Source organism: Lynx canadensis, chromosome C2 (assembly GCF_007474595.2).
Source record: "Lynx canadensis isolate LIC74 chromosome C2, mLynCan4.pri.v2, whole genome shotgun sequence".
In the NCBI taxonomy this organism is placed as follows: domain Eukaryota; kingdom Metazoa; phylum Chordata; class Mammalia; order Carnivora; family Felidae; genus Lynx; species Lynx canadensis.
The window spans coordinates 75557475-75679370 of NC_044311.2; the positions used below are offsets into that span (position 1 = coordinate 75557475).

The 121896-nt window shown below is 39.4% G+C and overlaps 1 protein-coding gene across 4 annotated transcripts; it reads left to right on the plus strand.

Annotated features, from left to right (window-relative positions):
- The first annotated feature begins 3759 nt into the window (after nt 1-3759).
- Nucleotides 3760-121256, plus strand: YEATS2 (YEATS domain containing 2). Of its 4 annotated transcripts, none has more exons than XM_030329021.1 (31): nt 3762-3896; nt 28620-28737; nt 32316-32413; nt 32959-33051; nt 36575-36820; nt 39474-39589; nt 50040-50201; nt 55077-55188; nt 60913-60957; nt 63662-63842; nt 68334-68573; nt 70032-70190; nt 71823-71926; nt 73526-73633; nt 74161-74343; nt 82407-82665; nt 85699-85860; nt 88032-88204; nt 88985-89143; nt 92715-92891; nt 96317-96500; nt 103881-104009; nt 104500-104598; nt 110272-110374; nt 111276-111349; nt 113121-113200; nt 114303-114504; nt 116047-116273; nt 117185-117259; nt 117995-118068; nt 119489-121256. In XM_030329021.1, the coding sequence occupies exons 2-31, from the start codon at nt 28635-28637 to the stop codon at nt 119595-119597; spliced, it is 4236 nt and encodes a 1411-aa protein (XP_030184881.1). In that variant the 5' UTR covers nt 3762-3896; nt 28620-28634; the 3' UTR covers nt 119598-121256. The 4 variants fall into 4 exon arrangements, with proteins under 4 accessions (XP_030184884.1, XP_030184883.1, XP_030184881.1 ...); XM_030329022.1 differs by lacking the exon at nt 3762-3896 and adding an exon at nt 4050-4090; XM_030329023.1 differs by lacking the exons at nt 117995-118068; nt 119489-121256 and adding an exon at nt 117319-117988 and having other exon boundaries at nt 3761-3896; nt 117185-117263.
- Nucleotides 121257-121896: the final 640 nt, after the last annotated feature.

A 121896-nucleotide genomic window follows, 5' to 3' on the forward strand; every position in this document is an offset into this window, starting at 1 on the left:
ATACATTCTAGCTCCATCCATGTCATTGAAAATGGCAAGATTTCATTATTTTAATGGCTGAGTAATATTCCATTATATATTATATATACATATTACATATAATACAAACACACAATGGCTTCTTTATCCATTCATCAGTCGATGGACATTTGGGCTGTTTCCATAGTTTGGCTATTGTTGATAATGCTGCTATAAACATTGAGGTACAGGTAACCCTCCAAATCTGTATTTTTGTATCCTTTGGGTAAATACCTAATAGTGCAATTGCTGGATCCTAGGGTAGCTCTATTTTCAGTTTTTTGAGGGACCTCCATATTGGTCTCTAGAATGATTGCAGCAGTTTGCATTCCCACCAACAATGTAAGAGGGTGCCCCTTTCTCCGAATATTTGCCAACACCTGTTGTTTCTTGTGTTGTTAATGTTAGCCATTCTGACAGGTGTGAGGTGGTATCTCATCGTGCTTTTGATTTGTATTTTCCTGATGATGTTGAGCATCTTTTCATGTGTCTGTTAGCTATCTGGATGTCTTCTTTTATTTTTGAGAGAGCAAGTGGGGAGAGGCAGAGAGAGAGGGGGACAGAGGATCTGAAGTGGGGTCTATACTGACAGCAGAGAGCCCGATGTGGGGCTCAAACTCACAAACTGTAAGCTCATGACCTGAGCCAAAGTTGGATGCTTAACCAACTGAGCCACCTGAGTGCCCCTTTCTAGATGTCTTCTTTGGAAAAATGTCTATTCATGTCTTCCACCCATTTCTTAACTGGGTTAATTGTTTTTTGGGTGCTGAGTTTGAGAAGTTCTTTATAGATTTTGGATACTGACCCTCTATCCATATGTTATTTGCGAATATCTCCCATTTCATAGGCTGCATTTAGTTTTGTCGATTGTTTCCTTTGCTGTACTTTCATTGCAATCTCACCAACTCTCACCAACTACCTGTTAAATGGTATTTTGACAGCACCACCCACCAGTTCTCCTCTGAGCCCCAAGGTCCTATGTAGGGATGTCTGTTTCATCTTGTCAGGGGAATACTTAAAATGTCCCAAAGGGAATAATTGATTCACCCAATCCCCAACACACAAAATCTGTTCTTCCTCCACTGCCCCTCTTCTCAGTAAATGGCACTCAGCCATCTCAGCAAATCCACTGTTTGCCAATGCCAGAAACCTGGGAGCCACCCTCCATTTTTCTCCCTTCTGATCTTCTCCTCCCAGGCCTACCTCCACTTGTGCAGGTGAATGCGAGCTGAAGAGGCCTGGCTAAGGACGGGCCTGAAATCCAACCTCCAGCGTACAGGATTGTGTCTGCCTAAAGGATTGGGTCGGTTTTTCTTCGTGCATTTGACTTAGCAGAGTTCAGTCTCTCCCCAATTCATTACCAAGTCTCTTGGTATTTTGTCCACAATTCTTGAATCTATCTACTTCCCTCCATCTCTGCTGTTCAGTGTAAGCCATCTTCATTTTTCGTCTGGGGGACTCAAATTGCTTTCTAACTGTCTAGCTGCTTCTTTGTTCACACACCCTTCCAGTCATCCCCACCCATTCGCCAAGGTAAGCAATCTTTTTAAAAGGGCAAATAAAATACATTACACCCTGCTTAAAACTCTTTAATGACTTCCTGTTTTTCTTATGGCAAAGATCAAAATCTTAACACCATCTCCTGTGTGATCTTGCTCCCAGCCTCGTCTCCAGCCATTTTACTCTTGCTTAAGTTACCCTGGGCTTTCTTCTTACCTTGTCTTAGGCATTATTATCATGCCCAAACAGCTTCTACTGCCTTCAGGGTTTCACTTAATGTCTTTTCAGGGAGGCCTTTTCTACCTCCATATTAAATGTGCTCCCTCTGTGCTGTGCTGTCTTCACTATGCCCATTTCCTTTATAGAGCTTATCTCTGTTATGAAAATGTGCACACTGAGTGCATATGTGTAGAAATTTGTAGCTATGTTATTTCTTATTAAATGAGGCAAACTTTTTTTTCAGAGGCTGTCATTGCTCTTGGGGACTGGGCTGAACTTAAACTTGCCAGTTAAAGTTATCTGGTCTTAAAAGATCTCATTTGAGGTAAATATTCTGTCAGCTTAAAATTGCAGTCCTGCCAGAACTTTCCCTTCCACACCTTGACTTCCCAAGATGGCCTGCAAGATCAAAGGGAAGGTCAGAAGCAGTGGCCAGAGGGGTCTCAGATCTGTGTGCAGAGTTAAGAGCTGTAGCCAGGGTCCTCACTGGCTTCTGCTCCCTAGTCACTCCTGATCACCACAGCCCTGAGGTTGTTGACTGGCAAGCTCGTGATCTATTGCTTCAGCACCTTGAAATTCAGATGTCTCACTTTCTCACCCCAGCCCCTCCAATCCCTGCTCCTTTCATCAGCTGACTTGGGAACCCTTTTGCTCTTGCTGGAGGCTTCAGCTCTGCTCATCCTTGGGGTCTTAGTCACATTCTCCAGCCATTCCCTGCCATTCAATCCACCACTGCCCCTGGCTTAGGATCACCTAGTCCCTGGCACATTGCCTCTTACCCTACTTCTTTCTCTATGAAATTTATTTTTTACCTCCCCAATTCCTATTCTCTCTTTGGGCCTTAGCTTCAGGATAAGAGAAGCCTTTCCTGGCCTTTCAGATCAGATTGTCTGTAAATTTCACAAGGGCAGGAACGGTTTTGTTCCTTTCTGATCCTCGGTGCCTAACATAGTGCTTGGCAGACAGTGCCAGAACAGAAACGCAATAAAAAATTTGCTGAACAAATATTGTCAATCTGTCTTTACCCCTGATAGACTTTAAGGTCAGGGGGCCAGGGGTGACATGTTATAAATCCCTCAATTTCCTTATCATACAGAGTTTTGGAGTCAGTTCCTGGTCCTATTAACTCATTCATTCAACAAATACTTTTTTAGTGCATGCCACATGCAATGCACTGGGCTTGCTATTGGAGATAAAGGAGTGAACTCTTTAAAACATTTTTATTAAACATTAAAAATTGATAACATATGTAAAGTATAAAAAATTATATAGGAAACTCTCTCTAAACTTATCACTCAGCTCCAGTGGTAAATCTTTACATAGTGACTTGAACAGATTGAAGGGGAACAGAAACAGATCCCTGGACACCGGTTGGGCGGCTACAGCAGTCTTGGGCAGGAGATGATGGGGTCTGGGGTAGGGCGGTACAGGGAGAAAGAAAAAGGTGGGCTCAAAAGATATTTAGCAGGTAAACTGTACTTGATGGATTGTCACTCACTAGTTGTGTAAACTAGTTAAATCCCAACCTTTTGGAGCCCCAATTTCTGCATCTGTATCATAGGTTAGTAATAACTATTGTTATTTGTATCCCTAGCACCTAGCACAAAGCTTGATACAAGATGATACACATACACAAATCATAGCTACTGTTACTACTGTAGAAGCTTCACATATGCCGGCAGAAGGAATATTCTGTCAAACTTGAGGCTGGAACTTGCCATCTTCTAGGGAGGAAAATGATAAATGATGATGGTGCCTTTGCCAGAACCAACATCCATACTCCCCAGGCAGTGCGGCAGCACCGGCCGGGATCAGAGTCTGGGCCACCGCCAACCACAGCTCCAGCCCGGCCAGCCTCGGCCCCAGCACCAGCTGGAGTCCTGGCCCCGCCCACATCTCTGCAAGTTCCGCCCCGGGGGCCGCGCGCGCGCGCGCGCGCGCCGCCGCCGCGCGCGTCCCGCCCCGCCCCTGCTGCTGACGTGCGGGGCCGAAAGGGAGGGACGGGCGGGCTCCGCCGAGCCTTGTGCTTCCGCGGGCTCTGGGGTCGCTGGGGCCTCGTGGCGGGGCGGCTCCGCGGAGCTTCGCCCGCTTTCGCACCTTCCTCGTGTCCTCTTGCGGCGCCCAGCGGGCCCAGCGTTTCGGCGGGAGACCCGGCAAGGGTGAGTGTTGGCGGGAGCGGGTTCCGGCCGGCCGGGCGCGCGCTCCGCTCTCCCGGGCATTGTCTGGGCGGGGGCGGCGCGGGCACGTGCGCTCCCCTCCCCCACCCGGCTGGCCGCGCGGTCCCGGGCGGAGCGGAGAGGGGGAACGAGTGACTGCGGATAGAAGAGGACCGGAGGGGCAGGCTGGTTCCGCGGTGAGTGTGTCTGTCGGAGGAGTCTTCGAAGCGGCAACCTGGAATTTGGCTGTGTGGGGGGTCCTTTTCTAAGGGGCACAGTGCTCTCTGCGGGGATGGGGGTCCCTTGAGCCCCAGTGGCCAGAGCTTTCAGGATGTTAAGCTTGGTGGCCTGTGATGGGATCGGAAATGAGATTTGGCTCCGGTACCAGCAAGTTGTGGATCTACCCACAAGAACGGTGAAATCTACCTCCAACCTGTCGCCATCCTTACCGCCCCCCTCCCTTGTGAAGCAGGAGTGGGATTTAAAAAGGTTGGAGGATCTTCCAGGGATATGCCCGAGTTAAAGCACCAGATGTGTGAGACAGTGCGAGGTTAGAGTGGAAAGCTTGGGAAAGTGAGTACTTGGAAGAAAGACTGGTTCGGTGGGTTGTGGCCAGATTGCAGAAGACAATGAATGAGGTTTATCTCATAATCTTTTTTTCTGTTGTGAGTGTAATTATGTTATAAAATAGAAAGTAGAGGAGGAAAATATCACCGATAATCCCATAGCCCTGACACATCATTCTTACAGTGTGTGTTTGCTAGTATTTTCATCTAAGCTTATAACAGTTACAGTTAGAGTTTACCTACAATTTTCCATTTTCTTTTTTCCTTAAGGTGTAAAAATGCGATGTAATACACAGTATTCAACAATATCATTTCCTCTTAATAAGCAAGTATTCATCATAGAAAAGTTTAAAAATACAAGCTAAATGAGGAAGAGTATTCATAGTTTTACTGCCTAGAGATGCTATTGTATATTTTTGGTTGTGTATATTCTTTCAAAGATAGGAGCAGATAATGCCCTGATTAGGAATTTAGTTTTCATAGGAATCCTTTGAAGGTTTTAAGAAGGCAGGTAGCATAATATGACTGCTATGTGGAGGAAGAGGGCAAGAGTGGGGAGCTGGGAGATCAGTTAGGATGCTGTTTGCAGTACCTTGGACTAGGTCCATGGCAGGGATGAAGAGTAGAAAGATTTGAAAATATTTTGGAGGTAGAATGAACAAGACTTGGAAGTGGATTGATGAGGGAATGGGAGAATTCTTTGCTTTTTAAAATATATATATATATATCTATTTTTTTAATTAAGTAAACTCTGTGCCCTACGTGGGGCTTGAACTCATGACCCTGAGAGATCGAGTCGCATGCTCTACCAACTACTCACTGAGCCAGCTGCATTCCCTGAGAATTCTTTGCTTTTTGGTATTTGTTTTGAGCAATTATGATAAATGGTGGCATTTACTGAGAGGGAGAAGAATGGAACAGAAGTTTGAGGTGGGAAAAATCATGAGATCTATTTTGGGTGTATTAAATGTGAGATGCATATCAGTTGTGAAGTTGGTAGTTGAGGAAGCAATTGGGTGAACAGGTTTTGATCTCATGGAAGAGAGAGCCAAGAGCTGTTAGATAAAAATTTGGAGTACTCAGTACATAGATGATATCGAAAGGTATAGACTGTATGAGATCACCAAGGTAAAAAGTATAGATAGAGAAGTGAAAATTGGCACTTGGTCCCCCCAATACTTCAAGATGTAGTAGAGGAAGAAGATTGAACACAGGACAGAAGAAATAGCCAGTGAGGTAGGTGGTGGTGGGGGGGGGAGGTAGGTAGGGGAGCAAAAGACTGGTGTGATGGAAACCAAGAAAAATAAGTTCACAGAAGACAGAGAATTGGTCCATCCTTGCTTCTGAGATGTTTAATTGGTTTTGGAGGTTGCTGGTTTGGTCACTGGTATTACTTTTTTTTTTTTTTTTTTTTAATTTTTAAGTAATCTCCACACTCAGCATGGGGCTTGACTCACAACCCAGAGATCAAGAGTCTCATGCTTCACTGACTGAACCAGCCAGGCACCCCTGGTCATTGGTATTATTATTATTTTTTAAACGTTTATTTGTTTTTGAGAGAGAGAGCATACATACTGCAAGCGGGGGACGGTCAAAGAGAGGGGGACAGGATCCCAAGCTGGCTCTGCACTGACAGCAGCGAGCCCGGTGTGGGGCTGGAACTGACAAACCGCAAGATCATGACCTGAGCTGAAGTCAGATATGTTCAGCCGACTGAGCCACCCACACCCCCCCTTTGTCATTGGTATTATTATCCAGTGTTCTAGAAGTAGGAGGTGGAAACTAGATTGGAATAATTGATTGCGGCTTGAGAAAGTGAAGATAATGAGTGTGAATTACAAAAACCTGGGCCTTCTTCAAGATGCCTTATTTCCATCTGCTCCACAACTAAATTTGATAGGTGAAAAATGGTGTCTTGTTTAGTATTTCATTCCTTGCTTACTAGTGTGTTTGAAAATTTTTTCACATATATTGGTCATTGGTGAATTTCTGTTTCTGTCCTGTGTGTATCTTTTTGTGTTTATCACTTTTGGGAATTGATTGTCAAGAGTTCTTTTAGATATTGAAAACATGTAGTTTTACGTAAAGCTTGCAGAATTTCCCCCTTAAGTATTTTTCCTTTCTGGGAATAAATGAGTTTATTATATATGCTCCATCAGGAGAGACATGTCTGATCCCAAGTTAATACATGGTTAACTTCTATATATGCTTTTTTTTTTCAATTGTAAAATACACATAGCCTAAAATTTACTACCTTAACCATTTTTAAGTGTGCAGTTCAGTGGTATTAAATCCATTTGTAACAGTGTGCAACTATCACCACCATCCATCTCCATCACTCTTTTCATCTTGTAAAACTGAAAAATCTATACCCATTAAACAATAACTCCCCATTCCTCCTTTCTTCTAGTCCCTATAGCAGCCGCCATTCTTTCTGTCTCTGTGATTGATTTTGACTACATTAAGTACCTCATGTAAGTAGAATCATACAGTATTTGTCTTTTTCTGATGGGTTTATTTCACTTAGCGTAATGCCCTCAAGATTCATCCATGTTGTAGCATATGTCAGAATTTCCTTCCTTTAAAAAAAAATTACATATTTTAATTAATTAAATCATTTTTATTTTTTTAAGTAGCCTCCATGCCCAGCATTGGAGCCCAATATGGGGCTGAACTCAGGACCCCTGAGATCAAGAGCTGGCCACTTAACTGACTGAGGCCACTCAGGTTCCCCTATTTTAACTAATTTTTATTCCAGTTGACATACAGTGTTATATTAGTTTCAGGTGTAGGATATAGTGATTCAACAATTCCATACGTCACTGTGCTCATCAGGACTAGTGTGACTCCTTAATCCCTATCACCTACTTCACTCATCCCCTCACCTCCTCCCCTCTGGTAACCATCAGTTTGTTCTGTATAGTTAAGGGTCTGTTTCTTGGTTTGTCTCTCTCTTCCTCTCTTCCCCTTTGCTCATTTGTTTCTTAACAGTTTCACATGAGTGAAATCATAGGGTATTTGCCTTTCTTTGGCTTATTTCACTTAGCATAATAACCTCCAGGTCCATCCATGTCCTTGCAAATGGAAAGATTTTATTCTTTTTTTATGGCTGAATAATATTCCATTGCGTTTATATGTATCACATTTTCTTCATTCATCAGTGGACATGGGCTGCTTCCATATCTTGGCTATTATAAATAATTCTTCTATAAACATAGGGGCACATGTTTCCCTTTGAATCAGTGTTTTTCTTTTAGTAAATAACTTTCCTTTTTTAAGGCTGAATAATATTCCAGTGTATGTATATATCCCATTTTATTTCCCCATTCATCTGTCGATGAACACTTGGGTTGCTTCCATCTTTTGGTTCTTATAAATAATGCTGCTAAGAACATGGGTATACAGATACCTCTTCAAGGTCCTGCTTTTAGTTCTTTTGGTTTGTATATACCCAGGGGTGGAATTGTTGGATCATACAGTAATGCTATTGTTAGTTTTTTGTCGAACTGCCACACTTTTCCATAGTGGCTTGCACATATATTCATATATTCCCACCAACATTGTACAAGGGTTCCAGTTTCTTCACATTCTTGCTGACACTTGTTTTCTGGGGTTTTTTTTGTTTGTTTGTTTGTTTGTTTGTTTGTTTTTGATAGCCATCCTAATGGGTGTGAGGTAATAATCTCACTGAGGATTTGTACTTTTTTCCCTAATATTAGTGATGTTGAGCATCTTTTCATGTGCTTATTGGGCATTTGTATACCTTTGGAGAAATGTTTATTCAAATCTTGTCTATTTTAAGTCAAGTTTTTGTTGCTTTGAGTTTTACTAGTTCTCTCTATATATTCTGGATATTGATCCCTTATTGAATGTATGATTTGCAAATATTTTAGCTTTCTGTGAATTGTCTTTTTACTCTGTTGATAGTGTCTTTTGATGCACAAAATTTTTAAATTTTCATGAAGCCCAGTTTGTCTATTTTTTTTTTTTTTAAACCTGTGCTTTTGGTGTCATATCTAAGAAATCTTTGGCAATCCAATGTTGTGAAGCTTTTAACAGTTCTGTTGTTTTAAGTCTTATATTTAAACCTTTGATCCATTCTGAGTTAATTTTTGTATGTGTTGTTAAGGGTCTGACTTCATTCTTTCACGTGTAGATATTCAGTTTTCCCAGCACCATTTGTGGAAAAGACTATTCTTTCTCCATAGAATGGTTTTGGTACGCTTGTCAAAAATCATTTGACCATATATGCAAGGCTTTGTTTCTGGGCTCTCTTCTCCATTCGTCTGTTTATTTCTGTTTATGGCAGTACCAAACTGTTTTGATTACTGTAGCTTCTAGTAAGTTTTGAAATCAGGAGTGACTTCTTCAGTTTTGTTCAAGATTGTTTTGGTCAGGGTCCCTTGAAATTCCATATGAATTTCAGGATGGGTTTTTCTATTTCTGCGGAAAATGTCATTGGGATTGTGATAGGGATTGCATTGAATCTGTAGATGGCTTTGGGTAGTACTGAGTTTTAAACAGTATTTTTCAGTCGGTAAACATGAGATATGTTTCCATTCAGTTGTGTTGTATTTAATTTCTTTCAGCAGTGTTTTGTAGTTTTCATTGTATTACTCTTCGACTTCCTTGGTTAATTCCTAAGTACAGTTGGCCCTTGAACAACATGGGTTTGAATTGTGCAGATCCACTTATATGTGGACTTCTTTGGATACAGTATAGTACTGTAAATGTGTTTTCCCTTCATGATTTTCTTAGTTTTTTCTCTAGTTTATTTTATTGTGAGAATACAGCATATAATACTTATACAAAATATTAGTTAATTGTTAATTTATCGGTAAGGCTTCTGGTCAACAGTTGGCTGTTAGTAGTTAAGTTTTGGAGGAGTCAAAAGTTATACATGGATTTGACTGTGTGGGGGTTGGTGCCCCCAATGCCTGCATTGTTCAAGGGTCAACTGTATTTTATTCATTTTGATGCTGTTATAAATGGAATTGTTTTTGTAATTTACTTTGCAGATTTTTTAGTGAGTATAGAAATGCAGCTGATTTTTTTTTTTTAATTTTTTTTTCAACATTTATTTATTTTTGGGACAGAGAGAGACAGAGCATGAACGGGGGAGGGGCAGAGAGAGAGGGAGACACAGAATCGGAAACAGGCTCCAGGCTCTGAGCCATCACCCCAGAGCCCGACGCGGGGCTCGAACTCACGGACCACGAGATCGTGACCTGGCTGAAGTCGGACACTCAACCGACTGCGCCACCCAGGCGCCCCGAAATGCAGCTGATTTTTGTGTGTTGACTTAGTATCCTGATGTTTTGCTGAATTAATTTATTACAGTTTTTTTTGGTGGAATATTTAGGGTTTTTACATATAAGATCATATCCCTCCATATTAAAAACCCTTCGTATTCATTCATTGGATGCACTATAATTTGCCATCGACTACTACCAATTTTTTATTATAAAATATACAGGAAGAGGAGAACTAACACTTAAACTATAGATCTGTAAGTGCAGCTCACATATGAGAGTAAATTGAGAGCAGTTTCTTAGGATAGATTTCTCAGAAAGAGGATTCTCTTCTTATTTAACCAGAGATTTTTATTTGAATTTTCACTGCCAATCCTTAAATTCACCCCCATCTCCCTACCTTTAATCCTCGCCCCCTTTTATCCTGTTTTCCACACTGCTACCAAGTGGTGGGTACATTTTTCCCTCAGAAAACAAGGCTTATGAAGCAAATTGTGCCTGTAACATCTGTTTTGTGGGAGTTAGGAAAAAAAAGTTTCTGAAGGCTGGAGTGCATTTCATGGATGAGTTGGAATTTAATTGGATTTCTTGAAAGTCGAATAGCTTTCAGTAAGCAAGAGAGAAGGTAGAGGTGAATATGAATCCATTGAAAGGTAATTGTGAGATGTTCAGGCATGCGAACTTTGATGACTGCAGACAAAGAGAGGTAGAACTAGTTCTCCAGCCAAGGATTGTTTATTCTGTTTATCTGAAGAACGAACTGTGGGGGTGCATGGGGATGGGGGAGATGTGTTATGTGTTGGTAATAAAGGCTGAGGGTGAGGAGAATGCCAAGGGGAGTTACTCTTGATTTGTATGTTTTTAGTCATTGAGTTAATGAATATGTTGGTGATTGTTCTCTATTTTGTTTATAAAAACTTAGTTTGAGGGGCGCCTGGGTGGCTCAGTCGGTTAAGCGTCCGACTTCAGCTCAGGTCATGATCTCGCGGTCCGCGGGTTCGTGCCCCGCATCGGGCTCTGGGCTGATGGCTCAGAGCCTGGAGCCTGCTTCCGATTCTGTGTCTCCCTCTCTCTCTACCCCTCCACCGTTCATGCTCTGTCTCTCTCTGTCTCAAAAATAAATAAACGTTAAAAAAAATTAAAAGAAAAATTAGTTTGAGGGTACATATATTTTTTAAAATTGACATATTCACTTAATGTAAAATTCACCATTTTAAAGTGTATAATTTAATGGTTTTTAGTATATTTACAAGGTTGTGCAACCATTACTACCATCTAATTCCAAAGTATTTCCATCACCCCAGAAAGAAACCCCGTACCTATTAGCAGTCAGTCCTTGTTCCCTCTCCCCTCATCCCCTGGCAACCACACTGAGTCTATGGATTTGCCTGTTTCTGTACATTTCATATAAATAGAATCATATAACACATTGCCTTTAGTATCTGGCTTCTTTCACTTAACATGATACATTCAGTCTGTCTGTGATATAGCATGTGTCAGTACCTCATTATTTTGCTTAGTAATACTCTCCTGTCTGAATATACCCCATTATGTTTGTCCAGGCATCAATCCATGGATATTGGGTTGTTTATACTTTTTCGCTATTGTGAATAATGCTATTACGAACATTTAGGTGTAACTTTTTGTGTGAACATGTGTTTCCAGTTCTCTTGGATATATACCTAAGAATGGAGTTGCTAGGTCATATAGTAAATCTGTTTAACTTAAAAAAACATTTTTTTTTTAAGTTTATTTATTTTTAGAGAGAGAGTGCAGAAGGAGCAGGGAGAATCCCAAGCAGGGCATGGAGCCCCATGTGGGGCTGGAACTCATGAACCATGAGATGACCTGAGCTGAAATCAAGAGTGGACATCTGACTGACTGAGCCACCAAGGCACCCCACTTTTTTTTTTTTTTTTAAAGTTTAGGTTTTATTGTTTTTGTTTTGAGTTATCTTTACACCCGATGTGGGGCTCAAACTCATGACCTGAAATCAAGAGTTGCATGGCCTTCCAGGTGAGCCTGCCAGACACCCCAGTTCTGTTTAACTTCTTCAGGAACTGCCATACTTTTCCACAGCAGATGCACCATTTTACATTTCCACCCACAGTGAATGAGGGATCTCATTGTTTATACTTTATGTGTGTTTCTGGCAGACTGTATTCGAAAGTTGTATGTTTTTAAAATGTCATTGAGGTACAATTGGCATCTACAGACTGCACAAAATGTGTAATTTGGGAAGGTTCAACTTATTTATACACCTGTGAAACCATCACCACAATCAAGATCGTACACATGTATCATCCCACAAATTTTCTTTTTTAAATGTTTATTTGTTTATTTTGAGAGACAGGGAGAGTGTGTGTGTGAGCAGGGGAGCTTCCTAATGCATGATGTAAGCATTAGTCTTCCTAATGTTGATTACCCAACTGATGGCTCTGCCCCTTTGTAAATGCACATATAGCATGCACTCATGTACTTGGGGAAGGATAATCTGTAAATAGATTTTTGTTTAAGGTTAATATATATTGGGTTTGTCTTTTTTTTTTTTTTTTAACGTTTTATTTATTTTTGAGACAGGGAGAGACAGAGCATGAACAGGGGAGGGTCAGAGAGAGGGAGACACAGAATCTGAAACAGGCTCCAGGCTCTGAGCTGTCAGCACAGAGCCTGATGCGGGGCTTGAACTCACGGACCGCGAGATCATGACCTGAGCCGAAGTCGGCCGCTTAACCAACTGAGCCACCCAGGCGCCCCTGGGTTTGTCTTTTTTAAGATTTAATTTTTAATTTTTTTTTTTTTTACATTTATTTATTTTTTGAGAGACAGAGACTAGAGCACAAGTGGGGGCGGGGCAGAGAGAGAATGAGACACAGAATCCGAAGCAGGCTCCAGGCTCCAAGCTGTCATACACACAGGGCTCAAACTCACAAACCGTGAGATCATGACCTGAGCCGAAGCCGGATGCTTAACTGACTGAGCCACCCAGGTGCCCCAAGATTTTATTTTTTTAAAGTAATTTCTACACCCATTGTGGGGCTTGAACCTACAATTCCAATATCAAGAATTGTATGCTCCACTGACTGAGCCAGTGAGGTACGCCATCATTGTTATTTTTTTTTTTAATGTTTTTATTTATTTTTGAGACAGAGAGAGACAGAGTATGAGCAGGGGAGGGACAGAGAGAGAGGAAGACACAGAATCTGAAGCAGGCTCCAGGCTCTGAGCTGTCAGCACAGAGCCCGATGCGGGGCTCGAACTCATGGACTGTGAGATCATGACCTGAGCTGAAGTCGGACACCCAACCGACTGAGCCACCCAGGCGCCCCATCATTGTTATTTTTTTTTTTTTTTATGAAATTTATTGACAAATTGGTTTCCATGCAACACCCAGTGCTCATCCCAAAAGGTGCCCTCCTCAATACCCATCACCCACCCTCCCCTCCCTCCCACCCCCCATCAACCCTCAGTTTGTTCTCAGTTTTTAACAGTCTCTTATGCTTTGGCTCTCTCCCACTCTAACCTCTTTTTTTTTTTTTTTTCCTTCCCCTCCCCCATGGGTTCCTGTTAAGTTTCTCAGGATCCACATAAGAGTGAAACCATATGGTATCTGTCTTTCTCTGTATGGCTTATTTCACTTAGCATTACACTCTCCAGTTCCATCCACGTTGCTACAAAGGGCCATATTTCATTTTTTCTCATTGCCACATAGTACTCCATTGTGTATATATACCACAATTTCTTTATCCATTCATCAGTTGATGGACATTTAGGCTCTTTCCATAATTTGGCTATTGTTGAGAGTGCTGCTATGAACATTGGGGTACAAGTGCCCCTATGCATCAGTACTCCTGTATCCCTTGGATAAATTCCTAGCAGTGCTATTGCTGGGTCATAGGGTAGGTCTATTTTTAATTTTCTGAGGAACCTCCACACTGCTTTCCAGAGCGGCTGCACCAATTTGCATTCCCACCAACAGTGCAAGAGGGTTCCCGTTTCTCCACATCCTCTCCAGCATCTATAGTCTCCTGATTTGTTCATTTTGGCCACTCTGACTGGCGTGAGGTGATACCTGAGTGTGGTTTTGATTTGTATTTCCCTGATAAGGAGCGACGCTGAACATCTTTTCATGTGCCTGTTGGCCATCTGGATGTCTTCTTTAGAGAAGTGTCTATTCATGTTTTCTGCCCATTTCTTCACTGGGTTATTTGTTTTTCGGGTGTGGAGTTTGGTGAGCTCTTTATAGATTTTAGATACTAGCCCTTTGTCCGATATGTCATTTGCAAATATCTTTTCCCATTCCGTTGGTTGCCTTTTAGTTTTGTTGGTTGTTTCCTTTGCTGTGCAGAAGCTTTTTATCTTCATAAGGTCCCAGTAATTCACTTTTGCTTTTAATTCCCTTGCCTTTGGGGATGTGTCGAGTAAGAGATTGCTACGGCTGAGGTCAGAGAGGTCTTTTCCTGCTTTCTCCTCTAAGGTTTTGATGGTTTCCTGTCTCACATTTAGGTCCTTTATCCATTTTGAGTTTATTTTTGTAAATGGTGTGAGAAAGTGGTCTAGTTTCAACCTTCTGCATGTTGCTGTCCAGTTCTCCCAGCACCATTTGTTAAAGAGGCTGTCTTTTTTCCATTGGATGTTCTTTCCTGCTTTGTCAAAGATGAGTTGGCCATACGTTTGTGGGTCTAGTTCTGGGGTTTCTATTCTATTCCATTGGTCTGTGTGTCTGTTTTTGTGCCATCATTGTTATTTTTTATAATGACTTTTGAGATCTAATTCACATACTGTAAAATTCACTGTTTACAGTGTAAAACTCTGTGTTTTTTCTTTTAGTAGATTCACAAAGTTGTGCAGCCATCATTATATCTGGTTCCAGAAAATTTTTATCAGTAGGTAGATTTTTATAAGTAGATAGTTTTTTAGACTAGAGAGTGTTGATTTAAAGAAAAAACCAGTTTCTAAAAAATGTCCCCTTTTTAAGTTGCTTGTTTCCTTTTAAGAATCTCAGCTTCACATGGAAAAGCATGAGACTTATCCCCATAGAATGTGTTGTCGTTGTCCATTTGAAAACTCCAGTGAAAAATCCCTACTTAGTGAAGTGTGCAAGATTTGGCTCAGTTTATGTATACTCAGTGACTGTGTCCAAGAGTTTGACACAATCTTGATCTGGTCCAGTCCCTTCCTTTTTCAACCTGGAATTGTAGACCAGCTTTGTTTCCTTTTGCTTCTTTTGGAAAAAAAAACTTTTAGGGCTTCAAAATTGAAACAGGATTCTCATATGAAATCAGCTATCATTTCAGACTGTTCCAGTGATCTTTGTCTGAAAGTGACACCAGGGAAGTCATTGGAAGGTTATGTACCCTCCCTTGTTTCTTTCTCTCTCTTTTTTTTTTTTTTTTTAAGTTTATGTATTCAAGCAGTCTCCAACCAACTGTGTACTCGAACCCATGACTCTGAGATCACGAGTTACATGCTTCTCCAACTGGGCCAACCAGGTACCCCTATATGGTGTCTCCCTTCTGTCAACTTAAGAATTTGCTTTAAGTATCTCAAAACCTTTAAACAGCTCATGTAGGTCACTCTGTCCAGAGAAAGTGTATGTTGAAGTCCTGGAGTAAAGGAAGGGTAAAGCTTCCTAAGGCCAGCTCTCCAGTTGTTGCACTAATGGATAGAAGCAGTGGCATGGATACTTTAGAATAGTTGTTTTATTCTAGATTTTCTTTCACGTTGCTTTGCACGTTGGAGACCAAGTATTGGCCTGCATGAATCCTGGGGCTGACCTTTATAGCAACTTATATGGTCTTTAGCAATTTCATTTATTAATGGAAAGTATGTGTTTTTGACCTGGAAATATATAATACTTAAATAATATAATTTTTTTTGAGCTCAGCTATCTAGCTTTTCCATTTTGCTCAGCTCTTTACATGTCATACTGGGAGATATCCCTGGGCACAAGATCATGTTCCAGGGACTTTTTTCTTTTTCTTTTTCTTTTTTTTTTAAATAGGCTTTGTGCCGAGTGTGAGAGCCCAACACAGCGCTTGAACTCATGATCCTGAAATCAAGACCTGAACTGAGATCAAGAGTCAGATGCTTAACTCACTGAGCCAGCCAGGTGACCCTTATACTGGGAATAGCCCATGTCAGTATGATGCGATGAACTGACCTCCCATCAGCTCCCCACCATTCTGGTCCAGTGTAAAATTGTGATCGTTTTTACTTAAAAGACCTTCCCCCTGCCCCCATACCAGATGAGTTGAAGAAACAGTAATTATGTTGACCAAGAAATGAGAGTGTATTCAAATGGTCTTGTGTAAAAGATCTTAGAACAATTAGGATACAGAATTTTTGTCAGTACCAACTTAAAATCAGAACCGAATCTTCTCCCTTTTAGATTTCCCTTGATCTGAGTCTTTCGTATAAGCTACTTCAGATTGCTTGTATTGTGAAAAAAAAAAAAAAAAAGCATGATTTTGGGGAGAAAATTATTTGTGTATATTTTCAGTTACCTTTGTCAGTGAGAGATGGCAGTTCTATGACTAATCTTCAGAAGAAAAAATTTAAGTTGACATTGAAATATATTTTGATTTTTAAGTTTATTTTTTTAGCACCCAACATGGGGATCGAACTCATGACCCCAAGATACGAGTTGCATGCTCTTCTAACTGAGCCAGCCAGATGCCCCTTTGATTTTTTTGATAAGACTTCTTTATGCAAATGATTTTTCTCAATATAGCCTTTTTTTTTAAATTTTAGAATCTTAAGCAGGCTCCATGCTCAGTGCGGAGCCTGATGAGGTGCCCTATCCCACAACCCTGGGATCATGACCTGAGCCAAAGTCAGGAGTTGGGTGTTCAACTGACTGAGCCACCCAGGTGCTCCTAAAAGCTGCTATATTTAATTCCCAATATATAATTTATGAAATGGATCATATATATTTGGATTACTGAAAGTTAGTGGCATTAATATATTCCTAAAGGTTCAACATTAGACATGTGCATTGCAAATCACCTTGCTTCTGAATCTCCTAAATAATTTGTTTATTGCTGGTAATGAAAGCTTCTAGGGGTGCCTGGGTAGCTCAGCTAAGTGTCTCACTTTTGATTTTGGCTCAGGTCATGATCTCACAGGTTCATGAGATCCTGCCTTGGGCTCTACACTGATAGCGTGGAACCTCTTTGGGATTGTCTCTCTCCCTCTCTCTGCCCCAACCCTTGGCTCATGTGGGTGTGCACGAGCACTCTCTCAAACGTTAAAAAAAAAAAAAAAAATAAGTCGGGGCGCCTGGGTGGCTCAGTCGGTTGAGCATCCGGCTTTGGCTCAGGTCATGATCTCACGGTTGGTGAGTTCGAGCCCCATGTCGAGCCCCACGTCGGGCCCTGTGTTGACAGCTCAGAGCCTGGAGCCTGCTGTGGATTCTCTGTCTCTCTCTCTGCCCCTCCCCTGCTCATGCTCTTCCCTATCTCGAAAGTAAATAAACACTAAAAAAAAATTAAAAAAAAAATAAGTCTAGTTATTTTTCTATTTTTTATTTTTATTTATTTATTTTTTTTGAACGTTTATTTATTTTTGGGAGAGAGACAGAGCATGAACGGGGGAGGGGCAGAGAGAGAGGGAGACACAGAATCGGAAACAGGCTCCAGGCTCTGAGCCATCAGCCCAGAGCCTGACGCAGGGCTCGAACTCACGGACCGCGAGATCGTGACCTGGCTGAAGTCGGACGCTTAACCGACTGCGCCACCCAGGCGCCCCATATTTTTCTATTTTTTAAATACCCTGCTGGATTGGATTTGTGTCTGTGTTCACAAATGAAAACTGGTCTGTCATTTTTCGCTGCTGATGCCTTTGACCACATCTTCTTAGGTTTAGAAGTATTATGTTCTCTTTGTTGCTAATTTTAAAATATTCTTATTTTAATTTTCTCTTTGAGCCATGAGTTATTTAGAAGAGTATCTTGTTGGGGCACCTGGGTGGCTCAGTTGGTTAAGCATCCGACTCTTGGGTTCGGATCAAGTCATGATCTCATGATTCGTGAGTGCATGCCCCACACTGGGCTCTGTGCTGGCAGCGCGGAGCCCACTTAGGATTCTCTCTTTCCCTCTCTCTGTCCCTCTCCTGATTGTGTGCTCACTCATTCTCGCTCTCTCTCTCTTTCTCTCAAAAAATAAACAAACTTAGAAGAGTATCTTGTTCTCCATATCATAGTGAGTTCTTGTTAATGATTTCCTATTTAATTTTGTTAGGATCAGAGAATATGGCTGTAACATTTCCACGTTTTTAACATTTATTCATTTTTGAGAGACAGAGCATGAGCGGGGAAGGGGCAGAGGGAGAGGGAGACACAGAATCTGAAGCAGGCTCCAGGCTCTGAGCTGTCAGCACAGAGCCCGATGTGGGGCTTGAACTCATGAACTGCGAGATCATGACCTGAGCTGAAGTCGGACACTCAACCGACTGAGCCACCCAGGTGCCCCATAACATTTCCATGTTTTGTAATAATTGTGACTTTCTTTATGTTCTATCTTATGATTCAATTTCAATGAATTTTTATAGATATTTTAAACAGTATTCTCTGTTGTGTTCAGAACTGTATGTAGCTGTTAAATCTGGCTTGTAAATTGCATTATCTGTATACTCTGTATTTTTATCTGTTGTTTTCTTGATCTTTTAAATTTCTGAGAGACATATGTTCTGATTATTTTGTAATGATTGTGATTTTTCTTAAATTGTCCTTGTACTTCAGGTTTATTTTGTATGTTTTGATGTTTGATGTCTAGTTTATGACATTTTTGTGGTTGTGTCCTTTAGTAGTAACATAATCTTTACTATATTAAATGTTTTTTTGCCTTAAATGATCCTATTTGTTATTAACCATGCCATGCCAGCTATCTCTTCATCTGGATGTGGTTGTGTATAATAAATTTGCACATCCCTTTATTTTTAAAATTTAGCTATAATACCTTTGGAAATGTAGCATTATCAAATAGATTTGTAAGTATTAGGCAAGAGTGATAAAAGTTACTGAAGGCTGGTAGGTATGTTCCCTTGGGTATTCATATTTTGGCATATATTTAAGTTATACCTTTATTTATTTAGCAAATAATTTATTGTGAGCTTCCAGGAACTTTGGAAGGAGAACATGGGGAAAGCTGTGTTGAATAGTATGATTAAGGAAGGCCTTTGATAAGGTGGGCATTTGAGCCTGAGATCTAGTGAAGCTAACCTGGGGAAAGAGCATTCCAGGTAGAGGGAGCCTGAAGTCCAAAAACCCTAAGGAGGGGCACCTGGCTGGCTCAGTCAGTAGAGCATATGATTATTTCAGGGTTGTGAGTTCAAGCCCCATGTTGGGTGTAGAGCTTACTTAAAAAGAAGCCTGGGTGGCTCAGTTGGTTAAGCGTCCCACTTAGGCTCAGGTCATGATTTCATGATTGGTGAGTTCGAGCCCCGTGTTGGGCTCTGTGCTGACACTGTGGAGCCTGGAGCCTGCTTCAGATTCTGTGTCTCCCCCTCTCTCTGCCCCTCCCCCCTCATGCTCTGTCTCTCTCTGTCTTTCTGTCTCTCTCTCTTAAAAATAAATGTAAAAAAATTAAAAAAAACAAACAAAACCAAAACCAAAAACCCTAAGAAAAGATTGAGGTGTATTTGAGGAACAGAAAGAAAACCAGTGTGTCTTGATGCTACTGGTGAAGGATGGTGAGGGAGGTAGGGCCCAATTCATGTAAGATCTTGTAGGTCATGGTAAGGAGTGTGATTTTATTCTAAGTATTGTGGGAAGCCACTGGAAGGTTTTGAGCAGGGGATGACATGATTAGATAAATATTTTTATAGCCCTTTTGTAAATTGAGCTGTAATTTATATACAGTGAAATGCACAGATTTTAAGTGTACAGTTGGGTGAATTTTCACATTGCTTATGCCCATGCAACCCATACTCTTATTAAGATAAAAAATTTTCGGGGCGCCTGGGTGGCGCAGTCGGTTAAGCGTCCGACTTCAGCCAGGTCACGATCTCGCGGTCCTGGAGTTCGAGCCCCGCGTCGGGCTCTGGGCTGATGGCTCAGAGCCTGGAGCCTGTTTGCGATTCTGTGTCTCCCTCTCTCTCTGCCCCTCGCCCGTTCATGCTCTGTCTCTCTCTGTCCCAAAAATAAATAAACGTTGAAAAAAAAAAATTAAAAAAAAAAAAAAGATAAAAAATTTTCTCTTACACCAGGAAGTTCCTTTATTACTCCACCCAGTCAGTCCCCACCACCAGCACCTGAACAGCTACTCTTTTTTCTTTCACCATAGATTAGTTTGTTCTAGAACTTCGTATAAGTGGAATCATTCACATATGTACTCTTGTGTCTGGCTTCTTTTACTTGCCAAGATGATTTTGAGATTCATTTCTGTTCTTGCTTAGATCAGGAGTTCATTGGGTATACACAATTTGTTTATCCATTCTCCTTTTTTTTTTTTTTTTTTTTTTTTTTTTTTAAGTAATCTATATGCCCAACATGGGGCTTGAAATCACAGCCCCAAGATTAAGAGTTGCATGCTGTATTGGGCCACCTGGGTGGCTCAGTCATTTTTTTTTTTTTTTTTAATTTTTTTTTTTTCAACGTTTATTTATTTTTGGGACAGAGAGAGACAGAGCATGAATGGGGGAGGGGCAGAGAGAGAGGGAGACACAGAATCGGAAACAGGCTCCAGGCTCTGAGCCATCAGCCCAGAGCCCGACGCGGGGCTCGAACTCGCTGAGCGCGAGATCGTGACCTGGCTGAAGTCGGACGCTTAACCGACTGCGCCACCCAGGCGCCCCTCAGTCATTTGAGCGTCCGACTTCGGCTCAGGTCATGATCTCGCGGTCTGTGAGTTTGAGCCCCGTGTCGGGCTCTGTGCTGGCAGCTTAGAGCCTCGGGCCTGCTTCAGATTCTGTGTCTCCCTCTCTCTCTGCCCTTCCCCCGCTTATTCTCTGTCTCTGTCTCTCTCTGTCAAAAATAAATAAACATTAAAAAAAAAAAAGTTGCATGCTGTATTGATTGAGCCAGCCAGGTGCCCCTCCAATTTTTTTTCCCCGTTTTGTTTTTTACAGACATTTTCAAATGTTTCTTTGGCTAATAGAGAAGAATGGATTGTAGATTCTCTCTTTCAGATATTTAATAAAGAAACATTGGTTGTCTTGTTTACAAAGGGGAAAACATTTTGTTTGAAATGAAGAATTTAGAAAGGATAGGGCCAAAAAATGATAAAGTCATTATTAACATCTTAGAAACATCTGTCTGTATGGAATCAGGTAGAAAATGATTGTACTGCTCCTCCCTGGCTCCCCTTTTAAATCAGATGCGAAAAGTTGGCCTTGAGTGAGCACAAAATTCAGGGTTCTGATGAGATTCAAATGCATGAGGATCATAGAATTTTATATTGAGAAGATACCTCACAAAGTACATTGCAAATTTTTCAAGGACCTTATTTATAAGATTTTACTCCTTTCCCCAGAATTGGCCACATCTTGTAAAATTATTTGCAAGACAGGATTGTAGGACTGGGTATACTCTGACATAAGAACTAAGATCTTTTTTTTTTCAACGTTTATTTATTTTTGGGACAGAGAGAGACAGAGCATGAACGGGGGAGGGGCAGAGAGAGAGGGAGACACAGAATCAGAAACAGGCTCCTGGGGCGCCTGGGTGGCGCAGTCGGTTAAGCGTCCGACTTCAGCCAGGTCACGATCTCGCACTCCGTGAGTTCGAGCCCCACGTCAGGCTCTGGGCTGATGGCTCGGAGCCTGTTTCTGATTCTGTGTCTCCCTCTCTCTCTCTGTCCCTCCCCCGTTCATGCTCTGTCTCTCTCTGTCCCAAAAATAAATAAACGTTGAAAAAAAAAAATTAAAAAAAAAAAAAAAAAAAAGAAACAGTCTCCAGGCTCTGAGCCATCAGCCCAGAGCCTGACGCGGGGCTCGAACTCACGGACCGCGAGATCGTGACCTGGCTGAAGTCGGACGCTTAACCGACTGCGCCACCCAGGCGCCCCATGAACTAAGATCTTTTACTAAGAATTTCTGGTGACTGTATTACATAATTGTATTTTTAATTATACAGTTTCATTTTAAAATTATTTTTTCTTTCATATTTAAAGATAGAACATTACCAGGTTTAGTTTTGCTTTTGGTCTTTAACTTTTTTCAAGAACTCAGACTTGTTATTTGAACAGGTATGATAGGGTAGTTTTGCTTTCTTACATTGTATGTAGGGGAAAATATGTATTTTTTTTTTTAAGTTTAAATTGGCAACATTTACTTGTGTGTGTGTGTGTGTGTGTGTGTATATATGTATATATATTTTTAAGTTTATTTTGAAAGAGTGTGTGTGTAGAAGTGGGGGAGGGGTAAAGAGAGAGGGAGAGAGAGAATCTCAAGTAGTCTCTGTGCTGTCAGTGTAGACCCTGACGTGGGGCTTGATCTCATGAACCCTGAGATCATGACTTGAGCTGAAATCAAGAGTTGGGTGCTTAACCGATTGAGCCACCTAGATCCCCACTTTTTTTTTTAATGTAAGCTTTACCCTCAATGTGGGGCTTGAACTCAACCCCAGGATCATGAGTCACATGTTCTACCAACTGAGCCAGCCAGGTGCCCCAACAATGTTTACCTTTTTCTTTTTAATCCAAAATGTGTTTATTGCTGAGGTACCTGGGTGGCTCAGTCGGTTAAGTGTCTCTTTTTTTTTTTTTTTTTGTGAACCTTTTTTTAAGGTTTATTTATTTTGAGAGAGGGAGGGAAAGAGAGAGAGAGAGAGAGAACACACATGGGAAGGGCAGAGAGAGAATCCCAAGCAGCAGCTGCACTGTCAGTGCAGAGCCCGACGTGGGACTCAAACTCACAAACCTCGAGATGATGACCTGAGCTGAAATCAACAGGTGGATGCTTAAGTGACTGAGCCACCCAGGCACCCCTAGATTTCTGACTCTTGATCTCAGCTCAGGTCATGATCTCACGGTTGGGAGTTCAAGCTCTGCATTGGGCTTTGCACTGGGTGTAGAGCCTACTTAACAAAACAAAACAAAATGTGATTATTGGGATTGTGTTCCACTCATCTTGGTTCAGGCTGCTTTTAGTGCTGCTTCCATCTGAAGGAGCAACTTCCTGTAACCTTGCTCTTCCTCCTGTAGGCTTGCAAAGGACAGTGGAGCAGCCAACACACAAAACCTACCGTTTGTGCATGGCTAAGAGGATGGTGATTTTGTAGCATGCTTGGCACTTCACATCCATGACACAGGAGTTGGGGCTCTGAACCAGGCGTTTCTTGTGCTTCCTCCTCTCTTCCAGGAGTGATGAGTAGAGGAGGTCCTTTGTGAGGAGTATGTTCTTATGGAGAGGTCCTCCCCGCTGGAAAGACGTTCACTTTTTATAATGAGTCTGTTTCAGTGAGATAAAAATTCTAAATTAGAGGAATCAGCATTATGTATGTTTCTCTATGTTTCTGTGTTTGGCATTGGTCCCATGGTATGGAGAAAATCTTTTCTCAAAGTCAAATTATAAACAGTAACAGATTTTTTTTTTTTTTTTACCAGTTCACATTTACCATCTCCTTATTCTTTTAGTTTCATCTGATTCAAAACCAGAGAAAATTAGTAGGACATTTTGTTTCTAAGTTGAATCTGATAATATCTAGCAACTGTTCATAATTTTCTTTTCATAAATCTCAAAGTCAGACAAGAATCCAAAACTTAATATGACCATGGGTCATTTGTTACACATTCCATTCATGTATTATTACATCATGGTGAGAGCATGCCTCAGCACTTGTGCCTAGCTTAGCTAGTGTATACTTGAATGTGGCATGTGTATACTTTAGTATTGTTCTTGCTAGACAGAAGCAGACCTGAATTATTAAAAAGTGCCCAGTGTGGACCTAAATCTTCCTAAACATGTTTATTGGAGGCCCAAATTTATGCCCAAATATGACAGGGAAAGCTTTCTTACATGGGGTGCATGAAATATGAATAACCTTGGCAGCACAGGTTAACTCATTGGGGGTTTCTTCCTTACCCACCCCAACCTCTCTACAAATTCTTCTCTTTTTTCCCTTCTGTTTCCCCAGTTTTAGAGCAAAAGTGAAAGAGTTTTGCTTTATCGCTTAAGTGAAGGTGAAATAAAATATTGTTTTCTTCAAGGATCCCAGCCTTTCTGGGGAGGAGCCGCTATTACTCTTGGGAAGTAGGAGGAGAATATTCAGATTATGAAGTCCATAGAATGTATGAGTGAAGATGATGCTGGACTCACTCATCTTTACAGAATAATCCCATAAGGCTCTGGCAAGCTGTAGGAGACAGGTGGTCACCAAGGAAATGGTGTGGTGCAGAAACAGATTTGGAGATCTGCTGGGATGTGTCTGTGCTTCTAGGTTTATTGGAGAATAGGAGGTGTGTTTTTTCCTGTCTGCATTAAAGAAGAAAGAATGAGGTTTATTGATTTTTAGGAATGTATTCTTTTTTTTTTTAGAATGTATTCTTTTTTTATTAAAATTTTTTTTAATGTTTATTTTTAAGAGAGAGAGAGAGTGTGTGTGTGTGTGTGTGTGTGTGTGTGTGTGTGTGTGTGTGCACAGGCAGAGGAAGGGCAGAGAGGGTGGGGAAGACACAGAATCTGAAGCAGGCTCCAGGCTCCGAGCTGTCAGCATAGAGCTGGACGTGGGGCTTGAACTCACGAACTGCGAGATCATGACCTCAGCTGAAGTCGGACGCTTAACCGACTGAGCCCCACCCAGGCACCCCTAAAACAATTTTTTTAATGTTTTTATTCGTTTTAGAGAGAGAGAGAGAGAGAGAGAGAGAGAGAGCATGAGCAAGGGAGGGAGACACAGAATCTGAAGCAGGCTCCAGGCTCTGAGCTATCAGCATAGAGCCTGACTGAGGCCCGAACTCAAGAACCTCGAGATCGTGACCTGAGCTGAAGTCGGCTACTCAACTGACTGAGCCACCCAGGTGCCCCTAGAATGCATTCTTCATGTAGTGACCCAAGATTTTTTTCAAGTTGTCTAAAACTAGTTGCAGACCAAATGCGACCTTCTTCTTACTTTTCAAAGGAATGTTTTATTATTATTATTTTGTTTTATTTTTTCTTAGTAAGTTCTACACCCAAAGTGGGGCTTGAACTCACAACCCCGAAATCAGGAGTCGCATGCTTTGCCATCTGAGCCAGCCAGGTGCCCCATTATGTGTCACTTTTTATAAACTTTTTTTTTTTAATTTTGTTAATATTTATTTGTGTTTTGAGATAGCGACAGAGTGCAAGCAGGGGAGGGGAAGAGATAGAGGGAGACCCAGAATCCAAAGCAGGCTCCAGGCCCTGAGCTGTCAGCAGAGAGCCTGATGTGGGGCTCACGAACTGTGAGATCATGACCTGAACTGAAGTCAGAGGCTTAAACCAACTGAACCACCATGTGCCCCTATAAGCTTTAACAACAGAAAATAATAGTTGGATTCAGGGCCTCTATAAAAGTAAAGATTCATTTATAGCCTAAATTAAAGCAGTTATGTAATGATAGTGAACAAACATTAAATGGCTTGATTCAGGATGTTTATAAATGCTAAAGATTTTTGAACATTTTTAAGCTTAGTGATATTACACAAGGTAGCAATTACAGGGAAAATGATCTCTTAGATCTAGGTTTTAAATATATATCATTACATAATGGGTCTCTCTCCCATCTGATTCAAGTAAGCCTGTCTCTGGGATGGATGAAAGAACTGGACTAAGCTAAGAAACTTTTTTTTTTTTTTTTTTTTTTTTTTTAGGAAAATATTTTTAAGTAATCTTTACACCCAATGTGGAACTCAAACCCACAACCCTGAGATTAAGAGTTAAATGCTCCACTGACTGAGCCAGCCAGACACCCCTAAGCCAAGAAACTTTTAAATTGTTATTTCTATTTTAACTGAGTCAAAATTTTTGGGTTAATATTTTATTTTTATTAATTTTACTTTGAAACTTTTTATTACCTCAAGGCACCTGGATGGCTCAGTCAGTTGAGCATCCAACTCTTGATTTTGGCTCAGATTGTGATCCCAGCGCTGTGGGATCGAGTCCCACGTCAGGCTCTGTGCTGAGTGTGGAGCCTGCTTGGAATTCTCTCTCCCTTTGCCCCTTTCCCCTGCTCACACTCTCTGTGTAAAATAAACAAAAAACAAAAAACACACTCTTTTTATTGCCTCAATAAATACATATTGTGTATTTTTCTTTTGGTTAGGTAAATAACCATTAGCAGTAGAACACAGGTCTGGAAATCAGGGAGCTCTTTCTTTTCTGTGTCATGGATTGTGCTCTATGACATGGCAACTCATGTAACCACCCTAGACCTGTTTTTTTTTATCTGTATACTGTATCAGTAGGCCCTTGCTGCCCAGTAAGGGAGTCACTAGGCACAGGTGGTACTAAGCCTTTGTTCTTTTTTTTTTTTTTTTTTAATTTTTTTTTTTCAACGTTTATTTATTTTTGGGACAGAGAGAGACAGAGCATGAACGGGGGAGGGACAGAGAGAGAGGGAGACACAGAATCGGAAACAGGCTCCAGGCTCTGAGCCATCAGCCCAGAGCCCGACGCGGGGCTCGAACTCCCGGACTGCGAGATCGTGACCTGGCTGAAGTCGGACGCTTAACCGACTGCGCCACCCAGGCGCCCCGGTACTAAGCCTTTGAAGTGTGGCTAGTCCAAACTGAGATGTGCTAGAAGTGTAAAATACACACTGGATTTTAAAGACTTAGCACAAAGATAAGAATGTAAAACTTGGGTACATTGGTTAAGCAAAAATATTATTAGAATTAATTTCACCCATTTCTTCCCCCCCCCCTTTTTTTTTTTAAGTAATCTCTTTGAGCCCAATGTGGGGCTCAAACTCACGACCCCGGAATCAAGAGTTGCATGCTTTACTGACTGAGCCAGCTAGGCTCCCCTCTTTTTCATTAAAAAAAAAAAAAAAATTTTTTTTAAGTTTATTTATTTTGAGAGAGTGAGTGAGCAGGGGAGGGGCAGAGAGAGGAGAGAGAATCCCAAGCAGACTCCTCGCCTGCAGCACAGAGCCCGATGTGGGGCTTGAACTCACAAACCATGAGATCATGACCTGAGCCGAAACCAAGAGACTTGGTTGACGCTTAACCAACTGAGCCACCCAGGTGCCCCTCTTTTTCCTTTTTTTTTTTTCTTTTTTTTTTTTTTTTAACATTTATTTTTGAGACAGAGAGAGACAGAGCATGAACAGGGGAGGGTCAGAGAGAGGGAGACACAGAATCTGAAACAGGCTCCAGGCTCTGAGCTGTCAGCACAGAGCCCGACACGGGGCTCAAACTCACAGCCCTCACGGACCGAGAGATCATGACCTGAGCTGAAGTCGGCCGCCCAACCGACTGAGCCACCCAGGTGCCCCTCTTTTTCCTTTTTTTAAAGTGACTGCTAGAGAATTTTAAATTCCATACATGGCTCACATTATATATCTTTTGGACAGTGCTGATGTGGACAGCATTTCCTAAATCAACTCATGAAATATTAATAAATGCTCAATGAAACACAGTTTAGAAGGGGAACAGGGTCTAGTAGAACTTTTTGCAGTGATATAAATGTTCTGTATTTGCACTGTCCAATATTGTAGCTCTAAACTACTGACGGCTATTGAGCACTTGAAATGTGGCTAGTTCTGAAATTGAAAAATTGAAATGTGAAGAAAGGAACTGAATTTTGAATTAACTTTATTTTTTTATGTTTATTATCTTGAGAGGGAGGGAGGGACTGAGTGGGGGTGGGGAGGTGGGGGGAGGATGGGCAAAGAGAGAGTGAGAGAGAACAAGAGGGGAAGGGGCAGAGAGAATGAGAAACAGAATCCCAGGCAGGCTCTGCACCCTCAACACAGAGCCCTATGTGGGGCTTGAACCCACAAACTATGAGATCATGACCTGAGCCGAGATCAAGAGTTGGACACTTAACTGACTGAGCCACTGAGGCACCCCTAACTTTTATTTTTTTAATTTTTAAAAGTTTACTTAACACCAAATAGCAACATATGGGTAGTTGCTAATGTATTGGGACAGTGCAGACCTGGAAGATTTATGGGATTGTTTTACTCAAAGACCTGTGTACATAGGACTTGTTTACCAGATTGCAAACTTGATGTCTTAATATAAGTCTGTGTTTATTATGAATAATGATAAATGATCAATATTATTGAGTACCTGTTATGTAGCAGGCACGTTTAAGTAGCAGAAAGAGGATTTGTATGATAAATTATTTATTGAGAGCTTAACTATATATATTGCTCATTTTTTTAAGTTTAAGAAATTTTTTATTTTATTATTTTTTGAGAGAGACACACACACACACAGAGTGTGAGCGGGGGAGGGGCAGAGAGAGCCGGAGACAGAGACTGTGAAGCAGACTCCAGGCTTTGAGCTGTCAGCACAGAGCCCGGCGAGGGGCTCAAACCCACAAACTGTGAGATCATGACCTGAGCCGAGGTCAGATGCTTAACTGACTGAGCCACCCAGGTGCCTCTCATTTTGTAATATGGTGGATGCATTGTGAATTCCAAGATGCTATTTGGGCTTTAACCATGTTGTCATCAGAGTCTGGTTTCTTTCCTTTCATTATGAGTGCCCTTCATTGAAAGACTGGCCCCTTTTGAAAAGCCTGAGTAGCGTGCTGCCTTGTTAAAGGATTTTCTCTTGAAAGGCAAACCTACACTTTCTAACAGATGATGATGACTTTTTTCCTTAAAGTGAACCTTTGAAGGTAGTTAATGCTTTTGGCTTTAACAGGGATATGTACGTGTTTACAGAGACTTATGAGTTATCAGAATTATGTAATATTCCCTTTATATATGTGTATACATATATTTATAAGTACTAGCATCAAACAGTGTTACTTGTTTATTTATTATTACTTCACAGTGAAGAACGAATGTCATGATGTCTGGAATCAAGCGGACAATCAAAGAAACCGACCCTGATTATGAGGATGTATCTGTGGCCCTTCCAAATAAGCGGCATAAAGCAATTGAGAATTCAGGTAGAAATTCACCTCCCTTAGGAAATTATTTATTTCTTTGTTGAGATCTGCCTCCCTATAAGATTTACAGAAACTAAAACAAAATGCATTTCCACTGCTGTATATAATTTGAAGAGGGATTAGTTAAGTGCTCTGTTAATAGCAATACACCATTTGTGACATAAGAGGCCAGGAAGACAATCAGGTAGACAGTGAAGTGTCAGTAATGAGACTGGCTGTAAGTTTTAGTTATTGTTGTGTGTTAGGTATAATCATAAAGTCCTATAATATGTATACTGCAGTGTGGTAGATGATTATAGGTGGTACATTGGGTTAAGTTTTTTATTGTAATTGTTGCATATTATTTTAATGTCTATTGGAAAGATGATGGTCTCATCAAACTTGTAATTTTGTGACTACTTTTGCTTAGGATGAGGCTAAAATAATGTAAAAATATTATTTAATTATGTTAATTAGGTGTTTCATAGGGTTCTCAGATGTGGTGTAGGTAACTTAAAGGTGGTATACGAATGATACACATTTGAGAAATAGTGATCTAGTTTAACTCCTGCACTTAGTTGCTAGTAGTTAAGGGGCATTAAACTACTTGCCCAAGATCATATAATTGGTTGAAGAGCAAATCATCAACTGTGTGTAGCTACCCAGAATGTTTTAAGCTCTCTCAGAAAAAGTTGCTAAATTTGAGTTATTTTATTTTAATTTTTTTAAATGTTTATTTTTGAGAGTGAGAGCGTGAGTGGGGGAGGGGCAGAGAAAGAGGGGGACAGAGGATCCAGCTCTATGCTGACAGCAGAGAGCCCTATGCGGGCCCGAACTCACAAACCACAAGATCATCACCTGAGCCAAAGTCGGATGCTTAACCAGTTGAGCCACCCAGGTGCCCCTGAATTTGAGTTCTTAAATTATTGCTGAAATTCATTACCGTTTATTTAAATAGTAAGTCCATGTAAGTTAACATTTACAGCTGGGTAAAGAAGCAGCCAAGTCATAAAGTGTTGTAGCTCCACAAAGATTAGTGCTGCTAGAATTGAAGTAGTGAAAGAAAATTCCTGTCTCTCTCAGTGCAGTCAAGTCATATGTACCACAGAAAGTCTTTGTGGACCAAAAATTATCAAATTGAATTCCAAACAATGAAACCATTTCATTGACTGCAACCTTTCCCCTCATTCAGTTGTAATTTTATTTATAAGGAACAGTCATTTCCTTTCCGTAATAAGCCAAATAAATGTGAAACTTATATCCATTACTCAAATGCATCACATGGCATAACTTTTTTTTTTAAAGAAAACTAAGAGTAGGAAAAACTGATTGTTTTAGTAAACATCATAATTTCAGTTTAAATCTAGTGTAAGTTCCCAGATACTCAGTCTAAGCAGGGATGGTTTTTTCTTACTGAAAGACAGTTTGCTACTCTTCTTTTTGATGTCCATACTCTCTGCCTAATCCCAAGCCATGTTTTTATTTTTCAGAATTTTTCTCAAAGTAGATTTGGTAGGATGCTTCCCTTTGCTTATATTGTTTTGTTTGTTGTTTGTGTTTTTATTTATTCCATGAAAGGGATAATTTAGAAGCGTTTCTTTCTGAGGAGCTTATGATAAAATAGCCTTCAGTGATCACAGTTTCTGACTTTTCAGCCTTCCCTAAGAGTATCTGCTGGTTTCTACAGACGAGGACATATATATAGTAATACTAGAAAATACTTTTCTTTTTCATGATGAGAAATATCAGTCATTTGCTTCCATGCAGACATATCACAAGAATGCTCTCTTATTCCATTACTAGTATACATTGAAGTTTAATGGCAACATTGAAGTTGCCATATAATGGCATGTTTTACAATGAGAAAGTGATATGGCCATCAGAGTATCCAAATTTTCTCTGCAATTTTTCATATACTTCAAAGCATGGGTGAACATCATTTTTTCATGTTATAAACACAGAACCCTTTTGCAAAATTCCTGGTTTTTTTTTCTTTTTAAAGATTTTATTTTGAAGTAATCTCTCCACCCAAAGTGGGGCTTGAACATAATTATAACCCCAAGGTCAAGAGTTGTATATTCTGTTGACTGAGCCAGCCAGCTGCCCCCAAATTCCAGGTTTTTCAAGCAGTCATTTGGCTCTTTTTTTTTCTCTTGTATCTGATATTTTAGACTCTGAGTTGCATATTATTTTGAGTAGTCATCATCTGAATTCTATCACATTTAGAGGCATTTTCTTTCCTTTTTTTCTTTCCTTTTCTCTTTCTTTAAGTTTTTATTTAAATACCTGTTTAAATTTTTTTTTTAACGTTTATTTATTTTTGAGACAGAGGCAGAGAGTGAACGGCGGAGGGTCAGAGAGAGGGGGACACAGAATCTGAAACCGGCTCCAGGCTCCTAGCTGTCAGCACAGAGCCCGACGCGGGGCTCGAACTCACGGACTGCGAGATCATGACCTGAGCTGAAGTCGGCCGCTTAACCGACTGAGCCACCCAGGCGCCCCTAAATACCTGTTAACACATAGTGTAATACTAGCTTCAGGAGTAGAAGCATTTTCTTTACTTTTGAATTTTTTATTTGCTTATTCCTTTATATAGTTGTGATCAGAAACTGCTGAATTGCTTGCCATAGCCTTCTCTACAGAAGGAAGCTACATGCCTTTTTATGAACTGCTCTTATATCACAGACTGCCTCCCCTCTAGCTAACTGTATTTTCTTTGTCCTTGGACTGTGGTTTTTCACAGGTCAACAAATGTTTCTCCTGGAATTTTAATAGATTTCATGTTTTCTCCCCAGTAATTTTACTTTGATACAATTCCAAACAGAATAATTGCAAGGAATACTTGCATGTCTTTTATCCAGATTAATTTGCCAGTTGTTTATATTTTTGCCTTATTTGATTTATCAGTCTTTCCCACACCCCAAACACACACACACACACACACACACACACACACACACAGTCGCACACATTCAGGTATATATGCACATCATTCTTTTTAAATCGTTGGAAAATAAGTTGGACACCTGTAAACACAGTGTTATTTCCTAAGGAGATTCCCTTATGTGATCATAGTACTATTATCAGAAGCAGGAAATTTTAACATTCATCCATTACATTGTGTAACCTATAGTCCATATTCAACACTTGAATAACAGGGACTAGTTGTCCCAGTATTGTATTTTATAACTGTTTTCCCCTCTCCAGGATCCAGTCCAGGATCACACAGTGCATTTTGTTGTCATATCTCTAATCTCCTCAACCTTTCTGTCTTTCTTGACTCTAATATTTGAATCATATAAGCCAGTTACTATGTGGAATATCCTTCAGTTAGGTTTGTTTGATGTTCCCTGTGATTAGATTTAGCATTTTTCACTAGAACGGCATAGAGTGATGACATTGCATTATGTCAGAAAACACATGAGGTCAGTTTGCCCCTGTATTAGTGATGTTAACTTTTCATCATTGATTAAGGTGACAGCCACTAGGTTTCTCCACTTAGGAGTCATTGTTTCTGGGTTTGTTCTATTGCATGCTGACTTAAATCAAGACAGTCACTGATTAATTAGACCTTGGATTATTTTATGTTCTTTTTGCAGCTCGAGATGCTGCTGTGCAGAAGATTGAGACTATTATTAAGGAACAATTTGCACTTGAAATGAAGAATAAGGAACACGAAATTGAAGTCATCGACCAGGTATAATGGTGATAATTGTGATATATTTAAAAAATGGTGATAAATTTAAAAAAAACAACAAAGCTATTGCAAAAAAAATCTATACATGATGAATTAAAAAAGATCTGTTGAGATAAAATTATGTTTTTTTTCCCTTTGCCATTCTTTTAAAGAGTTTTCTCATTCTGGAAAAAAGGCAATTTTTTTTTCTATAAATGAAACTGCAGGAAAACATAATGAAAAAAAATTACCTGAAATTCCGTCCCAAAACATAATTCCTCTTTGCTCTTGTGCCCAGTTTCTTTATGGACGTTTCTCAGTGAATATGCATATATACACACAGATGTTCATATTAACATGTCTATATTCTCTTGCAAGTATTGGCTTTTGTCATTCTTTTCAATCCTTTGCCAGTTTGATAGGTAGAAATAGTCATGTTTTTGCTTTCCTTTGCTTATTAGAGAAATTGAGCTTTTGGTCATTTGTATTTCTTATTTTATGAAAATTTTTATAGTGTATCTCTTCTGTCATTTCCATTTTTTTAATGAGTTAACATTTGTTTGTAGCGATTGATTGAGGCAAGAAGGATGATGGATAAACTTCGTGCCTGCATTGTTGCCAACTACTATGCTTCTGCAGGCCTTCTAAAAGTTTCTGAGGTAAGTTTTCCTCATATACAATCATTTCTGGCCATCCATATTTGTTGTATGAAGGGGAAATCAGTGTTAATGTGAAATTCCTGCCTTTGAAACGTATCTTGTATTGGCCTTCAGAATTCAAGAAGCCTCGCCTCCCTTCCTGGGAAAATACATAAACTGTCAATAATCCCAAGTAACATTTTTTCCTTTTTATTTAATCCTTTTCCAACTAATATTCAGCACCTGTTGCTAGGATTTGCAGATACAGAGTTGAATGAGACCCTGTTCTTGCCTTATTCTTCATTTGATTATGGTCGGCTTTGGAGCAAATTATAGGTAGATTGATTTTCCTAATGAACAGCAATTTGTAGTTTCAGTATATATACCTTATTCAGGAAACCCTGATTTTTTTTCCCCAGTCTTTATGAAAAATTTCAAGTACACTGAAGAGGTGAAATAAACACCTGTTTATGCATGCTGAGATTCCATATTTTAACATTTTGCTTTATTTATTTTTCTCTAGAACATTTGAAAATAAGTTCCAGGCATCATGACACTTCACCCCTAAGTACTTAAATCATTTATTTCCTAAAGGACATTCTTTTGTGACTTCCTGATATTATTTGATAACCAGTCCATATTCATATTTTCCCAGTTGTCCCCAAAATATCTTTTAAAGATTAAAAAAATTTTTTTTTAATGCTTGTTTATTTTTGAGAGAGAGAAGCGTGCACGCACACACACGAATGGGGGAGGGGCAGAGAGAGAGGGAGACAGAATCTGAAGCAGGCTCCAGGCTCTGAGCTGTCAGCACAGAGCCCGACGCGGGTTTCGAACTCATGAACTGTGAGATCATGACCTGAGCCAAAGTTGAACACTTAACTGACTGAGCCACCCAGAGCCCTGTCCCCAAAATATCTTTTAAAGCTTGTTTTTGACACGGGATCTAAGGTTCATGGGCTACATTTGGACGTTTTGTTTCTCTAGACTCATTTCATCTAAAATACTTCTTTCACCTTTTCCCCCATGATATTGACTTATTTGAAGAGAATAGTTCATTTATGTTTATAGGATATCCCACATTTTGGGTTTATTATTTTTTCCCCTTGGGTTATTCCTTCATTCCCTCTATTTTTTTGCAAACTGGTAGTTGGGTCTAAAGATTTGATTAAAGTTAGAGGTTTTTGGCAATAATACTTCCTAAGTGATTCTGTATACCTCATGATTATATCACATCAGGTGACATAGTAATCAGGTTGTCCTGTTGTTAAAGATATTAAGTTTAACCACTTAGTTAATGGGATTACCACTAGATTGGTCCAGTTATAAAGGAATGGGGATAGGGTTCAACTGAAACAGAAGTTCTTGTTTGACAGTTTGATAATTTCAGCATAACTTTTCGTTTTTCATTTTAAAATTTCTTTTTCATAAGTTTTCTCAGATCATTCTCTTGGACAGTACTGGCTCAGTGAGAATGGTGGCAGGGCTGGGGAAGGTGTGACGGCATACTGCTTTCTTTCCATTGTTCCCCATGGTTTTTACAGATAAGAGGTGCTGTGTTTTGGCTTTCATGTCATCCTGTGGAGCGTAGTGTACCTGGCATTGGTGGTACTCCTGACATTGTCTTGGAGAAATCTGCAGCATTACTTGAGTTTAATCTTAGGTAGTTGTTTCTTCTACTTTAGGAATTTCCATAATGCATATTAGAGCCTAAACGATTTTTTAATTTTTTTTTCTAAATGTTTATTTTTGAGAGAGCACATGCTCGAGCTGGGATAAGACAGAGAGAGAGGGAGACATAGAATCCACAGCAGACTCCAGGCTCCAAGCTGTCTGTACAGAGCCTGACGTGGGGCTCGAACCCACGAACCATAAGATTTATGACCTGAGTCGAATAATCCCAGTCAGTCAGACCCTTAACTGACTGAGCTACCCAGGGGCCCTGAGCTATTTTTTTAGAGCTATCATAACAAATTACCACAAGCTTGGTGGCTTAAAACAAGAGGAATTTATTATCTGATGATTGTGGAGACTAGCAGCCCTAAGTCAGGGTGTTGGCTGGACCATGTTGTCTCTGAAGGCTGTAGGGAAGAATCCTTCTTTGCCTTCGCCTACCTTCTGACAGTTGCTGGCAAACCTTGGCATTCCTTGACTAGTGGCTACATCACTATAGTTTCTGTATATCTTCACATGGATATTTTCCCTCTTGTGTGTCTTCTTAGTTTCTCTCTGTCCACATTTCCCTCTTAACTAGGTAGGCCCTAAAGCAGTATGATTTCATCTTAACTTGATCATATCTGCAAAGAGTCTATTTCCAAATAGAGTCACCTTCAAAGTTCAGGGTGCATATGAATTTTTGGTAGATGCTCTTCAATGCAGATTTTAAAGTTATTTCTTTTTTTTTCAACGTTTATTTATTTTTTTTGGGACAGAGAGAGACAGAGCATGAACGGGGGAGGGGCAGAGAGAGAGGGAGACACAGAATCGGAAACAGGCTCCAGGCTCTGAGCCATCAGCCCAGAGCCCGACGCGGGGCTCGAACTCATGGACCGTGAGATTGTGACCTGGCTGAAGTCGGACGCTTAACCGACTGCGCCACCCAGGCGCCCCTTAAAGTCATTTCTTATAAGCTAGCAGCTGCATGGTACGGGGCTTGTAGTTATTCTGTCTGAAGAGGTGGTTGTCCATTTAATGTTTTGTTGCCTTTTTTTTTTTTTTTAAACCATTAGCAGTTCTGAACTGTTATTTGGTGGTCTAGAAGTACACTGATTTTTTTTTTTGCTGTTCTGATTAGGATTTATTCAAGGATATTTAGGTGTATTTTTGTCTATTACGATCTGCCATTTAATTATTTTTAGTTTGCTGTAATAAAATACATCACAGCTCTAAAAAATACCCTTTATTATTGAGATTCAGCAGTTTTGTTGCTTTGAAATCCTAGTCTCTGACTCCTTTTCTCTCACTAAATGATTTTAATAGCACGATTTTTAAAAGCTGTGCTGCCTAGGAACTGTAGAGTGAATCACATTATAACAGAGTACACTGTATTTTGTATCCAAGTAACAAGATACACAAAAATATTCCAGGCTTCAGTACTGGTCTGATAGCAAATATATGTAAGTATTAATCATTTTACAGCATTCTATGCTACATTTTACTCCTGTGTGGGAGCCATTTTACATACACATTTAAAAAAATCTTTATGTCTCTTACAGGAATGTTTTATTTAGACAGTTGAGGAGTTTGTGTTAAAGCATTGTGAGACTAATTTTTTAAAAGTCAGATCTTACTTTCTATATGTTACTACCTATTCACCTTGATTTCTCATTTTCAGAGAACTTGAATTTTTAACTTTCAGTGTTAGGACCTTCACACAATTATTTATCACTTTCTAGTTTTTGTTTTGTTGACCCAGACCACGTTAAGGAGCTTGGACTTCGTTTTATGGGTGGGGGGAGACTTTGAAGAATTTCAAGCATGATCCCTAAATAGATAAGGTTTTAGAAAGATTAAAAGTTTAATTTGCTTGCTTTCATTTTTGCAGGGATCAAAAACATGTGATACAATGGTTTTTAATCATCCTGCTATCAAGAAATTTTTGGAATCACCATCTAGGTCATCCTCTCCTGCCAATCAGAGATCAGAAACACCATCAGCCAATCATTCAGAAAGTGATTCTTTATCTCAACACAATGACTTCTTATCTGACAAAGACAATAACAGCAATATGGATATAGAGGAAAGACTCTCAAACAACATGGAACAGAGACCAAGTCGAAATACTGGAAGGGTATAGTTGGATGGGTGGGAGGGAGTCAGAGGAGAAGGGAACTAGTATTTTCTAAGTATGTATTATTTCATTTTCTCTTCATAAGAACCCTAGGAAATAAGTCAATTATATCCCTTTTGGAGATGGGGAAGCCGTCTTGAAGAGGTTAAAGTTCTGTTTGCCCACAAGTATCAGAATTGAGAATTAAACTTAATTAAGCTGAGAATTAAACTGAATCAGAACTGTGTACCGCACAACTCCTAGATGCCATCCACATAGATATGAGAGAAACCTTGAGGAATTGGCAATTCTGTGACCTTGTCCAAAGTCTTTCCATTCTGTCATGTTTTATTTTCTTTTCAGCATTTTCCTTTGTGGAACTTTAATGCTTTAAAAACTGGGGGAAACTTGACAAATAATAAATAGAATTGAAAACCATTTATTCTTCTTTGATCCTGCCAGTTTCTTATTTGAGTTCCTGTATCAAACTGCTCTGAATTTCTCAGTATATATAATATTTGGCTACAGAGCCCTTACTGGATGATTTTCCTAGCCAGGGGTTCTGTGGTAGAGGAAATCTCCAGGTTGCTTTTCACATACTCAGACATCAAGGATTTTGTTTATTTATTTTTTCAATTTTTTTTAATGTTTGTTTATTTTTGAGAGCCAGAGCACGAATGGGGGAGGGGCAGAGAGAGAGGGAGACACAGAATCCGAAGCAGGCTCCAGGCTCTGAGCTGTCAGCATAGAGCCCGATCAATGCAGGGCTGGAACCCACAAACTGTGCGATCATGACCTGAGCTGAAGTTGGACACTTAACTGACTGAGCCACCCGGGTGCCCCGGATTTGATTTATTTTTGATAAAAATCAAATTAAAATTTTCTGATTGTGAATCTGTATGTGTTCATTGTTGAAAAATTTACAGGAAAGTAAAAAACAATAGAAAAGTCATTCATGATGCCACCACCCAAAAATGAAAACTCTTAATGTTTGGATTTACTTGTTTCTAACCACTATTATTTCTGAGCAAATACTGCATTTTTTTTTTTTTTGTATGTGTGTGTGTGTGTGTGTGTTTTTTTTTCTAAGATTTTTTTTAATCTCTACACCCAATATGGGGCTTGAACTTACAACCCCAAGATCAAAAGTCATATACTCTCCTGACTGAACCAGCTAAGCACCCCTTTTTGTTTGTTTTTGTTTGTTTTTATATGTGTGTGTGTGTATTTTTTAATGTTTTATTTATTTTTGTGAGAGAGGGAGAGTGGGGGAGGGGCAGAGAAAGAGGGAGACAGAGGATCTGAAGCAGGCTCTGTGCTGACAGTAGTGAGCCCCATGTGGGGCTCGAACTCACAAACTATGAGATCAAGACCTCAGCCGAAGTCAGATGCCATTTTTTGTTTCAATTAAAAATAATTTAGGTAAGGGGCGCCTGGGTGGCGCAGTCGGTTAAGCGTCCGACTTCAGCCAGGTCACGATCTCGTGGTCCGTGAGTTCGAGCCCCGCGTCAGGCTCTGGGCTGATGGCTCGGAGCCTGGGGCCTGTTTCCGATTCTGTGTCTCCCTCTCTCTCTGCCCCTCCCCCGTTCATGCTCTGTCTCTCTCTGTCCCAAAAATAAATAAACGTTGAAAAAAAAAAAAATTTAAAAAATAAAAAAAATAATAATTTAGGTAATACTGTTCATAGGATTTAGAAACTTACCATCTTGTATGTAATATACATGCTCATGTTTATGTAACAAATATTTAGTGTTTACTACATATGTACCAGGCACTTCTCTGAGAACTGTACAAAACAATCATGTGGCACAGGTACTGCTATCTTTATTTTTTATTATTTTTTTTAGATTTTCTTTTTTTAATGTTTATTCGTTTTTGAGAGACAGAGATAGAGCGCGAGTAGGGGAGGGGTAGAGTGAGAGGGAGACACAGAATCTGAAGCAGGCTCCAGGCTCTGTGACAGCAGTGAGCCCGATGTGGGGCTCGAACCTTGAGATCACAACCTGAGCCGAAGTCGGGCGCTTAGCTGACTGAGCCACCCAGGTGCCCCTGATTTTTATTTTTAAGTAATCTCTATACCCAATGTGGAGATCAAACTTACAACCCCAAGATTAAGAATCTCATTCTCTACTGACTGAGCCAGCCAGGCATCCCTGTTATCTTTATTTTATTAATGAGGACATTTTGATAGCGAAGTAATTACACAAAATTTCACATCTGGTAAATGGAAGAGTCAGGATTTAAACCCTGGCAGTCTATCTCTACAAAGTTTAAATTAATCATGTCTATGTTATTTCGCATTGAAAAAATTTTGATTATACAAAAGGTTGAAAAGAAAGTAAATTCCATTGACCTTTCCCCGTTCCCATTTCCCAGGAGTAACCATTGTAATAGTTTCTTGTGTATCCTTCCATATCCTATTTGCATATACGAAGCAGAGGTGTATGACTGTTAAAAACACACATACATATGGAGTTATAGTGAACAAGCATAAACTATGCAAAAGATCAAGTAAAACTACTCTTTAATGCTCTGAGAGGTACCACAAAGCCAGAGAATGTGGTAATTAAAAAAAAATCTGAGTTACTCTATTCATACCTTCTGTGATTTTGTGGTTTCTGCCTGTTGGAAATTGTCCACATTGAAAGTAAACATTGATTGTGATTTCTTTCAGGACATTGCTAGTATTACCGGCTCTCATAAAACAGAGCAGCGGAATGCTGATCTTACAGGAGATGAGACTTCACGTCTTTTTGTAAAGAAAACAATAGTAGTGGGCAATGTGTCCAAGTAAGTATCCAATTGAATTCTCCCATATTCAGCTGTCCATTTATGTTAATACTCTTGCATACTTTTATTATTATAGTATTACTGTAGGAAGAGGCCTTAAGGATTTTTTTTCCCCCAAACTCTTTGTTGTTTTAAAAGTACACTGAGTCTAAAGACTTGAAACTCTTGCTTCAGGGTGTCTGTTAATCTTTGACATAGAGTAAAATTGTGCTTGGTAAAAATTTCTAAGACATGAGCTTTTATACAAATGGAGTGTTATTTTTTTTTAAGATTTTATTTTTAAGTAATCTCTACACCCAACGTGGGGCTCAAACTCACAACCCCAAGATTAAGAGTCATATGCTTCACCACCTGAACCAACCAGGCACCCCATATACGAATGGTGTATTTTATCAAGTTTGTTAGTGTGGATAAATTGGAAGAAGTTTTGACTTTTTCTGATCTATGAACTAGTTCTATTTTCAGGGGCCTTAGCTAATTGCTAAAAATATTTGTTGCCCAAATTGAAGTCTTTTAAATTTTTAACAAAAAATTGCAGAGCATGTCTTGAAGACAGAATTTCTCCAAGCTGAGGGGCTAGCTCTTTAACTATGATTTTGGTTATATATATGATCATATGTTATATATACTTATATATATGATTATATAAGTATCTCAAGGTGTCTTGTGGGAACACCATCATTTTGCCAAATATCTAGGAATGGATAGACATAAATCTGCAAATAGTGTAAGAATGTTATTTCCTCACAAAGTATTTATTTGCCCTTCTCCTCCCTCATGAAGTATATTTTCCCTATGCTCTCTTGTCATCTTTATCATATAATCATTTTCTGTTTTTATATAATTTTCCCAAATCAGACTGGAATCTCTTTAGGGTAGAAAGTATGTCTTGTTTGTTTTGTACCTTATAACAGTTGATTTTCAGTAAATATTTGATTGTTGAATAAGTTGATATATTTATGAAAATTGTAATTAGATTCAGTTATTGAAAATAAAGGATTCAGGCAGACAGTAATTATTTTGGGGGGGGAAATCAGATTGGGGGAGAAGTCTTCCAAGCCCCAGTTAATGGATCACAAATAACAAACAAGTACATTAAAGAGTCTCAGGATAATAAAAACAAAGATTTCTAATGGTCTGTGTGATAGTATTTAAAGGGAAGCATAAAGGGGCACCTTGGTTGAATGTCCAACTCTTGATTTTGACTCAGGTCATCGTCCCAGGGTGGTGGGTCGAGCCCCGCATTGGGCTCCGCACTGAGCGTGGAGCCTGCTTAGGGTTCTCTTTTTCTATCTTCCCTCCCCCTACCTCCTGCCCCTCTCCCGAACTCAGTCTCAATAAATAAATTAAATAAATAAATGGAAGCATAAAATATGATTAAGACAATTAGATTTCTGTTTTATAGATGATATTAGAGTGGGTATGCATTTAGGTAAGGGAACTGATACACCATGTGAAGTGTTAAGAGTTGGGGCTTAACAATAGTACAAGACCAGTCAGCTCAGAAAAGTCCAAAACTGGAAATCTAGATAGACCCACCATTCCACAAGAAGACTGGGAGAAACAGTCATTGACATTTCAAACAAGTACATTTAATTTGTACGTTTTTGGGTCTTTTGAAGACCAGCTAGAACTAAAATACTGGTTAACTATGGTTAATTATGGTAGAGAGGGAATGGTTGACATGAGAGTTGTAAAGTCCTTGTTTGTTATGGAAGAGGGAAAAATTATTGAGTTATTTTAGACTTGTTAAGAATGCTTGTTAATCTGAGATAATAACTAAAAGAATAGACATATGTTTTTATTTTATTTATTTTTTAAGGTTTATTTTTGTGAGAGAGAGAGCAGGGGAGGGGCAGAGAGAGAGGGAGACAGAGGATTCAAAGCAGGCTCTGTATCAGCAGCAGAGAGTCCAGTGTGGGGCTTGAACTCATGAACTGCAAGATCATGATCTGAGCTGAAGTCTGATGCTTAACAGACTGAGCCATATATACATATATATATACATATATATATATGTATATATATATATATATACATATATATATATAATTTTTTTTTTTTTTAAAGTAGACTTCATGCCCAGCATGTGAGCCCAACATGTAGCTTGAACTCACGACCCTGAGATCAAGGCCTCAGCTGACATCAAGAGTTGGATGCTTAAGGGCGCCTGGGTGACTCAGCTGACTGAGTGACTGACTTTGGCTTAAGTCATGATCTCATGGTTTGTGAGTTCGAGCCCTGCATTGGGGTCTGTGCTGACAGCTTGCTCAGAGCCTGGAGCCTGTTCTGGATTCTGTCTCCCTTTCTCTCTGCCCCTCCCTCACTCACACTCTGTCTCTGTCTCTCTGAAAAATTAAAAAAAAAAAAAAAAAATTTAAAGGTTGGACGCTTAACTGACTGAGCCACCCAGGCTCCCCTAGAGATTTAAACTTTAAAAGTAGTAAGAGGAAGGTGGGGAAATTGAATGAAAAAAGGGAAAAAAAACCCTGATTCCATAAGAAGGCAAGCGGGGACAGGAGGAGGGATTTGATGAAGAGAAAAAAACAAGGCAAATAGTGTAAAATACTCTAGTAACAACAAATCTAAATATATCAATTATAAAAAATGCCTAGGGATTGTTATCTAGTTAAAAGATACTGTATTGAGATAAAATCATCTAAAATTCAGTTCTCTGTTGTTTATCAGTTACACATCTAAATACAGAAAAATTGAAAGTAAGCAAATAAGTGAGATTTAGCTGGCAGATACTAACCAAAAGAAAACCAGTGTAGTATATTAATATCAGGGAGAATAGAATTTAAGACTAAAAGTATTCATAAAGGTAAAGAGTTATTCTATAATGTTAAAAAGTTCTATTCAACAGGGAGATATTAGATAACAGTGTACTAGACAATAGTCTTAAAGTATCTAAACCAAAACTGAATCACAGGAGAAGTTTCTAAATGCACTAGTATACTGAGAGATTTTATGCACCTCTCTCAGTAATTGGTAGATCAAGCAAAATATCTATATGAATATAAAAGATTTGAACATCAGTTAACAAAGCTTGATCTGATATACACGCATAGACTATTACGTGTAATAGTTGAAACATCTTTAAGCATAAGGAACATTTATGAAAATGACCACATAATAAGCCATAAAGCAAGCTCTAACAAATATTGAAGGACTTGTATCATACAGACTTTTTTTTTTTTTTTTTTTTTTAAGATTTATTTTTAACCAATCTCTACACCCGGCATGGGGCTTGAGCCCAACCCTGAGATCAAGAGTCAGGCTCCACTGACTGAGCCAACCAGGTGCCCCCAGACTACTGTTTTTGATCACTGTTACAGTAAAGTTAGAAATCAGTGACAGTAGGGCGCCTGGGTGGCTCAATTGAGCCTTTGGCTCAGGTCATGATCTTGCAGTTCATGGGTTTGAGCCCCACCTCAGGCTCTATGCTGACAGCTCAGAGTCTGGATACTTGTCTCTGTCTCTTTCTACCCCCCTCATTGTGTTCTGTCTCTCTTTCTCTCAAAAATAAATGTTGAAAAAGAAAAAAATCAATGATAGTAGGATAACTAGAAAATTTTATGTCTAGAAATTTAAACCACTTCCAAACAATTCATAAGTCAATGAAAAATCACATTAAAATATTCACAACTAAATACTCAAATAAGAACTTGTAGGATAACACCGAAGGAATATTTAAAGGGAAATGTATAGTCTTAGATGTCTGCAGTAGAGGAAAAGCTTAAAATTAATGAACTAACCATCTCAATTAGAATGATGCAAAGAAATTAGAAAAAAATAAAAACAAAACCCTGTATACACAAACTTAGTGAAATTAAGGAAAAAAGACGTAGCTACAAATAATGTACTGTGAGGTAAGAAATAATGCCAACATCTTTATGCCAGTACATTTAAAAATTTAGGTGAAATGGAGAGTTCCTAGAAAAATACTGTTATGACTCAAGAAAGGAAAAACTTTGAATAGTCTTACAACTACTAAGTAACTTTAATTACTGATTTTTAAAACATTCCCATCACAAAACCAAACCAAACTACTAGGCTTAGATTGCTTTACAGGCTGAGTGAACACATAATTTCAGTTGTATACAAAATCTTCTGGAGAGGGCACCTGGCTGGCTTAGTTGGTAGAGCATGCAATTTTTGAACTTGGGGTTGTGAGTTCCAGCCCTATGTTGGGTACAGAGATTGCTTAAAATTAAAAAAAAAAAAGTAACCAGAAAGCCCCCCAAAATCTTCTGAGGATAAAGAGACAACACTTAATCAGGCTATCTTATGAGGATAGCCTAACTTTTTAAATAAAGCCAGACAGTTCATGAGAAAAGGAAAATTATAGGACATTCACAGTTGTGAATAGAAGTGCATAAATACTGAACAAAATCATAAACTGAATTCAGTAAATACAGAAATGATAATACTTCATGATCAAGAAATGCAAGTTTGGATTAACATTAGAAATCAATATAACTTAGCCCACTGCATTATTAAGGATAACCACAGGCACAGATAAATGTATAGAAGGCTGTGACTGGGGTGCCTGGGTAGCTCAGTTGGTTGAGCGTCCAACTCTTGATTTCAGCTCAGGTCATAGTCCCAGGGTTGTTGGATTTAGCCCTACATCGAGCTCCACACTGAGCATGGGGGATCCTTGGGATTCTTTCTCTCCCTCTGTCCCTCTTCCCTGCTCATGCTTGTGTGCGTGTGCTTGCTCTCTCTCTCTCTCTCTCTCTCTCTCAAAAAAAAAAAAAAAAAAAGGCCATGACAATATTTTCTAACAATGTAATAAGGCCTCATGAAATAAAGGGAGGGCTAAAGATACTAGTTTTACCATGGTCAGGACTTAAGGGGATGGTTTATTTTGGCTTTTCTTAATTTATTTCTTAAAACTTTATTTTGAGAGAAAGAAAAGTGTGAAAGAAGGAGAGAGGCAGAGAGAAGAGAGAATCCCAAGCAGGTTCTGCACTCTCAGCACAGAGTCCAACATGGGGCTCAAACCCACGAATGGGAGATCATGACCTGAGCCGAAACCAAGAGTTGGATGCTTAACCGACTGAGCCACATAAGCACCCCTGTTTTGGCTTTTAAAAGGCAAGAGACCAGTTGCAAACTTTGTGGCAGCAATGAAGGGTTCAGAGTTCTAGCACTCTGAAACCTAAATGAAATCAACCCGAAAGCTAGAGAGACCCTAGCCCAGGAATAAAATATGCCAGTTTATTTCTACCTCATTTCTACCTCCACTTGGAAAGGCAAAATTGATTTTTTTTTAATTGGATGATGATAATCAGAAAATAAAACGAACTTTAAGGGAATGCTCCTTAGAAACCAGAATAAATAAATAAATACTTTTAAAAGATTAACAGCAAAAGATTCACTTTGGTTAGGGGGTAGAGCTATTAAATCTTTCTAGAATTAAAAATATTTTAAGTTAAAATATTTTTTAGGGGAGTGGGAGGTATATGCTTCCAGTTATGGAATGAATAGTCATGGGGATGAAAAGTACAGTGTAGGGAATGTAGTCAGTGGTATTGTAATAGTGTTGTATGATGACAGATGTAGTGAGCATAGCCTAATGTATAGAGGTGTTGAATCACTCACTGTGTAGTATACTGAAACTAATGTAACATGTCAGCTATACTTCAATAAAAAAAATGGTCTCAGCCTTATTGACCTATAATTGACAAAATTATATTTAAAGTGTACATTATAATTTGATATAAGTATACATTTTGAAGGGATTCCTGCCATCAAGTTAATTAACATATCCATTATCACCTCATGTTTACTTTTTAAATTTTTTTAGCATTTATTTTTGAGAGAGGGAGAGCAAGTGTGAGTGGGGGCTGAGCAGAGAGAGGGAGAGAGAGGATCCGAACACAGAGCCCAACGTGGGTCTCAAACTCACAACTATGAGATCATGAACTGAAATCAAGAGTTGGCTGCTTAACCGACTGAGCCACCCAGGTTTAAGATTTTATTTTTAATCTCTACACCCAATGTGGGGCTTGAACTCACAACCTCAAAGAGTCACATGCTCCAGTGACTGAGCCAGCCAGGCGCCCCATCACCTCACATATCTTTTTTTTTTTGGGAGTGTGAGAACATTTAAGTTCTTTTCGCTCAGCAAATTCTATAATGTTATCTACTGTAGTTATCATGTTATACATTAGATCTTCAGATCTTATTCATCTCAAAGCTGAAAGTTTGTACCCTTTTACCAAACTTTCTGTATTTCCTCTACCACTAGCCTCTGGTAACCATATTTCTGTTCTGTTTTCACGAGCTTGACTTTTTTAGATTTCATGTATAAGTGATACTGTGTAGTATTTGTCTTTCTCCATGTTAGTATTTGTTTGGCTTATTTCACTTAGCATAATGCCCTCCAGATCCATCCATGTTCTCACAAATGTCAGAATTCCCTTCTTTCTCACGGCCGAATAATATTCCCTTACACACACACACACACACACACACACACACACAGTTGACCCTTTAGCATTCTTGAGCAATGTGAGGGTTAGGGGCATCAACCTCCCATACAGACGAAAATGCACATAAAACTTTTCACTCCTCAAAAGTAACTACTAGTAGACTGCCGTTGCCTGGAAGCCTTATCGGTGACATAAACGATTGATTAGCACATATCTTGCATGTGACGAGTAATAGAGAAATAAAATAGAGAAAAGAAAATATTAAGAAAATCGTAAAGGGGTGCCTGGCTGGCTCAGTCAGTAGAACATGAGATTCTTGATCTCAGGGTCATGAGTTTAATCCTCATGTTGGATGTAGAGCTTACTTTAAGAGAAAAAATAAAAAGTCATAAGAGAAAATACACTTACGGTATTGTAAAAAAATGACATGTAAGTGGACCTGCACAGTTCAAAGCCATGTTGTGCAAGGATTAACTGTATGTATATGTGTATACATCTTTGTCCATTCACATCTTTATTCAATCATATGTTAACGGACATGTATGTTTCCATATCTTGGCTATTGTAAATAATGCTGCTGTGAACATGGGAATGCAAAGAGCACTTTGATAACCCATTTTCATTGTCTTTGCATATATACACAGCAATGTGGCAGTTTTTTTAATTTTTTTGAGGAACCTTCATATTGTTTTCCATAGTAGCTATACCAATTTATGTTCCCACCAATAATGCACAAGGATTCCCTTTTCTCCATGTTCTTGCTAACACTTGCTATCTCATATTTTTGATGATAGCCATTCTAACAGGTATAAGGTGATAACTCATTTTAATGTGCATTTTTCTCATGATTAGTGATGTTGACCACCTGTTTATGTACCTGTTGACCATTTGTATGTTTTGTTTGGAAAAACGTGTATTTAGTTCCTCTGCCCATTTTTAAATAGATTTTTATGACTTCTTTTTTCTATTCAATTGTGTGTGAGTTCTTTATATATTTTCAGTATTAACCTTTTGTCAGATAAATGATTTGCAAATATTGTTTCTCATTCCTCATTTGCCTTTTCATTTTGCTGGTGGTGTCCTTTCCTGTGCAGAAACTTTATAGTTTGCTGTAGCCCCACTTGTTTATTCGCTTTTGTTGCCTTTGCTTTCAGCGTCAAATCCAAAAAATCATTTCCCAGACCTGTCATGGAGCTTGCCCCTGTAACCTTTCTTCTTACCCTTAAAAGTTTTCTTCTAGGAGTTTTATGGTTTCAGGTCTTTTTTTTTTTTTTTAAATGGTTTCAGGTCCTAAATTTAAGTCATACATCTGTTTTGAGTTGATTTTTATATGTGGTATAAGATAGGGGTCTAGTTTCATTCTTTTGTATGTAGTTGTCCCGTTTTCCCGACACCATTTATTAAAGAGACTGTCCTTTCCCTATTGTATACCTTAGCACCTTTGTCATAAATTAATTGACCATATATGCATGGGCTTATTTCTGTGCTCTCTTCTAGTCCATTTATCTATGTGTCTGTTTTTATGCCAAACCATAGCGTTTTATTACTATAACTTTTTAATATAGTTTGAAACCGGGAAGTATGATGCCTTCTTTTTTTTTTTTTTTTTTAATCAGAAAAGAGACTATTTGGGGGTCTTTTATGATTCCATACAGATTTTAGGATTGTTTTTTCTATTTCTGTGAAGAATACTGTTGGGATTTTGATAGAGATTTCATTGAATCTGTAAGATTGCTTTGGGTAGTATGAACATTTTAACAATATTCTTCCAGTCCATGTTCATAGAGTATCTTTTTATTTATTTGTCTTCAGTTTTTTTTCATCAGTGTCTTACAGTTTTCAGTGTACAGGCCTTTCATCTTAGTTAAATTTATTGCTAAGTATTTTATTGTTTTTGATGCAATTATAAATGGGATTATTTTCTTCATTCTCTTATAGTTTGTTGTTAGTGTATAGAAACACAATTGACTTTCTATGTCGACTTTATATCCTACAAACTTACTGAATTTATTAGTTTTAACAGTTTTTAGGTGGAGTCTTTAGGGTTTTCTGTATTTAATATCCCATTCAGATGGAGACAGTTTTACTTCTTCTTTTGCAGTCTGAATACTTTTTATTTCTTTTTCTTGCCTAATTGCTCTGGCTAGAACTTCCAGTACTATGTTGAATAAAAGTTGTGAGAGTAGGTATCTTTGTCTTGTCCTTGATTTTAGTTAGAGTAAGAGCTTTTAATTTTTCACCATTGTGATGTTAGCTATGGGCTTGTCATATATGGCCTTTATTGGAGGTATGTCCCCTCTATACCCAGTTTGTTGAGAGTTTTTTCAAGAATAGCTGTTGAATTTTGTCAAGTGCTTCCTCTGCATCAGTTGAGATGATCATAGGATTTTTATCTTTCATTTTGTTAATGTAGTATATCACACTGATTGATCTGCAGATGTTGCATCCCTGGAATAAATACCACTTGATCATGGTGTATGATCTTTTAATGTACTGTTGAATTCTGTTTGCTAATATTTTGTTCAGGATGTTTTCATCTATGTTTATCAGGGATATTGGCCTGTAATTTCTTGCAGTGTTGTCTGTGTTTGGTATCAGGGTAATGCTAACTTTGTAAAATGAATTTGTAAGCGTCCCCTCTTCTTGTATTTTTTTGGAAAAGTTTGAGAAGGATTGGTGTCAATTCTTCAAATATTTGGTAGAAGTCACCCTTTAAGTCATCTGATCCTGGAAATTTCTTTGTTGGGAGGTTTCTGATTACTGATTTCAGTCTCCTTACTAGTAATTGTTTTATTCAGATTTTCTATTTCTTTATGATTCAGTCTTGGTAGCATGTATGTTTCTAGGAATTTATCCATTTCTTCTAGGTTGTCCAGTTTGTTGGTATTTAATTGTTCATAGTTTTTTTTAAAAAAACATTTTGTTTTTAAGATTTTATTAAAAAAATTTTTTTAATGTTTATTTTTGAGAGAGAGAGAGAGACACAAAGTACAAGTGGGGGAGGGGCAGAGAGAGAATGAGACACAGAATTCGAAGCAGGCTCCAGGCTCTGAGCTGTCAGCACAGAGCCCAATGTGGGGCTTGAACTGACAAGCCGTGATCTCATGACCTGAGCCAAAGTTGGACCAACCTACCGAGCCACCCAGGCGTGCCCCTTAAGATTTTATTTTTAAATAATTTCTACATGCAATGTGGGGCTCAAACTCACAACCCCAAGATCAAGAGTTGTATGCTCTACCAACTGAGCCAGCCAGGTGCCCATATAGTTGTTCATAGTTTTATGATCCTTTGTATTTGTGTGGTATTAGTTGTTTGTTTGTTTTTTTTTAAGTTTATTTTTTTGAGAGAGCTCACAAGCAGGGGAGAGCCAGAGAGAGAATCCCAAGCAGGTTCCACACTGCCAGCACAGAGCCCGACATGGGACTCAAACTCACGAACTGTGAGATCGTGACCTTAGCAAAACCAAGAGTCAGACACTTAACTGACTGAGCCATCCACGAGCTGTGTGCTATTAGTTGTAACATCTCCTCTTTATTTATAATTTTATTTGAGTCCTTTCTCTTTTTTCTTGGTAAGTCTAGCCAAAGGTTTGTCTATTTTGTTTACCTTTAAAAAAAAAATAGCTCTTTTTGTCTCCATTTCTTCTGTTTCCCCTCTCATCTTTATTATTTCCTTCTTTCTATTAACTTTGGGCTTTGTTCATTCTTTTGAGATCTTTCTTAAGTAGGCATTTATTGCTATAAATATCCTTCTTAAAACCTGCTGTATCCCTTAGGTTTTGATATGTTGTATTTCCATTTTCAGTTAAGATATTTTTTGATTTCTCTTGGATTTCTTCTTTGACTCATTGATTGTTCAGTAGCATGTTCTTTAATCTCCATATATTTGTGAATTCCCAGTTGTTTTCTTATAATTGATTTTTAATCTTGTTTTAAGTAGGAGTTAAATGTTTTGCTAGGTTTTTGAAGGAAAAAAGAGTTCAGGCTTCTTTCTTTTTTCTCCTCCAGGTACATACCTCCTGATAAGAGAGAAGAAAATGACCAGTCAACCCACAAGTGGATGGTATATGTCCGAGGGTCTCGTAGAGAACCCAGCATTAATCATTTTGTCAAGAAAGTTTGGTTCTTTCTTCATCCCAGCTATAAACCAAATGACCTTGTGGAAGTTAGGTAAGCACAATTAAGTTATTTAATTTAGGAAGTACAGATTTACTGATGTGGAAGAAGAGTGTTTTTACTTGAGAAAATTCCCTTTAATTATTATTAATAATTTACTTAGTTTTGGCTTTTAGTCACAATGTAGTTTTAATTGTGGTTCCTTCATGCAGATTATTGTCTCTCTGTAAAAGCACTATTTCCTCCTGTCAGAATTACATTAGTGGATTCTCCTCCCTTCTGGAAATAGCTGAACTTATTTATGTAGATACAGATGAAATGTAAAAGTTTCCTGTTTTTTATATCAGAATATAATAGAATTAAACATAGGATTCTAACATTACAGAAATATTTAATTTTCAAAGTTCCCATGATTTCAGCCTCTCAGAAGTAACCCCAGTGATATTTTTCCTACATATATTAACCTAGTACAGTTTGTTATTGTTGGTATTATTATTTCACGAAGATGGATTGATTTTATATATATGCTATTCTGAAATTTGTTTCATTTAAGTATTCTTTACATCTTTATGTGATGTTGCATATCACATATACATTCATTGTGTGAATGTATTGTAGAAGTGGTTTTGGTTTATTATCAGTGTAATTTATATCCTTATCTCTCTTCAGAACTTCTCTCCACTCCTGACTCTTAAACAGAACATGGCTGGGGCGCCTGGGTGGCTCAATCCATTGGGCATCCAACTACGGCTCAGGTCATGACCTCACAGTTCAGGAGTTCAAGCCCCGCATCAGGCTCTGTGCTGACAGCTCGGAGCCTGGAGCCTGCTTCGGATTCTGTGTCTCCCTCTCTACCTGCCCCTCTCCCCGCTTGCTCTCTGTCTCTCAAAAAAAAATTAAAATAAATAAATAAAATAGAACATGGCTCTCTCCTAAGAACACTGCTTCTGAGAACAACTTTCAAACAACAGTTGTTTTTTCTCTCTTATACCATGTACCGTTAGGTCCAGGGGTGGGGTGTGTGTCTTTCTTGCACATATTCGTGGCTTCTAGATCATCTTTTCCCCTTTTCTGCCTAAAAGCCCTCAGCTCCTTTGGAGCATTGTATCGTCCTCCTTGTTGCAGACATCTACTAATTTCCCAGTTACTCCCCTCTTTCAAAGACAGTTTTAGCCAGTGTCCTGATGTTTCCTGTTGATGTCATTCTCAAGGACTTTGACGTGGAAGTAGACAGTTCACCCAGAACCCTAATTTCTAAATTCATTGATTTCCTCACTTTTTAAATGAGGTTATTATGATACTGGTATACTGTTGAATATAGGCTGAGTAAGGAGAGAAGGAAATTATATAAAGAGCAGTGAGAGGTAGTGAAAATTGGTATGGGTAAGAAGTGGAATTCCCAGTGGGTTCAAAGAATAGTTGGATTAGGAATGGAGCTGGAAAGATAGGAATTGATAGATGGTCAGAAGGGAAAATACTTGGAAATGGGATTTTTATTTTCTTCATATGAATGATAGTTGTCCCAGTATCAATAATCCATCTTTTCCTTACATTTTTTAAAGATTTTATTATTTTTAAAAAGTTTATTTTGAGAGAGAGCAAGAACACGAGTGGGGGAGGGGCAGGGAGAGGAAGAATCCCAAACAGACTCCACGTTGTCAGCGCAGAGCCCGATGCAGGGCTCAATCCCATGGATTGTGAGATCACAACCTGACCCAAAATCAGGAGTCGGACATTTAACCGACTGAGCCACCCAGGCACCCCAGCATGTATCCTAGATTTAATTGTAACTCTTCATGTTCTTTACATGGATCTTAAGATGTTTTTCACATCAGGTGTCTAAAGTAATTTGATGAGTATAGGGGAGACTCTTGGGGTTAATCTTCCCTGTAGCTCATAAGCAAATGTGTGTTTCTCATGTACTCTGAATTTCCTCATCACAGTACATTACTTGTAGATTCTGCTAAGAAGCATCTTTTTGACATTTGGTTCAGTTACCACGACCATCCTTAGCCAGCTTCCTAAAGGCTCTGATAGTAAACTTTGCTTTTAGGTACAAGATAGTCACTAAATGCATTCTAGGTCCAGGACTTGATGCAGGGATTGCAAAGATGAAGAACACATGATTCCTTCCTTTGAGAAGTTTAGTAGAGTATTCTGGTCCTAGTACATGAGTGACTAAACTTTGTTGTATCTGTTTCATTTAGCTTTAATATAGGAGCCCTCTAGAACTACACTGTCTAGTATTATGACGCACATAAGTAATTTAAAATTTTCTAATTGCCACATTGAAAAGTAAAAACCAAAAAAGTGAAACCAGGTCATTTCACATGGTAATTCAGTCTTAGGCTGTTTTATTAGAGGTAAAGCAGACTTGATCTACCCTGCATTCTGACAATATCTAGCCATGGTATTATGCCTCTGGGAGGAGAGTCGTCTGAACAGTAAGGAGATCTCACACCACAGGGATGTGGACAACTAGTGGTTAAAGTGTGGGCCCTGGAGTTTGTTGCCTGAGTTTGAATCTCAGCTCTACTGCATATTTGCTGTGTGACCTTGGGAAACTTAGTTATTCAACCTTACTGTGTCTCAGAAGGGACATTTCGTAGTGTGGTTGTGAAGATTAGATAAGTAAATAGATACGAAGGGCTTAAAACAGTGATTGGGTCATAGTAAATATTTAAGTGTCTGCTGCTGTTGCAGGGAATAGAATGTGTTCATCTTAAAAAGAGAAACTTAGGGGATGTTTTAGGTTTTTTGAAGGTCATGTGGAGGAAGAATTTGTGATTGCAAAAGGCATATAGTAGATCTAACATGTAGGAGAAAGGTGAAATATTTTTGTAATGGAACTGTTCAGAAATGTGGTAGAGAATCTCATTAAGTAATGAGTTTTAGGTCACTAGAAGTGACCTTGGAAGACTGGTTGACCATTTGAATTAATTACTTGGATAAGGAGTTGTACTCCATGCTGTATATATCTAGTAAAGCCATTTTTTTTTTTTTAACCCAGTATTCTGTGAGTTTTCATTCTTGGTCATTGGTACATTTCACCTTCTGTGAGGAATCCAGAAATAAAAAAGTCTGTTTGAGGGAAGCAGTCTTTCTGTGTGTGAGATACGTGTATCTTTTGAAGTTTAACATTTCTATAGGTGATGTCTGTTGGTAAGTCTTATGTTCCTTTTTTTGCTTCCAAAAATATGGTTAGGGAGAAATTTCCTGTTAAAAGCGTTGTTCCTTTTTCCTGGCCTCTATGCTGTTTGTCTGTCTTCTCTGGCAGCAGTCCTTCCTGTTCATTCATGAGAGTTTAGACAATGTACATAAATTGAGGAACACCGCTAATTTGCAATATCCGTTGTAAGAGAAATTCAGCATACAAACAATATAATTGATGTATTGAAAAATGAATTTAGGCTATCTACTTAGCTTTAATGGAATTTAAATGACCAAACATGTCATCAATAAAACTTTAATTATTATTCTTACATTCACCATGCCTTGGCCCCACTTCATCCCTTTTCAAATTACCGTATCAAGTCAATCTTCTAATTTGACCCTAAACTTAAAAAAAAAATTTTTTTTAATGTTTTATTTTTTATATTTGAGAGAGAGACAGACAGTGAGTAGGGGAGGGGCAGAGAGACAGAGACAGAATCTGAAGCAGGCTCCAAGCTGTCAGCACAGAGCCCGACGTAGGGCTCAAACACACGAACCACGAGATAATGACCTGAGCTGAAGTTGGATGCTTAACCGACTGAACCACCCAGACGCCCTGACCGTAAACTTTTTAATTTCTGTCTGGACCTATACCAACATCATAGCTACTTTACTTACTATAACTCACCTGGTGTTCAACTGGTTTCTCCCACCCAGGACACTCTAGTTTTCTTTCTCTCTGTTTTATAACATAGCTATTGCTTTTTCTCCCTTCCATCCTACTCTCGTACTCGTGGATTTTTCCTGACTTGAGCTTTCCTGGTAGCCTTGTGCTTGGTAATTCACATCCGTTGTTAGACTCCTTTCAGGTTGTGTTCTTGGACTCAGTCCTTACTGAATTCATGTCTCTTCTTAGTTTTTGAAAAGCACATCCAGCTGAATGTTTCTTCCTCCCTGTCATCTTGGCATCTTCTCTCATTATAGTAATTCCAAGGTAGTGATTCATAATGAACATTTTCACTTTAAAGCATTCTCTCTCCCCTGTTAAACCATATTATTTTTGAGTACATGAAGTTCTCTCAGTTAAATTTAAAGTATTTTTATGTGGAAAATTCCAAACATATTTAAAAGTAGAGTATCTTGAGCCCTTATATACCCAGCATCAATTAATAATTTGCTAGTTGTTTTTTCACCAACTTTTTGTTTCTTTCACAAATTCTGTTTTGACTAAAAATTCTCTAATCCAGTTAACATTCACACACATTTCTCTCTATCCACTAAAATCATAATCACTGGGGAAGATCATATTGTGAACATAAGATCTTTTAAATCAGGTTAGTGGATAGTTTCAAATAAATTGTCACTTTCAGATGAGCATTTGTGATCTATTGTTTTTGCCAGAGTGGAGGAATAAATATGAGTGTCTGGGGTAAGGAACATATACCTCACAGCCTGTGTCTGTCAAGTAGCAGGCAAAGATTCTGGCTTCTAATGTATGATATCCAACAAATCACCTTGAATCACTGTCTGTGAAAATAATGATATTGGATTATATACTATAAATATCTCTATTCAGTAATTGAAAGTTTAATGTAGGTTTGAGTTCAGTTTTTCTTTTAGCATCTTAGCTAAATTCATATTGATTTAGCTTCAAATGAGGAAATGTAAATGATAGTAAGAGGCTCTGAATTTCTGACTTACCAATATGAGAAAATTTTCCTGTCTAGAATGAGAGACTGACTGTGGCTTAATGTGTTAATACCTGCTTTTCCCTAGAGAGCCTCCTTTTCACCTCACCAGAAGAGGCTGGGGCGAGTTTCCTGTCAGAGTTCAAGTTCACTTTAAAGACAGCCAGAACAAACGGATAGATATCATACATAATCTGAAGGTATTGTAACAAAACATTGTTCCCCAGAAGTGAATTACCTCCCTTTTTTTTTTTTTTTTTTTTAAATTAGAGAGTGTGAGCTGGGGGGAGGGGACAGAGGGGTGGGGGGTGGGGGAGAGAGAATATCTTAAGCAGTCCCATAACCCTGGGATCATGACCTGAGCTGAAATCAAGAGTCGGATGCTCAATCAACTGAGCCACCCAGGTACCCCTGAAGTTCCTCTTTGTGTCTGGTTACTTAAAGCAATGGGTTAGGCCTCCTGAGAGAAGTAGCTAAGGACAGTGGAAGCAGGATTAATATTTTTGATTGTGTGATGCATACTGCTACAAGACTCCTTTGTTCCCTGAAGGTTGGGGGAGCAGTTGCACTACAGCAGAATGTATGTTCTTTAAAAAGATGAACTGGTCAGAGAATCAGAAGACTTGAGTCTCTGATCAAAGCTCACTGTTACTGTGTTACCTGAGATTAAGTGACTGAAATCTTTAAAAAATCTATGGGGTGCCTAGATGGCTTGACTGATTAAGCATCCAACTTTTGATTTTGGCTCAGGTCATGATCTCCTGGTTTGTTAGATCAAGCCCCATGTCGGGCTCTGCACTGAGCATGGAGCCTGCTTGGGATTCTCTCTTTCTCTCTCTTACGCAATAAATAAACATTAAAAAAAACCTATATACTTTTTTGTAAAATGAGGCAAATAATAAGCCTGTTTATCTCATAAGGATATAGAATAGAATATGTTTATCTTGGAAGCATTAAGACAGGAGTGACCATATTTTAGAAAGTTGAAAGTACTGTACAAAGTTGTAATTCTTTTGTATTTTAAGAAATCCCTTATTAATATATCCACATGGTTTATTATGCAGCCATTTTAAGTTATATATTATGATGTGTTTTCTATACCTGGGGAAAAACTACCAACTATGGCAAGTGAAAAGTACAGGGTATAATATGTATGTATAGTATGAAGTCAACTGTGATTTTAAATAGGTGGAAAAAACACAAAAGAAATATACCAAAATGTTGGAGTAATTGTAGTATGACATTGTGGGCAATTTCTCCTGCCCTTATTTTCTATTTTTTGTTTTTGTCTTTTTCTAATTTTATATAATAAGCATGTTTAACTTTTATGATTGGAAGACCATTTTTTAAAATGTTTTCCTAGTTCCTCTATGTAGTCTCATGTAGATTTTCTCTACATAAGATAAAATTCTAATATTAAACTTCTCCCAAAGCACCCTTACTTTGTGGTTTACCACATTATTCCCATTACTGGCTCCCAAAATTGAACTAAATGAATGTCGGTACATCTGCAGAATTCCCTTTGTTCTACAAATACAACTTTTTCTTTCTTTCTTTCTTTTTTTAATGCTTGTTTATTTTTGAGAGCAAGAGAGAGTGTGAGCTGGGGAGGGGCAGAGAGAGAGGGAGACACAGAATCTGAAGCAGCTCCAGGCTTCAAGCTGTCAGCACAGAGCCTAATGTGGGGCTTAAACTCACAAACTGTGAGATGAGATCATGACCAGAGCCAAAGTTGGACACTTAACTGGCTGAGCCACCCAAGTGCCTTACAAATACAACTTTTTCAACCTTAAGGCTAAAATTTGCTCTCCACTGGTGACAGCACTGTTAAACTTTGTGTTTAAGTTATATCTGAGAGATTACTATAAGATTAGATTGCATTATAACCTAGCAGAAGAACTGGAATGGAATCAAGCACATACAGCCACTTTGTTCAGAGGGGCAAGATATGGTCCCACTTAATTAGAGGAAGGTCTAAAATAGTTGCTTTCCTTTTATCTTATTTTAAGCACTGCACATACTAATCTTACATTGCACTGGGCCCAGCCCAAATTTCTAAAATATAAGGAATTATTTACATAGTTCTTATACTATTATATTGTCCATATCACTTAGAGGTCCTGATGGAAGTTTGAGACACAGTTTTTGTTTTGTATTATTTTATCTTATTTTATTTTATTTTATTTTTATTTTATTTTATTTTATTTTATTTTGATGTTTTCATTTATTTAAAAAAATTTTTTTTCTTAATGTTTATTTTTGACAGAGAGAAAGAGAGATAGCGCATGAGCAGAAGAGGGGCAGAGAGAGAGGGGGGGAGACACAGAATCTGAAGCAGGCTCCAGGCTCTGAGCTGTCAGCACGGAGCTCAATGCAGGGCTCGAACTTGTGAACCATGAGATTATGACCTGGGCCAAAGTCGGATGCTCAACCGACTGAGCCACCCAGGCGCCCCAAGACACAGTGTTTTTAAAAGGACAGTATTTAAGTTTTTTTATCGGCTTTTCTGGAAAGCTTAATTTTATTATTATGTATTGATAGGCCTTCAGGCCTTAAACACTGTGTTGTGACCATGTGATCTTTGTATTGGAGTATTTTCCCTTTTATTGCTGTGTTAAATCTCAGAGCCATCTTGGATTCTCCCCTCTTTATTCTAAATATTTGTTCAGTTGCAGACTATTATTCTTTCTTCATCATCTTTCTTAGATTCTACCCTTCTCCTTTCCTGCTCTTGCCTAGGCTATTATTCTAATGTCTCCTGATTAAGTTCTTTAATTCTAGTCTGTCTCCTTTACCCTAAATCCATTCTGAGCACCATCAGATTAGTCTTCCTGAAATAGGAAAACCATTATGCTATTCCTCTCTGAGAAACCTTCATTGAATTCCCTTTACTCAAGTTCAGACTTCCCTGACTCTTCAGGGCTCCTCACATTTTGACTCAACACACTTTTTTTCCTACATTATCTCACACTAATCCCCTGCATGGACATCCTACTCCAGCCAGGTCAGTTATTCACATCCCAGAAATGCCCTGGGCCTTCTTCTCTTGTGTGTGTGTGTTTGTTTGTTTGTTTGTTTGTTTGTTTGTTTGTTTTTAATAATGCCTGTTTGAATTCTTTCCATTCTTCAAGTTCAGATTCCTATGTAACTTTTCCTGACTAAACCCATAGTGATCTCTCTGTATTTTGAAATGCTGCTGGAATGCTTAACAATCTATATTTGATACTGTAATAATTACATTATGTACTAAGTACTCAAGTATTAGAGGTATGTAAAATTTGAAGTTCCCAGAATCTATGAAATTGCCACATCCTGAATCCCTGATGAACCATCACCATGGAACACAGTAATTCCCAAAACAACCCTTTTATCCATTTTGTAAATAAACTTTTGGAAGATTCTTCCATAAATTTAACTAAAACTGTCCTAGTTTGTCCTAGTTTGATCTTATTTGTCCTAGTTTGATTTCTAGAATAGCACAGGACAGGACTTTGTGTTGTTTTATAAGAATCCTAAAAATGTTTAATGACGGCCTTCATGGCTCTTCTTAAATCCTTTCCAGGCAGAACCTATTCTTTTTTTTTCCTTAACATTTATTTATTTATTTATTTGTTTATTTATAAATTTTGTTTTTAAAGCTTATTTATTTTTGAGACAGAGACAGAGCATGAACGGGGGAGGGTCAGAGAGAGGGAGACACAGAATCGGAAACAGGCTCCAGGCTCTGAGCTGTCAGCACAGAGTCTGATGTGGGGCTCGAACTCATAGACCGTGAGATCATGACCTGAGCCGAAGTTGGCCGCTTAACTGACTGAGCCACCCAGGCGCCCCAACATTTATTTATTTTTGAGAGAGAGAGACAGAGCATGAGCAGGGGAGGGGCAGAGAGAGAGGGAGACACAGAATCCAAAGTAGGCTCCAGGCTCTAAGTTGTCAGCACAGAGTCCAACGCAGGGCTCAAACCCATGAACCACGAGATCATGACCTGAGTTGAAGTTGGACGCTTAACCAACTGAGCCACCCAGGCGCCCCCAGGCAGAACCTATTCTTATAACATTCCTTGTACACAGTGCTTTCTAGTTTCTCTTGCCATTTGGATAACAGTTCTAGGTTATCAATGTCTCTGATAAAGTATGGTCCCAAGAGTGAAACATAGGCCACTACAGATTACAGCGAGACTATTATTTCCATGCTGTGGAGAATATGAACATAAACTAAACAAAATAGGAACAAAAAAGGAACAAAAACTAAAAAAAAAAAAAAAAGAAAATGGACATAGCCTAAAATTGCCCACATCATTAAAAAGAAATTTTTTTTAATGGTTATTTTTTGAGAGTGAAAGAGAGAGAGAGCGCACAAATAGGTGAGGTCCAGAGAGAGGAAGACACAGAATCCAAAGCAGGCTCCAGGCTCTGAGCTATCAGCACAGAGCCAGATGCAGGGCTCGAACCCATGAACTATGAGATCATGAACTGAGCCGAACAAAGTTGGACGCCCCACCAACTGAGTCACCCGGGCGCCCCGCCCATCTCCTTTTAACAGTCATACTGTTGGCTAAGGTTTAAGTATTAAAATTCTAGATCTCCTCCATGGAACGAGTATGAATTCACCCTGCATTGCCTTTTTTGTTATGAAACTAGTTCTCATGACTGAGTTGTCATGTCTGTGTTGGCTGCTAAGGACCTCAGCCAGAACTTGAAATGTACTTTTTGCAAGTCTTAGAGTTTTCTGTTTACTGATTAGTAAATCATCTTTCCTTTTTACCAAACTTAATAGTTTTCCCCCATTGATCTTACTGTGTAATGTTTATATTGATAAGCTCCACAAATCCTCTTTTTTTTTTTTTTTTTTTTTTTTTGGTGAGGATGGAGGTTTGAGTGCTTTATTGCAAAAAGCAAAAATGCTGTTGAGGAACAAATTGTTTATGCTAAGCAAAAACTTTTTCTGATTTTTATCTTTTTTGAAATACAGTTGACATACAGTGTTATATTAGTTATAGGTATACAGCATAGTGATTTGACAATTCTATACGAAACTCAGTAAGTGTAGTCACTGTACAGAGTTACTACAGTATTATCAACTGTATTCCCCATGCTGTACTTTTCATCCCTGTGACTTGCATAACTGGAAGATTGTACCTCTTAATCTCCTTCACTTATTTTGCCCAACACCTTACCCCTGTCCTTTCTGGCAAACACCAGTTTGTTCTCTGTATTTGTAGGTCTGTTTCTGGTTTTTGTTTGTTCATTTGTTTTGGTTTTTAGATTCTACACATCAGTGAAATCCTATAGTATTTGTCTTTCTCTGCCTGACTTATTTCACTTAGCATAATAGCCTCTAGGTCCATCCATACTGATGCAAATGGCAAGATTTCATTCTTTTTTATTGCTAAGTAATATTTGTGTGTGTGTGTGTACAGATTATTTTTTTAAAGTGATAGTATAAATAAAATACAGGAATAAGAACTGAGCCTTTTTGTATGTAGGTGTAAATTTTGTTTATGTTACATTTTTTACATCATCTTTGTAAACACCATCTAAATGGCTATAATACTTCACAGTTGATGGTTCAGGATTTACTTAAGCATTCCTCTATAGCTGGACTTTTATGTCTCCAGTTCATGGCTATAGTAAACACCATTTTGTGTAAAACTTCCTCCATTTTTAGATAGTGCTTAGAATGTTTTTAGAAGTATATAGTTTATATTAAAGGTATAATAACTATATGGTTGAGGTTGTTTTTATTAATTTTACTCATCCCTCCAATTCAGAGGGTTTTTATCGAAGTGATGAATAGATATATTATGAAAAAATAGATCCTATGTTACGAAGACTTGTGGTGAAAGGGGTTTTAGATGAGATTGTATGCTAAGATTTATAAGTAAGCTTAGTGAAACTTTACACTCTTCTTTTCTCTTTCAATAGCTGGATAGAACTTACACTGGCCTGCAGACTCTTGGAGCAGAGACGGTAGGTTTTTCCTGCAGTATTATTTGGGAATAAGTAGAATGAAAATTGATCTTCATTTTTAACTGGAAAAAAATGAGTGCTGAATTTTTTAAAGAGTTTTTCTTCTCCCTTTTTAAATTAAAAAAAAATGATTAAAATGCACATAAAGTATCATTTTAACAATGTTTAATTGTACAATTAAGAGGTATTAAATATACTCACATTTTTGCGCATGTATTGCTATCATGCATCTCCAGAACGCTTTTCCTCTTGGAAAACTGAAACTATACCCATTTACAGTAACCATTCCCCTTTCCTTTCAACCCCTGGCAAACACCCTTCTACTTTGGGTCTCTGTGAAGTTTTGACTACTCTAGATATCATATAAGTGGAATTATGCAGTCTTCTTTTTTTTTTTTTTTTTTTTTGATTGGCACATTTTACTTAGCGAAATGTTCTCAAGGTTCATCTGTGTTGTAGCGTGCATCACAATTTTCTTCCTAAAAAAGGCTGAATAATATTCCATTGTATGTATATACGTTTTGTTTATCCAGTGATCTGTTAATGAACACTTGAGTTGCTTACATCTTTTGGTTATTTGAATAATCCTGCTAAGAACATGGGTGTATAGATATCTGTTTGAGTCTTTGCTTTCAGTTCTTTTGGGTACATACCCAAGACAGTGGAATTGCTAGATCATATGGTAGCTCTATTTTTTTTTTTTGGAAGATTTTATTTTTTAAAGAAATCTCTATACCTAGCATGGGGCTTGAACCTACAGTCCCAAGATAAGTAGCTGTACACTCCACTGACTAAGCCAGCCAGGTGCCCCATGGTAGCTCTGTTTTTAATTGTTGAGGGACAGCCACAGTCTTTCTATAGCAGCTGTACCATTTTACATTCCCACAAACAGTGCACAATGGTTCCAGTTTCTCCACCTGTTTTCCAGCACTTATTTTCTATTATTTTGATAGTGGCCAAACTAATGAGTGTGAGGTGGTATTTCGTTGTGGTTTTGATTTGCATTTTCCTAATGATTATTGATGTTGAGTATCTTTTCATGTGTTTATTGGCTGCTTGTATATGTTCTCTGGAGAAATGTCTAGTCAGATCCTTTGCCTATTTTTGAATCAGGTGTTTGGTTTTTCGTTTTTGAGTTTTAGGAGTTCTCTGTATTCTTTTTTTTTTTTTTTTTTTTTTCAACGTTTATTTATTTTTGGGACAGAGAGAGACAGAGCATGAACGGGCGAGGGGCAGAGAGAGAGGGAGACACAGAATCGGAAACAGGCTCCAGGCTCTGAGCCATCAACCCAGAGCCCGACGCGGGGCTCGAACTCACGGACCGCGAGATCGTGACCTGGCCGAAGTCGGACGCTCAACCGACTGCGCCACCCAGGCGCCCCAGGAGTTCTCTGTATTCTTGATACTAATTTCTCATCAGATCATTCTGTGTATTATTACCTATTCACTCTGTTGATCGTGTCCTTTGATGCACAGAAGTTTTTAATTTTGATGCAGTCCAGTGATTCTCTTTTTTCTTTTGTTGCCTGTGCTTTTTATATCCAAGAAGTCATTGCCAAATCCAGTGTCATGAAGCTTTGCCCTTATATTTTCTTCTAAGTGTTTTACGTTTTGGGTCTTCTGTTTGGGTCTTTGATCCATTTTGAGTTAATTTTTGTATATGGTGTGAGGTAAAGGTCTTCTTTCATTCTAATGCATGTGGATATCCAGTTTTCCCAGAACCATTTGTTGAAAAGACTGTCCTTTTCCCAGTGGTCTTGGCATTCTTGTCAAAAATAATTTGGCCATATATATGAGGTGGCATTTTATTCCAGTGGTCTATATGTCTTCTCGATGCTAGTACCACATGGTTTTGATTACTATAGTTTTGTAATAATAAGTTTTAAAGTCTGGAAATGAGACCTCCAACTTGGTTCTTCTTCCCCATGCCCTTCCTTCCACTTGTTTTGTTGTTGGTAGTGTTCATGCTATATCAGCAGTAGCCATTATAGTTAGAATTAGCCAATTAAACCTTATTCTGTTTAGGGAAATGTGCTCTGTTGTATCAAAAGATACTTATTGAGCATGTACTATATAGGAGACATTGGTCCTGGTAATGGGGATACAGAGAGATAGCTGCTGTTCTTAAAGAGTTATATTCTTGATAGTGTTGAGAATGGGAAGAAGATATAAAGATACTTATTGAGCATGTACTATATAGGAGACACTGGTCTTGGTAACGGGGATATAGAGAGATAGCTGCTGTTCTTAAAGAGTTATATTCTTGATAGTGTTGAGAATGGGAAGAAGATGTATAGTAAACAAAAGGAAATAAGTGATATAAAGAAGAGAGTAGCTGGGGGACATGGGAGTTGCTTTAGCTAGGTTGGTTAGGGAAAGCCTCTCTGAGAAGGTGACATTTGATTGAGACTTGATGAGAAAAGAGGCAGTCATACAGGGATTTGTGGGGGAAGAGTGTTCTAAGGCATAGAAACAGCAAATAGTCCCAAATTATATGATTGGTTTCACTGGGTTATTTATCTATTAAACCAAACTAGATTACATTCTGGGGTAAGTCCTTTAGTTCTTAGATTGAAATTGCCTTTGAAGTATGATTAAAAATCATTTGTTACATCTCTTAGAGTACCACGTTCTTAGACAAGCTTGGGGCTTTCTGTGACACTGATGATGGATTCATGAGTCCAATTGTTGCCTGATTGTGTAGGTAGTGGATGTTGAGCTCCACCGACATTCTCTTGGAGAAGACTCCATTTATCCTCAGTCTTCCGAGTCAGACATCTCTGATGCCCCACCATCTTTGCCTTTGACCATTCCAGCCCCAGTGAAAGCTTCCTCACCGATAAAGCAGTCACATGAGCCAGTACCTGATACTTGTGTGGAGAAAGGTAATACATTTTTCCTTATATGGAAATGAATTTTTCCTTGTACAGAGGAATCACTCTCTGGGGCATTCCTTTCTCTCATTTGCATAATATGATATTGAACTGCTTCCTTTAGAGACTGAGGAGTGTATGGAAAATAAGTTTTCCATAAATAGGCATGCTGCCTCTACCTATACAGTCCAGTTGTGAAAATAGCCAAATCCTTATTCTCAGAAAAAATTTTTTCATGAAGTTCTACATGTTTTATAGAATATAAAACTTACTAAAAGACATTAAATGTTCATTTTTTTGATGATTATAATGGTTTCTTCTGATATGTTACAGGAAGAGTTTTTGGTTGTGTGTCTAGTTGTGTGAACAAGAAACTGAATGTTAAGTATCTATTATTTAAAGTACAATGTAACAACTGACACCACAGAAATACAAAGGATTATAAGACAATATTATGAAAACTATTTATGACAACAAATTGGACACCCTAGAAGAAATGGATAAATTCCTAGAAACATAAAACCTCCCAAAACTGAATCAGGAAGAAATTGAAAATTTGAACAGACCAATTACCAGCAGTGAAATTGAATCAGTAATCAAAAAATGCCCAACGAACAAAAGTCCAGGGCTAGACAACTTCACAGGTGAATTCTACCAAACATTTAAAGAAGAGTTAATACCTATACTTCTCAAACTATTCTAAAAAATAGAGGAGGAAAGAAAGCTTCCAAATTCATTCTCTGAGGCTAACATTACCCTCACACTGAAACCAGATAGACACTACAAAAAAAGGAGAACTGCAAGTCAGTATCTCTGATGAATGTAGACACAAAAATCCTCAACAAGATATTAGCAAATCACATCCAGCAATTCATTAAAAAAATCATTCACCGTGATCAAATGGGATTCATTCCTGGGGTGCAAGTGTGGTTCAGTATTTGAAAATCAATCAGTATGATACATCACATCAACAACAGAAAGGATAAAAACCGTTATCATTTCAATAGTTGCAGAAAAAGCTTTTGACAAAATACATCATTCTTGATAGAAACCTTCAACAGAGTAGGTCTAGAGGAAACATACCTCAACATAATAAAGGCCATATATGAAAAAACCCACAGCTAACATCCTACTCAATTCCCCTAAGGTCAGAAACGAGAAAAGGATGTTCACTCTCACCACTTTTATTCAACATGGTACTAAAAGTCCTTGCCACAGCAATCAGACAAGACAAACAAATCAAAGGCATCCAAATTGGTAAGGAAGAAGTAAAACTATCACTGTTTGCAGATGACATGATACTGTATATAAAAAACCCAAAGACTCCACCAAAAAACTACTAGAACTGATAAATGAATTCAGTAAGGTCGCAAGGTACAAAATCAATATACAGAAATCTGTTAACATTTCTATACACTAACAATAATAATAATAAGCAGAAAGAGAAATCAAGGAAACAGTCCCATTTACAATCATATTAAAAGAATAAAATACCTAGGAATAAACTTAAGGAAGTGAAAGATCTATATTCTGAAAACTGTAAAACATTGATGAAAGAAATTGAAGATGACACAAGCAAATGGAAAGATACTTGATACTCATGGATGGAAGAATAAATATGTTAATGTGTCCAGACTGCCCGAAGCAATTTAATGCAATCCTGATGAAAATACCAACAGCATTTTTCATAGAACTAGAACAAACCCCAAATTTGTATGGAACTATAAAAGACCCCCAAAGAGCCAAAGCAGTCTTGAATAAAACAGGTGGTGTCACAGTCTCAGATTTCAAGATCTGTTACAAAGGTGTAATAATCAAAACACTATGGTACTGGGACAACAGCAGACACATAGATGAATGGAACACAATAGAAAACCCAGAAATAAACCCATGCTTATATTGTCAATTAGTTTTTGACAAAGGAGGCAAGACTATGCATTGGGAAAAAGACAGTCTCTTCAACAAATGGTGTTGGGAAAACTGGACAGCAGCATATAAAAGAATGAAACAGGACCACTTTCTTTCACTATACACAAAAACTCAAAATGGACTAAGGGCCTAAAATGTGAGACCTGAAACCATAAAAATCGTAGAAGAGAGCCCAGGCAGTAATTTCTCTGACACCTGCAGTAGCAACATTTTTCTAGATATGTCTCCTGAGGCAAGAGAAACAAAAACAAAATAAACTGTTGGGACTACATCCATATAAGAGCTTCTGCACAACAAAGGAAACCATCAACAAAACCAAAAGACAACCTAGTGAATGGAAGAAGATATCTGAAAATGACCTATCAGATAAAGGGTTAGTATCCAAAATGTATGAAGAACTGATACAACTCAAAAAAAGAAATAATTGAGGTAAAAAAATGGGCAGAAGACATGAATAGACATTTCTCCAAAGAAGACATACAGTTGGCCAACAGACACATGAAAAGATGCTCAACATCACCCATCATCAGGGAAGTGCAAATCACAATCACAAGGAGATATCACCTCACACTGGTCAGAATGGCTAAAATCAACAATGCAAGAAACAGCAAGTGTTGGCAAGGATGTAGAGAAAAGAGAACCCTTGTGCACTGTTGGGGGGAATGCAGACTTGTGCAGCCACTGTGGAAAGAACAGTATGAACGTTCCTTAAAAAATTAAAAAATAGAGGGGCGCCTGGGTGGCGCAGTCGGTTAAGCGTCCGACTTCAGCCAGGTCACGATCTCGCGGTCCGTGAGTTCGAGCCCCGCGTCGGGCTCTGGGCTGATGGCTCGGACCCTGGAGCCTGTTTCCGATTCTGTGTCTCCCTCTCTCTCTGCCCCTCCCCCGTTCATGCTCTGTCTCTCTCTGTCCCAAAAATAAATAAAAAACGTTGAAAAAAATTTAAAAAAAAAAAAAATTAAAAAATAGAATTACCATATGTATGATGCAGTAATTCCACTACAGGGTATTTGCCCAAAGAATACAAAAGCATGAATTTGAAAAGATACACACAGTATTATTGCAGCATTATTTACAACAGCCAAATTAGGAAGCAGCCCAGGTGTTCATTGATGAATGGATAAAGATGTGCTATATATGTACAATGGAATATTACTCAGCCATAAAAAGACTCAAACTTGCCATTTGCAACATGGATGGCTCTAAAGAGTATTTAAGTTCTTTTAAGTAGGGTTTTTTTTATTTAACAAGTGAGCTATTAGCAAAGTTGTCACAAAGCAAAAACAGAAGTCATCTCATATGGAAATAGTTATAAGGAAAGCAATGAAATTCAAAGCAGTCAAGTTTCATCTCCAGGAATTGGTGCAGGTAAAATGTTTACTAGGATGTATGGTTTCAGCTAAGGTAGAGATTAAGGTTATGGATTATATATAGAAACCAGAGTGACTAGTAATAAAAAAAAAAAAAATAAGTGGAAGTCCGAGAAAGACAAATGCCATGTGATTTCACTTATATGTGGAGTTTTAGGAACAAATGAACAAAAAAAGGAGACCAACAAAAACAATAGACTCTTAATTATAGAGAACAAACTGATGGTTACCAGAGGGGAGATGGATAGGAGAATGGGTGAAATAGGTGATGAGGATTAAGGGTACACTTGTGATGAGCACTGAGTAATGTTTAGAGTTGTTGAATCACCATATTGTACACCTGAAGTTAATAGAACACTGTAATATAAGATTCATCATCAGCAAATGTATTTTGACTACGGTATTTTTTCATTTAATAAGTATGTAAGTGTATCATTAAATCACTTCTGTTATATAAAACTGGTTCTAAATGGCATCAATTTACTCTCTCAGCCTATATTTTAATGTGATGTTAATAATTTAGTCCTTTTATAAATTTTAACTATTCTTTAAATTTCAGTTGCATCTTCTTCATGGGCATTTAGCAAAATAGGGCATTATTATAAGCAAATGCTTTCTTTTTTTTAAATTTTTTTTAACGCTTTTTTATTTATTTTTGAGACAGGGAGAGACAGAGCATGAACAGGGGAGGGTCAGAGAGAGGGAGACACAGAATCGGAAACAGGCTCCAGGCTCTGAGCTGTCAGCACAGAGCCCGATGCGGGGCTCGAACTCACGGACCGCGAGATCATGACCTGAGCCGAAGTCGGACGCTTAACCGACTGAGCCACCCAGGCACCCCAACAAATACTTTCTTTTGAGTTTTTCTTTTTTTGTAATTTATAGTTTTTCAGTTCATATAAAAAATGGCAGAACATAATACACTTGTGTACTTTTTATATTATACATGCTTTATAGTTAATATTTTCTAATTTTTTGAAAGAAGCATTTTAATAAAATGATTCTAAACATAATAATTTACATTTCATCCAAAAATGTATAAAGGGTTCGTACATATGCCAATTGTGTTTTTTACTAGTGAGTGGTTTAAAGATGATTGTTGAAATAAGGGATCTTTATTGTTTCATTCTTTTCCCATGATAGTAAGGTTTTATGATTTCTAAGCAATTTCTGACTTGTCATTGACCTGTTTCCTTTCAAATAGGATTCCCAGCCAACACTGAAGCTGAGAGACACACTACATTTTATTCTTTGCCGTCTTCATTGGAACGGACGCCCACCAAAATGACAACATCCCAGAAAGTTACCTTTTGTTCTCATGGCAATTCAGCTTTTCAGCCAATAGCATCAAGCTGCAAAATTGTGCCACAAAGTCAGATTCCTAATCCTGAGTCACCTGGAAAGTCCTTCCAACCCATCACCATGAGCTGCAAGATTGTTTCAGGTATATAGGTGATGTGTGTCAAGTTGATGTGTATAAAAATTGTTGGAATGACAGAATGTATTATGGCTTTCTTTTTTTAAGTTCTTTTAAGTAGGGTTTTTTTAATTTAACAAGTGAGCTGTTAATTAGCAAGTGGTCACAAAGCAAAAACAGAAGTCATCTCATATGGAAATAGTTACAAGGAAAGAAATGAAATTCAAAGCAGTCAAGTTTCATCTCCAGGAATTGGTGCAGGTAAAATGTTTACTAGGATGTATGGTTTCAGCTAAGGTAGAGATTAAGGTTATGGATTATATATAGAAACCAGAGTGACTAGTAATAAAAAAGAAAAATTAGAGGCCTTTTGGTGTGGAGTTAAAGCTTTAAAGGTGGGAATTGGTTTGGGATTGAAATGTCTTTTATACTCTCTAACCACACAGAACATTACTCATTTCTGTTATCAGTGGGTAGTTCTGAGCCTTCACTTTCACTAAAGTTGAATTGTCCATTGTCTCATGACAGTCTCATGTTAGGTAGGCTTCTGGTAGGAATATACTTTATGGTTTTGACTGTACCACTTCAGAAAAGACATGAAAGAGAGTCTGCAGAAATATCTAGGCAGTGGGAGCCTTCTGTATATGAAGGGAGAGAAAAGGAGTCTTTGGTGCTAAAAGCAGACAACTAAGCAGAAATATCTAAGTTTTTGAAATTCATGAAAGGTGAAGGACGTATAATTTTACCTACAAGTTAGAAGCATTTTGGAACTTGCTGCTTCAGAGGTGAAATAGGCTGACATAGAAATTGGTTTGAAGTTTAGAGAAATTCATGGATGACACATTTGATCGATACAAAAACCATTGAGGATATTTAATGATACGTGGGTAACCTTTGAGAGTGTTCTGTGGGAACAGGTATCTCCGGATTGTAGCTCTGACATAGTATTGGCAGACTTGTTTTGGGTGGGTGAATTTCCTATTTACCTATTGGAAATTAAGTGTAAATCAGGACTCCTGCCTGGTTTGTAAGTCTGGCTGTTCACTTACTTATTTCCTCTAATTTTAGTGTCTTTGAGTGTAACCGTAATTATAACAATCTGCCCAAGTTGTTAAGAGTTTTATTTAGGGATTCAGCGGTTTCACGCTGTTATATAAAGCTCTGCTTTTTGAACTTTAATGTGCCTTGGGATGGGTGTTTGGGGGAGAATCTTGTTAAAGTACAGATTTATATTTAGTGGGTCTCGGCTAGCATCTCAGAATCTGTTTTTCAAAAGCTCCCTGCTGATGCAAAGATGTGGAGAGGGAAATACACTAATCCTTGCCTCAGCTACACTGCTGCTGTTGCTCATTGTCTGAAATACACAGTCCCATTCTCTTTTCCCTGGTAGCCCTGCCCCTCTTGCATTATCTTCATCACCTTAGATGGGTTGAGTAGATCTCTTTTGTTTATTTGGTTTCTCTTTTCTCTTTTTTATTAATAAAGGTTCCCCCATATCAACTCCAAGTCCATCACCGCTGCCTCGAACCCCAACTTCCACTCCAGTCCATGTGAAGCAAGGCACTGCCAGTTCTGTCATTAATAATCCCTATGTTATCCTGGACAAGCCAGGGCAGGTTATTGGAGCCACCACTCCCAGTACAGGTGTGCGTTTGATCAGTCTTTGTGTTATCCCAAAGGTTTGATCTTTCGTAAAGATGAAATCTTAGTGTGGACTTAGTAGTCATGTAATGGAGTAATGAAATCTTTATAAAAAGAGGAGGGGATCTGGAATAGTAACTCCAGTGCGGTTTCTTTGAGGGAAGATGTACTTTTTGTAAAAGTTGTATTTTTTAGGAATTTTTCTTTTTAATTTCTAAAGAGTAAAAGTGGGCCATAATTAATTTTCTTTAAAAAAAAAAAAAAAGATGTTTTATTTTTATTTGGAAGATAATTCTTTTTTGGGCCTGCAAGCAATGTAGTTATTTTCCAAATTAAACTTTAGAAAAAGAATACCTTTGTGGACCATGTATGTGTTTCACCAGTCAAGTAAAAAAGTGATCTCTACTTTTCTGTGAATAAGGTAAATTTTGTGTGTGGGAAGGAAATTGAACTCTGCAGTTCTAAAAAGGGACCTCTGATAGGAAGAATAAGAATTGGATTCATTGTGTTTGTCACCATAATCTATAACTACAGAGTGCTTTTCAGGTTTTTTCGCAGTATTTTCATTAACATTATTTTATGTAGTCCCTTCAATTAAACTATGTAAACACATGCTTCTAAGTTTCTGTAGCTTTAAGAGAAATAGTGAAAAGAGAAGTGACTACAATGAGACTGATTTTTTTTTTTTTTTAAACATAATTGATTTAACACATGAATGTATGTTGGGTCTTTCCAGGTACTTTTTTTGGAAAAGTTAGGTCCTTTAACCATGATTGTAACTGTGGAGCTCCTTTAAAAATGCTGCTTTCAGGGGTGCCTGGGTGGCTTAGTTGGTTAAGTGTCGGACTCTTGATTTCAGCTCAGGTCATGCATGATCTCACAGTTCGTGAGTTTGAGCCCCATGCGGGGCTCCACACTGAGCATGGAGCCTGCTTAAGATTCTCTCCCTCCTGCCCCCTGTGTCTGCGTGTTCTCTGTCTCAAAATAAATAAACTTAAAAAAAAAAAAAAGGCTTTCAGAAATTACTTAATAGCCTTTTGAATGTATTTAGAGATGCCAAATAGGAATCTTTGAGGGTGTTTAGTTTTAGGAATCAGCCAAAAGTCTTTGTAGGCAAGTTTGGTAAATGGAGCAGGTGATCAAATACCATTTTGGTCTTGATTTATTGTTGGCTATAGATAATGAGACTTATTGTTATCAGTCCCTAAAGGCAGTTGTACAGACGGAATATAAAATGTTTAATGTTGGCAGCACTTTGGAACAGGTCTAGCCTCCTGTGAAACTACTTTTATGGAGCCAGCATTCACTTGAATGCATACATTTGGCATACTGTTAAATAACCAATATCATTATGTTCTGGTGTCTCTATTTAAATAGCAGAGTACATAATGTTTACTTATTTATTCTTCTACATGTCCTTACTAGCTTCTTGTCTATTTTTAGGTTAACGAGGTGGTCAACTTCATAGGAGGAATCTCTAAGTGTTTTTTCTATAATAATTTCATGGTTGTGAGTTTTCAACCTTTGAAAATGAAAAATATTGGGGGAAAAGGGAAGGTTGGTGGAAAATACTTTCAAGTTACATTTTGTAAATTTTACTTTGTGCTTTATTTTTAAATATGCCTTGCTTATCAGGAAGTCCTACAAACAAGCTCTCTACTGCTTCTCAGGCCTCCCAAGGAACAGGTTCCCCTATTCCTAAAATTCATGGAAGCAGTTTTGTAACATCTACTGTCAAGGTAATACTCTTACTGCATTATTACACTTTGCCAGTTTCTAAAGACAGTGAGTTCAAGCTCAGCAAGAATTTAAGTAGAATCTTCAAGCTAGTAAGAATCTTGAAGACCATCTACTCCAGACTCCCCTACCTTACTCTTGACCTTTTCCTAGTGTAGAAAGTGTTTTCTCAATACTTCCATCAGTTGGACAGTTGGTATCTATTTGAAAACTTACTATGATGAGGAGGCAGCTATTTTGGGGGGGGGGTCAGTTTTGTTACACATTTTTCCTCATAAAATTTTTCCTTACTCATCTGGCAGTATACATCTTTTCTTCCTATATTTGTACAAATAAGGAGTAAATACATTTTTTTTCTAGGTGTCAGCCATGTAGTTACTTGAAAATGATTCTTATCTTTCCACAATTTTTTTCTTTGTCCTCTCCCCCGCCTTCTTCAGAGTAAGAAGGCCTTTAAAATTAGAACTTCAGGTATGCTCTGACTTGTTCATCTAAGAGTGCTAGGTATCTGCTCATTGTTTAGCAAAGATAGTCCTTACTGTTTGGTTAGTTATTCAGCTTACTCATCATGGTCATGGCTGCCCAGAGACTTTGAGGTATAAACTCATGTGTGAGAAAGAACTAAGAATTCAGAGATCATCTCCTATGTGACTAGTGCTAACACAACATTTCTTATATGTAAGCAGTTAATGGTGATGCTGTTGAATAGTTTTCTGGTTCAAGGTGACATTTTTCTGAGTTCAGTGCTGTCTGTGAGCACTGTGTTACATGAATGCCTAAATTGTAATAATTGCCTTGAAGGCTGTAATTCTCTGCCAGTCTGTTTTTTAATGTTTGTTGATCTTTTCATTACACAGCTAAGCAGTGTTCTTAACTTTGTTACTTGTCCCTAATTTATGGCAAATTGCCTCTGAAATTTACAATTTGTATTTGAGAATTAGAGACAAGTGACAGTAATTTTGAATGTTGACCTTCATTGTTTTTGCATTTAATAACTCTTCAGGTTCTTTTTGTTGTCTTTTAAATACTTATTGAAAAATTTCTGCCTGTGTTGGGTATTTATTTGGAGTAAAGATAAGTCAAGTTGTGAGGGTACTATTGAAAGGGTATAAATACTAAAACACTCTAACCACCTGTTACATTTATTTATTTAGTGCCTAGACTCTAGGGATAGAAAAGAAATAAAGTACAGTGTCAGTCTTCTTCAGTGGCTTACGACCTGGCAGGGGACTAGACATGTACACCAATGAGTCAGTCAAATGTTAGATAAGACTCTACATTGTTAGATAAGAGTCTACATTGTATCTACATTGTAGATAAGAGTCAAATGTATGATAAGAGTCTTTCCAGCCTGTGAGGGGCACAGATGAGTAGGTTCTTGCCAGGTTATAGCCTTTCTTTGCATTTGGTTTCTAAGACAATATTAAAATGCAAGTGTGGGGGCTTGGAAGACTCCAAAGAGTTTTGAGCTTTTAGTTTTCTTTTGTGTATTGGTTATGTTGCTAGAGGATGTCACAGATTTATATTAAATATAAGTGACTGGGATATCTGAAATCACTTATTGTATCATAATTGAACAGTGTATATTTTTACATACACAGCAGGAGGATTCTTTGTTTGCATCTATGCCACCTCTTTGTCCAATTGGGAGTCACCCTAAGGTTCAGAGTCCCAAGCCTATAACTGGAGGACTTGGAGCTTTCACAAAAGTGAGTATTTGTTAGGGCATTATCCCATGAGTTGATATGGTTTTGTTACATAGTAATTTTTGTGGCATATTGGAGTTGACGGACACTACCTTACTACATGTTACTTTTTAGTATGCCTCAATTCTTAAGAGCTTACTTCTGCAACATGTTTTCATTTATTCAGTAGTGTCCACAGGGCAGCCTTTGGAGTCCAGCAAGATGGTAACTCCAGAGAGCACAAACGTTGTGTGTGTTTGTTTCTTCTGCCATTTGCCACCAAAATCCAGAACAAATGGACTAGGTTGGGTTTGCAGAAATACAGGATCAAATCCAGATCCTACTTGTGGTCCTTTTGATAGCTCTTATGGGCTATATTTAAGCGGGGTTTTTTTGTTTGTTTTGTTTTTGTTTTTGTTTTACTCTTCTGGTGGGGTCAATTTTTACAGAGCTTCATTCATTCATTCATTCCTACAAGCTGAATAGATTCAGATATTAGTGGCTTTTTTCATGGAATGTTTATTCAGTGTCATTATCATGTTTGTTGCCAGGTAATCATCAAACAGGAACCTGGTGAAGCCTCTCATGTGCCTGCAACAGGAGCTGCCAGCCAGTCACCACTCCCTCAGTATGTGACTGTGAAAGGGGGTCACATGATAGCTGTGTCCCCTCAAAAACAGGTCCTAACTGCTGGAGAAGGGACATCCCAGTCACCAAAGATTCAGCCCTCCAAGGTTTGAATTGGGTAGGGATGGGGAGGTCATTATGTAATTGAACATTATTTGCCTAAATAATAGGCAGGTGCTGACAAGATTCAGGTGATAGGATTGCTGATTCCAGGAAAACCTGTAGATGGAAGCCATGTTGGAGAAGCAAGTCAGTCAATGTTAAACCCATCTGCTCTTGCAGTAATCTTTGACAAGAGCAGGGGTGTGTCATGTAGAGGGCCCCAGAACAGTTGAAGAGGCAAAGGGACACTGTCATCTGACAATAAAGGTGATAGACTTCATGTACACAACTTCCCACTTGATTCAAGTGTAAAGGCCACGGGACCAAGGTCTACTGTTTTCTTTATTTCTGGTAGGCAAGTGCTACAGTTTACACCTCTGATGTTCAGGCTGTGTGATCTCTTTACTGACTCTTGACTCTTTTTTTTTTTTTTTTCCTGATTCTTGACCCTCGAGAGAATTTATTTGTTTTATAATTTGGAGATGTGAGGAATTAATATATCGAGAGAACTATAAAATTGCATGTAGATTCATGTTTTCCTGCATTGGTGGTGCTTATGAGTGCCTGTGTATGTCCTCTTCTTACACGCTGTCTGTAATTCTCAAACAGCCTTGTAAGGTGGATACTCTGAACCCCATTTTACAAACAAGGAAGCTGTGGCTCTGAGGGGTCAACCAACTTCCTTAAGAGTATATAGCTAACAAGTGACACAGGATTTGAACCTAGGTCTGCTGATTCCATAATCTTCCATTGCAGAGCTAATTAAAATTTGTGAGCCATTGTCTGGAACCTAAACACGCTTTTAGAACATAGTTAAATTATCTCATTTTGGGGGCAGATACACTGTAAAGCTATCCAGAATATTACATGAAGTGCTTTTCAACTTGAAAGCCAGCCTATCTAGGGATAGATGAATTGCTTTGAGAAGAGTACTTTTAAATAGAAAAATGGTTTTAGATATTTTGGTTAGTTTAGATAGCTACACATGAATTGAGACAAAAATTCATGTTCTAAAATCTGTATGGTTCTAAAATTTATAAGAATCCATTAACCACTTTCCCAAATTTATCTGGTCATGACTCATCTGATGATTAAAATATATAGATACTGACGCTCAGTTGGTTAAGTGTCCAACTTCAGCTCAGGTCATGATCTTGTGGTTTGGGAGTTCAAGTCCTGCATTGGGCTCTGCACTGGCGGTGCGGAACCTGCCTGGGATTCTCTCTCCCTCCTTCTCTGCCTCTTTCCCACATGGACACGCATTCTCGCTCTCTCAAAATAAGTAAATAAATTAACTTTAAAACGTATAGATATAGATACTGAGGCCCCCATCTCAAACTTTCTGAATCAGAATCTTCTTAGGGGCCCTAGGAATCTGGATTTTTATTAAGCTATCCTGCTGACTCATGTGATTAGGCAAAATTAGGAACCACCAAGCTATAGCATCATATTTGACTTTGGGGCTTCTCTAGCCAGAATCACGAAGACAGGCACCCCCAACTGCTTCCCAGTGCTCCATTTTTTTGGCCTTAGGGGCAAGCCTTTTGGCAAAGTCCTTTCTGTTACTATTATTTGGGCTTGTTACTCAGACACATTTTACATGTTCTTCAGAATCTAATTTGCTTCACCAAAGATACATGGAATGTCTGATTTAGGTTTTTGAGTCAATATAGCATTGCTGTTTATGCTCAGAAGCTCCGAGCAAATTAGTTTCACTTTTTTACACTTTGCAGTTTGCAAATCCACTCCTCTGTGTTGCTGAACAACTGTATTGGCTTTCTTGTCACATTGCCACCTACTTAATGGCAATGCAGAACTAAGAAAAAATGGATGGGTTTGTGCTAGAACGCCCCGAATAGAGTTTAAGGGCACCTGAAAAAGGCATAGAAGAGTGTGAAAGAAATGCGCAAAAGCAGAAGACCGTGAGAAAAGACGTTTCCTGTTTACCTAGGAAATTTAGTGTATGCTTTGGACTCCAGATAAGGAGCTGTCTGCAAGTACAGACTGTCCCTGGTTATTGCTGAAGTGCCTGCCCAGAAACTATGCCTGCCCAGAAAGCAGAAGCGTGAGCAAAATGATACTGCTTTACCTTCCATTCAACCTTGGCCCAATATAAATACAGCTTATCTTTTTTCATGAAAGTAGAGAGGTGCTGTTTTAAGGGACAGCTAAGTACTTAGTGGGTTCGTGTGAGAAAGAACCAGTGTGGCATAGTAAAAAGAATGTGAGCTTTGGAGTTAGAGCCTTTTCCAGATCTCAGCTACTCCTTGCTTGTGTGAGTGACCTGGGCAGGTTTGTCTTCCTAAACTTTGTTTTTTCGTCTAGTAAAAGGGAGTAATACCCTCCTCTGCCTTTCAGAGTTATAGGAGAATTAGAAACCATTGTACATGAAGGACTTAGCACAGAGCAAGCGCTTAATAAATGATAGTAGCTTAAATGACTACGGACAAATCCTATGTAAATGTGCAGGAGTACCATGTACTTATCATTAAGTACTAAATCATAATTGGCCATACTCTTCAGTGTCTGGAGAGAAAATTGCATACATAGAATCCTTACTTTCTGGTTGTTAAAGTAAATTCTGACTTGCAAAGGTCTGTACAGAGCACAAACAAAAACACTGAATCAGCATGAATCAAAGTGAAATATTTACAACAATATAGAACAAAGGGTGTCTGCTTTGTGACACTAAAGGAAGTTAGGAATGCAGAGAGAAGTGTTGTGAATGGGAAAAGTTCACGTTCTAGGCCAAAGTGTTATATTGTTAAAAAAAAAAAAAAGAAAGAAAAACTAATTTGAGGTTATAGTGACCTACTTAAGAGTCTTCCTTATGATGTCTGTAGACAGCTGTGAGTAGGATTTTCCCCAGTAGAATTCCAGACTTCCTCATTCTCTCTTTTTTCAAACAAGATGGGGGGAGTTGGGGGGTGCTAATCTTGCCAGTGGTATGCTCCTAGTGGATAAGCTCTGCTAATCAAAACTGCCCTCCTGTGGCCAACTTGGGATACCACATTTTATTTAGCTCTTGGGAGAGATTACATATGTCATATCCTGGAAATTTTGAAGCCGTTGAGTGAGAATAGAGGTTGATACAGCTGAGAAAAGCAAGTTAAGATGCATGGAGTTTTAGAAAAGAAAATAGGTCCAATCCATATGTTTTCCTTTAAGATTTTTTTGCTTTCTTTGTTGGTTTAGGAACACGAAAATAGGGGCGCCTGGGTGGCTCAGTCGGTTAGGCGGCCGACTTTGGCTCGGGTCATGATCTCACAGCTTGAAGGCTCATAGGTTCGAGCCCCATGTTGGGCTCTGTGCTGCCAGCTCAGAGCCTGGAGCCTGCTTCAGATTCTGTGTCTCCCTCTCTCACTGCCCTTTCCCCTGCTCATGCTCTGTCTCTCTCTCTCTCTCTCTCTCAAAAATAATAAACATTTTATTTATTTATTTTTTTTTTTTTTTAAATTTTTTTTTTTTCAACGTTTATTTATTTTTGGGACAGAGAGAGACAGAGCATGAACGGGGGAGGGGCAGAGAGAGAGGGAGACACAGAATCGGAAACAGGCTCCAGGCTCTGAGCCATCAGCCCAGAGCCCGACGCGGGGCTCGAACTCCCGGACCGCGAGATCGTGACCTGGCTGAAGTCGGACGCTTAACCGACTGCGCCACCCAGGCGCCCCAATAATAAACATTTTAAAAAATTAAAAAAGGAACATGAAAATAGATGATGTGTAATTTAGTTCATGCAGTGAATTATTAAATTTGATATATTCAGGAAATGTGAAGACTCTTGTCTTGGGAAAAAAAGTTTGACTACTATAAAAGAGAAATACAAAAACCAGAAGCCTAAGTTTTTGTCTCACTCATAAAAGACCACTAGGCAGTTCTAGTATGTTGCTTCGACAGTCATCAAGAATCTAGACATTCATGTCTTGTTGCTCTGCCATTCTCAAAATTTGGTTCTCAGGTTATGGGCTAATAAGATAACCATTTTATCTCATGCCATCATGTTTGCATTTCTGGCCAACAGGAAGAGAAAAGGAGGTGTAAGGAGGCATAACCCAAAATTTGCACTCATCACTTCTCTTCCTATTCTTTTAGCCAGAAATCAGAAGACCAGCCCTAGGCTGGGAAATATTCTATGTGGCCATGTCCACATAGCTAAAAACTGGGGGCTCTCTTACTATGAGAGAGAAAACAAGAATGGATATTGGGATTCAACTGGCACTTTGTGCCGTATTCCAAAAATGTTTTCCTATGTTAAGAAACTTTTTTTTCCATAAATACACAGAAAAGTTCTTGATTGGGGTGCCTGAGTGGCTCAGTTGAGCATCTGACTCTTGGTTTCACCTCAGGTTATGATCTCATGGTTTCTGGGTTCAAGCTCTGCTTTGGGCTCTGCGCTGACAATGTGGAACATGCTTGAGATTCTCTCTCTCCCTCTCTCTCTGCCCCTCCCCTGCTTGCTCATGTGCTTGCTCACTCTCAAAATAAATAAATAAACTTTAAAAAAAAAGCTGATTAATAAAAAGAGTTTATACTTCCACATCTGTAGGGGAAGTGACTATGCCCAGCTCTGGCCACAGCGACACTCCATGTTGCATTCAGAATGAGGCTTATACAGTCAGAGTAGAGAGATCTGGATTGTTTTAACCACGCCAGTATAGCTGGGAGGATTTTTCTTCTCTAAGTTAACTTGCTTTTCCCTGTTGAGTCTTTGAGTCTTTTCTTCTTCCTTTCCATCCTTCCTTTCCATCCTTCCTTTCCATCCTGCCTTAAACTTACATGAAAGTGGAGAGACTTTTGTAATGAATCCTATAATGCCCATTACCCAGTTTCAACAATTATCAACATTTTGCTAATCTTATTTCTCTTTCTAGGATATTTTAAAGCAGATACCACCTGGTATATACTTTAATTTCTGTTTGACTAAATGAGTCTAGGATTTAAGACTAAGGTCCTCTGCCCTAGCCAAATGCTTATCCATTTGGCACTCTCTATCCTTTGCATCTCCATGTAGCCTCATAGATTACTGTTCTTCAGTTAATTATAACGAGTGCCATGGGGAGCAGCAGCTATCATTTACTGTGTTCATCATACTGGCTAGGCATTTGATAAACTTATCCTCATTTATGCCTCATGATCTTATCCATGTTTTATAAATGAGTTGTCTAAGGCTAAAGCTCACAAACATTAAATAACTTTTCCAGCTACAAACTAGTGGAACAAAACTGGGAGACCAGGTCTGACTGCTTATAAAGTCCTGTACTCTTTGTTCTTTGTTACACGGTGATTTTTTTTTTTTAATTTTTTTTCAACGTTTATTTATTTTTGGGACAGAGAGAGACAGAGCATGAACGGGGGAGGGGCAGAGAGAGAGGGAGACACAGAATCGGAAACAGGCTCCAGGCTCTGAGCCATCAGCCCAGAGCCTGACGCGGGGCTCGAACTCACGGACCGCGAGATCGTGACCTGGCTGAAGTCGGACGCTTAACCGACTGTGCCACCCAGGCGCCCCAGTTACACGGTGATTTATAACACTTGATTAGGGGACCGTTTTCTTCACATCAGTCATACTGTCCAAGCATGTGGCCAGTGTGTTTTACTGTATTCACATTCTTTGAAAAGAAACCATGTATGATTTATTAATTATTTAACTTAAAAGTTTCATTCATCAGTTGCATGTTTATCATTTATCTTAGGTAATCCTGTTATTTTTAGTTGAAAAAAGATGCTAAAATTTCAGTAAAATACAAGGATATAATCAATACCCATGTATCCTCCACCCCAAATTAACACGTTCATATTTATTTCATCTCATATTTTCTCCTAGTAAAACATGACAGAGTTGAAGTCCACTTTGTTCTTCCCCAGAGCAACACTATCATGAATGTGAATGTGTAGCTTTCGAGTTCATACTTTGTATTGCATAAATCCATAGCCATAAATAACATGTAATGTTGTATATTTTGAAGATTTACGTAAAATATATTTTTATATATATATTCTGTTTTTCTTCAGCTCCCCTTCCATTCAGGATTTGTACTGTCAGTCTGTTGATGCTGATACATGTAGTTCTAGTGTATGCTATTCCATTGTCTGTCTTATACCACAGTTTATCCATTACTCTACCTGTAGACATTAAGTATGTTGCTACATGTTATAGGTATTAAGTTTGTTGACAGTTTTTTGTAATTATAAATAATGCTATCTTGGACATTATGTTCCCTTGAGCACGTGTCTAAGATTTCTCTAGGATATATTTCTAAAAGTAGAATTGTTACAACATGGAGTATGTGAATTTTCAATTTTAGTGGATATGCCAGTACCTCTCTGGAGTGGCTGTACAAACTTACTTTTCTTTCATCAGGGAACAGATAGATGTTCCTATTTCCCCAGACCCTTTAGCCACTTCTCGGTGTTATCAGACTTTAAAGTTTTTGACTCCAATCTGATGGGTGAGAAGGACTTATGCTTTCTCATTTTCACTTTTAGAGAGCAGGTCTTTGGGTATTCTTTTAATCTTGTAAAAGACTCTTTGCAACTAGTTCCTGGTGAGAAGTTCTTTTTTATGAAATAAAGAACTGGGAAGTGGAAACCCTGACCCAATTTACCATTAATTGAATTGTTTCTTGTAATTTAACATCCTCTATTGACTTTGTCTGAAGAGTTCTGTGGTATTTTCTTACTTGAAAGAGTTCACTTTATAATATTTTCAGAACCAGATATTTTCAACTTTCATAATTTGGGTATTGGGTCTTTTAAAAAAATATTCTTGCTTAGACCTTTTAACCAAATGTTGACCTTTAAGGAAATGAAAAATTAGAAGTATTTAGAAAAAGATGACTTTTCTTAAAAATCAGTTGGAAGAAGGGGCACCTGGGTGGCTCAGTTGATTAAGTGTTCGACTTAGGCTCAGGTCATGATGTCATGGTCTGTGAATTTAAGCCCTGCATTGGGCTCTGTGCTGTCATAACTGCTCAAGCCTGGAGCCTGCTTCAGAGTCTGTGTCTCCCTTTCTCTCTGCCCCTCCTCTGCTTATGCTCTGTCTCTCTCAAAAATAAATAAATATTTTAAAAATCTTTTAAAATGTATATTAAAAAGAGTTGGAAGCAAATACATTAAAAATATCAAGAGGTTATTTCTGGGGCATCTGCCTGGCTTAGTTGATAGAACATGCAACTCTTGGTCTTGGGGTGGTGATTTTGAGCCCCATGTTGGGGGTAGAGTTTACTTTAAAAATAAATAAAATTGGGGCGCCTGGGTGGCTCAGTTGGTTGAGCGTCCGACTTCGGCTCAGGTCATGATCTCACAGTTCGTGAGTTCGAGCCCCGCATCAGGCTCTGTGCTGACGGCTCGGAGCCTGGAGCCTGCGTCACATTCTGTGTCTCCCTCTCTCTCTGCCCCTTCCCTGCTCATGCTGTGTCTCTCTCTGTCTCAAAAATAAATAAACATTAAAAAAATTTTTTTAAATAAAATAAAATAAATAAGTAAATAAAATTTATGGGGCGCCTGGGTGGCCCAGTTGGTTAAGCGTCCAACTTTGGTTCAGGTTATGATCTCACAGTTTGTGGATTTGAGCCCCGCATCGGGCTCTGTGCTGTCATAACAGCTCAGAGCCTGGAGCCTGCTTTGGATTCTGTGTCAGCCGCTCTCTCTCCCCCTCCCCTGCTCATACTCCATCTCTCTCTGTCTCTCAAAAATAAATAAATGTTAAAAAAAAAAATTAATAAAAATAAAAATAAGTAAAATTTAAAAATAGGTTATATCTGGAAAAGTGAAAATTATTTCTTTGTATTTCTGTATTTTCTAAGTTTTTTTAAATTAAAAACACATAAAATAAGTTCTAGATAGTAGCTGGGGTTAAGACAAAAACTGTAGCTTTTTATTGTAATACTATCCAAAATGTGAGAAATGTTTTTCACATCTATCATAGGTATCATTTCTAGAGGATTAAATTAAAGTCATAGCTAAGACTTTGCTTTGTTTTTTGCTAGAACAGAGTGACTGTTCTGTTCGAAGAGTCCTTGAAAGGACTGAGAAGAAGCACTGCTGGATTCTTCTCTATTTTCAACAGGTCGTTGGGGTGCCAGTTGGGTCCACTTTACCTTCAGCAGTGAAACAGGCTGTAGCAATCAGTGGCGGCCAAATCCTTGTAGCCAAGGCCAGCTCTTCTGTTGCCAAAGCTGTTGGTCCAAAACAAGTTATGACCCAAGGAGTTGCCAAAGCAATTGTGAGCGGAGGTGGAGGCACCATTGTTGCTCAGCCGGTGCAAGCCTTAACCAAGGCTCAGGTCACTGCCGCCGGCCCTCAGAAGAGTGGATCCCAGGGTTCAGGTAACTGATACTGTTGCGGGGCCCTTTCAGCAGCAGCTCTTTCTAAACTGTTCTTTGCTAGTGATTTTATTCAGTGTTTGGTTCTAAGAAAACCTGTTGGTTAGTGCTGTAAGGAGTATATAAAAATATGTTAATCTTCTTCATGTAACATTTTACGTAGAGATCTGTAAGTAGTTTAAGAGGGGTGTGTGTGTGTGTTTTAGCAAGAGTAATAGAAATAGAGGGTTTTTCTTGATAACTGCTTTCTGGTCTGACATAATTTTTGTTTGACCTTTTCTCCACTTTGGGTTGTATTCAGACTTAAAATCTTGGGATGGTCATTTATCAGCATTTTGAGATACTGATGTATCATTATATTGTATACCTGAAGCTCATGCTATATGTTAATTGTACTTGAATAAAAAAATTAAATTAAAAAAAGAAAACTTAAAAACTAAATAATAGGGGTGCTTGGCTGGCTCAGTTGGTACAGCATGTGACTCGATCTCGGAGTTGTGAGTTTGAGCCCCACGTTTGGTGTAGAGATTATGTAAAAATAAAATCTTAAAAAAAAAACCCAAAACTAATTCCAGAAACAACTTTATATATTCAAAATAAAATAGGGGCACCTGGGTGGCTCAGATGGTTATAGTACCAACCCTTGATTTTGGCTCAGGTCATGATCTCACAGTTCATGAGTTCAAGCAGGTTCTGCCCTGACAGTGTGGAGCCTGCTTGGGATTTTCTCTCTTTCTCTCTCTCTCCTTGTCCCTCTCCCTCCCCTCCCTCCTGTTCCCTTCTACTCTCTCCCTCCCTCCCTCCCTCTCTCTCTCTCTCTCTCTTTCCCTGTCCCCCCTCCCCCCCCCAAAATAAATACACTTGAAAAAATATAAAAAATAAATATAAAAGATTCATAAGAAAGAAGAAAAGAAGGTAGTAGATGTCCAAAATAAAGATTTCAGAGGTGATGAATTGCTGGTGATGACAAAGTCCCTTTGTAGCCTTAAAAAAGAGTGCTTGAGATAGATTGGAAGAAATGATCTTGGGAGTTTAGAAAATGAAGTACCTGAGAAGCCAGAGAATTAAACAGGTCATCTGCAGTGCTGTCACTGAGGATGACAGTTGTTGGCATACAGCAAGACTGAGTCAGGAGTCAGTCTTTAGCAAGTGAGGGGAAGTGACTAGGGGTTCAGTAAATGAGAGTAGAAAAGCAAGGGGTAAGGTGGTAGAGCCATGCATGATCCTAACAGGAGCCAGCAGGTTTTTCCTCTGGAATGAGGGGTGGTAATGGTCTGAAAGCCAAACTGGAGAGCAAAAAGGCGTCTCTTCTAGTCCTGGCCCTCATACACTGAGGTAAGATTAAAAAACAAAAAAACAGCTTTTAGCTAAGGGGCTGCGAGGAAGTCCTATCTTCAGAGGACTTTTAGTGTTTAGTTACACAAAAAGACATTAAGGTTGAAAGAGGTGGAGATTCTAAAGGGTGTAATTGACCACAAAGGGTGTAATTGACCACAGCAGGAATTCCTGGGGGCTTGGTGAAAGAGATGGGGGAGGAGGAGGGCCTGAGAAGGTGGACTCAGATCAGGAATGGAGAGCAGTTTGGGGCTGGACTTCCAGGTACGGGTGACAGACCAGAGAGGTTTGCTGAGATGCATATGGTGTAAAGTGGGATTAGTTCTGGCAGTAGTGGAGAGATAATGGCACTCAGTTTTAATATCAGTCCCTGATGTTTTGGGGCAGCTTCTAGGTTCTTGGTTGCCCAAACCTTGCACAGTGAAGTAGTAATGAGAAGGAGGACTAGTCCAGCAGGCTGGAGGAGGCCATGAGAGTCCTTTGCCTCTGGTGACTCACATGGTTCTGTATGCTTCATTTTGTGGGGATTTGGATTCAGAGCATTTGCAGAAGTTTTGATGTGTAAGTCTCCATTTAAGAATCTCATTTAAAGGCTTACAGCCCTGTGCATCGAGAAGTAAATTCTAAGGGATAAGCGAAAGCTCTTTGACATAGGTAAGACTTTAAAAAGCTGAATTATAGGGGCGCCTGGGTGGCGCAGTCGGTTAAGCGTCCGACTTCAGCCAGGTCACGATCTCGCGGTCCGTGAGTTCGAGCCCCGCGTCGGGCTCTGGGCTGATGGCTCAGAGCCTGGAGCCTGTTTCCAATTCTGTGTCTCCCTCTCTCTCTGCCCCTCCCCCGTTCGTGCTCTGTCTCTCTCTGTCCCAAAAATAAATAAACGTTGAAAAAAAAAAAAATTTTTAAAAAGCTGAATTATAGTTTCATAGTATATGTGCCAGTTGTTAACTGTGGCATTTTCTTAGTTCTTAGAAAGTGAGAGAGATAAGAAGTCTAGTTTCAAATCAGTAGATTCATTCATCACTAGCAATTGATTGAAGGGGCTTTAAACAATTGGGAGGAAATATATATTCATCCATAAATAAGGTGATTATTTCATTGACTGTCTAAACTATAGTACTTGTGAGAGTAAAAAGAGTTACTATTTTTTTTTTTTAATTTTTTTTTTTTTAACGTTTATTTATTTTTGAGACAGGGAGAGACAGAGCATGAACGGGGGAGGGTCAGAGAGAGAAGGAGACACAGAATCTGAAACAGGCTCCAGGCTGTGAGCTGTCAGCACAGAGCCTGACCCGGGGCTCGAACTCACGGACCACGAGATCATGACCTGAGCCAAAGTCGGAGGCTTAACCGACTGAGCCCCCCAGGCGCCCCAGGAATTACTATTAATAATCATTGGGACACAGGTATAAACTGGAACTGTTCTGGGCAAACTGGGACATATGGTCACCCTGTTTATGTACAAATACTCCTTTCTAGTTTACAGCAAGCTCTTCTAGTATATAGATTATTTTTTAGGTAGCAAGATATTTAAGACTGTCCACCTTGTGTATTTAAGAAAACTGTAGAGTTTACTGTTTATGTTTTTCAGTAAGTATCTTACTACGTCGTTTTAATTTTAGAGATAGCATTGACCTCAGTTCAAATTTATCATAACTGTCTTTCCTTTTTTTTTTTTTTTCCTTTTCCCCTTTACCATTTTAGTAATGGCAACATTACAGCTACCAGCCACTAATCTGGCCAACTTGGCAAATTTGCCTCCTGGCACCAAACTCTACCTTACAACGAACAGCAAGAACCCTTCAGGAAAAGGAAAACTGCTGCTGATCCCTCAAGGAGCCATCCTACGAGCTACCAACAATGCTAGTTAGTCCATCATTAAATCTTTGGTTCTTGGGCTTCTGGGTATGTTCATTTCACCCACCCAGGGGCAGCTCTTACCTGTTTCAGGAAGCATTTCCATAGCTCTGTGTATGATGGTAGTATTTGATGGTATGATGGTAGTATTTGCCCACATGGATTTAAAACATACATATAATTTAACTAGAAGTAGGCTTAAATGATCGTAGTCCTAGGAGGTGATACTGTTATTTTGCATTTATCTGCTCAGAGTTTGGGATCAGATACAAAGTACATTGGAGAGATATGGCTACTGAAGGTGTGTTGAGAGAAACCTGTCCATGTGAACTGTAAACAAAAAAGAGTTCTTCCTTTTCAGTGATATCTAGAAATGTGACACCTGTGGAGAAGTTAGCTGAGAGCCTATATTTATTTTGGAGGGGATAGGAATAGGAGTGGAATCAAGTGTCTCTGCCTGCCATTATTTAGATGTGCATGTTAAGTTTGCTAGGTTTGGAGATGGAAAGAGAAATAGAGAGTCAGCCTTAGTGTACAAGCCTTAAAACCCCAAGGAAATCAGGTGGTTTATCTAGATTGACAAACTTTTGTTTTGACATATAGAGAAAACAATTTGGTGTGGGAAAGGAAAGGGTAAAGGGAATTATTTCCCTCTCAATCAGAAGTAAAATTGGTATAACCTCACACCGGTCAGAGTGGCTAACATGAACAAATCAGGAGACTATAGATGCTGGTGAGTATGTGGAGAAACAGGAACCTTTTTGCACTGTTGGTGGGAATGCAAACTGGTGCAGCTGCTCTGGAAAACAGTGTGGAGGTTCCTCAAAAAATTAAAAAGAGAACTACCCTGTGACCCAGCAATAGCACTGCTGGGAATTTACCCAAGGGATACGGGAGTGCTGATACATAGGGGCACTTGTACCCCAATGTTTATAGCAGCACTTTCAACAGTAGCTAAATTATGGAAAGAGCCTAACTGTCCATCAACTTATGAATGGATAAAGAAGATGTGGTTTATATATACAATGCAATACTACTTGGCAATGAGAAAGAATAAAATCATGCCATTTGCAGCATTGTGGATAGAACTGGAGGGTATTATGCTAAGTGAAATAAGTCAGAGAAAGATATATGTTTTCACTCATATGTGGATCTTGAGAAACTTAACAGAACACCATGGAAGAAGGGAAGGGGAAAAAAATAGTTAACAAACAGGAAGGGAGACAAACCATAAGAGACTCTTAAATACAGAGAACAAACTGAGGGTTGATGGTGCAAGGGAAGAGGGGAAAGTGGGTGATGGGCATTGAGGAGGGTCCTTGTTGGGATGAGCACTGGGTGTTGTATGTAAGCCAGTTTGACAAATTATGTTAAATAAGATTTAAAAGCCCCTCCCCCCCCAAGTATAATTGGTATAATAGGTTCACTAAAAATTAGCCACTCTTGCCAAAATGTAGTGTGTGAGCTAGTCACCATTTTGTTCACTAACTATAATGGGTGATTTCTGCTCTCTCACCCTGGCATTTTTTCCTCCTACTTAAGCTGTAGTATATAAAAGATATGTAAGAAAAGGACAATGTGAGTATTCCACAATTCACCCAGAGAGCTATTTAGGTTTTAGTTTGTATATATTATGTCACCAAGTGGGAAGTAAAAAAAAATTCAAAGGCTTTAAAGTAGAATTTTAAAAGGAAAAAAAAAATGGGGCCCTGGAGTCATTATAAATGTGAAGAAAATCAGTTTTTTCTGGGGCAGAGGGCAACAGAAAAGGTACTGTAAAATTACACTAAATTCCAGCAGTTTCACTGAAATCAAATGAGATGCCAGAATGTTTATAAGCACTTCTCTGAGCACATTCCAGTCAGCACTTGGTTAGAAATGTCACTATCACACTTTCTTGATGTCCCACACTAAGTCAAAACTCTTGTTAAAGTTAAGTTCTTCATTGTACCGAGAGCTGAACTAGTCAACTGTCCTTCAGTTGGAAGTAGATCAGTCTTCAGTTCTAGGATGTTCTTCTCACTCTTGTCACAGAATAGATACATTACAGAAAAGAAAGGAGAAAATAGAAAAGGGAAAGAATGTCGCTGTAAGGGAAACATCCCTCTGGGCTCATCTATCTTTCTGTTAAGCCTCTTAATACCTTTTCTGATGTTGCTGTCATTTCATTGTATTTTCAGACCTCCAGTCTGGCTCAGCTGCGGGCAGTGGTAGTGGCGGAGGCAGCGGTGGCAGCGGCGGTGGCAGCGGAGGTGGAGGAGGAGGAACAGGAGGAACTCAGAGCCCTGCAGGCCCTGGAGGGATATCCCAGCACCTGACTTACACATCTTATATCCTAAAGCAAACGCCTCAGGTCTGATCGTTTGTGACTGGTGTCTTTTAAATCCTTTGGTTCCTTAATAACTGCCTTTAATTATAGTGGATTTATCTTTACATCTCTGGGATCAGGAGTCAATACTAACATTTTAGCTATGTTATGAATCTATATTATTTTGGGCTTGTTTTATGTTGAGACAAGAGGTCCTAGACATTCAGAAAGACTTAAGTAACTTTCCCAAGATGTCTCTGCTAAGCCAATGATAGAATTTGGATTTAAACCCAGATCTTTCTGACTCAAAGAAAGATTTTTCCTATGCTTTTGCCTTCCAAATCCATGAGTTAGTGAGTAGTGTTCATGTGCAGTTGAAAATTTTCTCTTAGAAGGGAGTAACCAAAGAGGTACTATCAAGTTAAGGTATTTGGAGTTAGGTTGGATTCATGATTAGGAACAAGTTTCTACTTTCTTTCCCTTCATTGCTAGAGTCTTGACTCCTCTTTAAGAATTTTTGTTCTCAATGTTCTTACTAAGGATGGATAGTTATGAATCTTGAAAATTAAATCCAGATTTAAAGACTCGGTTGTAAAACTTGAGTTTTTAAGCAGCCTGCTCCACACCTACTGTGCAGAGTTCTAAAAGTGGGGAGAGCTTTTGGGAGGGACCCTGAGAGCAGAGCCGTTCCTTACAATTATTTTGGCTGAGTTGGAGAATTCAAGGGGGGCATTGTAGCTTGTAACATGGGACCTTCTGATTGAAAGGGTCAGGACAAGTCATTTGAACTTAATAATTACTGAGTAGGTCTTTATTTGTTTCTAGGGCACATTTTTAGTTGGTCAGCCATCACCCCAGACATCTGGAAAACAGCTGACTACTGGGTCAGTGGTCCAAGGAACGCTGGGAGTCAGCACATCTTCTGCACAAGGGCAACAAACATTAAAAGTCATCTCTGGACAAAAAACCACTTTGTTTACCCAGGTAAATAAACACATACCCCAAATACAAGGTGGTTATGGCATTTATTAAAACTTTTACAGCTTATCCTTTTCCACAAAGAAATTAAGGTTGCCCAAGAAAATGAATAGTAAGGGGCGCCTGAGTGGCTCAATCAGTTAGGCATCTGACTTCGGCTCAGGTCATGATCTCCAGCTTGTGGGTTTGAGCCCCACGTCGGGCTCTGTGCTGACAGCTCAGAGCCTAGAGCCTGCTTTGGATTCTGTGTCTCTCTTTCTCTCTCTGCCCCTCCCTTGCTCGCACTCTGCCTCTCGCTCTGTCTCTCTAAAAAAATAAACATTAAGAAAAAAAAATGATAATAAAACAGTATAGAAAAATAAGAATAAAATCTTGAAATTTGGGAAAATACAAGTAGAATGAGAAGATAAGGCCAGAGTTATTAGATATGCAAACAGCTATGTCCTATATAATTAATAAAATTTGCCAAAGCAAATCAGAAGCATGATCAGTTATAAAATTCAGTTTGTGAGAGGCAAAACAATACCTACACATTTCCTTAGAAGAAACAGAGGTTTTCTTGATACTTCATTCTAAAATGTCTCTGGAGGAACTTCGTACGGGAGATTCTGAATAGTGTAGTAGGTGATGCCATCCACAGTATCCATGTACAGTTGATCCTTGCACAACAGGGGGTGGGTCAGGGGTACCAACCTCTCTCACAGTGGAGAATCCTCATATGACTTTTGACTCCCCCCAAACTTAACTATTAATAGCCTACAGTTGACCAAGAGCCTTACCAATAACATAGTTGACTAGCACACATTTTGTATGTCATATGTATTATATATTGTATTCTTACAATAAGCTAGAGAAAAAATGTTACTAAGAAGATCATAAGAGGGCACCTGGTGGCTCTGTTGGTGGAGCGTGTGTTCTTGATCTTGTGGTCATGCGTTCAAGCCCCATGTTGAGGGGTAGAGATTACTTAAAAAACATTAAAAAAAAAATTTTTTTTTTTAAGTGTTAAGCCAGCCCTGCATTCCTGGAATAAGCCCCACTTGTTTGTGACATGTTATCCTCTTTTAATGTATTGCTGGGTTTCATTTGATAAAATTTTGTTTAGAGTTTTTGTAAGGGTTATTGGTCAGTGGTTTTCTTTGTAATTCCTGTCTGGTTGTGATATCACATAAGTGAATGAGTTAGAAACTTTTCCCTCTTAAAAACAGAAAACAAAAACTTTTCTCTCGTTCACTTTTTGTGTAAAAAATTTTATGTAGAATTGGTATTATTTTTTCTTTAACTAGAATACACCAGTGAAGCCATAATGACCTGAAGTTTTCCTAATTGGGAAGGTTTTTAACTACAATTTCAGTTTATTTGTAGATACAGAACTATTCAGGTTATTTGTTTTACCTTGAGGAAGGTTTGGTAGGTTACATCTGTAAAAAAGGAATTTTTTCTCCATCATATATTTTTCATATTAGTACTGTTTCATTTCTTTGAGTCAGATGCACTTAGTATTTTAAACAGTATGAGGCCCTAAAATTCTTCAGGCAGTTCTTTAAAATCTTAGCTTATTTCTTCCTACCTGCTTATGTTGCAGCTAGTGGAGTGACTTTCTTCCTGTTCTACCACTGCAGAACAATTACTGTTGCTTTTTTTCTTTTTTCAAGTATATTTATTTGGGGGGGTGGTGAGAATGAGTGGGGGAGGGGCAGAAAGAGAATCCCAAGCAGATTCCATGCTATCAGTACAGAGCCTGACATGGGGCTCAATCTCACAAACCGTGAATTGATGACCTGAGCCAAAGTCAAGAGTTGAGCTTAACTGACTGAGCCACCCAAGCGCACCTGTTGCTTTTTAATAAGGTATTATTTACATAAAATAATGCATAGACCATATGTGTACTGCTCAATGAGTGTTGACCAGTGTACAAACTCATGCAAGCACTGTCCCAGTCAAGTTACAAAACATTTGTCACTCTAAAACGTACCCTCTTTTTTTTTTTTTTTTTAATGAACTATACTATTATGAACATTCTTTTTTTTTTTTTTTTTTTTTATTTTATTTTTGGGACAGAGAGAGACACAGCATGAACGGGGGAGGGGCAGAGAGAGAGGGAGACACAGAATCGGAAACAGGCTCCAGGCTCCGAGCCATCCGCCCAGAGCCTGACGCGGGGCTCGAACTCCCGGACCGCGAGATCGTGACCTGGCTGAAGTCGGACGCTTAACCGACTGCGCCACCCAGGCGCCCCTGAACATTCTTGTATAGATGTTTTGTACTGTAAAATAGCTAGGTCCTAGGGTAAGTATATGTTAATAAGAAAGTTATAAGGTGGCGCCTGGGTGGCTCAGTCAGTTAATTGTCCGACTTCAGCTCAGGTCATGATCTCGCAGTCTGTGAGTTCGAGCCCTGAGTCAGGCTCTGTGCTGGCAGCTCGGAACCTGGAGCCTGCTTCGGATTCTGTGTCTCCGTCTCTCTCTGCCCCTCCCCTACTCACACTCTCTCTCAAAATAAATAAAACATTAAATTTTTTTAAAAAATAAAGTTTATAAGAAACTGACAAATGGTTTGCAGAGTGGTTGTACCATTTGACTCTCCCATAAGTAATGTGAGTTACAGTTGCTGTTCATTCTCACCAATATGGGAGACTGTCATCCTTTTTAATTTTAGCCATTTTTGTATGACTAAAATTTTTGTATGTATCTTGCTCCAATGGCTACTACTTCTGCATTCTAATCATGGCGCTTCCAGTTACTAACTGTATGACCCTGGTAAAATTACTGAGCTTAACTTCTTCATCTGTAAAATGGGACTAAAATCTACCCTATAAAGTTTATGAAAAGATTCATTGACATAAGATACATGAAAGTGTTTTTGCCATTACTGACACACAGTTCTAGGGACTGATAAATGGTATCTGTTTGTGGGGTGTATTAATTTTGGGCAGTAAGCAGTCATTTAGGCCACGGGTCAGTGAACTGTGCCCAAGGCTTCCTATTTTTATGAATAATATTTTACTGGAACACAGCCACACCCGTGTAACAGTAGAGTTGAGGAGTTGAAACAAGGACCATATGGCCTTCAGTGCTGTAAATGCTTAATGCCATTTACAGGAAACGTTTGCTGAGCCTTAATTTAACCCACTAAAACTATAATTTGTTAATGGTACTACATTTGTTGAGCAATAATAAAATGCTAAGGTACTAGCCTAGAGCACTTAACTTACCCATTTAAATCTGGCCCATATTGTTTAGATTTTCATGTTTAAAGATTACACGTATATTTAAGAGCATTTTAGACTCCATTATTTTGATAACAAATGACCTAGTTTCTTTGAAGTCACTATTGCCAAATAGTGACTTGTAAGTGCATTCATTCACTTGTTCTACATTAGAGGTAAAGGAACATTTGTATGTAAAACGTCATAAACTTGAGTGTTTATTGGAAAGGTGCACAAACACCTCCTATGTTTTTGATTAGCAAGACTTTCTTGGATGTGCTTTAATTCTTGGGGCCTGTGTATGTAAGGAATAAATTGTGCCTATAAACCAAGGCAGCATTATTACTTCAACCGATTTTGTTTCTGCAGGCAGCCCCTGGGGGACAGGCATCACTAATGAAAATATCTGATAGCACACTGAAGTCTGTACCAGCCACTTCACAACTCTCAAAGCCTGGAACCACAATGCTGAGAGTGGCAGGAGGGGTTATCACAACCGCCACTTCCCCAGCTGTGACCCTCTCAGCAAACGGTCCTGCACAGCCGGTGAGAATTAGCACAACAGTAGAAAACCATAATGAAACATAAAAGTATTAAGGTATTTAGCAGGTATGCCAGTGGGCCATATTCTATTAAAAAAAAAAAAAAAAAAAATTGGAGTGGGGTGCGCCTGGGTGGCTCAGTTGGTTAAGCATCTGACTTCGGCTCAGGTCCGGATCTCATGGTTTGTGGGTTCCAGCCCCATGTCGGGCTCTGTGCTGACAGCTCAGAGCCTGCAGCCTGCTTCAGATTCTGTGTCTCCTCCTCTCTCTGCCCCTCCTCTGTCTCTCAATAATAAATAAATGTTAAAAAAATTTTTTTTTTTAATTGGAGGGGCACCTGGGTGGCCTAGTCGGTTAAGTGTCCAACTCTTGATTGTAGCTCAGGGCATGATCTCGGGGTTCATGAGATCAAGCCCCATGTTGGGCTCTGTGCTGACAGTGCCTGCTTGGGATTCTCCCTCTCTCTCTCCTCCTGCCCTCCTCAATCTCTCTCTCAAACTTAAAAAAAAATTAAAAATTAAAAAAATTAAAAATCAATAAAAAAATTGAAATATTCATATGCTATAAAATTTACCATTTTAAAGCATACAGTTCTGTGGTTTTTATTATATTCTCAAGGTTTTGCAACCATCACCACTTTCTATTTTAGAACATTTTTTTAACATTCCTAAAAGAAACTCCATACCCAGTAGCAGTCCCTCCTACCCCCAGTACTAGGCAACTACTCTTTGTGTCTGGCTTCTTTCTCTTAACAGTATTTTCAAGGTTCATCCAGGTTGTAGCATGTATCAGTATTTTTTTATACCTGAATAGTCGATATCCAGTTTTATGGCCATACCACATTTTGTTTATGCATTTATTTATTTTTTAATTGTTTATTTATTTTTGAGAGACAGAAAGAGAGTGTGAGCAGGGGAGGGGCCGTGAGAGAGGGAAACACAGAATCTGAAGCAGGCTCCAGGCTCCGAGCTGTCAGCACAGAGCCTGATGTGGGGCTCGAACTCACGAACTGTGAGATCATGACCTGAACTAAAGTCGGATGCTTAACTGACTGAGCCACCCAGGCGCCCCTTGTTTATGTATTTATTAGTTGAAGGACATTTGGGTGGTTTCTACCTTTTGCTTATAATCAGTAATGCTACTATGAACATTTATGTTCAAGTTTTTTTTTTTTTTTTTTTAATTTTTTTTTTTCAACGTTTTTTATTTATTTTTGGGACAGAGAGAGACAGAGCATGAACGGGGGAGGGGCAGAGAGAGAGGGAGACACAGAATCGGAAACAGGCTCCAGGCTCTGAGCCATCAGCCCAGAGCCCGACGCGGGGCTCGAACTCACGGACCGCGAGATCGTGACCTGGCTGAAGTCGGACGCTTAACTGACTGCGCCACCCAGGCGCCCCTATGTTCAAGTTTTTGTGTAATGATAGGTTTTTGGTTTTTCTGGCTAATTGTAGGAAGCAATTGCCGGATCCTATCATAAACTGTGTTTAACACTATGAGAAGCTGCCAGTTTTCTCAGGCAGCTACACCATTTTAGACTCCTACCAGCAATGTATGAGGGCTCCCGTTTTTCTACATCCTTGTTGACACTTGTTCTTTTCCTTTTTTTGTTGTTATATCCATTCTAGTGGGTGTGAAATGGTAATCATTGTGGCTTTGAGTTGCATTTCTCTGATAGCTAATGATAGTGAGCATCTTTTAATGTACTTATTGTCCATTTGTGTATCTTCTTTGGAGAAATGTCTATTCAGATTCTTTGCCATTATTATTCTAGATACAAGTCTCTTACCAGATTTACAAAAATTTTCTACCACTCTGTGGTCCATCTTACCACTTCTTTGATGATACTCTGTGAACCACAAAACTTTTTAATTTTGATAAAGTCCAGTGTAGTTCTTTTATTGCTTATGCTTTTGGTATCATAGCTAAGAAACTATTGCCAAATTCAAAATCATAAAATTTAAGCCAACATTTTCATCTAAGAGTTTTATAATTTTAGCTCATATATAGGTCTTTGATCCATTTTGAGTTAATCTTTATATGGTGTGAGGTAAGGGCCAAACTTCATTCTTTTGGATGTAGACAGTCAATTGGCCTACCAACATTTAAAGTCTGTTTCCCTTTTGAATTGTCTTGGCACCCCAGGGACTTTTTTTGAAGCTGATTTTGCTTGCTTTTTAGGCTTCATCTCCTACAACTACTACCTCTCATGCCTGTTATCACTCTACTTTGCATGTAGTCCCATGAACATAACCATGTTCTTTCATGCCTCTCTTTCTACCTACTATCTTCTGCTAAGAAACATTCATTTCCCCCTTTTCCTGTCTTGAATCTTGAAGATCCCCCTAAAGTGCCATTTTTGTACATGAAGCTTTTCCCAATACTCTCCTCTCCCCGGGGATCCCTGGGCAGAAATAGTAATTTTCCTCTCTGTTTTTTTTTAAAGCATACTTATTTATTCTGAGAGAGAGAGAGCATGGGCAAGGGAGGAGCAGAGAGAGAGGGAGAGAGAATCCCAAGCAGGTTCCATACTATCAGTGCAGAGCCCAATGCAGGACTCGCTCTCACGAACCATGAGATCATGCATGACTTGAGCCAAAATCAGGAGTTGGACTCTTTTTTTTTTTTTTTTTTTAACGTTTTTTTATTTTATTTTTGAGACAGAGAGAGACAGAGTATGAACAGGGGAGGGGCAGAGAGAGAGGGAGACTCAGAATCTGAAATGGGCTCCAGGCTCTGAGCTGTCAGCACAGAGCCCGACGCGGGGCTCGAACTCACGGACCGTGAGATCATGACCTGAGCTGAAGTCGGACGCTCAACCGACTGAGCCACCCAGGCGCCCCAGGAGTTGGACTCTTAACCAACTGAGCCACCCAGCATCTCTTTTCCTCTCAGTTTTAATGGTGCCTTGTACCTATGCCTACTATACCATTCGTCAGTCAACCTGTTTTCCTTGAGGGTTTTTCTCTCTGGGCTTTAGGATTTAACACTGTGCCTGCCATGAAGTAGATGTTGGTTGAATGAATGTGACAAACATTATAGTGAGTTTTTAATAAAGCTCATTTTATTCCACTTTTATATTCTGAGATTATGTCCTCCTTTATTTGGTATTGAAATATCCTTTTATAAAGTGACGTAGTAGGTGGTGAGGGTTTTTTTTGTTTTGTTTTTTGTTTTTTACTGTGATGACACAATGATGCCTCCTTGTTTTATAATTTTTTAACTTTTCCTGGTCTGTGAAATCTTTAAAAGTTTAGGAAATACTAAGCTAGAGAGGCGCTCTTTTTAAATGTATGGTATTTAATAGGTAGGTAATACAATAGCTAATAGATAACATGTATTGGGTATGCTATCTGCCAGTTACTGTTCTGAGTAAGTTACGTTGCTTTCTTCTTAATTTCTATTATTTTCCACCCTGTTTGTGAGCAGTCAGAAGGAGCAGCTCCCAGTTCATCATCTGCTGTAGGCCCTGTAATAAAAACTTCTGGGCAGCAGCCAGTGTGTGTGAGCCAGGCCCCCGTGGGAACCTGCAAGCCTGCTGCTCCCTCTGTCATCAGTGCCACGTCCCTGGTGCCCACACCAAACACAGTCTCTGGAAAAGCCACCGTATCAGGTCAGTTGTATCGTAATATTTTTTCTCTCTCCCTTCTTTGCGCCAGAATATTTTGGTCTTAAGCAGTATTTTGTATAAGTTAAAAAAAATTAACCCAGCAACATTTTCCACATAGCTGCTTTTCAGATAATTTATTTTTCTTTAAAATCTACACAAATGGGGCGCCTGAGTGGCTCATTCGGTTAAGCACTGGACTCTTGATCTCAGCTCAGGTCTTGATCTTAGGGTCGTGAGTTCATCCCCACATTGGGCTCCACACTGGGCATGAAGCCTACTTAAAAAAAATAATAATAATAAAATAAAATCTACATGTGAATTTTTAAGTCTGAGCTGGTTTCATGGATTGAATAATAATTTTTAAGTGACATAATAAAACTTTAGCCATCTGGAACTCTGGAGTATTTTAGCTGCTTTCATAATGTAATTTTGTGGAGAACTGAGAGTTTACTCTCCTTAAAGTAACATTATCTTTTTTTTGTTTCATCGTCAGTTTTGAATGGAACATGTTACAAAACATTATCCATACTCTTTGCTTTCATAAACAAAGTATATAAATTACCCTTGATGACTCCAAGTCATGATTTTTAACATTAGTTATTATACTGGGTAGTGTTAGAGTGATGTGTATGAGGCCTGGTAAGGTGTATATTTTTTGTGCCAGCACTAAATGGTCCCAGAAGAGTGTGTCTTTTACTTCTTTGGTTAACTTGCAGCATAAATCCTGGAGCCAGGTTGCCTTAGTTAAAATAACTTGCTTCATTTTCCTTGGCTGAAAATCAGGTTGATAATAATACCTACCTCATACAGTTGAGAGAATGAAATGAGTTAATATGTAAATGGTTAGAATGCTGTCTGACATGTAGTAGCTGTTATATAAATAATGGCTGCTATTAGCATGTTTAATGTTGTGTAGTCCACATTCCTTTTAATTTTAAGATCTGAAAAGCTGTGAAAACCAAAGGTGTTTTTTTGTTTCTTTGTTTGCATAACTAATTTTAGTGTGAAATCTGACCTTCATTGACAGGCTATTTGTACAACTTAAAATGAAAATTTGTGTTTTGCCACAAAAATACTAAGGTGTTTGGATGACACCGTGTGGCCCCACATGCCAGGGGACTGATATAATATACAGCATTGCTTCTCAAACTTGAAAGATCAGTTTTTCTGCTTGTTTTTCTACAATCTAATACAGACAGATACTTCTGTAAAATACTGTAAGAACGTCAGCAGGGGTGCATGGGTGACATTAGTCAGTTAAGCGTCCAACTCTTGGTTTCAGCTCAGGTCATGATCTTGCAGTTTCGTGGGTTTGAGACCCACATTGGGCTCTGAGCTGGCAGAACAGAGCTTTGGCAGAACAGAGCTTGCTTGGGATTCTCTCTCTTTCCTCCTCTGTCTGCCCCTCCCTCCACTTGCGCTGTCTCTCTCTCTCTCTCTCTCTCTCTCTCTCTCTCTCTCTCTCAAATAAACTTTTTGAAAAAATTATTTTTAAAATGTCAACAGCAATGTCACAATGTTACAAAAGTTTCCAAACACTCTTAGTTTTTGTATTGCCTTGTTGTAGATTGATAAAAGCTTATTGGGTTGCACTGACAGAAAAAACTGTCGCTGAGATATATGTTACACACACACACACACACACACACACACACACACACACATTAATACATGCATGCACACACATAACCTTAGTACCCTTGGATAAAAGATTGTGGATGTTGTTGTTCTTATAGCTGTTATTACTACATTCCACACACAACTCCAAACCAAGCCCCTGTGTCCTTTTGTTTTTTGGATAGTTCAAGACCAAAAGATTAAAGCTGGTAGAGTTTCCCATGACTTCCACCTACCTGCCAGTTACCATTGACGAAGTTCTAGTACAGGGAGTGCTGTTCTTTGCTCATAGAATGTTCGCAGGCACCATGTTAAGCCCGGAGTAGAAATTACAGAAATAGAGGGTTGCTATTATGTGAAATAAATGCCCTCCCATTTTCTAATAAAGTATTTTACATGAAATAAATGAAATCTTCCTGCTTTAAGTTTTTATATCCTGGGATGCTGCTGATGAAATTTGCTGTATATAATGTTTTCATAAAGTAATCAAACTATTTTCTGCTGCTCGTTAATTTTTTGTGTGGGTGTTGACTCTCTTTGTGTAACTGAGGTATAATTATTTTTTAATTCAATTTTTTGTGTACATTATGGACTGTTCTGAACAAGGTCATTATTATGAGTGGAGCAGAGTGAGCAAGGGAGTCAGAGTGATGGGGGCCAAGTCACATAGGGTCTGTGTAGGTCATTTTTTTTTTTTTTAATTTTTTTTTTTTTTCAACGTTTATTTATTTGTGGGACAGAGAGAGACAGAGCATGAACAGGGGAGGGGCAGAGAGAGAGGGAGACACAGAATCGGAAACAGGCTCCAGGCTCTGAGCCATCAGCCCAGAGCCCGACGCGGGGCTCGAACTCACGGACCGCGAGATCGTGACCTGGCTGAAGTCGGACGCTCAACCGACTGCGCCACCCAGGCGCCCCTGTGTAGGTCATTTTAAGAACTTTGACTTTCAAGGGAGTCTGGGTGGCTCAGTCAGCTGAGTGTCTGCACTTGATTTGAGCTCAGGTCATGATCCCAGGGTCATGGGATCGAGCCCTGTGTCGGGCTCCGGGCTAAGCATTGGAGCCTGTTTAAGGTTCTCAATCTCTCTGTCTCTGCATCCCTCTGCCCCTCTCCCTTACTAGTGCGCTCTCTCTCTCTCTAAAATTAAACATTAAAAAAAATTTTTTTTAAGTAAAAAGATCTTAAGAACTTTGACTTTTACACCAAGGGAAGCCATCGGAGGGTTTTAAACTAAGGAGTAACATTATCTGCCTTACCTTTCAATAGAATTACTGGCTGCAGCATTTAGACTAAACTGTGGGACACAAGAAAGAAGCAGAGAACAGACCAAAAAGCAGACACTAAGAAAGAAAATTCGGTGATGTGTCAGGGAGTCCTGGCAACATCAGACTAAAAGGAGTTCCAGAAAGAAAACAGGAAATAGTGGGAAGAAAATGATCCAAGAAATGAAACAGTTTATCTCAGAATTGAAAAGAACAAACTCCCAAGTTCAAAAGACAGTGTCCAACACAATGAATGAAAGGTGCTTCACACAGAGGCACAGTTTGTTCACAAAATCAGAACACCAGGGACAAGGTGAAAATCTTACAAGTTGTCAGAAGAAGAAGTAGAAAAACTCAGAAATTACATTATCATTGGGCTTCTCAGCAGTACTGGAAGTTGTGATACTGCTTTTCAGAATTCTAGGGGAAAATTATTTTCAGTTCAGAATTCTGTAGTCAGGCAGATTGTTATGGAGAGTGAGGGCAGAAATATTTTCTGACAGGCACAGTTCTAAATGTATTCCCTATGTGCCCTGTCTCAAGACATTACTAAAATACATGTTTTTTATCAGAGCGAAGAGGTGTAGACTTAGAAGAAGAAACAGGGTCCAATATAGAAGGAAGGTAAAGGGAAGTCCCAGGGTAATGGTGAAGAATGTTTGCAGTATGACAGCTGTGCAGCAGGCCTAGGAAACAGAGTGGAGCAGATCAGAGCTCTTCAGAAAAGATACCTCTTATAAAAATGGAACCATAAGAGAGATTTGACTGCAGGGAGAATTATGTAAAGGAGCAGCTTATGGCATTTTTGAGGGAAGTGGGAAGACTTAGTAAGATTTTGAAGGAGAGCTAAGCAACTGAAAAAGGAGGAAATGTTAACACCAGAGAACAAAATGGAATCGTTGTATGATATTCTTTGAATCAGTAGAGAACCATTCTTGGTGGACAGGGAAAGAGAAGATTATAAGTGTCTTAAAATGCCCAGATCTACACTAATAATAAGTCAATGTGTAACATCAAAATGTTACATCAAAATTAGTCAAGGCCTATAGTATACATTTTCTTTTAAAAATACTGAGATATAGGGGCACCTGGGTGGCTCAGTCGGTTGAGCGTCCGACTTTGGCTCAGGTCATGATCTCACAGCTTGTGAGTTCGAGTCCCGTGTCAGGCTCTGTGCTGGCAGCTCGGAGCCTGGAGCCTGCTTCAGATTCTGTGCCTCCCTCTCTCTCTGCCCCAACCCACTCACATTCTGTCTCTCAAAAATAAAAAACATTAAAAATAAATAAATAAATAAATAAATAAATAAATAAATAAATAAATAAAATGCTGACATATATATTAAAAAACAGGGCCAAAATGGTTGAAAGTGGATACTGCTGGGGAACTACATGAGGATAGGAAGGTGGAGGAAAGGATGACTATATTTAATTAAAAGCCTTTTCAGCATTTTTTTACTTTTCAACTGATAAGCATGTAATATTTTGGTAAAAATAAGAATTTGAAAAATATGAAAAATCAAGTCATTGTCCTTTTTTTAAATAGTTTATTTTTTTAAATAGTTTATTTTTTAATTTATATCCAAGTTAGCATATAGTGCAACAATGATTTCAGGAGTAGATTCCTTAATGCCTTTACCCATTTAGCCCATCCCCCCTTCCTCAACCCCTCCAGCAACCCTCTGTTCTCTATATTTAAGTCTCTTATGTTTTTTCCCCCTCCTTGTTTTTATATTATTTTTGCTTTCCTTCCCTTATGTTCATCTGTTCTGTATCTTAAAGTCCTCATATGAATGAAGTGATATGATATTTGCCTTTCTCTGACTAATTTTGCTTAGCATAATATCCTCTAGTTCCATCCACATAGTTGCAAATAGTGAGATTTCATTTTTGACTGCCGAGTAATACTCCATATACCACATCTTTATCCATTCATCCATTGATGGTTTTGGGGGCTCTTTCCATACTTGGGTATTGTTGATAGTGCTGCTGTAAACATTGGGGTGCATGTGCCCCTTTGAAACAGCATACCTGTATCCCTTTGGTAAATACCTAGTAGTGTAATTGCTTGGTCCTAAGGTAGTTCTATTTCTGATTTTTTTAAGGAACCTCCATACTGTTTTCCAGAGTGTCCGTACCAGTTTGCATACCCACCAGCAGTACAAAAGAGATCCTTTTTCTCCACATCCTCGCCAACATCTGTTGTTGCCTGAGTTGTTAATGTTATCCATTCTGACAGGTGTGAGGTGGTATCTCATTTTGGTTTTGATTTGTATTTCCCTGATGATGAGTGATGTTGAACATTTTTTCATATGTTGGTTGGCCATCTGGATGTCTTCTTGGAGAAGTGTCTATTCATGTCTTTAGCCCATTTCTTCGCTGGATTATTTGGTTTTTGGGTGTTGAGTTTGATAAGTTCTTTATAGATTTTGATACTAATCCTTTATCTGATATGTCGTTTGCAAATAATTTCTCCTATTCTGTCAGTTGCCTTTTAGTTTTGTTGATTGTTTCCTTCACTGTGCAGAAGAAACTTTTTATTTTGATGAGGTCCCAGTAGTTCATTTTTGTTGTTTCCCTTGCTTCCAGAGACGTGTTGAGTACGAAGTTGTTGCAGCCGAGGTCAAAGAGGTTTTTGCCTGCTTTCTCCTCGAGGATTTTGATGGCTTCCTGTCTTACATTTAGTCTTTCATCCATTTTTAGTTTATTTTTGTGTACGGTGTAAGAAAGTGGTCCAGGTTCGTTCTTCTGCATGTCGCTGTCCAGTTTTCCCAGCACCACTTGCTGAAGAGACTGTCTTTATTCCATTGGATAGTCTTTTCCTGCTTTGTCAAAGATTAGTTGGCCATACGTTTGTGGGTCCATTTCTGGGTTGTCTGTTCTGTTCCACTGATCTAAGTGTCTGTTTTTGTACATCATTGTTGTTCCTTTTGAGGGTACATCTCGGTATGAACTTACTACCTAGGGGCACCTGGGTGGCTCAGTCAGTTAAATGTCCAGTTTGGGCTCAGGGCATGATCTCACAGTTGGTGGGATCGAGCCCTGAGTCAGGCTTTATGCTGACAGCATGGAGCCTGCTTGAGATTCCCTGTCTCCCTCTCTCTCTGTTCCTCCCCTCCTTGTGTGTGTGCTCTCCCTCCCTCTCTCTCTTAAAAATAAATAAACATTTAAAAAAAAAAAAAAAACTTACTCTCTGATTTGACATTCATCTGTTCCAAAGAAAGATTTTTATAAGGCTTTGTTTCAGAAAGGTTTTAAGATTATTATTTTCCTTTTACACATACATACCCTCTGCTTTCCAATGTCTTAAAGTGTCTTTAGCCTCTAAGCTGTTTTTTTTCCTGTTGCTGTTTTTAAGTGTGTGACAGCATGTTTGTGTTGTGTCTTTTGTGCTGTCTCACAGTAACTGCCTATTGTTTTTACCAGCCTCTGAATGCCTCCAGTAGTTGAATAGTGGAAATGGGAATATGGAAGTTTAGCCTAAAAGGAAAGTGGAAGAGGGTGACCCTTTCTAAAATGACAGGTGGAGGGGCACCTGGCTGGCTCAGTTGGTAGATTATGCAACTCTTGATCTTGGAGTTGTGAGTTTGAGCCCCACATTGGGGGTAGATACTTAAAAATAATAATAGGTGGAGAATGTTTGATGTTTGAAAGATGAGAGCTGCACACAAGTAGGAAATTAGAAGGTATGGTGAGTACACAGATAGGAGTATTTGATCTATAAGGATGGTGTGAAGGGATGCAGATAAACTGGGATGAGCTTAAAATGGACTCTGAATACTTTGAAACTAATTTTGGAAACATTCTCTGGGCAGCCAGGAGCCAGAGAAGGTTTTAAAGTAAGAAAATGATAGTTATCCAAATCAGAATACAGAATTTTATATTCAGTTTGTACCTGTCACAGCTATATACAAAACACAGAAATTGTCACAGAAAACAAACATGGAAAGAACTGTCTTAAAATGTTAATGCTGTTCTCTCTGTGGTTGGGCTTTGGGGGATTTTTTTCTCTTTTTTTATTGTTTTATTTATTTTGAGAGAGAGAGAAAGAGAGAGAGAGAGAGAGAGAGAGAGAGAGAATATCCCCAGCAGGCTATATACTGCCAGAGCCCAGTGCGGGGCTTGAACTCACAAACTGTGAGATCATGACGTGAGCCGAAATCAAGAGTTGGATGGCCAACCAACTGAGCCATGCAGGCGCCCCTACTTTTTCTCTTTTTTTAATTTTAATTTTTTTAATACTTTTTCACGTTTTCTCTTGTTGATTAGTGTTGCTTTTCCAAAAATTTCTGTTACTTCATGATTGCGGAGCAAAAATAAATCATCACTGTCACGGCATTGTTTTCATTGTGAAATCTGTCACATCCATTGCTTCCAGCTCTCCGTTTACTGAAGGGGTAGATGTCCTAAGAACTTCCTCCTGTGAGGAAAGGTGAATGCTGAAGAAGGCAGGACTTTCAGAAAGCATCTGATCTTCAGCTTGGCCTTATCTTCCAACTTATTTTAGGATTGCTAAAGATTCACTCCAGCCAATCCAATCCCCAGCAGGCTGTCCTGACGATCCCCAGCCAGCTCAAGCCACTCAGTGTAAATACGTCTGGAGGTGTACAGACTATACTGATGCCTGTGAATAAAGGTGAGTCCTTCACCCACGGGTTGCGGCTGCCACCAGGACTGTTGGCAGGGGCGTCTGGGGGGTGGCTCCCAGGCTCCCCTCCCCATATGGTCTTCCCTTTAGCCATCAGAGTTGTCCTTGGCATTTTGAACTCTGGGACACCGTAAACCCCAGATGACCCATCGGCTTCTAAATAACTCCCCATTTCTAAAGTTGAGTAGCAGGGGAACATTTGAAGTGTTCAGGAGAGTTCCAAGCTAATTGGATTTTTATTTTCTTAGTGACAAGCCCCCATTTCCACAGTGGAAGATAATAAAAGCTCAGTTACCCTGGTGCTAATAGTAAACAGCCTACCCTACCTTGTCACATCACTGTGTTAATAAGGACCTTTTTAATGTACTGAAATTGTTCTTGTGCCTTTAGTCTAAAATGGGGCCATCACCTGGGAGTTAGATCATCATTAGAATGATTTCTGTATTTCTTACATCCTCTCCCTTTTTTTCCCTGTTAGTGGTTCAGTCATTTTCTGCCAACAAATCACCTGCCATTCTGCCTGTAGCTGCCCCAAACCCAGTTGTCCCCAGCTCTGCTCCAGCAGCTGTTACAAAAGGTAGGTGTTTCTCACGGTATTTTTGTCCAGAAGTTTCGTGCAAGGCATTACTATAATCTGGGTCCCTTCAAGTTTCAGCATCTGTGAATCAGTCCCTTCAGAATTACTTAGTGTTTTTAGAGTAGACCTGACATTGAGGGAAATGCAGAGATGTTTAAAGCAGCATTTCTGTCCTCCAAGAACTTACAATTAGGTTGAACTGAGTTGTAGACAGCAGGCAGTGATCGATAACTCCAGGGTAAGTGAGCTGGAAAATGTGAATGTGAAGTGTTTTGGTCTAGGATGTCTGGTCAGGGTTGGTGGGGTGTGGAGTGGGTGTGGAGGTGTAAGACTTTGTGCGGGGCAAGGATTATAACCTAGACTTAAGAAGGGTGAAGCATGTTAAACTGTGGAGGGGGAAGGGGCGTGCCAGATTGAGGGAGCAGTAGGGTTTGTTTGGGGGAAGTAAACCAATTAGGGGATTCACCTAGGGTGTATCGTTGTAAAGGAGCTTTAGGTGGGGCCAAACTTTGGCAGGCTGGCAAGGGGGACATTTCTGACTACTGAGTAGATTGAGATAGTGCAATGGGTTAGAGCAACACATTTTGATATCTGTAACATCTGTAATAATGATAGCTACCATGTGTTAAGAGCCTGAAGGATACCAGGAACCTTGCTGGCTACTTTATATATATCACTAATTATCACAGTCCTTCAGGATAGCTATTATGCCCGTATTACAGATGAGGAAAGTGAAGTTTGGAGATAGTAAGTATCTACTTCCCAAATCTTGAAAGTTAAAAAGCGGTGTAGTCAGAATTTGAAGTAGGTCTGCTTTTCAGGCATGCTGGATCTTTCACAGTAGTCTTGAAGAAAGGTGAATTTGTTACTTACAGCATGACCAACTAAAACATGGATTTGCTGATTACAGTCCCTGCCTGTTTTTAAAAAAAGGTTTTTTTTAACATTATTTATTTTTGAGAGACAGAGCATGAGTGGGGGAGGGGCAGAGAGAAGGAGACACAGAATCCGAAGCAGGATCCAGGCTCTAAGCTGTCAGCACAGAGCCTGATGCGGGGCTCAAACCCACAAACTGTGAGATCATGACCTGAGCCGATGTCGGATGCTCAGCCGACGGAGCCACCCAGACGCCCCTCCCCTGCCTGTTTTTTAAATAAAAGTAATTGGCACCCAACCATTCCCATTTATTTACATACTGTCTGTCGGTGGATGCTCTGCCACCTCAGAGTTAATCAGTTGCACCCGGGGTCATATGACCCACAGAGCCTAAAATATTTACTGGTTAGTCCTTTATAGGAAAAGTTTGCTAACCTCTGATCAAAAGATTGCTAATAAAAGAATTGGATTAGTCTGGACCAGTAGTTCTCCTCAATAGTAGTTATATTTCATAGGCCTTCCTCATGCAGATTCTGATTCAGTTAAATTTTTTTTTAGGTTTATTTATTTTGAGAGAGAGACAGCGCAAGTGGGGGAAGGGCAGAGAGAGAGGGAGAGAGAGAATCCCAAGCAGGCTCCATGCTGTCTGCCCAGAGCGCGACATGGGGCTCACAGTCAGGAAACTGTGAGATCACGACCTGAGCCAAAACCAAGAGTCAGATGCTCAAGCGAATGAGCCACCCAGGCACCCCTGACTCAGTTAATTTTGGACTGGGGTCAGGGCATCTGTTTTTATTTTAATTATAAAGTTTTGTATATTGAAATGCAAAGATAATTAGCATACCATTTGATGAGTTTTATTATAAACCCATGTAACCCATTTTCCGTTCAAGATACAGAAATTTTCATCACCTTGTGCTCCTTGCAGTCAGTTTCCAACCCCTATAGGCAGCCACTGTTCTAATTTCCCTTAGAATAGACTAGAATAGAATAGTGTGTCTGCTTTTTTTTTTTTTAACTTTATATGAATGGGAGCACATGCATTCTTCCACGTCTGGTTTTATTTACTCACCATAATATTTTTCAGATTCATATTTATTGTACCTGAATAGTATTCCACACTGTAGGAATACATCATAATTTGTTTATTCTTTCTCCTATTGGTGGACATTAGAGTTGTTAACAGTTATTATGTATAAGTTTTTAAGAGCATATGTTTTCATTTCTCTAGTAAAATAGCTGTGTCAACCTAAAAATGCTAACAGTATAATTCTATAGTTGTTTGAGGGCCAGATTAATATAAGTGTACTTGCACCTGTAGAACTAGAACTTTTTCTGAAGACTTCCTTCTGTGTCTTTTTTTTTTTTTTTTAGTTTTTTATTCTTGAGAGAGACAGAGTGTGAATGGGGGAGGGGCAGAGAGAGAGGAAGACCAGAATCTGAAGCAGGCTCCAGGCTCCAGGCTCTGAGCTGTGAGCACAGGGCCTGACGCGGTGCTTGAACTCACGAACCATGAGATCATGACCTGAGTGGAGGTCAGACGCTTAACCAACTGAGCCACCCAGGCACCCCCTTTCTTTTTCTTGAAGTCTTGAAATAACTAGGGAGTGGGGGAATATATACTGCCAACAATGAAATTAGCAAGGTCATTTGATACAAGTCAATACATAAAAATTTAATTTTTATGTAGAAATTAAGTGCTAGCAGCCTACTAAACAGTTCTGAGAGAAATTAACAAGACCTAAATAAATGGAAGGAGGATATTCCATTATAAACATAATAAATTATAAATACAGTTGACCCTTGAACAACACAGGTTTGAACAGTGCAGGCCCCCTTATACACAGATTTTTTTTGCAATACAGTACTGTAAATATTTTCTCTTCCTTACGATTTTCTTAATTTTTTTTGTCTCTAGCTTACTTCATTATGGGAACACAGTATATAATATATATAACATGCAAATATGTATTAATTGTGTTTTTGGTAAGGCTTCTAGTCAGTAGTACGTTGTTAATAGTTAAGTTTTTGGGGAGCCAAAAGTTAAACACATGGATTTTTGACTGGGGGGAGGGGGTTGGCTCTCCAGTCCTGCAAGTTGTTCAGGCCTCAACTAATTTCTTACAAATATGATAAATTATGTTAACTTACTAAAAACATGATGTGTTATCCTTTCTCCCCCCCCAAAAATGGACAAGCTAAATCTAAAATATACGTGGGAATGCAAAGGCCTAGAGTAGCTGAGGCAGTTTTGAAGAACAAAAAACTAGGGAACTTGGACCATCAGATATATATACACTTTAAAGCTACAGCGAGGGGTGCCTGGGTGGCTCAGTCGGTTGAGCGTCCGACTTCAGCTCAGGTCATGATCTCACAGCTCGTGAGTTCGAGCCCCGCATCGGGCCCTGTGCTGACAGCCTGGAGCCTGCTTCAGATTCTGTGTCTCCCTCTCTCTCTGCCCCTAACCCACTCGCATTCTGTCTCTGTCTCTCTCAAAAATAAAAATAAACATTAAAAAAAATTAAAAAAAAAAAAAAAAAGCTACAGAGATAGGGGCGCCTGGGTGGCTCAGTCGGCTAAGCGTCCGACTTCGGCTCAGGTCATGATCTCACAGTTTGTGAGTTTGAGCCCCGCATCGGGCTCTGTGCTCACAGCTCAGAGGCTGGAGCCTGCTTCAAATTCTGTGTCTCCCTCTCTCTGCTCCTCCCCTGCTCAAGCTCGGTCTCTCTCCTTCAAAATAAATAAAAACATTAAAAAAAAAAATTTAAAGCTGCAGAGATAGTGTTGAATTGGTTCAAGAATAAACAGAATAATGGAATGGAAAAGAGAACCCAAAAATAGACTTCCACGTGTATGGTCACCTGATTATGACATTCAGTAGGGAAAGGATGTTCATTACCATACGTAATGCTGGGTTAATTAGATATATCCATTTGGGAAAACACTGAATCTTACACCATAAACAAAAATTAATTTGAGTTGGATATAGAGCTAAATGTGAAAGGTAAAACAATAAAGCATCTAGAAGAGAATATCTTCATGACCTTGGGCAAAGGTGCTTTGTAAACAGAACAGGTAAGAAAACTAGCCATAAAAGAAAAGGTCCATAACACTGGGAACCTCACTTCATTAGAGGTACATAATTAAGAGTGAAAGTCAAGCCACATACTCACGATAGTGGTGATTGATACATCTAACAAAGGAGTCATAGCTAGAATATACATATGCAGACCGTCGAAAAATCAATATGAAAAATACGGACACTAACTTTTCTTTAAAGAACGGTGAACAGACACTGCACTGAAGAGGATATCCAAATAGCTCATAAAGATATGCAAAGTTGTTCAATGTCATTAGTCATCAAGGAAATACAAATTAAAGCCATAGTGAAATGCTGTTACATCACCAAATAAAACACTGGCCATTCAAGTTTTGGCAAAGATGTGATGCAGCTGGAACTCACATGCCCTGCTGGTGGGACTAGAAATTGATATAATCACTTTGGAAAGCAGTTTGACATTTTCTGATCTGCCAAACTGCAGGTTAGATTCTAATAAATCTTACATTTGTTAGATTAGGTTAGATTTCTAATTAGATTAGATTAGATTTCTAATAAATCTTATTAGATTCTAATTAGTAAATCTCCTACATCTGCCCTCCATTCCAGCAAATACACTTCTAGGAAGTGCACACATGTCCATCCACCACAAGACATATACAGGAACGTCCATTGCATTGTTGTTTTTAATAGCTAAAAAGATGCTGATGCAAAAGGATTATGTGCAGTAAGATTCCAGTTATGTGAAATTCCAAGTGGACAAAAGGTGATTATCTTTGGCAGGGAGGAACTACCAAAAGCATAGGGAGCCTAGTTGAGGAGTAGAAATAACTCTATATCTTGATTGGAGTGGTGTACATGGGTGTAGACATAGGTAATTGAACCATACCCTTAATATTTGTACATCTTTTGCAAGCTATGTATCAATAAAAAGGAAGAGAGATGTATAGAGATGTATTAGTAGATCTCATTTGTAGACTCTTGTTACATAGGAAAGTACTGAAGGATGTTAAGTATGGAAATGACACTAAAAAGGTCACTTAGGAAAATTTTCTGGTCCGTATATGCAAGGTGAGTTGAAAGGGAAGGATTGAAGGCAAGGAAGCTGATGCAGAAGCAGAAAGTGTGTGGTCATGGTTTTTTGACCAAAAAGACGCAGAAATACAGGGAGACACATGCACCTGAGACCTTGCTATCTTCTGTCAGTAGATTTAGTAAGATTAAAGCCTAATGTGATTGGCTTGGTTATTTCCAAGCACAGCAGATCTGAATTTTGCTTATGCCTTGTGTCTCAGAACACTAATGCTGAAAGTTGATAAACTTAGCTGGAGAGATGATATCCAATAGGATATTAGAACACGCCAGCATTGTATTTTAATTGTGTGTGTGTGTGTGTGTGTGTGTGTGTGTGTGTGTGCGCGCGCGCGCGCGCGCGCGCAAGGGGGGGGATCTCACATAGTGGTGTGGTTGTCCCTTTAAGAAATATATAAAAAGCCATTTTATTGCCCGCCTTGTCATGAGCCTAGAGTTGCTCCCCCTGAGACCCAGGGTAACAGTTCTTCCCTTGTCTGCTGATCCTGTGATGATGGGTGCCATCTCAGTCCCCTGGCTGTGTCTCTGCAGCAGCTGCTGTGGCAGTTTCCTCCCTGAGTTTCAGTGGAAGAGCTTTTGTTTCTGCCTGCACATGTCCTTCCGTCATTGAAGGCTTACAGCTCTCTTTTGTTGCTCTTCCCTTGTAGTAAAGACTGAACCAGAAACGCCTGGGCCAGGCTGCCTCTCTCAGGAGGGTCAGACACCAGTGAAAACAGAAGAAAGTTCTGAACTGGGAAACTATGTCATTAAGTAATTATTTCAGTCCTTTCTAAGGGAGTTGTGATTTTGGTGTTTTTCTGATACTTCTTAAAACCCGTTCCTGTGACAGCTGAGTATGTGCAGAGTTGTATGTGTATAGAAGTAAGCCCCTTGATGGGTGGGACCTTCTGTCCATGTGCAGTTGAACAAGTGTTACCGCTTGATGCGCAGCTCAGGAGTCTTCAATTAATACACTGATGTTACCTAGGGGCGGGAGGCACTGGATTTGTTGCCTTGGAAGCCTCAGGTGGTACAGATCTCCCTCCAGTGGAGCTTGACAACATGTACTTTCTTTGCTGAATCCTTGGGTATGAAATTTCTGTGGGGTAATTACTCAGGTGTGTATACATTTTATGTCTGAGTATCCATACACCTGCCTAACTTAAACAGCTGCCTTTTCATGGGCCATACACAGTCATTGCTTTTTCTAAAAACATTTCATGAGATTTTCTGATTTCCAAATTGGGAACCCACCTCTGCCCATGTATTTTGAAGCATGTCAAATTACTGGGGACAATAGAAACTTAGCCACTTTCACATGATAGGTGACAGCATGAGCTGTAATAACCCTAAGAATAGGCATTTGAATATAGAAAATTTTCTGCTCTAGTAGCATTGAATTGAAAAGGTATGTGATTATTTAATTTTAAAACATAAAATTAAACTTATTTGTGTAATTTGCCATTCCTGGGGTCTCATCTGGTTTATGTTTAAAAGGCTATCCATGAAAGGAAAGACCTGCCTAGTACAATTGGTTATGTTCTAATTCCCTTGGAAAGAGGATATGTACATAAATTCGTGTGTGTATGTGTATGTGCATATGTGTGTATATATATGTGGCTAGAAACCACTGTGTGTGTTTACTACCTTAATCTTTTTTTTTTATTCTTAGGATAGACCATTTAGAGACTATCCAGCAACTCTTAACAGCAGTGGTAAAGAAGATTCCCTTAATCACTGCAAAAAGTAAGATAATTATACTGAATATATGGATGCATTTTTAAAGCTGTGAACTACTTGGTTTATTGAGTCAACTTAAATCATATGGTAGTGTAAATTAATACTGATGTAGTAGTTATCTTAGGAGGTTTTAGTTACAGCTATAGTTCATTTGCAGGATTTTAGAATTCATAATATCTTGGTCAACCAGTTGGCCTTTTACTGTTAACACTATGATCTATGGAAGGAATTTTTTACATTTGTTGTATGTAAATCTTAGTAAATCTGTTGTATAAAACTGCATTAGTTTTTAATGCTTATTAAGGCAGATTAGTCTTTGCCTGCAATGTGCCAGACTCTGTGCAGGCTCAGTACATTTACTGTCTCTTGTGGCATAGGTGGTATTATCTCCATTTTACAGATGAGAAAACCAAGGCTAAGTAACTTACTCAAAGATCACTAGCAATGGGTAGTGAGGGAGGATACTAACCTAGGTCTGACTCTAAAGCCATTAATCTTTTATCCCTCACTATCCCTCACTTTGTACAAATGCACAATTGTCAAGACTCCCAACAGTGAAGTCTGTTCTGTCACTACCCATCGTCAACAAGACTGAAAAACTTGCCTCTCAGTTCTTTGGACAGAATCAGCTGCCTTTAGGGGGCAGATAGCCTGTTGATACTCAGGCGTATGCTCTTGGGCAAGATGACTACAAACATTTAAACTTCTTCTTTTTTTTTTTTTTTTAAAAGTTTATTTATTTTTGAGAGTGAGAGGGAGGGAGGGGCAGAGAGAGAGGGATGGTCCCAAGCAAGCTATGTGCCATCAGCACAGAGCCCGATGCGGGGCTTAAACTCATGAACTGTGAGATCATGACCTGAGCCGAAATCAAGAGCTGACGTTCAACCAGCTGAGCCACCCAGGCACCTTGCAAACATTTATAGGGAAGGGATGAAATAGATTATCATGTTACATTCATGGGAATATGAAAATGACAGGCCAAGTACAGCCTGCCCTGCTTATTTTTTTCTAACAGCAAAGAAATTACCTCTTTTTTTCTTGGTTAAAGTCAGGGGGGTCATTCTCAGGTAGTTCAAAGGAAACTTTCAGGGACATTTTCCTAGCATGGCAGAAAAAAATCAGAAATCTGTTTTTTATTTTTACTTAAAAAAAATTTTTTTTAATGTTTATTTTTGAGAGAGACTGCACACGAGTGGAGGGGCAGAGAGCGAGGGAGACACAGAATCTGAAACAGGCTCCAGGCTCTGAGCTGTCAGCACAGAGCCCAACGTGGAGCTCAAACCCACGGACTGTGAGATCATGACCTGAGTTGAAGTTGGTTGCTTAACCGACTGAGCCACCCCGGTGCCCCAAAAATGTTTTTTAAAAACTTAGATACAAATATAGAATACTAGAACTGGAAGGCAGGTTAGAGACTATCTGTCCCAATGGTCTCATTTTACAGATCAGAGAACTGAAGCCAGAGGGGTGCTATAGGATGCCTGACACCACTTAGTGAGTTCATGGCAAGGCCAGGGCTAGACCTCAGACCTCATGTTCCTAGTGGAGTGCCATCTCCACTGATTTTAATAGGTAGTCGACTGCCATGAAGGTTGCTCTGCCAAAGAAGCCGATTTCCCAGAGACTGATGTTGTTTTGTATATCCATTTTGCCCAGTAAGGAATGTATATCCAGTAAATAGGTCTAAAGAAACTTTGGGACATATCCCTCGCAGATAAGGTTTGATTTAAATCATAGCAACTTTATTCATAGAGTTTGCTGGATATGTGCATTCTAGGTGAAGATGCCAGCTGTTTTTCTGCGAAATCTGTGGAGCAGTATTATGGCTGGAACATTGGAAAAAGGAGAGCTGCTGAGGTAATCCTTTGTCTGCCTGTTTGTTACACAGGCTGCCACTGAGTCTGGGAAGAAAATAACCAGAACACATGTGCATTCAGGCTGCTTCCATAAACCTTGTCTTCTGGAACAGTGACAGAATTTGCAACATATTTTATTAAATATTTAGTGGTAGAATTTTTTTCCTCCATTGAAAATCTCATTTTTTAAACACTTGGAGCTAGCCTTTGAAAGGTCTACTTGTTTTTCCTGAATTGGTAAAAATTTCTAAAAATCTTATATGAATTTCAGTATATTAAAATGAAACCAGGTATTTGTTGAGTACTTCCAATGCAGCAGCTCCTATGCCAGATGATGGGGTTACAGGAGAAATTGGCACGTGTGAAGGCATGCTGTGAGGAAGTTGGTGTGATGGGTTTGGGGAAGACTGGGGGAAAAGGGCAGTAGGAGACCATGGGTTGAGACCAGGTGAAAAGCCTAGGAGTTTCATTGTTATTTCATAAACATTTGATATACATTCCTTGACTTCTTTTAAAAAAATTTTTTTTAATGTTTATTCATTTTTGAGAGAGATAAGAGACCAAACATGGGGGGGGGGCGGGCAAAGACAGAGGGAGACACAGAATCCAAAGCAGTCTCCAGGGTCCGATCTGTCAGCACAGAGCCCGATGTGGGATTCGAACCCACGAGCTGTGAGATCATGACCTGAGCCGAAGTCAGATGCTTAACTGGCTGAGCCACCCAGGCGCCCCTCCTTTACTTCCTTTAAAAACTTTTAGGGGTGCCTGGGTGGCTCAGTCAGTTGAGTGTCCAGCTTTGGCTCAGGTCATGATCTCACTTGTGGGTTTGAGCCCCGCATCGGGCTCTGTGCTGACAGCCCATAGCCTGGAGCCTGCTTCAGATTCTGTGTCTCCCTCTCTCTCTGCCCCTCGCCTGCTCACGCTCTGTCTCTCAAAATAAATAAACATTTAAAGAAAAAAATTTTTTTAACTTTTAAAAAGCACAATCAGATTTAAAAAAAAATAATTCTAACAAGTTAGCATGATAATTTACAGTTGGATGATTTATTTTAACACATTGCTAAGTTGAAATTAATTATGGTTCAAAAAAATATTTTTTTAAGTGGCAAAGAGCAATGACAATGCGAAAAGTCTTACAAGAAATACTGGAGAAGAATCCAAGATTTCACCACCTGACTCCCCTTAAAACCAAGCACATTGCTCACTGGTGTCGCTGCCATGGCTACACCCCACCTGATCCTGAGACACTGAGGAGCGACGGGGACTCTATTGAGGATGTGCTGACCCAAATCGACAGTGAGCCAGGTACACCTTTGGTGGGGCTCACTGGGCACCATCAGTAGCCCGAGAGGTGTTTCCGTGGAACACGCTCTCATCCCTTCACCCTCCACGGTTCTTGGACCACTTCAACCCCAGAGGACTTGAAGAGCCACCTTAAAGAACATGAGCATTTGCTCACCTGTAGCTGTGTGTCCTGTCCTCCCCTGCCCCAGCCAGGAATGTTCCAGCCTGTGACATACAGCAGGCACACAGTTAGATTATTTCTTCTTTGAAGACTTTCCTAACCCACCTCCTTTCCTCCAGATAGAACTGACTTCTCCTTCCTTTGTAACCTTGCAACCACTCATAGACAAGTCTACCCAATCTCCTTGAAGATGGAGTTGCTGCCTTATCCATTACTTTATTTCCATACCTATCTAGGAAGTGCAGCACCCAGCATTGGAGGCTCAGCTGGAAACAACTAATAATGTTGCAGACAGGATGAATTGTTTTATGGTAAAGAAACCAAGAGTTGTGCTGTATGGGGTGGGAGCAGGGCATAAAAGATATTTTGAGTTTCACCTTAATAAGAAAGGTTGTTTTCTCCTCCCAGCTCTACACTACTTGTGTAGAAAAGCAGAAGCGCCACCTCCCAGTCTGAGGGAGCCTGGGGTCCAGGGACAGTGTGGGAGACCTTTGAGACACAAGTTCAGTGTTCTCCCTGAAGCTTTCCAGAGAGCCCTCATGCAGGACGACCTCTCCTTCCTCTGAAATCCAGCAGCATTTAGTATCAAACCTTCACAGTTTGTCAGAAAGAAATATCTAAGTTCTTTGGAGGACAGAAACCATACTGATTATCTCCATACCTCATTGGTGGCATACATTGAAGCACCATACTTTACATATACAATGCTTTCTGTTAATATGGCCGATTAATTTGTAAGTACCCAGTCAGTGAAGCAGAATAAGCCAGGACCTGGTGCCCTGCCACCACCCTGCTCGGCACCCCTAAGCCCGTCTTGTGCCTGGTCTGGACCTCACTTCCTTATCCTGAAGTGAAAGGCATGCATTGTAAGATTCCCAGGTCCTCCTCTTCTGGCTTTCAAGTTCTAATACTCTTTGTTAGACTTTGTGTAAATCAACTTATTAAAAATGAAAATGTTAACAGTACTTAACCTCTGAGCAGTGAGAGGTGCTCACGTGGGTGATTTTTATTTTCTTCACTGTGCACTTTTAAGTTTTCCAGATTTAAAATATGAAAATCAGTTACTCATTAGCATTTGGGGCTTGAGGGGATGGCCTAGTTTTGGGTGGCGTAAGTCAGAATTGTGTAGTGTCTGCTTTGTCTTAGATTGCAGTCACATCACATATACGTTCACACGAGATGCCGGTCTCTGTGCTTGTCTGTCTCATGAATCACTAGTTCTCACAGTTACAGATCCATAGAATTCTAGAACTGGAGAGAAGGTCAGCTCCCCTGATACTTATCCCTTCTTCTCTGGGTCTCAGACTGTTGGTTTTACAGAGATGGAAAGTCCTTTTCTTTTGCCACCACAACTGCCCTAAGACTAAGTACCTCTCATTTAGAGTGCCCGTCGTCATTCTCCTCTGCGGACAGCCTCTGCCGGAAACTGGAGGACCTACAGCAGTTCCAGAAAAGAGAGCCAGAGAATGAAGAGGAGGTGGATATCCTCAGCCTCCCAGAGCCATTAAAGATCAACGTCAAAAAAGAACAGGAAGAGAAGCAGGAAGAAATGAAGTTGTACCTGCCACCCACACTGGGGTCTGAATTTATTGGTGACATCACACAGAAGGTAGGGGCTGTGGCCTGTTGTGTTTTTTGGTCACAAACCAGGTGCTTCATGCTCAGACCCTCAGCTTTATAAACCGACAACCAGACTTTCCTGTCTGAAATGTGTGAGTCACTTCTGCCTGACGGACTTGGGTTATGCTCTCTGGGTGTCCCCTTTGTTACATCAGGGCAGGAAAACTAATTACATGTGGAAAGGTTGCTTGCTGGCCGTGGAACTGAAGCAGAGGCAGCTAGGTGTGGACACTTTCTACTTTCATCTTTGCTCTCATTTGCCTCGGTATAGAAGCACCTCTCCCCCCTGAGGCATGCGGTAATATTGCCAAGTGGTACTTGAGAGGGTCAGCTCGCCCTAACATCTTATAGCCCCCACGTGCCCTGCCTGTGGTGTGGGTGTGGCACACTCACTACCCTGCGGTACTGGAGAGAGTTCTCTCTCCTCCTCTGGTGGAGCTCAGCTGCTCTTCAGCATCTGTCACCTGTACTTGGGACCCAGAGGGGAAGAGTCTTTCTTTACAGGAGAAAATGCCAGATGGGGCAAGACTCAGTTTCCAGGTATATGTTCATCACCTTTCGCAAACAGGGCCTGAAGTCTGATTCCAGGCTTTCCAGTGTCTTAATCCTACTATCAGAATTCGTGGCAATTCTGACCATGATCTTCATGAAGGAGATTTGGGGGTAAAAGCAGGATTATAATAGTATTTTTTAACAACCACTCAGAAACAAAGAGAAATAGGATAGCGTATTCTTCCAGTTGTTACATTTTGTGTTACTTCCCCTGGGTTTTGTCCAGATTGCTTGAGAGTTATTCTTTCAACTGGACATCCCTTTGGGTATCCAAGAAGTGTGCTTGTTTGGAGAGATGTTGTTTGTAGGGTAGAAGGAGGAACAAATGGCTTTCTTCTCCTTTTCCAGATTGGGATCACCCTGCAGCCCGTGGCACTTCACAAGAACGTGTATGCGTCTGTGGTAGAGGACATGATTTTAAAGGTGGGTGCCTGCTGGCAGCAGAGGGCCCATGAGCTGCCTCCAGAGGCTGAAGCACTGAGGTGCCAGCCAGGCAGGATAGTCTGGGTCCCAGGCTGTTTTGAATAAGGGACAAAGGCAGAAATGGAACATCAGAGATGTGTTTTTTCATCTTATTCAGGCTTAACATTTCCTCTTTTTTTCCTCCTTCTGATTTTTAAATGAACTAAATCATGGGTCTTCTGAGTGTTAAAGCATCTCCAAGAGTTTTTGCGCTGGTGTCACTCTAATGATACTTCTTAGTGCCTTTTGAAGCGTTCTGAGGTGAGCATGCTCTCAAAGCAAAGCCTTGGGTTTTCTCCACATGTCACAGCAACAGAGAAATAACCACAGCCGTGCCCTCCCTGGGCAAGAGGATGACAAAATTGCTTCCTTACCTGGCCCGAAGCAGCTCCTTTCCTGATGGACCCCTCTCGCAGCAGATATCACTCACAAATAACCCTCACCTGTTTTTTCCTTAAAAAACAGTGTCTGATTAATGAACGTTATCCCCGTTCAAAATTTCTCAGAATCATGGGCTCTATTTTTGTGAGCTAATATTCGTGGTCTGTTACTTGAACGTTGAGTTTTTTCTTAAGGACTTTTGATCCTGAGATACGGTTGTTTTCCAAGTTTTGTGTATGGGACGGGGTCAGATGTGTCCCTTCTTACCAGCAGGCCGGTGGCCGTTTCTGAGAGTAATCACGTCTTCTGTCATAGGCCACAGAGCAGCTGGTGAACGACATCCTGAGACAGGCTTTGGCAGTTGGATACCAGACAGCATCTCACAACAGGTACTCATACCTCTTTAGTCCGTGGTACTAGGTTTACAGATCTTTCCTGACAGTTGAGTTGCCCATCCAAAGGTTTTATACTTACTGAAATCAATCCAGTTGGAGATGGAGGTGGCCGTGCTTGGGACATTCTCAGAGGCAGACAGGCTCAGGGGTCTGCTTGGTCATTTTGAGAGACTCTCTCGTTGTGAAAGTTCACTGTTTCCCCAAGGTCTGTATCTTTCCAGTCACTACTTCAGACACACTGTTCCAACACTACAGGGTTGAACAAATACCAACTCTTTGCAATTAAAGATAATAATACTGTCTGTTATGTGTCAGATGTTGGAGTCACACATTGCATATGTTACCTGATTTATTTTCCATTGGAGAACTGTAACCCTGTTTTTAGAAGTCAGGAATCTGGGCTTTGAAAGTTAGTGTTCCCTGCCTTTCCCTGCACATGTGTGATAGAGAACCTACATTCACCTCAGACCTCACTGGCTCTAAAGCCCACAGGCTCACCACTGCTTTGCTGCCTCCCTAATTATCACTGATCAGGACACGGAATTTTGCCTTTTCCTAGTCCCTGAAGAATGGCAGACGGGCTTTTCTTTGTTCCACATCTTGGCATTCCTTTCAGAGGAAGCAAGTATTTTATCCCAGTATATATGCTTAAAGCGTGTCATAAATTTGTAAAATTTACAGATGTATGAGTGTCTGAGGACATGAAGAGGCCTAGATCAGAGGACTGTTAGGTCAGACATCACAAGAATATAATACATTGGGCAGTGTGGAAGACGTCTTTAAAAAGAAGGAAGGGGAAATGGGAGTTCCTGGAATGCTCCTTTCCCGGCATGAGATCCAAGAGTGGGCTGAGGGCCTTCTGCGGCCCCTGCTCACTGCCGTGGTCCTGGCTGTGCAGATACAGGGTAGCCTGGGCGCTCTTGATGAGAACATTTAACATTACACTGGCCTGGCAGGACTCCACCTCCCATCTTCCCAAGACAGAAACAGGGGCCCACAGTACTGTGGTCCTTTGACTCAGCTTTTAGTCTAAGATTGAATTACAAAAACATTCTGTTGTGCTGTCCACTTTACTTCCTTCCTCTTTCCTCAATCCTCAGAGTCTTTTTTCCCCACTCAACCAAGTTCTTGAAATCCATCTCATACCTGTGACTGGGAAGTCAGATTTGAGCCCTAAAGAGGGCTGGCAGTGAAGATGGCAAGCCAGTCTTGGCCGAAGTGAAAGAAATGAATAGGGAAGGAGAACGAGTGAGAGGATGCACCTGGCCTCTCTGCACCCCATGCGGCCCTAAACTGGGTGTCAGCATTGTCCCCTTCCAGCAGGGCCTGTGTACGGGGTGGTCTGCTTGATAAATGGATTAATTCAATTATTAAATGAGAAAATTGCACCTAATATCCCTTGTTTTTCCAACAGGATTCCCAAAGAAATCACAGTGAGCAACATCCACCAGGCCATTTGCAACATTCCTTTTCTGGACTTCCTCACAAATAAACACATGGGGATATTGAATGAAGATCAATGAAGATGCCCTCGGAAAAGCAGGATTTGAAGATGTAGCCGAAGCTTTGAACTGTGATGTCTCCTCTTTGGGGAAGGAGGTTATTTTCTGGGTGCCTCAGAATATTATGGCTACCAAACCATTGTCTCCACCTAATTCTCTGTAACACCAGAGTGTTCAGTCCCAGGTCAAATCCCTTCAGGACAGAACCTTGTTTCCTGATTCTAGAATGAAGCTGTGAGTGGATGTGTGCTCTGTCAGCTGGCATTTGCTCACTCTCTGTAAAGAGAATCTCAGAGCTGGGCCAGGCCTTGTGTAGCAGGTCCTTCTCTCCTCTGGGCGTCAAGGGGCACCTTCGGCTTGAGTGTAGGCAGAGAATAAGACTGGCACCAGAGGTTTTCACCCATCCTGAGGTTACAGGCAGTTCCAGCAGTTACCTGGTAACCTCTGGGGACAGACTGGGCTTCGGCACTCGGTGGCCGTGATGCAGAGGACCCAGTCAGCTATAGGAAGCAGTGATGCCTTGTGGAAAATAAGATAGTCTGGGAGCCTGCACACTGAGCAGAAGTCTTTGTTCCTGGAGCACAGGAACATTACTACAGCCAGGCTCAGAGAACTGTCCAGGGATAGACAGATCCCAGCATAGTCAGGGAGAGGTTTGCTATAGTCGGGAAGCTTTTAAAATATGTTAGTAATCGAGAACACCCACAAACTCCAGGTACCTGGCAGACTTGTACCAGCTTTGCGAGCATGCGTGCGGGGCGGAGAGTGGTATGCGGGAGCACCTGCCACTGAGCCCATGTTGAGTGCCTGGTGGGGGGCAGCCTCTGGGGCAGGCCTGCTTGGACCGTAAGTCCTGTCAGTGGATTTAGTGTCCTGTTCTTTTCCATTCAGTCTTTTCAAAGAAGAAAAGCTTTTCAAGGAAACACTGAGTGCCTTAAAGAGAAATAACTGCCGAAGCCAAGAGGCAGGAATGTCAGTGCTCAGAAGCAGTGAGAATAGGTTGTATCCATATGTGGAGCCCTCTCAGTGGGAGAGGTGAATAGAAGAAGGGAGGTTTGCGGTGCCCCGCGTGATGTCCAGTTCCATTAAAGATACTCTGTCCTAATCTTCCTAACATAGTCTGTGTCGAAGGAAAGGAAAGAATTTATTCTGTTACTGGGAATCTGCTTGGAGGAAGTTTGAAACCTGTGAGTCAAACTTATCCAACCAACATAATTCACATTTTCATGAGTTCTGTAGGCGTTTGGGTCAGGAACGGAAGACAGGGTAGTGACTGAGAAACCTGCACTTCTTTATTCAACATCTGAGGATTGCAGATGCAGAAGGAAATCTATTCGGTAAGGCAGTGGGAGGCCCAGGCTTAGTAAAAAAAAAAAAAGAAAAATTGAGTACATAAAGGCTCAGGTACTCTATACATGAACTGCTGCAAGCAAGGTGAGTGGGCAAGTGCACAGAGTTATTCAGCAGTGGACTGTGACAGATTTACAGGAAGATTTGGTCCAAATGGCAACAGGTTCATTTAGTACATGTATGGAAGCCTAAAGTAATTATCTTTTTGCAAATGAAATATTAAATGATTTAATAGTTCCCATATGTGTTGATGTTTCAAATGTGTTTGTATCATAACATGTAACATAATTGTGTAACAGAAGTCTGCAATAAATCTTTTAGTATTTGTGATGGGTTCTTCGGAGTTTGAACACTACACTTGGTAGGGTTCTTACATTAAGTCAGAGCTGGAATGGGGCAGAGGTATAGGTATTTGTGGGTTTACATTAATTCCACTTCCTTCCAAAAAGAATTTACAGCTCTTCAAGATAAAGGATTACAGTTACATAAAAATCTGAAAAAAAAAAATTGGAAGATGCATGTTGACTGTGGAAGTAATTATTTCTGACAGCTTTGGGGCAAAGGAAAACTACCTAATTGAGCTCAGAGCCTCCTCAAAGCCAAGGCCAAGAGGGAAAACAGCTCCTATTGTCTAACAAAGCAGCACACTGGATTTTCCGGAAAGATAGAATTGGTCTATGCTGAGGTCTGGAAGAAGTTACTCCTGTGACACAGTCCTGCTGTGACCATCTGCTATCAGAATGTCTAAAAAAATTACCAAAGATGCAGAAATATTTCAGAACTGACCACTTTTTACATTCACCTTTAGTAAGAACTAAGGGCTTTGAAAGCTTTGGTTCTTCAAAGGCAAGAAGTTCGGAAGGGAAGGACGTGATGGGAGTCCAGGTACGTGGCTTTCTTGGGACCAGACTTCACTTACTGTCAGCCTCTAGGGAAGTGAAGTGTCTGGAGGAAGGAGAAGAGGGGCAGT

Excerpts from the sequence above, each read along its gene's own strand:
- YEATS2 (XM_030329021.1), top strand. The coding sequence starts at position 28,635 with ATGATGTCTGGAATCAAGCGGACAATCAAAGAAACCGACCCTGATTAT. Across the intron at positions 39,590-50,039 it reads GTAGTGGGCAATGTGTCCAA|GTACATACCTCCTGATAAGA; the intron begins GTAAGTATCCAA and ends TTTCTCCTCCAG. Across the intron at positions 68,574-70,031 it reads GAGCTGCAAGATTGTTTCAG|GTTCCCCCATATCAACTCCA; the intron begins GTATATAGGTGA and ends TTATTAATAAAG.